The following is a 144,179-nucleotide window of genomic DNA, read 5'->3' as shown; positions in this document are numbered from 1 at the left end:
ATGTCTGTGGTCAGAGAGTAAAAGACCTGAACACTTTGACTAACATGTCTATGGTCAGAGAGTAAAAGACCTGAACACTTTGACTAACATGTCTGTGGTCACAGAGTAAAAGACTTGAACACTTTGACTAACATGTCTGTGGTCAGAGAGTAAAAGACCTGAACACTTTGACCAACATGTCTGTGGTCAGAGAGTAAAACACCTGAACACTTTGACTAACATGTCTGTGGTCACAGAGTAAAAGACTTGAACACTTTGACTAACATGTCTGTGGTCAGAGAGTAAAAGACCTGAACACTTTGACTAACATGTCTGTGGTCAGAGAGTAAAAGACCTGAACACTTTGACTAACATGTATGTGGTCAGAGAGTAAAAGACCTGAACACTTTGACTAACATGTCTGTGGTCAGAGAGTAAAAGACCTGAACAATTTGACTAACATGTCTGTGGTCAGAGAGTAAAAGACTTGAACACTTTGACTAACATGTCTGTGGTCAGAGAGTAAAAGACCTGAACACTTTGACTAACATGTCTGTGGTCACAGAGTAAAAGACTTGAACACTTTGACTAACATGTCTGTGGTCAGAGAGTAAAAGACCTGAACACTTTGACTAACATGTCTGTGGTCAGAGAGTAAAAGACCTGAACACTTTGACTAACATGTATGTGGTCAGAGAGTAAAAGACCTGAACACTTTGACTAACATGTCTGTGGTCAGAGAGTAAAAGACCTGAACACTTTGACTAACATGTATGTGGTCACAGAGTAAAAGACTTGAACACTTTGACTAACATGTCTGTGGTCAGAGAGTAAAAGACCTGAACACTTTGACTAACATGTCTGTGGTCAGAGAGTAAAAGACTTGAACACTTTGACTAACATGTCTGTGGTCGGAGAGTAAAAGACTTGAACACTTTGACTAACATGTCTGTGGTCAGAGAGTAAAAGACTTGAACACTTTGACTAACATGTCTGTGGTCAGAGAGTAAAAGACTTGAACACTTTGACTAACATGTCTGTGGTCGGAGAGTAAAAGACTTGAACACTTTGACTAACATGTCTGTGGTCAGAGAGTAAAATACTTGAACACTTTGACTAACATGTCTGTGGTCACAGAGTAAAAGACTTGAACACTTTGACTAACATGTCTGTGGTCAGAGAGTGAAAGACTTGAACACTTTGACTAACATGTCTGTGGTCAGAGAGTAAAAGACTTGAACACTTTGACTAACATGTCTGTGGTCAGAGAGTGAAAGACTTGAACACTTTGACTAACATGTCTGTGGTCACAGAGTAAAAGACTTGAACACTTTGACTAACATGTCTGTGGTTGGAGAGTAAAAGACTTGAACACTTTGACTAACATGTCTGTGGTCAGAGAGTAAAAGACTTGAACACTTTGACTAACATGTCTGTGGTCAGAGAGTAAAAGACCTGAACACTTTGACTAACATGATGTCTGTGGTCAGAGAGTAAAAGACCTGAACACTTTGACTAACATGTCTGTGGTCAGAGAGTAAAAGACCTGAACACTTTGACTAACATGTCTGTGGTCAGAGAGTAAAAGACCTGAACAATTTGACTAACATGTCTGTGGTCAGAGAGTAAAAGACTTGAACACTTTGACTAACATGTCTATGGTCAGAGAGTAAAAGACCTGAACACTTTGACTAACATGTCTGTCGTCACAGAGTAAAAGACTTGAACACTTTGACTAACATGTCTGTGGTCAGAGAGTAAAAGACTTGAACACTTTGACTAACATGTCTGTGGTCAGAGAGTAAAAGACCTGAACACTTTGACTAACATGTCTGTGGTCAGAGAGTAAAAGACCTGAACACTTTGACTAACATGTCTATGGTCAGAGAGTAAAAGACCTGAACACTTTGACTAACATGTCTGTGGTCACAGAGTAAAAGACTTGAACACTTTGACTAACATGTCTGTGGTCAGAGAGTAAAAGACCTGAACACTTTGACTAACATGTCTGTGGTCAGAGAGTAAAAGACCTGAACACTTTGACTAACATGTCTGTGGTCAGAGAGTAAAAGACCTGAACACTTTGAATAACATGTCTGTGGTCACAGAGTAAAAGACTTGAACACTTTGACTAACATGTCTGTGGTCAGAGAGTAAAAGACCTGAACACTTTGACTAACATGTCTGTGGTCAGAGAGTAAAAGACCTGAACAATTTGACTAACATGTCTGTGGTCAGAGAGTAAAAGACTTGAACACTTTGACTAACATGTCTGTGGTCAGAGAGTAAAAGACCTGAACACTTTGACTAACATGTCTGTGGTCACAGAGTAAAAGACTTGAACACTTTGACTAACATGTCTGTGGTCAGAGAGTAAAAGACCTGAACACTTTGACTAACATGTCTGTGGTCAGAGAGTAAAAGACCTGAACACTTTGACTAACATGTATGTGGTCAGAGAGTAAAAGACCTGAACACTTTGACTAACATGTCTGTGGTCAGAGAGTAAAAGACCTGAACAATTTGACTAACATGTCTGTGGTCAGAGAGTAAAAGACTTGAACACTTTGACTAACATGTCTGTGGTCAGAGAGTAAAAGACCTGAACACTTTGACTAACATGTCTGTGGTCAGAGAGTAAAAGACTTGAACACTTTGACTAACATGTCTGTGGTCAGAGAGTAAAAGACCTGAACACTTTGACTAACATGTCTGTGGTCACAGAGTAAAAGACTTGAACACTTTGACTAACATGTCTGTGGTCACAGAGTAAAAGACTTGAACACTTTGACTAACATGTCTGTGGTCAGAGAGTAAAAGACTTGAACACTTTGACTAACATGTCTGTGGTCAGAGAGTAAAAGACCTGAACACTTTGACTAACATGTCTGTGGTCAGAGAGTAAAAGACTTGAACACTTTGACTAACATGTCTGTGGTCGGAGAGTAAAAGACTTGAACACTTTGACTAACATGTCTGTGGTCAGAGAGTAAAAGACTTGAACACTTTGACTAACATGTCTGTGGTCAGAGAGTAAAAGACTTGAACACTTTGACTAACATGTCTGTGGTCGGAGAGTAAAATACTTGAACACTTTGACTAACATGTCTGTGGTCAGAGAGTGAAAGACTTGAACACTTTGACTAACATGTCTGTGGTCAGAGAGTAAAAGACCTGAACACTTTGACTAACATGTCTGTGGTCGGAGAGTAAAATACTTGAACACTTTGACTAACATGTCTGTGGTCGGAGAGTAAAAGACTTGAACACTTTGACTAACATGTCTGTGGTCAGAGAGTAAAAGACTTGAACACTTTGACTAACATGTCTGTGGTCAGAGAGTAAAAGACTTGAACACTTTGACTAACATGTCTGTGGTCGGAGAGTAAAATACTTGAACACTTTGACTAACATGTCTGTGGTCAGAGAGTGAAAGACTTGAACACTTTGACTAACATGTCTGTGGTCAGAGAGTAAAAGACCTGAACACTTTGACTAACATGTCTGTGGTCGGAGAGTAAAATACTTGAACACTTTGACTAACATGTCTGTGGTCAGAGAGTAAAAGACTTGAACACTTTGACTAACATGTCTGTGGTCAGAGAGTAAAAGACTTGAACACTTTGACTAACATGTCTGTGGTCGGAGAGTAAAATACTTGAACACTTTGACTAACATGTCTGTGGTCAGAGAGTGAAAGACTTGAACACTTTGACTAACATGTCTGTGGTCAGAGAGTAAAAGACCTGAACACTTTGACTAACATGTCTGTGGTCGGAGAGTAAAATACTTGAACACTTTGACTAACATGTCTGTGGTCGGAGAGTAAAAGACTTGAACACTTTGACTAACATGTCTGTGGTCAGAGAGTAAAAGACTTGAACACTTTGACTAACATGTCTGTGGTCAGAGAGTAAAAGACTTGAACACTTTGACTAACATGTCTGTGGTTGGGAGAGTAAAAGACCTGAACACTTTTCACCTGAACGCGGGGTTCGTGTGATTGCTACAGACAAATTTCTAAACTAATCCTTAGAGAATTCCCAGATGTCCATGTCTTGCACATAACACCATAATGTTTCCCAGAATACAGGGTAAGCACTTTGTGATTATTTGCTATTAATGAAAACAATTAGGGGCTCAGGCTTTTGGTAGCCTGCCAACTACTGTTTCAACATTTCTTCTTTCCTCGCAAGTGGAATTTGAACTCTCTAAATTGCTTCCCTTTAGTAACAATGCCGTAAACACCCTCCAATCCCCTCTCAACCATCTGCCCATGGTCAACGTCACCTCAGTAACTACTAGTGACATGTACTGTAGATCAGCCTGCTAGTGTATCCAACCACCCCACCTTAGCGAGGTGCTGCAGCTCAGCAAGGCCAAACAGACCCAGTGAAGTCAATCCGCAGACTGTTCCATTTACCGTGTGCATAGGGTTCCTCCATTACTATGGAGAAAACTCCTCTTTCCTGGGAAAATGGATGGCTAAGAAAGGGTGGAACAGCTCGCAGAAAGACAGAGGAGGTGAGGAAGAAAAGGGAAAAGGAAAGCAAAAGAAAACAGCATAGGGGAGAGAGGAGAGATGGATAGATGGATTTCCACTCATTCATCTCCCATGTCCCAGCAACCCTTGCCTGTCTTTTGGAGCGGCAATGGCCCACGCGGAGACATCAAGCACATTCCAAGAGTCGGCCCAATTACGGGCAGATGAGGGGCAGTTCTCTTTGTCTAAGAACAAAGCCAGGAGTGACACAACTGGTCTTTAAAGAGAGCTCTCGCAGCCGTGGCTGAGGGGAGGGGGGCCCAGTGGGTGGGGGAGGTGACCAGCTGGTTATAAATATCTATTTGGTCAGTTACTGGAAAGAAAATTTGCAGTTTGTTTGTCATCCACTCATCCAGGTGGTGGGCCTGGTGGTTGCAAAACTTCAGAGCAGAGAGAGAGAGGGAGAGAAACAGAGAGAGAGAGAGAGAGAGAGAGAGAGAGAGAGAGAGAGAGGCCAACCTGTTTGAGTGTGACTGCCAGAAATGAGGAATTTGACTAATTCTTATATAAAAGCCACATGTCATCCTCTGGTAGAAACCTGCACTGAGAGAAAGATCTTGGAGAGATCTCATCGCATATTGAACCCAGTCATTATTCTGGTCATACACATTAGATGTTACTGTAATGTGAATTATTAATCTTACACATGGATAATTAATGTCAGAATGATCTTTAATGACTATCATCTGGAAAGGATGGATATTACACTGTTTGTGATGAGTTGGCAGGGATTGCAGAACATTCTCCATACAGAAACTAACTACTTTGCAATTTGAAGTTTCAACATCCTGACATTTCCTGGCCTCGAACTGGTCTGTTCTGATCTCTTGGTAAACTATGAAGACTAAGAACTGCAATGTTGGGGGTGACTCGGATAGTCCCACTGTAATAACGTTCATTGTGCAATTGGTTGTTGATGGCCAGACGCATGGAGTATTGGACTGCAGAGGGGCGGGACGAGTTTAAAGTTTAATTCCCACTCTGCAGTAAATTAGAACACAGCAGGGTAATGTCTGTTTATTCCAAATACAGCTGCAAGGGCCTCTCTCCTATCCCCCTCTCTCTCCCCACAGACCACACCACGGCCTCAGGATCACCTGGAGCAGAAGGACACACGCAAATAGCACTACACAAAACACACATTATGCAAACACATGCACTTGCATAAACAAACAAACCGACACATGCACATGCATACACACACACACACACACACACACACACACACACACACACACACACACTCGCATGTGTGCACACACACACACACACACACACACACACACACACACACACACACACACACACACACACACACACACACACACACACACACACACACACACACACACACACACACACACACAGATGCAAACACTGGTTGTGGATTTGAGTAGATACATAAGCATAGATATTTTGATGTATGCAATGACACAATTAACTTGTGGGCTGAACACAAATAATTAAGAGTGAGGCAATTACTTTGTGGCAACTTACTTTAATTGTAAAGTTGTGCATGATAGGGGATGTTGAGTGACCAGTCAGTTTAGAACTTTAGATTGTATCTAGCTCACTGCTAAAGCACATTATTTATCTATCAAGAATGATGGGAAAGTCTTATAGATGTGAAAACTTTGCAGTAGCTTATAATGGTGCTTTTGGAAAGTTATCCCAATCCTAAAATAAGTGCTTAGTACTAGGCCTGTCTTTACAAGTATAGGTATTTGCTACACTCTAGTGGAGGGTCAAACAACACACTGTTTGCAAATAATTAAATCAAGCCTTCAACATGTCAAAAGTGGGTGTTTGTCTCCACCTAGTGGACAATAATATAATGCAAGGAGAAAGCATGGGGGAAAGGGGGAATGGAAAGGACGTCACGTGCATCACGTTCGCGCAATTTCTACGTGCGCGTTCATGGGAATCCTGTGGTCAATGCGTCAGCTGTCAAGCGCCATACACACACTACGCAACTGTGTCCATGCAAGCCGAAGCCGCCCGGGGAGATTTGTTTTTAGATACGACGGGAACCGAGATTGGGAATTACCTTGATAGCGCTGGCTGGACTGAAGTGACTCGGTGACTGCTGTGAAGCGGAGAGTGGTTGGACACCGGTAGAAACGGCGAACAGGTTTCCGGTTGTAAGAGACTTGCTAAGCTAGCCCGGTAACGTTAGCGAGGACCGCCTCACTGAGTTATTCAACCAGCTTCATTAGCCTGACTGCTAACAACATTCAGTGCACCGCTAGGCAATGGGGGGAACTGGTCTGAAGCTGCCTTTACTTGATTTATTTTATTTTGAGCACCGACTAGCATGACATCTCGTGATATTGCGTAGGTTTATAGCCAAATCCTGGCTTAAGTGTGGGATAGACGAGGTAGATAGCATAGGTTAGTTTGCTCATTATGAGCAGTTTTAACGTTGCTAAACCGTCCACATTAAGCTCTTCCTCTTCCTTGAGCACCGAGAATGGTGGCTCATCAGTCAGCGTCAGCAGCAACAACAACAAGGACTGGGACTTGGGAAACGATGTGTTTTTGTGCTGTTACGAGACCATGGGTGAAACGATGCAGGCAGGGATGCCCTCTGTCCAGTCGGGACTGGATGGTCACCTGCCCCTCCTGCACGGCCGACATCATGCCACGCAGGGCGGGTTGATGCTGGGCCTGAACGAGGCGTACCCTGCCGGCTGCCACAGCCGGGGTTCAGCCGCAGCCTACCTCGACAGCGATTCTCTGGACTACAATGAGAATGCTGCAAATAACACCGGTCCGTTGTTTGAGAGCAGAAAGCGATCGAGGTCCAACACCTCGACAAGACAGCGCTACAACGAGGTTGTCACAGAGCTCGGCCCCGAGGAGGTGAGGTGGTTTTACAAAGAGGACAAGAAAACGTGGAAGCCTTTTGTTGGACACGACTCGCTGAAAATTGAGCTGATGTACCGTAAATTCTGCAAGATGAACCCTGACACTGTCAAGCGACCGGAGTCCGAGGTCAGCGGGGGGGACGGAGGAGAGTATGGGAATGGCGTGGAGGGCAGAGCGGTGAACGGGGTGGAGGCAAACGGAGCGGTGCCCGTGGAGACGAGAACTAGCAGTGTGCATGGAGACCGGGGTTCCTTGCACACACCGACCGTGTCTTCAGATAAGAGAGTCCCTGACAACATTGAATTCAGTATAGAGGCAGTGTGTGTCCGGGGAGGGCTCTATGAGGTGGATGTCAAAGACAGAGAGTGCTATCCTGTTTACTGGAATCGTGAGTATCATAAACATCTGCCTTCTATAATAAGTGTATCGAATGGAATGAATCTATCTGCAAAACCCATGACACAGTATTTAGGGGAGACAGTCACAAATGTAAATGTGCCTGTGCCAGATGCTGATTGAGTAGTGTCCATAATCTCTTAAATCTAATTACTGTGTGTGCACATAATGGTTTCACACATGGTTTCACAGCATGATTACTCAAAAGTCTGAGCACTGCATCCATCATCCCTCCTCATGTCTACTCTTTATTAGATATGAGGTGTTTGCTTAATATCATCATGGTGAGCAGGGGCGGTTTTAGGATGACACCTTTGGGTGGGCTCAGCCCCCAAAGAATGTATATGGTGGACCGCAGCCCCCCGGGAGATTTCTTTTTACATTTTAAAGTAAAAATGTATCAATCTGGTGCACGTTGAGATCAAAATGAAGACACTAGATCTATGAAGAAACTTAATCAATTTATCAGATTCACTCTTCTTCTTCTTCTTCATCTTCATCTTCATCTTCTTCTTCTGTGTGTGTGTACTTCTTAGCAGATACAGCTTCTTCTCACAGTTCCTCTGTTCTCCACCTCCACACATCTTCTTCTTCTTCTGTGTGTACTTTTTAGCAGATACAGCTTCTTCTCACAGTTCCTCTGTTCTCCACCTCCACACAAAATCAATAAAACAATAATCTAAGAGTGACTTGAGGTTAATGAGGTACCAAAGAAGTTAAAGGAATTAACTTTATAAACTGTATGGCAACTATGAATAAAGCTAACCTTCACACATAGCAAGCAACACCCCAACAGGCATATCAGTGGCTATTCTAAACATTGGCTACGATTTAACACATTACCAAAATGGCTGGCCACTTAGCATTATGCTAGTGTGCATTTGCATATCAACAAACTCATTAACAAACAGCTTAGCACTAGTAGCCTAGTTTGACTAGTGACTGATATAGCTATTTCTGATCATTTCTGTGTATTTCTGAAGCACGTCTGCCTGTAACCACAGGGACAAACAAGAGTGCCAGTGCCAGGCAATCATGTAGCCTGCATTTAACACATTCACTGCCAGCCATTTTTTTTTTACTGTAGGTAGGTTCTGCCAGAGGGTTTTTTTGAGGATTCTGGCTCATCTTTCAAGACCCGAGGATTCTTTTCTGCTAAGATTTTGTGAACACACAATATCTCAAAAGAACTAATAGAATGTGTGCTTTCTCTGTCTAAAAGAGTTAGTTTGTAGAGTTAGTAGTTATGTAAGCATTAGCAGTTGAATACAGCATGGTTTCAGCGTCAGAAAAATTATTCTGAGATAAACGGCTTTTTGTGAAATTCGATAGAACAGTCATTTTACCATTCATTTTTGGCATCAGTAAGACGTCAGACATCTAAACAATAGTTTTGAACAGTAATTTCCTCCATAACAGCAGGAAACCCCCCTCTGCTTCCAACTCCTCCCTCCGTGGGCGTTCTTCTTGGCTGCAGCGGCCGTGTCACAAGCTTGTCACCAGTCTCACTGCTTTGCTGCTGCTGTGCCTGTCTGCGCGGCCGCTCTTTGAGGAAGTCTGGATGGACTCGCTCGCTTCTTGGAGTTTTGGTTGAGAGCTTTGATGAAGCTTTTGCGATTCTGGTCATATTTATGCTGCGTGTTTCAAAGTGTGTTCCACCCGTAATCTATTATGCAAATTTGCAATCCCGCACCGCCAGCAATCAGCGCGAAAACGAAAGCGTTTTCGCCAATCCATTTTCATGAGAATGGCTTCGTCACACTGCTTTTTGCTTGCCTTCCTCTAGTCAGGAAAGCGCTGTCGCCACTTAGTGGGTCGGTGGAATGGGTTGTACACGTTGTACACGTCCAATACTTATCTAAGAGATGTAAAAGGGTTAAATGCACATCCCACCGTCAAAAAAACAAAATCGATCATTCGTCATTGGCAGTGAACGTGTTAACAGGAAAGACAAAATGTCTGAGAGGAAATAAGAGAAAAGAAAACAAAAAAACTTGTTTGACAGGAAAGAAAACAACCACACACAAAACGCACGCACGTGCGCGCACACACACACACACACACACACACACACACACACACACACACACACACACACACACACACACACTATCCCTACTCTGCTTGGCATCACTCATTCTCAGCAGCTTAGATTCTGCATGAGGCCAGGCCTGACCTTAATTAGGAATAACATCACTGTTAGGGGGCTTGCACATCTACCTTGTTTGGTCCGGACTTTCCATTTTGATACAAAACCACCCTCCAATCCAACCTCTCGCAAACAGCCGAATCTTGGTCCGATGAAGAGAGGTGGATGTCTCTGTCCGGATCAAACTGGACCATGGTTCGGTTCATTTGTAGTGTGAAAATATTTTTTGGATGGTTCGGATTTTCTGACCAATTACAGGAGGTTCCAGCAGGCTATCAGAGGAAAAAGGAGCCACGGTAGTACAAGGAGGAGAGTTTTCAATTGAAATGTGCTCTACTGTACATTTGGTCGGAAAGAAAAATCAGACGATGCTATAAAGTCAACTGAGGGGGGGACCATATAAATGATAACACTTTCAAGGTATTTTCAGAGAGTACACTCATACTCTCTGAACTTCAACACCCGGGTGTGATTTGTTTTTATTGAGGAGAGTGAGCCTACACTGCACAAGCATGTGAAACATCAAATTGCCTCCTGGTCCCCGAATAAATAAAAATGCTATTGCAATTGCTAAATTTGCACTGGAAATTATCCAAAATGCCCCGAAACATTTTGATTTTCCCTGTTACTGTGATGTTTTCTATGACTTATCATAACAATATCGCCCAAAAAGTTTAGTTTCTGTTTTAGCCTCTGCTCCATGCCTGATAGAGATAATGTTGTTCTTAATGGCTGTCACTGACACTTCTGTCACATTCCAGAAGCAGTGCACCTTATGCTGTAACAGTTCAGTTCTTTGCTATGGCAGCCAGCTGGCAGCTGAAAGGGTTTCGTGTGGGAGTACCACCTGAAGATTCCTGCCATTGTTAAGTTTCTGTGTTGTCTTTGTTAATCTGCCAAGGACCTGTCATGGCCCAGATGCCAATTAAATATCACTGCATCTTTGTCACTTTTTATTTGTTCTTACGTGAGAACAGACAAAAGAGCTTCCTCCCTTTGACATGATCCAATGCAACAATGCAACACTCTGTTTCATACAAACCCCATAGGCAGCATGCTGTTAGATGATGCTGTAGATCAGTGGTTCTCAACCTTTTTGAGCCGTGACCCCCCAAAACATCACAGTTGAGCAAATGCAAATGCATTCAACACACACACAACTGCCGGAGTGACATCACTTCCAGGTGACCTCTTAGGTCACTACATCTTAAATGACTACAGCACAACTACCTGATGACATCACAGTCGAGCAACTGCCTGACATAATTTCCAGTTGAGTGACAACATGATAGTTGAGTGACAACTTTGTGTGTTTGAAAATTTTGTACAGTTTCAAGTAAAAATGGATCAAACTGGCGCACTTTGAGATCAAAATGAAGAGACTAGATCTATGAAGAACTACACACATCAATATCTTCTTTACCGTTCTGTGGTTTTACAGCGATGAAAAAATAATCGTTTCCCTATATATACTATATATATTCTGCATACAGGTTACTATATGGTAGAATTATGCTTGCATAAATAATTCCAAAATCACTTCAGGGGAGTTTCAAGTAAAGTAACATTTTGCTTTGTAGGCAAAACAAAAGTAAAATTAAATCAAAAGGGAACTTCCTAACTTATTGGCTGGAATAATATTCCGACAAGATAATAATATACTGTAAGCACTAAAGCAGGAGTTTGCAAAATCTATGTAGGGTGTACCACCACAAATAGATCAGTGTATGGGAAACACTGACTATTACGATTCTGAAGGGCTTAATTTCATTCAGATAACAAGGGACCCGTTTGAAAATATGTTTGTCACTTATGCCCATATGTTTCTCAAAAAACATTGCATCCATTACACCCGCTTTACTGCGAGCTAGCATGACATGGCTGGCTGGTGCCATGGTAGCCTACCTACCTTCCTCCAGTCCACCTGTTTGTCTGGCAGGCACAGCGACAAGTTCTTTTGTTTAGCCTACGAAACAACGTTACGCGCTAATTTGCATATCAATATGCGCTAATTAAGTAACTACTAACGACTCTGACTGCTCAATGCTCACCTCACAGTTTCATTGATCATGAGTGGGGAGAACGATTGTGTGGACTGCGGAGGACCACTTCGCTGCTGTACTGTGTGTTTGACCTGTGTGAAGTGATGTGGGATTAGGCAGATAGATGGAGGAGGGAGTGCCTGCGCAGCCGCGGTTCTAGAAACTTTTCGGGTGGGCTGAACCCCCCTAAATTTTTGTCTCAGCCCACCCTAAGAACATAGAGGGGGGGGGGGGGGGGCACGCACACAGCGCATTGAGTGTAGTCAGAAACTGCTACTAATGACCACCATGGATTTGGAGAGGGAAAAAAAAAGAAAAGAATTGCCTCTATTTTTTTGGGTGGGCTGAGACTATTTTTGGGTGGGCTAAAGCCCACCCAAAAAAGGCCTAGAAACGCCCCTGATGTGAGTATGCCTTTGGTAGTATATATCATATATTATAAAACGGCTCTCTCAAATCAAGCAATCTGATTGGTTCACAGCCATTGTATAATTCCAGTAACCGAGTTCAATAACCCATGGCCATGGGTTATTGGTTGCCATGGCAACTCTCTTACTAAGAGAGTAATAATAAGGCTTACCTCAAATGACAACATAGAAAAAAAAATGGCGGAGACAGCTGTCAGATCCTTGTGAATCGATCTTCGCTTATAACTTTACTAATACTTAGCAGAAAATGATGTTTTGTACAAGAATAGATGCGGGCTAATGTCTTCTTTGCAAAAGAAAGGCTGTTAACCCCGCATTTAACCCCGTAACGTTAGTTGGTGTCGGGCTTTGCAGAAAGCATTCAGCTTCTCAACAAGCGCTGAGAATGCAGCGCTGCGGCTCGAGCTGCCTGTCGGGGTTTCCAGAAAGCTCTCAGCTACTCAGCAAGCGCCAGGATTGGCCAATGTCAACTTCAGTCTCCAGAACGATCCAATCAAATCACCCGCATGTTCTTGAGGTCCCGCCTTACAGTAGTGTTCCAACTGACTCTATCAGAATGACATGCCAGTCGGAGTCGGACTTATAGTATTATTATTATTATTATATTATCATACTTGGAAACCGTTTTATAAAAGCAATATAGCACTCGAGCTGCGTGTGTTGTGGAATATATCCCCCTGCTCAGCAGTTATCCCACTCGGCCTGCGGCCTCGTGGGATAACAGCTGATCAGGGGGATATATTTGGCACAACACACTGGCTCTCATGCTATATTGCTTAATTATATGGCATAGCTCGTCTATCGAGGATACAACCTAGCAAGCAGCCAGTTTCATTCTCAGGTACGTTTCTTACAGAGTCCTGCAAATTATTGTCAGTGTTGTTGTGCACCTTCACTGAGCCAGTAATTTGTTAAGAGTGGCCTCTTCTTCTCACCATCCACCCAGCCCAGGCAGCCATTCTATTCAGCTCTGCTGAGCCATACTAAGTGCTAACTAACTAATTCATGGAGATTTCCAAGAAAAGGCAGCTGAGGTAGGGAACCAATGGCCGTGGTGCTGGTTCCTATAGACTATACATACTAGTAACCAGCACCAGCGCCATTATGATATATCTATCCACCTTATTTTTGAATGCCCCACTGTAAAAAATAATTGTGGGTACAAGGCCCGGTTTAACGTGACTTATTGTTGCAGCTTGCCATTTTCTTTGTTATACTCTGCTGCAGACCCGAATTATAAACCGGAAACTGGAGTACGTTATAAAAGTTATAAATATAGTCACGTTATAAACAACTAACCAACGCTGGGGGTCCGTATGGAAACAATGTTACTCGAATGGTTAAAAGTTAAATCAATTTGGTCATTCAGTGGTGTTTTACTGCCATGTAAAGTAACTATTACGCTAGCCGCTAGCATTAGCCACAGTAGCCGACTACCCACAATGCATTACGTTATCCCAGCACCCGAACGACACGGCTGTAGAGCAGAATGGCTCTGCTGTAAAATCCTCATAGACGTTTTTTTTGTCAAGTTAAAACCATAGACTGTAAAACAGTCTATTACATCGGAAGCGGAAGAAGCACCCATCAGGCATCATGGCAGCTAGAAATAAGGTGGATAGTATATACCGTAAATTCCGGACTATAAGCCGCGGCTTTTTTCCCGTTTTTTGGCCCCTGCGGCTTATATAACGGTGCGTCTTATCTATGGATTTTTTCAGGAAAAAAAAAAAAAAATACAAATAAAATCTCTCTTTTTTAGCACTCTTTCTAACTATAAATCCACTTCTGTTTTAATTTCCTCTCTTGCCCTCTTTTCACCACACCGCGGACACTGTGTGCACTGTAAAAATAAACAACGGTGGTGTTGTGTTATGTTGTTTTGTTGAAATGTTACGGTAATACGGTAAATGGGAGCTTCCTCAAACAGCCATCTCTTTCCCGACAATCCCCTCTGTGCGTGACCACTTACATATGGTAATTACGGTAAGCAAACGGCCACTCGGCCATCAACTCCCTCCCCCGACTACCAGGAGAAAATCACAAACTTCGGCGAATTCACACAAAGGAAGATCAAGGAATATTCCATCGAACCGGAGCAGATCATAAATATGGATGAAGTGCCTTTGACGTTCGACCTGCCACTCACTCGGACTGTTAACAAGAAGCGCCCTGGAGGATTCTTTCACCAAAAAAAAGCTTTGCTCGTTCTCGACAGCATGAGAACGAGCAGTAGAAGCAACACTCTCACTTACCATGGGGAAGGTACGCAGAAATTCACACGACGCAGCTTTCAAGTTGAAAGCAGTCAATCTCGCATTAAAAGAGGGAAACAGAGCAGCCGCGCGTAACCTGGGCATCGATGAGTCAATGGTGAGGCGTTGGACGGTGCAGCAGGAGGAACTGTCTCAGCACGGAATATTATAGGAGTGTGAAAACATCCACAATCACCAACGGGTTCCAAAACGCTGGACTGCTGCGGGATGAAGAGGATGACGCCGCCACAGCTGGCGCTGAGGGCCGTCAGAGGCTTCAGAGGCTGTTCGATGCCGACAGTGACGAAGAGGAGTTCGTTGGTTTTGAGTGACAATGAAGGAGAGAGGAGAGTGGTTGACGAAGCCACCCTGAACCTGTTCGTTTCCGACACTGAAGATGAGGACTTTGGTGGTTTCAGTACGCAGGAAGAAGAGGAAGACGAGGATTAGTGACTTGACTTCTCTGGTTACAGGTTTGCTGCACATATAGCCTATTGTTGTGTGATTTTGTCTGGGGATTAGTGACCTGACTTTTGTTTTGTTTTGTTGAAATGTTAATAAATGGGAGCTTCCCCAAACAGCCATCTCTTTCCCGACATTCCTCTCTGTGCACGAACCCTTTCATATGGTAATTAAACATCAAAACACCCGCGGCTTATAGAAGAAAAAAATAGTAAATTTTGGTCCCGCGGCTTATAGACCGGTGCGTCTTATAGTCCGGAATTTACGGTACTCAAGAGCCTTGGAAAACCTGACCTCCCTGAAGGGATGCATTGTTAACTGACCACATTCTCTTTAAAGGTTAACACAAAGTGACAGTCAGAGAGACAGTTATTTTCCTTGATCATCTCGCTGTCAGGGGCGTAGTGGAGGGTAAATTCCGTTTACCTCTTTGAAATATGTCAGAGAGTTTACTCCCCTATTTTCAGATCAACTGTATCGTTCGAGGGAAACAAGGTGGGTAGATTCAAGATTCAAGATTTTTATTGTCCCTCCATGGTACAAGTATCACGTGTGAAATTCTTGTGCTGTGGACTCCGTTTACAACATAGTACAAATATAACAGGGCATATGAGTGCAAAAACAGCAAGAGACACAACAACAATAAGGCAGTATAGTGATAAGACAAGTCAGAGACAGTGGCATAAACTACTCACCTTGGATAGTTTACCCACCTCTGTATTTACCACTATACCCCTGCCCGCTGTGGATGTAGGTACTGTTTCAGCTTGGCCTAAATCACCACAGTGCTGCTGACACAGTGTTATTGTTATCGTTCAGCATCCAGTTATGTGAAGCCCAAGCCCACAGACCTATCTTTCTGACCAGAGCAGTCTAACACTTGGATGAATGGTATCTATCTTCTGCCCTGTAGTCCTGCACTTGTCTATTAGGCCTACTTGTTTTGCAGTGAGGGACTGTGAATGTGTTGTTATGTTTTTACATTTGGATACATATTCTCACCCAGTAGAGAAAGAGGCAAAATGCCTCTATCTTTTGCAAAAATAGGCGTAGATACAACTCTGTGAAATGTGCTTACTTAGTCACCAGCGAATCAATTAATTATGCCAGTCAAGACTGTAATCTAAAGTGGCCTCTCGCCATAAGCCACAGAGATTTGGCCGTCCTGGATTTTCCATGCCTGTTGAGTTCACTAAAGATCTGAATTTAGATCATCCAAAGCCATCCTTCAGCACGAGCAGTCAGTTGATCTAAAATGGAAAAGAAAAGACTGCCTCATGCACAACAATTATGCTTCTTCAAATTATTTATCTTTACCTAAAGTGCTGCCTAAAATACACCGGTCAAGTCAACGGACACTCAGAGTAGCCCTACTGCAGTAACACTCTCACTGGGTAGGACTACGGATGCAGACCAAAATGAAACGGAACTACAAAACACAAAAACTGTTTGAAGAGGATTAGTGTAGTCGCCAAATCGTACCTTGCCATTCCTGCCAGCTCTGTGCTGCTGACTGAGAGGCTTTTCCACTATGGGGTAAGTGGCGCACTCCATAAGCACCTCTCCCCAGAAGGCTTGTTTTCACAAGAACTAGAGTCAAACCTAATAAAAAAAACTACGGTGGTGACTTTTTCTTTTAAATGTCACCATTTATTGGTGTAATTTTCTTTGAGATTTTATGTAGCTATTTATGAGCTGTTGCCTAATTCAGAAGGACCTGTTATGAGGAGCATATCAATTGGCAGTGTTGTTGTTACTTTTTTTTTGTAGGGTACCAATTGTTGCTGAGATGTGTCATTTATTGGGCAGAAAGCATGCAATCCATGTCAACAACTATCTTTCTTGATGAAGTGATTTATTTATTATCATGTTATGTTTGGCATTCTTAAATAAAATAACACTCACTAAAATCTCCCTTTGTTACAGCATCAAATCTTTCATAATTATTTCCAACCAAAAGTACTTGAAAGCGTCAACAATAAATGTTATAGCTTCCAAGTTGGAGCTTAACAAGGAACACATTATTGTGTGACAACATACAAGAAGTGTTACGTGTTGTCACTATTGAATCTGGGGGGGAATTGAAAATGGCCATGATAAATAGTTTTATCTGTGATCGTAAATCTTCCCTGTTTTGGCTGTGTACAGAACAGGACAGTATTCCAGTGATGCGAGGCCAGTGGTTCATCGACGGCACCTGGCTCCCATTGGAAGAGGATGAGAGTGACCTCATCGAGCGGGAGCACCTGAACTGTTTCCATGGGCAACAGATGCAGGATACCTTCGAGACGGATGTGGTGGCCAAGACTGTCGATAGCACAAAAGGTGAGAGCAGGGCAAGGCTGTGGGTAGAAAGCTAGGTATTAGGGATAGTATAATCTTGACTAAATTATGAATAAATTAAAGCAGTTGATAACTTGATAACAACTAGATTTAATGACGCACTTAGTGGAACAGTCAGATTGGCTGGAGCTGACTTGAAACAAACGCCCAAAACACTTGTTGCTCATCAGCAACACGCCAAAATGTATAATTTCTTGCCAGTGGATGCACTGTCTATTCATATTCCAGGCAGGCAGCCTCTCCTAAAATAATACATGCTTGCTGTATAGTATGGATGCTTGCTGTATAGTATGGATGTTTGCTGTATAGTATGGATGTTTGCTGTATAGTATGGATGTTTGCTGTATAGTATGGATGTTTGCTGTATAGTATGGATGTTTGCTGTATACTATGGATGTTTGCTGTATAGTATGGATGTTTGCTGTATACTATGGATGTTTGCTGTATACTATGGATGTTTGCTGTATAGTATGGATGTTTGCTGTATAGTATGGATGTTTGCTGTATAGTATGGATGTTTGCTGTATAGTATGGATGTTTGCTGTATACTATGGATGTTTGCTGTATACTATGGATGCTTGCTGTATAGTATGGATGTTTGCTGTATACTATGGATGTTTGCTGTATAGTATGGATGTTTGCTGTATAGTATGGATGTTTGCTGTATAGTATGGATGTTTGCTGTATACTATGGATGTTTGCTGTATACTATGGATGTTGCTGTATAGTATGGATGTTTGCTGTATACTATGGATGTTTGCTGTATAGTATGGATGTTTGCTGTATATAGTATGGATGCTTGCTGTATAGTATGGATGTTTGCTGTATATAGTATGGATGCTTGCTGTATAGTATGGATGTTTGCTGTATATAGTATGGATGCTTGCTGTATAGTATGGATGTTTGCTGTATAGTATGGATGTTTGCTGTATACTATGGATGTTTGCTGTATAGTATGGATGTTTGCTGTATATAGTATGGATGTTTGCTGTATAGTATGGATGTTTGCTGTATAGTATGGATGTTTGCTGTATAGTATGGATGTTTGCTGTATATAGTATGGATGTTTGCTGTATAGTATGGATGTTTGCTGTATAGTATGGATGTTTGCTGTATATAGTATGGATGTTTGCTGTATATAGTATGGATGCTTGCTGTATAGTATGGATGTTTGCTGTATAGTATGGATGTTTGCTGTATAGTATGGATGTTTGCTGTATAGTATGGATGTTTGCTGTATAGTATGGATGTTTGCTGTATACTATGGATGTTTGCTGTATAGTATGGATGTTTGCTGTATATAGTATGGATGTTTGCTGTATACTATGGATGTTTGCTGTATACTATGGATGTTTGCTGTATACTATGGATGTTTGCTGTATACTATGGATGTTTGCTGTATACTATGGATGTTTGCTGTATACTATGGATGTTTGCTGTATACTATGGATGTTTGCTGTATACTATGGATGTTTGCTGTATACTATGGATGTTTGCTGTATACTATGGATGTTTGCTGTATACTATGGATGTTTGCTGTATAGTATGGATGTTTGCTGTATAGTATGGATGTTTGCTGTATAGTATGGATGTTTGCTGTATACTATGGATGTTTGCTGTATACTATGGATGTTTGCTGTATACTATGGATGTTTGCTGTATACTATGGATGTTTGCTGTATAGTATGGATGTTTGCTGTATAGTATGGATGTTTGCTGTATAGTATGGATGTTTGCTGTATACTATGGATGTTTGCTGTATAGTATGGATGTTTGCTGTATAGTATGGATGTTGCTGTATAGTATGGATGTTTGCTGTATACTATGGATGTTTGCTGTATACTATGGATGCTTGCTGTATACTATGGATGTTTGCTGTATAGTATGGATGTTTGCTGTATACTATGGATGCTTGCTGTATACTATGGATGCTTGCTGTATACTATGGATGTTTGCTGTATAGTATGGATGTTTGCTGTATACTATGGATGTTTGCTGTATACTATGGATGTTTGCTGTATACTATGGATGCTTGCTGTATAGTATGGATGTTTGCTGTATAGTATGGATGTTTGCTGTATACTATGGATGTTTGCTGTATACTATGGATGTTTGCTGTATACTATGGATGCTTGCTGTATACTATGGATGTTTGCTGTATAGTATGGATGTTTGCTGTATACTATGGATGTTTGCTGTATACTATGGATGCTTGCTGTATACTATGGATGTTTGCTGTATAGTATGGATGTTTGCTGTATACTATGGATGCTTGCTGTATACTATGGATGTTTGCTGTATAGTATGGATGTTTGCTGTATAGTATGGATGTTTGCTGTATACTATGGATGTTTGCTGTATACTATGGATGCTTGCTGTATACTATGGATGTTTGCTGTATAGTATGGATGTTTGCTGTATACTATGGATGTTTGCTGTATACTATGGATGTTTGCTGTATAGTATGGATGCTTGCTGTATAGTATGGATGTTTGCTGTATACTATGGATGTTTGCTGTATACTATGGATGTTTGCTGTATAGTATGGATGTTTGCTGTATACTATGGATGTTTGCTGTATACTATGGATGTTTGCTGTATACTATGGATGTTTGCTGTATAGTATGGATGTTTGCTGTATAGTATGGATGTTTGCTGTATACTATGGATGTTTGCTGTATACTATGGATGTTTGCTGTATACTATGGATGTTTGCTGTATACTATGGATGTTTGCTGTATACTATGGATGTTTGCTGTATAGTATGGATGTTTGCTGTATAGTATGGATGTTTGCTGTATACTATGGATGTTTGCTGTATAGTATGGATGTTTGCTGTATAGTATGGATGTTTGCTGTATACTATGGATGCTTGCTGTATACTATGGATGCTTGCTGTATACTATGGATGTTTGCTGTATAGTATGGATGTTTGCTGTATACTATGGATGTTTGCTGTATACTATGGATGTTTGCTGTATACTATGGATGCTTGCTGTATACTATGGATGTTTGCTGTATAGTATGGATGTTTGCTGTATACTATGGATGTTTGCTGTATACTATGGATGCTTGCTGTATACTATGGATGTTTGCTGTATAGTATGGATGTTTGCTGTATACTATGGATGCTTGCTGTATACTATGGATGTTTGCTGTATAGTATGGATGTTTGCTGTATAGTATGGATGTTTGCTGTATACTATGGATGTTTGCTGTATACTATGGATGCTTGCTGTATACTATGGATGTTTGCTGTATAGTATGGATGTTTGCTGTATACTATGGATGTTTGCTGTATACTATGGATGTTTGCTGTATAGTATGGATGCTTGCTGTATAGTATGGATGTTTGCTGTATACTATGGATGTTTGCTGTATACTATGGATGTTTGCTGTATACTATGGATGTTTGCTGTATACTATGGATGTTTGCTGTATACTATGGATGTTTGCTGTATACTATGGATTAGGGGTGGGGGAAAAAATCGATTCACCTAAGTATCGCGATTTTTAATGTCACGATTTTTTGGATCGATCTTTTATTCCAGAATCGATAATCGCAAATTAAAAAAAAAAAAAAAAAAAAAAAAAAAAAATTTTTTTTTTTTGGGTGCTTGCAGTCAGGCCACTCACTGAACAGCAGGCCAGGCGCCGCCTACTGGTTTACTAGTGGTTTTATTACTTTATTAGTTAGTCTGAAGTAATAATTACACTTCAGGGTTAAAGTGGGTGCATCTCATTGTAAAATTGGACCCAAATCTGGCTTCAAACGGCCCAAATTTCACGCGCGTTGGCCCATATCGGCCTGGCCTGCTTGGTATCTAATGCCCAGCCTGAATTATGATCCCAGTCCGCCCCTGTTTTTAACTATATCGCCCAGCCCTACTCATGATATATAATATACAGTCTCTAGTGTATGATTCAACTTTTCCCATGTTCTAATCTAGTGTAAAAAAGCAAACAAACTGAAAAAATAAAAGAAAAAAATAAACAAAAATCGCAATAAATCGTAATATCGAATCGCAATAATCGTAGAATCGCAATAATCGTGAATCGCAATATATATCGAATCGGCACCAAAGTATCGTGATAGTATCGAATCGGGAGATAAGTGAATCGGCACAGCCCTACTATGGATGCTTGCTGTATAGTATGGATGCACAGTCAGGGGAAGTGAATGGACCAGGTGTTTGCTTTTATGGGTGTGTACTGTGAACGCTTTCATGATGCATCCAAATGTAAAGTAGGTGCAGCTCGTACATGCTGGCATGTTTCATGACTCGGGCGTAATGTAGCAGGCTTGAGCTGTGATAAGGAACAAGGTTATTTAATTCAGCAGTCTTCTGAAGGCAGCTAGATCTACCATCTCTGGAAAGGTCTTTCACCACTGGTGAATGTGTGCGTGTGTCAATGTGGCAGATAAAGAGAGGTAGAGAAACAGATGGAGCCACTGTTAAAGAGAGGGAGAAAATGTTTAGACTGCACTCTAAACAGTGCGTGTGGGAGAAGCAGAAACCTGCAACAACAAGGATGTAAATTTGAACATGCATGACTGCAGGTATACAGTAAGTGCAGCATATCTTCTAATGTATGGAGTATTTTTAAGGACTTCTCTTGTATACTGTAGGCCTATGATGATTACCGGTATATTAGTATAATATGATCAGTGAATGTATACTGTAGGCCTATGATGATTACCGGTATATTAGTATAATATGATCAGTGAATGGCAGCAAAGTCATATGAATCTTGATTGCCTGTAACTCTGATTGAATTTAGTTGAATAACAAAATTATGACTCACTATCTGAATCACTATTAATCAAACAAGCCCTCAGCCCATCCTTAAATGGGGAATCACTGTATATTGCAAATCTATCGTATCCAGTGAGCCTGTGCTCTGATTTGCCGGGCGGCTGTGGCTCAGGAGGTAGAGCGCGTCGTCCACCAACCAGAAGGTCGGTGGTTCGATCCTCGGCTCCTCCAGTCCGCATGTCGAAGTGTCCTTGGGCAAGACACTGAACCCCAAATTGTTCCTGATGGCTGTGCCAGCACCCTGCGTGGCAGCTGGCCACCTTCGGTGTGTGAATGGGTGAATGTAGGCACATTGTAAAGCGCTTTGGATAAAAGCGCTATATAAATGCAGTCCATTTACTATTTACCATAACATGGACAGGATGTGATCCCCCCCCAGTCTCTAGTCTAGAACATGGACAGGACATGATCAATCTCCAGTCTCTAGTCTAGTACATGGACAAGACATGATCCCTCTCCAGTCTCTAGTCTAGTACATGGAGAGGACATGATCAATCTCCAGTCTCTAGTCTAGTACATGGACAGGACATGATCAATCTCCAGTCTCTAGTCTAGTACATGGAGAGGACATGATCCCTCTCCAGTCTCTAGTCTAGTACATGGACAGGACATGATCAATCTCCAGTCTCTAGTCTAGTACATGGAGAGGACATGATCAATCTCCAGTCTCTAGTCTAGTACATGGACAGGACATGATCAATCTCCAGTCTCTAGTCTAGTACATGGAGAGGACATGATCCCTCTCCAGTCTCTAGTCTAGTACATGGACAGGACATGATCAATCTCCAGTCTCTAGTCTAGTACATGGAGATGACATGATCCCTCTCCAGTCTCTAGTCTAGTACATGGACAAGACATGATCCCTCTCCAGTCTCTAGTCTAGTACATGGACAGGACGTGATCCCCCCCCAGTCTCTAGTCTAGAACATGGACAGGACATTATCCCTCTCCAGTCTCTAGTCTAGTACATGGACAGGACGTGATCCCTCTCCAGTCTCTAGTCTAGTACATGGACAGGACATGATCCCTCTCCAGTCTCTAGTCTAGTACATGGACAGGACATGATCCCTCTCCAGTCTCTAGTCTAGTACATGGACAGGACGTGATCCCTCTCCAGTCTCTAGTCTAGTACATGGACAGGACGTGATCCCTCTCCAGTCTCTAGTCTAGTACATGGACAGGACATGATCCCTCTCCAGTCTCTAGTCTAGTACATGGACAAGACATGATCCCTCTCTAGTCTCTAGTCTAGTACATGGACAGGACGTGATCCCTCTCCAGTCTCTAGTCTAGTACATGATCCCTCTCCAGTCTCTAGTCTAGTACATGGACAGGACATGATCCCTCTCCAGTCTCTAGTCTAGTACATGGACAGGACATTATCCCTCTCCAGTCTCTAGTCTAGTACATGGACAGGACATGATCCCTCTCTAGTCTCTAGTCTAGTACATGGACAATACATGATCCCTCTCCAGTCTCTAGTCTAGTACATGGACAGGACATTATCCCTCTCTAGTGTCTAGTCTAGTACATGGACAGGACATGATCCCTCTCCAGTCTCTAGTCTAGTACATGGACAGGACATGATCAATCTCCAGTCTCTAGTCTAGTACATGGACAGGACATGATCCCTCTCCAGTCTCTAGTCTAGTACATGGACAGAACATTATCCCTCTCTAGTGTCTAGTCTAGTACATGGACAGGACATGATCCCTCTCCAGTCTCTAGTCTAGTACATGGACAGGACATGATCCCTCTCCAGTCTCTAGTCTAGTACATGGACAGGACATGATCCCTCTCCAGTCTCTAGTCTAGTACATGGACAGGACGTGATCCCTCTCCAGTCTCTAGTCTAGTACATGGACAGGACATGATCCCTCTCCAGTCTCTAGTCTAGTACATGGACAATACATGATCCCTCTCCAGTCTCTAGTCTAGTACATGGACAGGACATGATCCCTCTCCAGTCTCTAGTCTAGTACATGGACAGGACATGATCCCTCTCCAGTCTCTAGTCTAGTACATGGACAATACATGATCCCTCTCCAGTCTCTAGTCTAGTACATGGACAGGACATGATCCCTCTCCAGTCTCTAGTCTAGTACATGGACAGGACATGATCCCTCTCCAGTCTCTAGTCTAGTACATGGACAATACATGATCCCTCTCCAGTCTCTAGTCTAGTACATGGACAGGACATGATCCCTCTCCAGTCTCTAGTCTAGTACATGGACACGACATGATCCCTCTCCCCTAATCAGAAGCTATACAAGGCCTATAAATAAAGCTATCAGCAGAGCAGAGGAGACATTGCCACCATCTGTGTTTCAGGTACTCATAGCTCCCCGCCCATGGCACAGACACGCCCCTTAAACACATCACATGAGTGTTATGGCAAGACAGAGGTCACACACACACACACACACACACAGACTTTAAAGGTTGGACTGTACACACACTCAGGACAAAGGGTTCATAATCGAATTGCCTGCAGGGTGTTTGAAATATGATGCAAAGGCAGACCAGAGGGGTTTCTGACACTGGACTGCGTGACTCTTGGATGAATGCCCTTCAACACACACACACACACACACACACACACACACACACACACACACACACACACACACACACACACACAAACAGCCTTCTATCCAGATCACATGAGCACAGCTTGTCTGCTCCGTGTGTAGGAGTAATGCGCAGGGCCCAGGGTAGAATATACAGCACAGTTCTACTTACCATGTCATGGAGTTAGAAGAAATGTATTCATATTTTTACACAGTGGATGTTATTAAAACCCCAAAGCAATTGAACATGCTTTTATAATATAATTTAAGACATAGAAGTAGGGATGCACGATATATCGGCAATCATATCGGTATCGGCCGATGTTAGTCATTTTTTAACATATCGGTATCGGTCCGATGTTGCAATGTTAATATCGGTTATTGGTATCAGCCAAATTCTTCACCTTGAGATGAAATAATGCCGTAAATCTATGATTTATGGGCTTTTACAAATGTTTTTGAAATAAAGAAATGCATTACTTTTTCAAATTCAGTGTTTACATGTGTTTTTCAGTATGTACAAAATTGTATTATCATAGAAATGTGTTTTTATACAGATCATATCGACATCGGTAAATATCGGTTATCGGCCATAACAGCAATGTTAATATCGGTTATTGGCATCGGCCAAAATTTTCATATCGGTGCATCCCTACATAGAAGTGCACACTTTCAGCATCTTATTGACACCTAGCTTGCCACATTGTTTGCAGACTGTTTTGCGCATCTCCAATTATCAGAGTGGATAGGAAAGGTGAGTAAAGCCCAATTTATGCTTTGTCTGCCGACACTTTTGAAACGGTCGCGACAGAAATGAGGACTTGAGTCGACACTTTCAAGTGTCGGTGAGCAGTGTCTGCTACCTAGTGAAATGTCTAGTGTCGCTGACTACGTCACGTGTCGTGCAAGTCTGATTGGCTATATAGACGGCACACGCTTGACTTCCTTGTTTTGGTTTTCGTTCGATGGAAATTAATGAACGTGTCCCCGCTATTTTTATCAGCCTGTCCTTGATGTATGACTTCGTGAAAATCACAAAGAACATCGTGACCAATTTCCCAGAGAGAGAGGATGTGAGTTGTGTGGTTGTGTGCTGTTTATATGCGGCTGCAGCCAAGTACGTTACATCTTGCCTCCGAGGTGGTTTCACTGTGCATTCCATTCCCTCTCTTCTCTTGGCTGTCTGCTTATAGCGTTCGAGTGTCACGTGACCGTTGAACCGAGGCGAACGTTCACTGAAGTATAAATGCAACACCATGAGCGACACTTTCTTTTTCGTCTGCGACCATGTGCTGAGCGACACTTGCTAATATGTATAAATTAAGCTTAAGGCGCCGCTATGTTGGTTCCAGTCACAGGTTAGGGTTTCAGCATTGTAAGGTGTTTGTTTGCTACAGGCAGTCTTTACCTGGCAGCATTTCATTGTTGGAGCTGATCATCTGAAGCCAGGGGGAGCTGTAAGTAGGCTTGAACCACATCACAGGTGATGAATGGATCATAGAGAGAGAGCGGTGCTGTGAGTGTGACAGTACTGCAGTATCTATCTATCTACCTTCCTCCCCTCCCCCCTCTCTCCTTGTGACTCAGTAGCTAGTTGAGAGTGCTTAGTGAAGCAAAAACATATGGCAGGCATACCGGCATGCTATGCAGTGCACTATGCAGGCATCACATCATAATGCGGGCAGGACTATTGGGGGAAGAAATGCAGGGATGTCCTGTCCTCCAGGTCCAAAATTACTTTTCTGCTGATTATTAAGGAATTCTGTATGCACAGAAACGGAGACTTATGCATTGCATAGTTTCTTCTGCTAGAGAAAGGCCACTACTTGAAGTAAAAATTGTATGATTGATTCACTCTCCCTCTCCGGATTTGTTGGCTCTTATCGGCTAGCCTGTGTTATGTTTGCCACTTCCTTTGAAGAGTGATAGCTGCTATTTAAGAGCAGAGAAATGTTGACGGCCACAGATGGTGAACTGCGTGAACTGCAGAGAAGCACTCACAGTGCTAGTTTCAGCTATTGAAGCTGAAAACACCCACATGGGCATTATAGTTGATGGAATGATTTATGTTGTTTTGCATAGTCCAACTTTGTTGTCTAAAGCTTCTGGCATACTCTTCGCGCACTCTGCGCGGGCCAAAACAGAACATACTCAGTGCGCAGCTCCAGGCTCCAGGCAGTCTGAATGAAATTGAATGTAACGTTCCCAATTCTATGTATTAAATTATAAAAAACGACCCCTCCACATTTGGGAAGGCTAAGCCACACAACTAGTTCGTTATAATCGAACAGCATGCTTTGAAGGCGACTTTACGACGGTGAGGACTCAATCACAGCAGATATCCGCTGATAGCCTACCACGGAGATCTCACAGGCAACAGGCAGCAAAACCGACGCGCTGATAGAAAAATCTCCATGGACGCGCCGCGCTGCGCTCAGCCCTCGCCCCCCGACACGCCCCGTGCGATGTCGTCATAATCGCCGTGCGCCCTATGCGCTTGGCTGGGCGCGAAGAGTATGCCAGAAGCTTTAATCTCTTGTGGTAAATTGTTCCCAACACTCCACTGGACATGGCTGTACTGGTGAAACATCAAGCTGGGAACACACTACACGACTCAACACACTGTTAGAACATGGCTGTACTGGTGAAACATCAAGCTGGGAACACACTACACGACTCAACACACTGTTAGAACATGGCTGTACTGGTGAAACATCAAGCTGGGAACACACTACACGACTCAACACACTGTTAGAACATGGCTGTACTGGTGAAACATCAAGCTGGGAACACACTACACGACTCAACACACTGTTAGAACATGGCTGTACTGGTGAAACATCAAGCTGGGAACACACTACACGACTCAACACACTGTTAGAACATGGCTGTACTGGTGAAACATCAAGCTGGGAACACACTACACGACTCAACACACTGTTAGAAGATTGGACATCACATCATGTAGATGGACACCCACTTGACAACATGGTGGATTAGGAGGAGGTCACACACTACCAACATCACTCATACCCCCAGTCTCACAAAAACATGACATCTAGCACTCCTGTAACACAGTGGAGCATTTTCTTTCAAGTTTCCTGTATGTTTTGCCACCTTTTGTGCTCAATTCTCATTGGCTGTTGCTATTGAGCATTCAAGTTTGAGTTGTTGACCAGCTCACACTGCAGGACTACATCAAGACTTGTCCATTTTCAAGTTCTAAATGTCAAATATGTTTTGAAATAATTTTGATCATCCCAAAGGGACCAGGGAACAAAAGAGTAAAGTCTTTAACCCTCATACACTATACAAAGTCTTGAAATTTGGAAAATGCTTGATTTTAACCATCATGTTTTCAAGGTTAGGAATAGGAAATATGCTTGAATTTGAATATACTCCTTGAAAATTGCTTGATTTTGAACATAATCTGGCGTTTCATCTAGACAATCACTGACTAAAAGCAAAAATCTTTTAATATCTGAAATTAGACGATCCCGTCATCATATTTATTGTCTCCTGGCAACTCTCACAAGACACGGAGGAGACAGCGGAGTGGACCGGAGCTGGATTGAGTGACATGGGCTCTGAAATGAAAAGGACCGTTTTCCTGTTCTGCTCTGCTCCATTCTGCATCATGAGGTCGACCATCTGCTACACTCTGAAACTGCTTGAATTTTACTGTTAAAAAGCTGTAGGAACCCTGACTATAAGATGATCTGTGTCAACCTTTCATTGCAACATAGTAGCGCAGACTCGCTTGGTCGAGCTTGGAAATCAGTTATAATTAGGGGTGTCACGGTACATGTATTCGTCCCGTGAGTTTACGGTACGACCCTCACGATACCTCGTTTCACGGTACATGAAACGACACGACGAATACGTCAAATCCAGAAGCACCTAAACGCTGTTTGAACGGCATTGAATTGAATTGAATTAAAACGCCACAGAAGAAGACACACCAAAACAACACAAGGGCCATAGAAATCCGCGTTCACAGAATGGGACGTTTTGTGGCGATAAGCTGTTTTGCAAATTCTGTCAACATCAAGCCAATGAGGTAAGCTTGCCAATGTAACGTTACGTAGCCGCGACAAAGTCCTTTATAGTTGCGCGTTGCGGCTAAACGTTACACTGACAAAGCTGTTAACTTGTAAACAAGCAACATACATCGCGTGGGATGAGTGATGCGGTCAAGCAGACATCTGCGGATGCAGACAGGCAAGCTGCGGTGAGGAAGAGGCGATGACTCCTTGTCATGTTCCAATAATCCATTAGATGACCGAACGTAATCATATTATGCTAAACAAAACTCACATCCAATAACGTTAAGGCGCTGACAGGGTTCTTTCCCGTACTTACTGGGAAAGTGAAACCCACCCCGTTGTCTGTCAGACAGTGGGGGTATCTTTCAACAGGGTTTAGAAGTTTTTCTTCTTCTGCCGTTTTATTCTTCTTCTGAACATGTAGGTATTTTGACGTTGACTAAAGAAACACTGCCGCCTAGTGGCCGCTTTTAGATAGGATTCCAAATTAGTGCTTACATCAAACGCAAATGCTACATAAAACAAATACAACAGGGGGAGGGGTTGGTGGGAGTATTAGGCTACTCCACACATGCGCTCTGTTTACAAACTTGTGTACAATAAAGATTTGAAGTGGGGGGAAATGCCTTTGCCCTGTCAAACAGCTGGAATACAGACATCTGAGAGGGAGGCGCACCCCACACTTTGAAAATCACTGCTCTAGAGTAAAAACCTTTTTGTGTGGATTGCCTAGATCTTATTAAATAGTGGACATTTATTCATTCCCACATATTAGACACTATTTCTGATGGTAAAAATAGCGTAAAAAGCAGAATTCAGACATATTCAAAGGGAAAAAAACAGAATTTGGGATTTGTTGCTTTTTTTCCCCATTTTCGTACCGTGCCGTATTCGTACCGAACCGTGACCCCAAAACCGAGGTACGTACCGAACCGTGACTTTTGTGTACCGTGACACCCCTAGTTATAATGGCCAAATTGTGGCAGTAATCGCCCTGAAAGTCATGTAGTGTGTCCCCAGTCATAAGGACATTCACACCAGTATTCCAGTGAGTATACAGGTCAAATTGCAAACAGTGCCAGACAGTAATACACTTCTGTGCTACAGGCTACCACACAAATGAGGGTCCCTTATGTAATCCATGTGATAGGATACTGTGGACAGTCACCAGGGAAAGCCTGTGTATGTGCTCTTCTGCCCACATGGAGCTCACTGGTGGACAGGACAGTGCACTGACTCCTCCTCAGCCTTCAGCCCTGCTGACATTTGCAAGTGTGATCCCTGTGTGATCATGTGATCCCTGTGTGATCATGTGATCCCTGTGTGATCACAGAATGAAGGAATTGATTTGAGGCTTGTGGACTAGTCTAGTACTGATTTGCTTATCAAATGATGACGGTCGGTGACTTTTAAATGTCAGCTCCTCAGACGTCTGTTTCTGCTTACGCTTAGTACAGTGACTATTATTTGTGTAGAAAACCCTGAAAACCCTCTCCCGTTTGATGTTGTTTTCAGACGGTCTGTAATTTATTTTGTGTAGTTATGATTCTGATGAACATATAGGTATATAAAGTACACTCGGTGTGGCAATACAACAAAGGATTAATGAACAATTATGCTATTTTATAAAATAACCTACTTTTGGTTTCTGTGGGCATGCTCTCTGTGTGTGTGTGTGTGTGTGTGTGTGTGTGTGTGTGTGTGTGTGTGTGTCATGGCGGAGCATGGCGGCGGCAGGTGAAGGAACGCAGCACAATTTAAACATCTAAGCTACACACCCGTCGTGACTGCCGTCGTTAATGCAGTAGATGCAAAATGATGCTGTGGAGTGTAGTTTGGACAATGTGCCTGGTCGCTACGATCCGTGATGCATTATTGTGGTTGCCAACTAGGCACTTTTGTAACTAACTGTCTCCCAGCATCTGACTGCATTATTAGTGTTTATGTCCTTTGTACTCTGTATTTATGTGGACATAAATAAATCATTTAAATACGCTGCACACTGCACACATTTTCCTCCCGCCAGAAAAATATTTTGTTGTGCCAAAGTACATAATCATTAAAGCATCGATATTTGGGACAGTATCATTTGCTCATTGCACAGCTCCAAGTAAGAACAATATTATAGATATATCAGTACACCTTTAAAACAAAGTTATTGGTTTCTTCCTCTATATCAAGTATGTCTCTTTCCCTGATATGGTTCTGACATGCAACGATAAATTATTCATTCACCCAAATGGGAAGTGAAATCGTTAGTAGTACCGTTCAATACTATGAGTATCACTTGTATGTTGTAAGGTTTCAGAAAGTGTTTTAATTTAGTGCTGACATGAAATGTAGTTTGTAGTCTGTGTGCTCTTTGATGGCTTTTTCACTAGTCATGTCACCAAATGATTTGTTCCTCAAAGCACTAGGCAACCTATTCACCTTATTCAGAAGAGACCGTCTGGCTTGAGAGACTAACAAGAAGTGTAAATACAATCAGAGGTTCTGATTGTATTTACACGTCCTGTGACTCATAAACCTAGTCTGACACATAATATAAGTCAAACTAGGTTTGACCAATTGAGTCAGACTAGTTTGAGTAGGTAAAACAGACAGCGTTTTGAACAGGAAGTCACGATACAATGGCACAAGTGGGCGGGGCTGCATAAAGTGAATTAACTAAGCAAATTAAATGTTTTTCATTAAGTAAGACTACCTTGTTTTTCAGAAAAGTTCCATTGTGTCACACTACATTTACAAGAAAACATAGGTTTTTGTCATTTTCTTAGTCTCTTCCATAAAGTAATGTAATTTAGATGCTACCTCAGTCATCTTGGGCATATTTCAAGCAGCGTTGCATTTTGGGTTCTAGCCTCACCCCGCTGAAGCCACGCTGAAGCCACGCAGTTTCATTTCGGCCTCCTTGTTAAGGTGAGACCGTTCACACCAGCCCCACGCCACGCTGAAGCTGCGCTGAAGCTGTGCTGAAGCGATAGTTCAGGCTTCTGTTCTATTTTTCAAGCGTGCAGCATGACAGCATGCTGAACCTGAGCTGCCAGGCATGAATTGTGTGACCGGTTTAGCGTGACACTCAACTTCTGTTCAGCGCAGCTTCAGCATAGCGCCCGGTGTGAACCAAGGCTTAGGCGTTGCCCTAGGGCCTAGGTCATTTGTTGGACCATGCATGATGTCTACCTACAGCCACCAGCTTCTGTCAGTTATCCAGGAAACGTTCTGTGTCCGGGGCCTTGAAGTGCTAACCTGATAGCAGCGCTACTTGATAGATGGCTCTGCCCAAGAGTGATGACAGCGGTAGCCTATGTGACTGACACCATGGCTATGACCATTACTCACTCTTTCCTCGTTGTTAGTTCTCTCCCACCTACCCCCTTTCTACCTACCTTTTCTGTTCAAATGGAGTGGATATCAGACGAGTGCTAAAACTACATGTCACAAGCGCAAACGCTGCCAAGGTACTGTAAAAAAAAGTATTTTTGTTTTTATTCTACTACAGTAGATCTGCTAGACTATGCCCTCTCTCCTTGTAGATCTTAGCTCTCTGTGGAACTAGATCTTCCCTTCTCTTGTGGCTCATACCTATGAGCACAGCTCAAGTAGAACTAGACCTGGGCTCAGTTAGAAATGGTTGTATAAAAATGGATCTAGGCTGCTATACCCACTTCTCCATTACAGCCTAAACTGGGCCTAGTCGCTAGAACTTCTCCCTCTGTGCTGTGACGCAGAGTTGAGCACTAATGCTACTGCTTTTTGAGGAAACCTGCACATCTTACCCTCATCTATTTGCTAGGCTAGTGAGTGGATAACATGGCTCACTCGATAGAGACTACCCACAAGGGCCAGTCAGGCCGTTGAAAAACAGTAAAATAGTCCACAGGCTAGATAATGCTCCCAGGAACATTATCTAGTGTACCCCATGAACTCCCAGTTAGTCAGTTGGCCTATAGACACCCTGAAACCAATGGATCTGGGCTAAATAAACTGGTCCTCAAAAAAGCTTCCTTTACCCCCCGTTTATCTGTCCAACCCTGTCTCTCTCTCCTCTTCTCTTCTCTTCCTTCTTCCTCTCTCCTCTCTGGCAGTATGACCACATCTTTAATGAACTGCTATCACCAGCTCCCGCTCTAAGGCTAATGAAGTGAACAAAGCTCTCTGTTGAGAGAGGCAAGCAGAAGCGGTGAGCTGAACAGAGGAGCCATTGAGGCCCTGTAGCATAGCGCCTTAGCGTGTTGCGCTGTGTAGAATCATTCTCTTTGAGGTTGAGCGCTGCCCTGATTCTGGGTGCATTCAACCCCATCAAAAGTGCTGAATAGAGAGGTCATAGTAAATCCAAGGGTCTGTTGACCTAAAACCTAGTATCCAAATCAGAGACCCCTACATAAGCCTGCATATGGATTCCCTTGCATTATCCCATATCCACATTGTGGTGGTCTTACAAGATGTAGTAGTACCAGTAGTACAGTTATAACATGGTCACACTAGTAAACTGCCTTATCTGCCCCAACTTCCTCTTTCTCTCATTCCCCTTTTTAACCCCCCTCTGTCCCTCTGTTATTCTCCGGGGCAGTGTTGAAAAACTCTGAACCTCTTGTGGTGGACTGCCAGATCCTCTGCACACTTTGATTTCTCCATCCCCACCCCACCAGCCTTCCCCCTCATTTCACTGCTCTAGTTTGCACTGCCTTTCATTGTAAAACAGGAAGTGTCATTGTACCACCCCTTAGCACCATTCCATCTTATACTGGCTACATATTCCCCAATCTGTATCAGCTAGCTTACATTCAGTATAGAGAGCTGGCTAACTGGAAAAGTTGCAGTTATGTCTTATTCTGATTGGTTTCAAAGACCTCCTGTTTTACAGTGGACTCGAGAATACAGGTATAGCTCAACAGTCTGAAGTGGCTTCATCCGTGTCCACATCACTTTTCCTTGTATGACATGTACAGGTCACATGTCATCTTGCTTTTCTCCTGTGTCTTCACTTGTGAGTGCATATGAAGGAGAGTACGGTAGATGAGGAAAGGAGGCCACTTTAAACTGATTGAGATTCATCCCTAACTAGATGTTAAGCATGTGTTTCTTTTGCTCCTAATTGGTTTCCTTTGAGGATCTGCAGTGATAAATGAAAACGTGTGGCTGAGGATTCTGCAAAGGCTACCAAAACTTCCCCTCAGGTTATCCAGTGTATTTGAATTCAATGGACATCAACTGTATTGTATTATCTGTCTGGGGAGGGTAGTCCCAAATCCTAAATCATTCCAAGTGTCCTTTCCTCTCTCCCCCTACCAAAGTGGAATAGTGCCATTCACTCCACCAGTTCCATTCCTTGTGACAAACTCATTCACTTTTCCATTGGTTGGCCTCAGAGGGGAGAGCAGGTTTGAGTGGAGAAGCAGGAACTACAGCTCCCACAATTGGCCTGATGGGGCCACAGAGGCCCAGCGTGTGACAGGCTGCACACCATGAGGGTTTTGTCTCATTCTGTTGCTATGCCTCCTGTTTTGTTCATATCACCGGGGGACAGGAAGTGAGACCGCTGAACTTCAAAGGAAATTGCTTGCTATACCCCTTGCTCATTTCTGCCCTACATGCCTGGTTAAAGAGTATGTTAGGCGGGCATGTCTGATGCACAGGCGTGACACTTGTAGGAAGTGATTCCCTGGCCACTCCCTCCCTCCGTCTATGAAAGGCACATATATGCAGATATATGCAGATGACACATTCAGAGGCTCTCTGCATTCACAGTGTGCTTTTTGAAGCACAAAAAATAATTACAATATGCCATTTTCTCTCCTTTTTTTTTTATTTTTTTTTATTTAACCTTTATTTAACCAGGAAAATCCCATTGAGATTAAGAACCTCTTTTTCAAGGGAGACCTGGCCAAGATAGGCAGCAGCAAGTACAAAAGTTACAGTTACAAAAATTTCACAGATAAAACAAACAACATAACTCCTATTTACCTGTATATTGCCCACTCTCCCTCCAAGTTCTCTGCCCTGTTCTGTAGGGTTTTTAATTCCCCCGACTGGTTCTGAGCAGCACAAAAAACCATGACTATGCACTGGAACAACGCCAAAGTCTTCCACCCACCTCATCCAGAGGAACTCTGCTGTGCAGGCCATCTAAAGGACAAGCTGCAGGGACACAAATCGCTCACTCAAGTCAACCACTTTCATTTATCGCTCTTGCCTTTTGTAGCGAATAGGGTGTTCCTCTCTAGCCATACCTCTGCTCTTACTTGCCCGTAGTGACTGCATCTCAAATTGACACATCAAGAAAAAAGAAAGCTACACAAAATTTGAAGTGAAAATTAATTTACATGACATCACATATCTCAAATGCAGAACTGTCTATAATCCATCCCAGAATGATGATACCCAAGCAGGATGGACAAGCAAGAGCTGAAATATGCAGACATCCTGTGTGATGATGATGTGTGTTTGCAGATCAATGCTCTGGACTGCATTTGATTGAGCTGTTTGACTAGGTTGATGCTAGACTTGCTTTTTGTATTGCGTAAGATGTTGACACCTGACCTGAGTACAGTTCTACTGATGTGGTCAATCTCTCTCTCCCTTTACTCGTGGTTTCTCCTTTCTGCCCCTGATGTCCAAACATTTTTAATCACTCCGGGTGGTTTTCACTCTGTTTCACGTTTTTCCTTTTCCCGATTTTCCCTTCTCTCTGTCAAACGCTCATCACCACCTGCCAATGTCTTCCACTCTTTCCTCTGTATCCATTCATTCGTTCACTCCTCTGTCACTGCCCCCTCCTGCAGCCACCCACAGTCTGAAGTTGAGTCGAACCCACGTGGACTGGCACAGTGTGGATGAGGTCTATCTCTACAGCGATGCCACCACTTCCAAAATTGCACGCACCGTCACCCAGAAACTGGGATTCTCCAAAGGTCAGTCATTACCTACTGTCATCTTCTTCAGTATATATGATATACAATATAATATCAAGTTAGCCTGCTCTGATATCCAATTAGATAAATGGATATGATAAGGTGGATATACAATTTTTGATAGCAAATTTGTGGTTATACATGTATCAGTACTTCATTATTTTCCAATCTACTGTCAGAACAGTATACATTTTGAATGCTCTTCTCCAGTAATTGATTGAACATGACTGTCACTGTATACAGTCCAATCTGTGAATTGGATTAGCCCAGGAAAACACACCCCATCCATCTGGCATTTTCAGGCTAGGCTCAATCAAATGGCCAAAAGTACTGTAAAAGAGTTGAAACCCAAGTCTGATAGTTTGATCTATATGGATCACTCCAATCTGATCTGTAATCTCCCGTCTTCACAGCACATTTTCAACCCCAGTTTACATATGAAGAGGAGAATCTGGCATTGCTTATCTCAATCTCCCCTGGCACACAAATGCAGCTGATGACTGGACTGGACCGTAATTTCTAAATAAGGTTGTGTGGTGTCGGCACAGTACAGTTGCTACCTACCACACAGTCGTATTAGCCACAATCACAGTGGGAGTCCTTGTCTTACCTACTGGCCCCTTTGGACTCAGAACAGCATGTTACTTTAACACTGGCACGGATATATTTATAGCCTACTGTACATCGCTATTTTCTTTAGCCTACAGAGAAGACATATGTTTAGTCTGCACCTAGACAGGCTTATAATGATGAAATGACAGTATTGTACAGACAAAGTTAGAATGATCCACTCAATCCTGGCTTCTCTCCTCTCCCAGCCTCCAGCAGTGGTACACGGCTCCATCGCGGCTATGTGGAGGAGGCCTCCCTGGAGGACCGGCCCCCTCAGACTACACACATTGTCTTTGTGGTCCATGGCATTGGGCAGAAGATGGACACTGGGCGCATCATTAAAAACACTGGAATGTGAGTGGCAGCGCTTCACAGAGGTTGATGGTTTGAATGAGGATTTGCCTCGATGCATGTTGTCGTCTCCACTTTGCATGTCCATGAGGCCAGAGTCTTTTCACTCCTCCCATCTCTCCCATTAGTGTGTCATGAGGGCTAAAGCAGACTCTCTGTCTCTCTCATCACATGCACACAGCTCGTAATGCTATCTTCTTCCTATCAATATCTAATAAGATTTCTGCCCGCTCACGTGTGTCCCTTTCCCTGCCCTCCTGACCTTCCTCAATACTGCATTTTTGAAATGGTTTTCTACTGATGAACATCAGTAGCCCATCGCAATCCCACTATGGAGACCTGCGACGCCAGACTCCTCGGACGGAAGGGAGAGGAGGCTGGCCAGCGAGACTAATGTAGTCCTGTCTGGCAGGTTCTGCTGATAGCAGATTATTTTGTCTTTTATCACCATGTCCCTGGCCCACATTTACTGTAGGGTATGCATGACTACAACATAACCTAATCACTTTTGCATCAATACACAGAGAATGTGGAATAACTACCGGCTGCTACAGCATTTTGTCAAACTAACTGGAGCCCTTGTCCCACCACGCCCACTACAAATAACGTCTTAAGGCATTTGAATAGAAGTGCCATATGATGGGGGAACCAGGAGGAGTATCACATAGATTTACTAAAATATATGAACATGTTCTGAATGGGCTAGTATGACTCATGTTTTCCTAATCCTTTCTATTTTTTTCTTTCTTTTTCCTACTTAACCATCCACAGCTGATTCTCCTCCCCCACGCCCTCCATGTGCGTCTGTTATGACGTCAGTCTATCAGTTCAAGCGTTTGTAATAATGAATTAAATAATTATCTATTTTAACTTGCAACACTCCACCTGCAGCTTTTGTCTCTCAATCTGCTCTCTCGCCGACTCTCCTTTTCCTCTCCTGCTGTGTTCAGTGTTTTTAATGAACTCTCCCAATAGGCAGTAATTGACTTGTGCAGAAGGGCTAGACACGGTGCTATCTTTAGAAACATCACTGTGTAGAACCCAGGGCTAGACACAGTCCTATCTTTAGAAACATCACTGTGTAGAACCCAGGGCTAGACACAGTCCTATCTTTAGAAACATGACTGTGTAGAACCCAGGGCTAGACACGGTCCTATCTTTAGAAACATGACTGTGTAGAACCCAGGGCTAGACACGGCGCTATCTTTAGAAACATGACTGTGTAGAACCCAGGGCTAGACACAGTCCTATCTTTAGAAACATGACTGTGTAGAACCCAGGGCTAGACACGGTCCTATCTTTAGAAACATGACTGTGTAGAACCCAGGGCTAGGCACGGTGCTATCTTTAGAAACATGACTGTGTAGAACCCAGGGCTAGACACAGTCCTATCTTTAGAAACATGACTGTGTAGAACCCAGGGCTAGACACAGTCCTATCTTTAGAAACATGACTGTGTAGAACCCAGGGCTAGGCACGGTGCTATCTTTAGAAACATGACTGTGTAGAACCCAGGGCTAGACACAGTCCTATCTTTAGAAACATGACTGTGTAGAACCCAGGGCTAGACACAGTCCTATCTTTAGAAACATGACTGTGTAGAACCCAGGGCTAGGCACGGTGCTATCTTTAGAAACATGACTGTGTAGAACCCAGGGCTAGACACGGTCCTATCTTTAGAAACATGACTGTGTAGAACCCAGGGCTAGACACAGTCCTATCTTTAGAAACATGACTGTGTAGAACCCAGGGCTAGACACGGTCCTATCTTTAGAAACATGACTGTGTAGAACCCAGGGCTAGGCACGGTGCTATCTTTAGAAACATCACTGTGTAGAACCCAGGGCTAGACACGGTCCTATCTTTAGAAACATGACTGTGTAGAACCCAGGGCTAGACACGGTCCTATCTTTAGAAACATGACTGTGTAGAACCCAGGCCTAGGCACGGTGCTATCTTTAGAAACATCACTGTGTAGAACCCAGGGCTAGACACGGTGCTATCTTTAGAAACATCACTGTGTAGAACCCAGGGTTAGACACGGTCCTATCTTTAGAAACATGACTGTGTAGAACCCAGGGCTAGACACGGTCCTATCTTTAGAAACATGACTGTGTAGAACCCAGGGCTAGGCACGGTGCTATCTTTAGAAACATCACTGTGTAGAACCCAGGGCTAGACACGGTGCTATCTTTAGAAACATCACTGTGTAGAACCCAGGGTTAGACACGGTCCTATCTTTAGAAACATGACTGTGTAGAACCCAGGGCTAGACACGGTGCTATCTTTAGAAACATGACTGTGTAGAACCCAGGGCTAGACACGGTCCTATCTTTAGAAACATCACTGTGTAGAACCCAGGGTTAGACACGGTGCTATCTTTAGAAACATGACTGTGTAGAACCCAGGGCTAGACACGGTGCTATCTTTAGAAACATGACTGTGTAGAACCCAGGGCTAGACACAGTGCTATCTTTAGAAACATGACTGTAGAACCCAGGGCTAGACACGGTCCTGTCTTTAGAAACATGACTGTGTAGAACCCAGGGCTAGACACGGTCCTATCTTTAGAAACATGACTGTAGAACCCAGGGCTAGACACGGTCCTATCTTTAGAAACATGACTGTGTAGAACCCATGGCTAGACACGGTCCTATCTTTAGAAACATGACTGTGTAGAACCCAGGGCTAGACACGGTCCTATCTTTAGAAACATGACTGTGTAGAACCCAGGGTTAGACACGGTCCTATCTTTAGAAACATGACTGTGTAGAACCCAGGGTTAGACACGGTCCTATCTTTAGAAACATCACTGTGTAGAACCCAGGGCTAGACACGGTCCTATCTTTAGAAACATGACTGTGTAGAACCCAGGGTTAGACACGGTCCTATCTTTAGAAACATGACTGTGTAGAACCCAGGGTTAGACACGGTCCTATCTTTAGAAACATCACTGTGTAGAACCCAGGGCTAGACACGGTCCTATCTTTAGAAACATGACTGTGCAGAACCCAGGGCTAGACACGTTCCTATCTTTAGAAACATCACTGTGTAGAACCCAGGGCTAGACACGGTCCTATCTTTAGAAACATGACTGTGTAGAACCCAGGGCTAGACACGGTCCTATCTTTAGAAACATGACTGTGTAGGACCCAGGGCTAGACACTAGGGCTGTGAATCTTCACTGGCCTCACGATTCGATTCGATTACGATTCAGAGGGCTTCGATTCGATTACGATTATCGATGCATCTCGAATTCTCGATGCATCTTAAATCGATGCATCACTTTTTTGATTTATTTTTTCTCACTTTCTTTTTTCTCACTGTGTGGCTACTTTTAAAATAAAAGTGCATTTGGAATTGCATTGTATTATGATCCATAATTAAAATAAACAACTGCATGTACTTCCATTATATTTTATTATGCCTCCGCCAGCGATAGCCAGGCCGGAGGCATTATGGATCCGGGTTGTCCGTACGTCCGTACGATGTTTGTTAACGCGATATCTGAGGAACGCCTTGACGGAATTTAATCAAATTTGCCTCAAACATCGACTTAGACTCGAGGATGATCGGATTAGATTTTGGTGGTCAAAGGTCAAGGTCACTGTGACCTCTCGAACGCCATTTTCAAGCTTGTTAACATGATATCTCAGGAATGCCTTGACGGAATTTAATCAAACTTGTCTCAAACATCGACTTGGACTCAAGGATGAACTGATTCGATTTTGGTGGTCAAAGGTCAAGTTCACTGTGACCTCGCAAACGCCATTTTCCAGCTTGTTAACGCAATATCTCACGAATGCCTTGACGGAATTTCATCAAATTTGCCTCAAACATCGACTTGGACTCAAGGATGAACTGATTAGATTTTCGTGGTCAAAGGTCAAGGTCACTGACCTCACGAATGCCATTCCCCAGTTCGTTAAAGTAATATCTCAAGAACGGCTTGATGGAATTTCTGACAATTTGGCTCAAACGTCGACGGGCGCAAGGATGAATGGATTACATTTTGGTGATCAAAGGTCAAGGTCACTGTGACCTCACGAACGCCATTCCCAAGTTGGTTAACGCAATATCTCAAGAACGGCTTGATAGAATTTCTTCTGATTTGGCTCAAACATCCACTTGGACGCAAGGATGAACTAATTCCATTTTGTTTATCAAAGGTCAAGGTCACTGTGACCTCTCGAATGCCATTTTCAAGCTTGTTAACGCGATATCTCAGGAATGTATTGATGGAATTTCTTCGAATTTGCCTCAAGCGTCCACTTGGACTCAAGGATGAACTGATTACATTTTGGTGGTCAAAGTTCAAGGTCACTGTGACCACACACACCCAATTTCCAAGCTCTGTAACGCAACATCACAGGAGCACCTTGACGGAATTTCTTCCAATTTGCTTGTGAATCGATGCAGAATCGTGCACGTCCGCATCGCGATGCATCTTATAATCGATTATTTTTGACACCCCTACTGCATTAGTCTAACATAGCCTACATTAGTCCTAACAGAGCCTGCATTAGTCCTAACAGAGCCTGCATTAGTCCTATCAGAGCCTGCATTAGTCCTATCAGAGCCTGCATTAGTCCTATCAGAGCCTGCATTAGTCCTATCAGAGCCTGCATTACTCCTATCGGAGCCTGCATTACTCCTATCGGAGCCTACATTATTTGATTTGAATTTATTTGATGGTTAAAAAAATCAAGATTACATGTGCTGGACATAGTACAGACATGAGACATTGAAATAAAATAAACATCAAGGATGAGCACAATAAAGTCAAGAACTTATTTCCATTGTGGTCCTTGGTCTTAAACACAAAAGCAGCAATACAATCATAAAAGAAATAAAACAATAAGATAAAAACAAACAGTTAATACAACAGTATCAAAAACATATTTTAAAACCTAATCTTGGATTTTATCTGAAAGCCATGATTTGACCTTTTTCTTGAAAACACCACGACTGTTTATATCTTTTATCTGGAGGGGCAACATGTTCCAGTTTGAAGCCCCAGCGAATTTAAAGGAGCATTTCCCCATGTTCTAAAACCAGGTAGCCGCAGATCTGCAGTGCTGGCTCTAGTGTTGTGAGAGTGTGTATCTCCACATCTCTGGAAGTGACTGCTAAGATAATCTGGGGCCCTGTTGTTTAAGATGTTGTGGACCATGTTAAGTTGCAACTGGACAAACCTAGCATGCACAGGGAGCCATCCCAGCTTCAAGAATAAACTTTTGCCCACATGGACTCTAGGGGCTAAACCCAGGGTAAGCCTTATTAGTCTATTCTGGGAAATCTGCAGTTTTTCTTTTAGAACCTTGGTCAGACCTCCATACCAAGAAGAGATGGCATAATCAAAACAGGAGGATACGAGAGAGTTGGCTAACAAAAAAAGACTTGACTGGTCTAGAAAGGGAGCTTTCCTGGCTAGAAATTTAGTTCTGCCAGTCACCTTTTGAATAGTTTTCAGGGCCATAGTTTCGCCTCCTAGGCTACTATCTAGGTGGCAACCTAGGTAGCTGACCGAAGCTTTAGCTACAAATGACTGACCCTCAAGGACAATTGTGGGCGAGACCAATTTGCATAACCTGGGTTTGGAGCCAAAAAGAACATATTCTGTTTTGGCATGTGAAGCGAGAGTTTGTTATCTGTTAGCCATGATTTAATTCTTTTAAATTCATCACTTAAAGTGGATTGAAGCCTCTCCACGTCCTTGTCGGAGGACAGGATGGCAGAATCATCTGCATACAGAAACAGGTTGACATTACAAGCAGAATGTAGGTCATTTATGTATATTAAGAACAGTAAAGGGCCTAAGACACTCCCTTGAGGCACTCCGCATGTCACAGGTAAGCAGTAGAGAATTGACCATAAAGGTCTATTATTTGGTCTCTGCCTGAAAGGTAGGAGATAAACCAACGCAAACATGAGGAACTAACGCCTAAGGCAGTCAGTTTAGAAAAAAGCAAATTATGGTCAACGGTATCAAATGCTTTTTGGAGGTCTATCAGGATCATGCCACAAAGCTTGCCAGCATCCATTTCTGTTCTAATAAAATCAGTAAGGAAGAGCAAGCATGAATCTGTAGAGTGGGAATTCCTAAAGCCAGACTGGAATTTAAATAACAGTTTAGAGACAGTTAAATACTCATAAAGCTGTTGATGAATGACTTTTTCAAGGACCTTGGAGGTGACACTAAGGATTGATATTGGCCTGTAGTTGCCTGGGTCGGTCCTGCATCCTTTCTTAAAAAGGGGGATTGTTTTGGCATGTTTCATGTCGTCCGGGACAGTGCCTTGCGCCATGGAAAGATTGACAATATAAGCAACCAGTGGGGCTATAAGATCGGCTGCATCCCTAAGAAACCTGGCTGCAATGTTGTCAAGACCCGTGGCTTTGGCACACTTAAGGCTTTTCAGAAGCTTGGCGATGCTTTCAATCGAAGCAGGCTTAAATGAGAAATTGTTAGGTTTAACACCCAGACGTGAATAAAACTCAAATAGACGGTCCCGGCCAAAAGTTACTGGGCCAGAGGGCAGGCAATCAACAAGTTTACAAGCAATAGAAGTGAAGAAACGGTTAAAATGATTAGCAATTTCTTTCTTTTCGCTGACAATTTTCCCATCAACCTTTAGGGATATACAGGGACTGGAGTTAGGATTGGATTTGACTGTACAGCCCAGACTTTTTAGGGCTAACCACAAGGATTTAGGATTGTCTTTATTCTCCTTAATCTGGTCCAAGAAAAAGTTAGATTTAGCCTCTCTAACATTGAGCTGATGTTCCTGAGATTTTTATAAATTTGGAAGTCTGCTTGGTCTCTAGAATGTTTAAAAACAGATAAAGCTTTATCTCTAGCGCAGATGGCATCAAAGATCTCCTGGTTAAACCATGGGTGGGATCTCTGCTTGACTCTGACAGATCTAGCGGGTGCTACTAGATCAATAGCTGAGATGAACAGCGATTTAAAATTCATCCAGGCGAGGTTGATGTCGACCGTGTCAGTGACGGATGACCAGTTCAGTTTACGGATAGCCTCGTTTAGCATAGCTGCAGTGTATCGTTTAAAGGACCTGGCCTTAATAAATTTGTGCGAGTTAAAATGGGACCTAGGAACCCTTCTAGAACAAAAGGTCAAAAAGTGGTCACTGATTCCATATGTTAAGACACCACTCTGAGAGATAGACTCTGGGTCTGAGACTAAGACTAAATCAATGGTGGTACTAGATAAATCGCACACTCTCGTTGGCTCATGAATCAGCTGAGTGAGACCAAATGCTCTAGAACATCTATCCAGCCCACTAAGAGTAGGGCAGGATTTATTTGTTATATCAGTGTTGAAATCACCCATAAGGATACATTCTCTCTCTAGAAAATGTGGACATAAGGAAAGAGTGCTTTCAAGCAAGTCATAAAACAAATTTTGCAGTGGGGGATGATAGCATACACCCAGAAGAATGGGTTTGGTTTTAGGTGGGCAAATGTCGCGCATGAGTATTTCAGACATAGTACAATCAAGGTCAGACCTCAAAGTGAAGTTTAGGTCAGCTCTAATGAAGGCACAAACTCCTCCTCCATTCCGGTTGCGGTCCTTCCTCACAAGAGAGTAATTGTTAATATGTATTTCAGAGTCACTGATGCTGGCGTCAAGCCAGGTTTCTGAAACGCAAAAAACACCTACTTGAGTAGACTTAAGTAAGACCCTGATCTCGTCAATCTTTGGAAGCAAACTCCTAACATTAAGATGTAAGAAATGGAGCCCCTTTACAGTAAAAGGCTTACAAACGTGCATTAGGGGTTGCGTCTGTGAATCGACCATTTGGACAGGGCCCGGATTGGGCTTGATGTTGCCAGATAACATTAGCAATAGAAAAATAAGGCACCTTTTCCTGATTAAAGCACTGGGGGCATCCTTAACTGAAGAGGAGGAAGCCACACATGGTTTATCAGACCTTAAAAAGTGATCCTGAAGGAGCTTTATAGTAGTAAACTGTACAAAACACGCGTGGATACTAGAATTGGTAAAAAATAAAATTAGAACAACACTAAAATGATCAAAAGTAAAACTGGAACCTTTACAGGGAACAATCATTGATTGAGATAGCGATACCTCGTGAACAGGAGGAAGCCTGGAGTTAGTACAAGTCCTAGGATCCAGAGCAATTGAAAGAAAGACTAGAATAATGAAAAGGGCCATTTTAACCCACCACGAAAGTATACAATGTGTTGGAGAGCCCAGGCTATAGCTTACTGAGGTGGTAGTAGCTGGGCAGCAAAGCCTGGGCCTAATGTCTCAGGCGGTAGCAGGCTGGATGTTGCAGGATTGGCCTGGACTGGTGGTGGCTGGCTGCTGGGCCTGGTGGTAGCCGACTGCTGGGCCTGGTGGTAGCCGACTGCTGGGCCTGGTGGTAGCCGACTGCTAGGCCTGGTGGTAGCCGACTGCTGGGCCTGATGGTAGTCGCTGCTGGGCCTGGTGGTAGCCGCTGCTGGGCCAGGCGGTAGCTGGGCTATAGCCTAGTGGTAGCTGGGCTATGGCCAAGTGGTAGCTGGGCTCTAGCCTGGAGGAGCTGGAGCCTGGTGGTAGCTGGGCTGTAGCCGGGAGGTAGCTGGAGCCTGGTGGTAGCTGGGCTGTAGCCTGGAGGTAGCTGGAGCCTGGTGGTAGCCGGGTTGTAGCCTGGGGGTAGCTGGAGCCTGGTGGTAGCTGGGCTGTAGCCTGGAGGAGCTGGAGCCTGGTGGTAGCTGGGCTGTAGCCGGGAGGTAGCTGGAGCCTGGTGGTAGCTGGGCTGTAGCCTGGAGGTAGCTGGAGCCTGGTGGTAGCCGGGCTGTAGCCTGGGGGTAGCTGGAGCCTGGTGGTAGCTGGGCTGTAGCCTGGAGGAGCTGGAGCCTGGTGGTAGCTGGGCTGTAGCCTGGAGCCTGGTGGTAGCTGGGCTGTAGCCTGGAGGTAGCTGGAGCCTGGTGGTAGCCGGGCTGTAGCCTGGGGGTAGCTGGAGCCTGGTGGTAGCTGGGCTGTAGCCTGGAGGAGCTGTAGCCTGGAGCCTGGTGGTAGCTGGGCTGTAGCCTGGAGGTAGCTGGAGCCTGGTGGCAGCTGGGGTGAAGCCTGGAGGTAGCTGGAGCCTGGTGGTAGCTGGGCTGTAGCCTGGAGGTAGCTGGAGCCTGGTGGTAGCTGGGCTGTACCTGGAGGCAGCAGGAGCCTGGTGGTAGCTGGGCTGTAGCCTGATGGTAGCTGGGCTCTAGCCTGGAGTAGCTGGAGCCTGGTGGTAGCTGGGCTGTAGCCTGGAGGTAGCTGTAGCCCGGTGGTAGCTGGGCTGTAGCCTGGGCTGTAGCCTGGGCTGTAGCCTAGCTGGGCTGTAGCCTGGAGGTAGCTGCAGCCTAGTGGTAGCTGGGCTCTAGCCTGGAGGTCATTAGTCCTATCAGAGCCTGCATTAGTCCTAACAGAGCCTGCATTAGTCCTATCAGAGCCTGCATTAGTCCTAACAGAGCCTGCATTAGTCCTATCAGAGCCTGCATTAGTCCTATCAGAGCCTACATTAGTCCTAACAGAGCATGCATTAGTCCTATCAGAGCCTACATTAGTCCTAACAGAGCCTGCATTAGTCCTATCAGAGCCTACATTAGTCCTAACAGAGCCTGCATTAGTCCTAACAGAGCATGCATTAGTCCTATCAGAGCCTACATTAGTCCTAACAGAGCCTGCATTAGTCCTATCAGAGCCTACATGAGTCCTAACAGAGCCTGCATTAGTCCTAACAGAGCCTGCATTAGTCCTAACAGAGCCTACATTAGTCCTAACAGAGCCTGCATTAGTCCTATCAGAGCCTACATTAGTCCTAACAGAGCCTGCATTAGTCCTATCAGAGCCTGCATTAGTCCTAACAGAGCCTGCATTAGTCCTAACAGAGCCTACATTAGTCCTATCAGAGCCTACATTAGTCCTAACAGAGCCTGCATTAGTCCTAACAGAGCCTACATTAGTCCTAACAGAGCCTGCATTAGTCCTAACAGAGCCTACATTAGTCCTATCAGAGCCTACATTAGTACTAACAGAGCCTGCATTAGTCCTAACAGAGCCTACATTAGTCCTAACAGAGCCTGCATTAGTCCTAACAGAGCCTGCATTAGTCCTAACAGAGCCTACATTAGTACTAACAGAGCCTACATTAGTCCTATCAGAGCCTACATTAGTACTAACAGAGCCTGCATTAGTCACCCTAGTCCCAGACCGGCTCACCTAAAAGCCACCTCAGCCACCTTTGCCCCCATCAACAGCTGCCAGCCACTCTATTTCTCTGTGTATTTAGTGTGTCCTGCGAGCTAAAGCTATTCCACATAGGATTAGTTGCAGTGCAGCCTGTGTGTGTGTGTGTGTGTGTGTGTGTGTGCGTGTGTGTGTGTGTGTGTGTGTGTGTGTGTGTGTGTGTGTGTGTGTGTGTGTGCGTGCCGTAGAAGTGAAGCTGCTGCAGTGAGCAGTAAAATGGACGTCTTTCCTCTCCTCCTGACAGTCATTAAAGCCTGTGAGAGAGAGAGCGCAAACAGACTCCCCTAGTTGACCTGTAGCAGGGGGGAAGGAGAGAGATGTTACTTGTGCACTCAGGACTGCTAATCATTACACACTGCTACCCACAGAACAAAAACATTTCATAATGACACCATGGGGATACACCTATGTTATCCAGTAAATACATCTATAAGCATTAGATATGATTTTACCTTAAGTAGAACATCATTTGAAACAGGGTTCTCTGTGCATCTTCCAGCAAAATGCAGGTGATTTAGGTGCTTCTCAGCTGGAGGGACAGCAAACTTCCAGAGAGCAAAAGGGACTGGAGCACACCGATGGAGTCTTTCATTTTTCATGCAGCCTTTGATTTTGCAAACAGACTAACGTGTGTCTTCATCAGGGTTTCATTATTAAATAGATTTGAAACCCTCTTCAACCGGTTATCAAATGATAATTGTACCCCTGGTCTAGGTTGACTAATATGTATGTTGTTTGCCTCATCCCTTTGTCAACTTTGACTCTGATGAAGAGACAGTAATGTCCGTTAGTCTGTTTGCACAGTTAAAGGGTGTGAATCAATCCGTCAGTGTGCTCCAGCCCCTTTTGTTCTATTCTTTTTCTTCTTCTTCCAGGGCAAAACGTAGTTTTTGTGTATAATATTGTCCTCATATACAGTGTTGCTTTGTTGTTCAGGCTGAGGGAGGCGGTGAGGAAGATGGAGGAGAAACAGTTTTTAGAGCACAATGACGAGCATGTGGAGTTCCTGCCTGTAGAGTGGCGCTCCAAACTGGCACTGGATGGAGGTTTGTTTGTGTTGTTTGTTTTTGTGTTTGTTTTTGTGCGTGTGTGTGTGTGTGTGTGTGTGTGTGTGTGTGTGTGTGTGTGTGTGCTTTATGTCTGTTTTCCTGACTAAGTAACTTTGGAGATGTTGTGCTTTGTCCTTGATGTGTGTCATGTATGTTAGAGTGTGTAATAAGCCTATAGTCATATCCATGTGTTACTGTGTCCGTTCTCAGTGAGTAAACATGGGTAAGTCCATTGTAGGATTTACAAGGTGATCTAATGGCTTTGGCTTTGTTTTAATTGAGGTCAGATTTTTGGTAACTCTAAGTTACTCCATGACCTGTCTTAAACATGCTCATTTCTCTGGATATAGACCAAGATGTGTAATTATGTGGAAACATCTGTAACTTTATGAGTATGAAGCAGGATGTTGCTGAAAAAGACCACATGGGCTCAGAAACTTAGCCAGGTAAAGAGAAATTAGTTCATCTAGCCATGTACAAAAGATGAAATCTCACAGATATGCCTCTGGCGTCTTCTTTGAACACCCCCATAGTGCTTTGTTTCCATAGATTACAGTGATTCCCAAAGTGTGGCCATGAGAACTGAAGCATACCTGCCAACACTCCAGATTTTCGTGGGAGTCAAATGGCTATAGCGCCTATATGTCATGCTAGCTTGCCGGGAAGCTGGATAAATAACGCTCCAAGTTAGGCAACATTTTGACAATTGAAGAACTATTTCAAAGGGTCCCATGGCCTCTCACCTCAAGATATCTGAATGAAAATGGGCTCTATGGGTAACCAGGAGACTCACTTTTACAGTTGAGGTAGCTTTTTCACAGCTTTGACAGATAGGCTATGCATTTACGTAAAGGTTGTGATTAACGGGTTGGGTGGGCATTCTTAAGGTTGGGAATGGTTGGATTAATAAATACAAGAATATGCCACATTCATTTTCTTTTGTGTCCTGTGATATTGTGGGTTTGTTTCCTTAGATACGGTCGACTCCATCACACCAGACAAAGTGAGAGGACTGAGAGACCTCCTTAACAGCAGTGCCATGGACATCATGTATTACACTAGCCCCCTTTACCGGGATGAGGTGAGAGACACAAGGGCTGCTCCATTATGGCAAAAATCATAATCAACATTATTTCCACTGATATTGAGATCACAGGGGGAGGAAAATAAATAAATAGGCTAACTAAAATAAATAATATATAAAAAAGATTTGTTTTATCTTGATTATCTTGTTTTCATAAGTGTGGGAAGCCAAAATTGTAATTGAGATTAGAATTCAATTAACCCATTGATACCTGATGCAGCATTTGCGTGTGTTTCCCTTTAAGACCGCGAACCGCGTCACGCGGTCTTAAAGGGATATACACACACAAATGAGGGATATACACGCAAATGCTGCATCAGGTATCAATGGGTTAATTACACAGCCCTAAAACACACAGGCACTTCGACAATATATTCTCATGGATAAGTTTGTAGCAGTTCAAGTCTGTGTTAATAATTGTTTCCAGAAACAAGCTTATTTTCCCTGTCCCGTCTCTCTAGATTACCAAGGGCCTAACTCAGGAACTGAACCGACTCTACTCGCTTTTCTGCTCCCGGAACCCCGAGTTTGAGGAAAGGGGAGGCAAGGTGTCCATTGTGTCCCATTCCCTTGGCTGCGTCATCACCTTTGACATCATGACGGGCTGGGACCCTGTGCGCTTCTGTCTGCAGGAGCACCATGCCATGGAAGAGGAGCTGGACCTGCGCTGGATCTCCTACGAGGAGAGGCACTTGCTACAGCAGCTGCAGCTCACGAGGAATAGGTAGGCAAAGTTATTGTAGATCAGTCACTTCTAACCTGAGGCCAGGGACCATAGAGGGGGCTCCAATATAGGACTACGGGTCTTGCAAAGATATTGGGGGTAAATACTGGAAGGAGAGATCAAGAACTTGGGACAAAACAATGCACTATTGTTGTCAGAATGCCCATGTCCCAGCTGTTATTGAAGCTGACTAGGTTGGAGCAGGTCAGAGAGGCAGGCCCTAACCCTGTCATCCAGAGAAGAGGCAGGCCCTAACCCTGTCATCCAGAGAAGAGGCAGGCCCTAACCCTGTCATCCAGAGAAGAGGCAGGCCCTAATCCTGTCATCCAGAGAAGAGGCAGGCCCTAACCCTGTCATCCAGAGAAGAGGCAGGCCCTAACCCTGTCATCCAGAGAAGAGGCAGGCCCTAACCCTGTCATCCAGAGAAGAGGCAGGCCCTAATCCTGTCATCCAGAGAAGAGGCAGGCCCTAACCCTGTCATCCAGAGAAGAGGCAGGCCCTAATCCTGTCATCCAGAGAAGAGGCAGGCCCTAACCCTGTCATCCAGAGAAGAGGCAGGCCCTAATCCTGTCATCCAGAGATTTATTTTTTTCCCTATGATTTTCTCCCCGATTGTACTTGGCCAATTTTTCCCTCTGATTTTCAAATGTTTGATTTTGTTATCGCAGGGTTGATTTTTGAGAACGGTTACCAGTAAATGCCAGTGAAAAAATGCAATGTCATTGGTATTGGTAGCTGTTTTGATGATTTTCACTATTTGGGCTTTATAATTTACAAATCCAAGTCAAGAGTGTTTTAAAGTGTGACTTGATGTCTGTGCTGTATCGTTTAGCATGCGCAACAGCACATCGCAGAGACAAGAAAGTACAGGAAAGAAGGTTGTTTAATGTGAGCAGTACAGAGATCTTTGGTGTTTTGACAGTCTTGTAGTGTGCCTGGCTTGGGATAGTAGTAATACAGGTGTGTTTTTAAGAAGGGGGTTATAAATTATATTGAAATTGTTGTGCTGTGTTTTTTAGATATGCTTCATTTTATGTTGTAATTAACTCCCATTATTCCTCTTCTAACAGATTACGGGAGCTGGAAGATCAACTCCTTGGCTTGGAAGCCTCTAAACCTTCAGCACCCCCAGCCCTTAAATTTAAGGTCAAATGCACTCAGTTGTACAGAGTTGTGTACCTCATCATGTCATGCATTCTGGGTAGATACATAATATTGCAATGTGCAGAGTAAATCATTTGAGTTGTGCTGATGATAAAGTAAACATATCCAAACATAGTTGCAGACAAAAACATTTCAATATTGAATTTTAGTGGTGGTCCATTTAGTGGGTTTGTGCATGATTTTAAGAATCCATACATTGGGGAGGGAGATCGAACCAAGTGTGGAAGATATGGCTTAGAGCTTCCATTATTGTTCACAGTCCAACGACGTTTCATATGCAGCTATTTATTATTAGTATTACGGTAGTCGAAATGTCGTCTGGACCTAAAACACCTACAATCGATCAGCTCCAACTCCATTTTTGTGCAAGTTGGCTGTAAACAATAACCATGGCGCAAGGAAGGGGAAGTCTTGGCTAACGGCTGTCTGTCCCAGAGTCTGTCCCAGAGTCTTATTAGTAATCAGACTGATAGACTCAGGGTGTCGACATCCCTACCCAGGTCATTACCTACCCAGGTCATTACCAAAGACTTATTTTAGGACATTTGTGACAGGGACTGGTGTTCTGAGTAACAAGGAGACCATGGTCATTTTTCAGTTGTTTTTTTACAGATTTTGAAAATGCAGATTGTAAGCTTTCAAATGATGTGTATTGAAATCTGAAAGTATTTGAAGAAGATATGCTTATTTGAATGTCCGTACTCCTAATAGCAACATTCAGAGAAAATCGCCCTGAAAGTTGGTGAACAAGCTTAGTTTGCTAACAAACTATAACTATTTAGTGATCCTAAAACTGTTGTTTGTTATATTGAGTGCATTCTTCAACATCTAAACATGCATAATATGAAAAAAAGTGAAAAACAATGTTTTTCAAAAAAACATCTTTTATCTTGATTTGTGCAAATTCACGGTTGCCTACCTGTTAGCCCTTTCACCAGACTGTGTCACATTTGTGTCATCTTCGTGCCACTTGTGTTTCAGGTGGATAACTTCTTCTGTATGGGGTCTCCTCTGGCGGTGTTCCTGGCCCTGAGAGGGATCCGCCCTGGAACCAGCTGCCACCAGGACCATATCCTGCCCACCTCCATCTGCAACAGGCTCTTCAATGTCTTCCATCCCACAGACCCTGTGGTCAGTCTCCCCTGTTTGGCCCAGCCCATGCAGGATGTACTCTGACTCAGGGTTATGATAGCAAATCTCCCCCTCCCTTTATCCTTCTTGACTTACATAGGAAGAATATTTACTGTGCATCTAAACACTACTGTCCATAATAGATACCTTTTTACCTGTTTTCATATAATTTACCTAGTCTTGCCAGTTTATCCTTGAGAAAACTGAATTTCCGTTGTGCTCTCCAGGCCTACAGACTGGAGCCCCTCATCCTCAAACACTACAGTAACGTTGCACCTGTTCAAATACACTGGTAAGAACTTGAATGTGCGGTCTTATATTGACATTGCAATTATTTTCTCATGTGGCCATGAAACTACGTAACACCTTAACGCTTTCCGGGCATCCAAATGTTATTAAATAAATATGTGATGGATGTTGGCATTTTGTTTTCTCCATCAGGTGTAGTGCCACAACTCCCACACCCTACGATGATATCCGGCCTACTTTCCTGACCCCAGTGAAAGACCCAGCATCTGACACAGAGAGCATCCCCAGCCCTAGCACTTCTCCTGTCCTGCCCCGCAGGCACTATGGAGAGTCTATCACCAACCTGGGCAAGGCGGGTCTTTCAGGTCTGTCATGATCCTATAATAGGTTTTAAAACTGGCTCTCATTATGAGGTTTATCTGTCAGTTTTAAAGTAGGACAGAATCACAATTGATTGTTAAGAATCTTAGCTGTAAAAACAGTATATCTAAATATAATTATAATTCATTAGTGCTGACCAGTCCAGAGCAGCTGTAATATTGCTGAATAAAACCAAAATGGGTCACATGATTATAACCATTCATTTATCACAACTGCATGAGGAAAGACTACAGTACAGTAGGTGAAATATCTGGGATGGAGAAGATGGGCGCATGTGTTATGAGGAAGCAACAAGCAGAACGCATTGTTTGCTCCTTTTATAAGCCTATTTGCAAATGCTGTGAGACAAATAAAGATGTGTGATTTACATTTTCAGCAAAGCCTCACAGTGTGTGGTTGGATTTTTTTTTTTTTTTTACAAAAAACAACATAACAATCACAAAAAGGGATAATCACATTGAAATAAAAATATCACACACACGTCATGTTGAGCAATACAAAAACAAAATAAACGTATGCATCACAACATAGCCATAAACCTAAAGTAGCAAATTATACATAACATGAGGAGAGTAAACAATTAACTATAATGATCCTGCCTGAGCACCAGCTCACTACAAATCTTCTGTTTCAATAAATTTGTCCCATCTTTCAACCCAGTGCAACAGCTGAGATAATTACATTTCACTGTGGAGGTAGCCCTCACTCTGCAGGTGAAATCCATTCTCTCCTCTCCATATCTGAAATGGGTTTTGTTGGATGTCTCCTTGGCCACAGCACAATCAACAATGCCATCATGTGGAGAGATGTAGAATAGACTCTTACAGTTGGTCTCCTTTGCCTCTCCTATACTGTATACTGTATCAGTGTTGTGCAAGTTCACACTTCACAAGAGCTAGCTCAAAGTTCAGCTCACACAGATTAACATTAACTAGTTCACATTCATAGTTCACAATTTAGAATTTTGAACTAAGTTCAGTCCCAAAAAATGAGCAGTTCAGTTGATGAGCAGTTCATTTCTTCTTCTTGTTCTTTTTTCCATCAACATTTAGTGCAGGAGCGTCAAGTCAGCCAAAATGTAAAAGTACCGGTAGGTCTTCCGCTTTCAAAATACTCTTATTGTAACGTTAATCTTATTATTAATTTTGAGTAATACGTTACAGCCACAGTTTCACTCCATATGTAATCATCACTATTTTTGATACAAGATTTGCAGTTTTGTTCGTTGAAATACCTTTTTTCTCCAAATGTTAGAATTGGAATACAGTACCTTTATTCTGAAAGTAAATTGCGGTATTTCCCTTGCTAGTCTGAGTAACTGTTGCTGTCTTGACACAGCCCAAAAACAAGCTCAAGTCCACACTGCTGTGTGTGTCAGAGCCCCACCCGCGGTAGGCAGAGAAGAGGAGAAGCAGAGACAGAAGCAGTGCAACAAAAAGACAGCAGAACCTGTTTTATTCTTATGTAAATTACCACAGGCATGTAAACACAATGGGCAATTATCGAGGTAAGAAGAGAGCGAGAAAAGATTGATAAAAGTGTGGGAGTTAACGGCGCTCACTGTACGTTCATGTATTTGCAAAAGGCTGCACTCAGCTCACCCGTTATGACCAAAATATGAGCTTGTTCAATGAACGGCACTCTTTTAGCACGTTCATGTACAACACTGTACAGTGTATACTAGAAATCCCGTGTGCTCCTTTTCTGGCATCCCTTGCTCCCTCGCACGCTGTGTGTGCACGCCCGCTCAACTGGCAGCACTCATGTCTACCTGCCGTGCCTCGTTGGTTTGCCCTCGAGGTCTCGCCCTGCTTCACGGGCTCGCAGACGCAGCTCGCAACTAGGGCAGGGTATCGCCACTGACATCCCGATACGATACGATTCCGATACACAAGGTCCCAAGTCGATACGATTTCCGTTACGATACGATTCAATATCGATATTTTAGTTACAATACCAGTTTTGCTTTGATAATGGAAGAGATTCTCAAAGAACTAATGTTGTAAATTGTACAAGGAACCCTCTAACCTGGTGCATTATTAAAAAATATTAATATTTACATTAAGAATTGACCATAAAGCAAGCAGTTACATCATGTAATTCTTTTTTATTTAAACATGACCAACATACCGTAGTCATTCAACATCTTATCTTTCTTTACAGTCTTCTGTCTCTTTCTTTACAGTCTTCTGTGAGAAGCCAAACACATTTAGATTTCCACTATACAACAGAATCATTGAACAGCAGCATGTTCTAAACAGTGTTTCATAAAGTATAAATGCTTTGTAAATAAAATACAATTTAATTAAATACAGCTCATGAACATTTCCAGTTCACAAACATTATTAGTGCCAACAGATTTGAGGTCTGTACATCTGGCTCATGGTGCATGCACAATGCACATGTAGCCTACAGTATTTATGTTTTTGTTTCAACTACAAACATAAATAAACGTCAACTTGAAACTATGTTTTAACTACCACACACAGCCTATAATATTATAGCCTATGTTTATAAAAATAAAAAAAAATGAATGCATTTTAACACATTCACTGCCAGCCGTTTTTTCAATACTGTAGGTAGGTTCTGCCAAGGTTTTTTTTTGAGGATTCTGGCTCATCTTTCAAGAGCCGAGGATTCTTTTCTGCTAAGATTTTGTGAACACAAATGATCTCAAAAGAACTAATAGAATGTGTGCTTTCTCTGTCTAAAAGAGTTAGTTTGTAGAGTTAGTAGTTATGTAGGCATTAGCAGTAGAATACAGCATGGTTTCAGCGTCTGAAAATTTATTCTGAGATAAATGGCTTTTTGTGAAATTCGATAGAACAGTCACTTTAACCATTTATTTTTGGCGTAAGACGTCAGACATCTAAACAATAGTTTTGAACAGTAATTTCCTCCATAGCAGCAGGAAACCCCCCTCTCCTTCAAACTCCTCCCTCCGTGGGTGTGTCTCTGGTGGCTTTGCAGCGTTTGTCACAAGCGAGGCTCTGCCTGTCTGTGCTGCCTGGCTGCTGGCGGCTGCTCTTTGGGCGAGTCTGCATGAGTCGTTTCGGTTGTGAGCTCAGCTGCAATGAAGCTGCGTGCGATTGTGGGCTTTCTGCCCGTGTTTCAAAGTGTGTTGCACGCATAATCTATTATGCAAATTTGCAATCCCCCACCGCCAGCTCCCAGCGCGATAATGCGCGAAAGCGAAAGCATTTTCGCCAATCCATTTTACAGTATGAGAATGGTTTCCTCGCGCGTTCCCCTGCAGTTTTGGCTCTGCTTTTTCTAGTCTGGAAAGCACTGTCGCCACTTAGTGGGTCGGTGGAATGGGTTGTACACGTTCGGTGGCTCCAATATTTTTATAGGAGACGTGGGGGGCGTTGATCCACGTCCCACCATCAAAATTTTTTGACGAGTCAACTCGTCATTGGCAGTCAACCGTTGGATTTTTTTTGACGAGTCAACTCGTCATTGGCAGTGAACGTGTTAAAAGATCGATACTGGTATTTATGTATCGATACTTGTTCCTTCACATGAATATCGATTCAATATCGATATATCGTTTTTTTTTTTTACCCAGCCCTACTCGCATCTGGCATGCGCAGTTCAGCAATTGTGGGCCGCACCAACCTTCGCCTTATTATAGTAGTGAGATATATAGAAACATGACATTGTAAAATATGCCTTCCATCCTCTTCTTTCTCTTTCTTCTTCTCTCCCTCGCTTTAGGAGCGGCTAGCATCGGGAAAGGCATCGGAGGCATTCTTTTCTCTCGTTTCTCCCGCTCCAGTAGCCAGCCCTCTGTGTCAATACTGGATGGTGGGGCCACTACTGATGGAGAGGAACAGAAGCGGACAGACAGCCAATCAGCATACGGCCTCTCCACCCTGACTCAGTCCACCTCCACCATCGTCGACACATCATGTTCGTTCACTTACCTATCCGGCACTATATATTATCCAAATTCACCAAACATACAGAAAGTCTCATTTTTGTTCATTGAAAAGTGTATACTATTTTTAAGACACAGTCAATGGCAATAAACTCTCTCTCTCCCTGTCTCCCAGTGGAGCTGGAACGGCGCATCGACTTCGAGCTCCGAGAGGGTCTGGTGGAGAGCCGCTATTGGTCGGCAGTGACCTCACATACAGGCTACTGGTGCTCGCATGACATAGCGCTCTTCCTGTTGACCTTCATATACAAGCAGAGAGAGATGACCTCTGAACCGCCAGAAGACAACTTAGAGCCGGACTGAGACAGCACGGCCGCTAGAACAAACGCGCACACACACACTCCCATAACTGATTTGCTTCTTTTTTCCTTATATATCAGCCTTTTAACCCCTGAGAATCATACTGACTCATACCTTCACTCAACACATTCTTTTCTCTCACACAATTGCCCACCCCAAGGGTGAACTTATTGAACCAGGAACCCCTAAGGAGGTGAACCCTTTGTCACTATGACCAGTTGCCCCATATGACATGTGGAGTAAAAGAGGTCATATGACATGTTGAGTAAAAGAGGTCATATGACATGTTGGGTAAAAGAGGTCATGTGACATGTGGAGTAAAAGAGGTCATGTGACATGTGGAGTAAAAGAGGTCATATGACATGTTGAGTAAAATAGGTCATTGAGGCTGATCCAACAGAAGAGTCCACTGCACCCAAATGACCCCAACCTAAACTCGCATGAAATCTTTGCAATCTGTTTATTCCGTATTCATAAGTTCCCCACCCGGGCCAAGCCTTGTGACACACACACCTCAACCTCCCTCAGTGATGATGTCAGCTCTGTTACCTTGACTTTGACATGACTGAGGCAGTCATGAGATTGTCAGAGATGATTGGTTTTATAAAAAAAATAAGAACCTTATGTGTATGCTACTACATCTCACAAACGCAATGCCTTTCTAAATTAGCAATGCTATGTACATGTACAGTATGTAGAATGTTTCAACAAAACCTTAAGGCATTTATTTTCCCTTTAATCTTAACTTGGGACATACTGTATAGAAAAGAGGCAACAAACATTGTAGTGTTTGTTTGTTTTTTTAACCCGCCCCCACCCAGCCGCTTTTTCAGCTGACAGCGAAGGGGTGTCACCGGCAGGATGTAGCGTGTGGCAGGATCACACTATTCCCCCCAGTTCCCCTGAACAGAGGAGGTGCAAGTGCAGCGACCACAATGCATACAGCACTGGCCTATCCCCCGCAGACATTAGCCCTGTTCGGAATCGGTCCCTATGACAGAAATAGTGGACTATTTAGTGTGTCGGCATTTTTTTTATAGTGTCCGAATTCTAAACTGTTAATTTGATTCACTATTTAGTCCACTATAAAATACCCACAATGCACAGCAATTTCTAGTGAACAACGAATGTACTCTACATTTTCGCTGGTATACCACAATGCAATGCGGTTGTCTTTACCAAATCTGTGTAGTCTCCGAAAATCATTTTGATCATTCCCCATATAGTTCACTATATGATAAACACTATATGGGAATAGTGAATGAGTGAACGATCCGAACGTGGCTATTGTCTGTATGAACGTCTGACCAAGCTGGAAGTACCGCTGCCGGGAATTGAACCCGGGTCTCTGCAGGGTTTACCATTGGGTAATTTTTACCATTTACACAATTTACCATTGGGTAACTCTGGAATAATGTACCCACTACCCACCAATTAAAAAATCCGAAAAAGCTTTCCTTTTTTATATACTATATATATGTATCTATATATATCTATATATATATATATAGATATATATACATACACATACACACACACACACAAATAACAGAGTTCACTAAAAGGGCATTTCTTTATTTGGTTGGTTTTTCAGAACTAAATGGTGATGTGTGACCATTTTTGTTCTGGTGTGAGAGACTGCATGGCTGTCTGGCGCTGTCAAAGAACATTATAGCTCAACACCCTCATGACATCATGGCCGTCCCTTTGTGACATTTAGAGAGGTTTACACCCACATGAGGCTCATAACATGTCATTCTTTTTTAATTTTGAGCCTTGACCATTTACAAAATAGTGACACTCCATCAAACTATTTTCCATGCCTCTATGTTTCAGAAAGCCTATGGAGAGACACTTCAGCAACTCACATGCTCACACTGCTATCCAGATGCAATCAATAAAAGAGATGTATTTTTTCTAAAAAGAAAATGAGCGTATTTTGGGTGGGTTGTGAATATAAACTTGACTCATCTTGTAAAATAGGATTCAAGCTGGTGGCCAAATATATTTTATGATGAGGCTAGTTTCTTAGACTGGTGGGCTTCAATGCTTCTCAAATTGAAGCGGATTCATAATCCAAGAAGACGTGCTTTGCCTGGCGGAGGTTGGTCACTCCAGCTGGTGTTTTCCATTTAGCTGCATGGAGGAAGCGTCTATTCTTAATACATTTTCCAATGATTGGGCAAATGGGTGATTGCCTAATTCACATGTCTTATAAACTAGTTGGAAATATCCCCCACAAAGAAGAAAAAGTGTGAACAATTGGATTCCCCCACTAAAAACCCAACTTGGCTGGGAAGTATGGATCTTGCTTCAGGATTATAAGAGCATGTATAAGTATGGATCTTGCTTCAGGATGATATGAGCATGTATAAGAGGGCATTTCTCCAGTAAAAATAGAGGTCAGGATCTTTTTTCAACTGTGGTCTTTTTTGAAAACACCCAAAAATGATTATGCAAAAGTTTATAATATGTCTGAAGTTACAAAGCTCACTCTCTTTGCATGGTGTCATGTTAATGGTAATTGAATGTTTGAACGGGAGGACATTGCAGAGAGTGCCAACACACATCTCAGAAAATATTTTTGTGTTCTCCACTGACTAGAAAACCACTCTTGATTGTTTGGGGATTTTTAATTAAATATTTTATAAGATGTTTGCAATGGATGAAGAAACGGAACTAACCTCAGATTAATCTTTGTGGAGTTACATGTGTCAGACTTGATTATAGTCAGTGTCAAATTTCCTTGTGTCCTATTTTTTTGTTATATTATCATAGTTGACATCAAAAAGCTTAGTTTGATTTGTTTTGGTGCAAGCTGCTGCTTTACTATTTCGCACAATCAAGGGCTGTGGACTGGTCCGCCGCTGAAATAGATGTATTGGTGTTTAACGTGCTACTTGTGACCATTGCACATCAGTTCTGTGAGCAAAGGCCTAGTGACTTGAGCAGACCAAGACCAGACTGCCTTTTAGAGGACCAGATAGGTGACCAAAATGTCATGCAAGTCAATAAGGGAAAGTGACTAACAAGTGTTTGTAAATGTGATCTGGTGGACGTTGCACATGCTCATCAGCTATGAATTGCACAGAAATTATCTGTTGCTGTTATGTTTTCATTTTGTTGAGCGCGTGTCACAAAGCATTGGTCAGTGATTGTAACTCATCTTTTAACCTAAATTTACTTTGTTACTCCAAAGGCAGGCATGCATGTTACTGACCTTGTAGATCTTATGCTATTGTAATCTGAACACAGCTACTGCATTGTGTTAGAGGAAAATACAAGGACAGTTCCGCTGTTGCCTCTGCATTCAAGTCACACTGGGTGGGTATGGACACAGCCTACTGGGCAGACAGACCATCTCAATAATATTGTTGTTGGTGTTTGCGATATGGCTGTGTTTTTCCAAAATGTATCTGAAATTTGCACATTTTTCACTACAGCAAATTCTCAAAGGTGAACCACTCTCACTTTGTTTCAAGCACAGAATGCCACAGCCTACAGTGACCATTTTATTTTGTTAAAGCCATCACAAACGTCAGGGAAACGTCTGTTACATGTTTTGTAGATTTACCACTGGTTAAGATCAATTTGAAGCCATGATTAAGAGAAAGTGAGGTTCTTCTGTCACAGGAGTGTGCAGTGTCTCACAATGTGAACTTTTAAATGTTCAGAGGGCCCACATCCATTTGACATCAGTAACATGAGTAAGAGAAATACAGGTTAGGACGTATTGTGGAAGAGTTTAACAAAATATACCTTTAATTGGTTTCAGATATGACTGTTACTTTAACTTAGGGAGGAAAGTCCTTGAAAGTGTTTTGTCTGTCTCTAGCTGTGCAATAACCCATGCCTGTAATGGATTCAAACTGCCATCCGAAGCACTGTATTTATTTCCTTTTATTAAAGCATTTCTTTTTTTGGATACAATGACTATGCTTTATTATTCTGTCATGTCCTATGGGTAACACTTGGGATGGGGGGGGGGGGGTGTTGAATTTGGAGGCTGTTGGGGGGCAAAAGTACCGCAGTGTAGGAGATGAACAGCATCAGAAGAAGACATAATATTCAAAGGGAAAGATTCATTGTTTCCAGACAGATTTTGGAGGACAATAGAGCTATTTGTTCATCGGAAGGTCAGATCAAATTCTTTCCGAGGAACCCCCTAGTGTGAATGACAAAGCTGATTGATAGATCATGAATAGGCCTTATTGTAATCCACCAGCAGCCATGGTTGCAGCATGAGTTACTAGCACTTTAATGCAGTTAAGCAACATCTGCAAAGATCAGCCTCACAGATGGGACCAGTTATAGCAGAAGAAATAATGCATTAGGTCCTGCTGTTCTGTGTTTGGCCAGGAGGTGTCAGTCCTCTATAGGGAATACTGCTTGACCCAATTGACCATCTGTTGTCCAATACCTTATCTCTCAATGTATTTATTTTGTTGTCTGTAGATAATTGGGCAATTAGAACAGTTGTTAATGCTCTTAATTATGATTACATGGTTTAATAATTGATGTGTTTAAGTTAGTACGGTATGCGTCACTGATTTTACACCGACAAAATACTTGTCAATAGATCGAGAGACTAAAACAAGGCTTTTTAAGGCCATGTTGCTGACACTCTTGCACACGCTCGCACAATATCTGACAGTGTAAACGTATCATAAGATTCCTCACAGCTCCACCACCTCCCTGCCTCCCTCCCCATCCACCGCAGCCAAGCCAGCTCCCTATCTGACTCTCCTGCTCTGCATCTGACTGACTCAAATGTTTACCCTGCAATTAAAACACAGCCTATAAAAGGCAATGGGTCGGCTGCCAGACACTGACGAGAGGGTCGGAGCTGCAGGGAGAGAGGTTATAAATCGCTTTGATGCAGACCATAGTCTGAAGGCCCAAATTCCTGAGCTGCAGGCTTGGGGCTTGGAGAGCTAGTGAGTTCACCAGGGGTCTGAGCCAGAAAGCGTGATGATTCATAGTTCTTCACCACTTGGAGTGTGTTGGAGTGTGTGCTCTGCTGCTGTGCGAGGGAGAAAAGAATATCTAATGGAAGAAGAGGAGACAGCAAGTTTTCCCTCTTCTGTGTCACTGAGACATACAGTAATACTTTTCTGCAAAATGTTGTAAATGTGCTTAAGTTTAATTGGTTTGTCTTTCTTCTTCTTCTTCTTCTTCTTCTTCTTCTTCTTCTTCTTCTTCTTCTTCTTCTTCTTCTTCTTCTTCCTCTTCTTCTTCTTCTTCCTCCAATAGGCTAGTCCAGGATTACGGGGGACATAAATCAGACTAGGTTATGTGTATTCATTCTTGACAGATCATGGAAAGTAAACTCTTCACACATGAAAGTCCATCATCCATTTTTCTCCAGTGTTTACAAACAATACAAACATTAACTGACACATGAGGTCAGTTCTGATATCAGGAGTTCATTACATTCTGGGAACTTTCCAACAAATGCAGAAGATGAATACCCCCATGGGGATAAATAAAGGATAACTTACAGTAAATTCCTCTGATTTGCTGTTAAACATCTAAGCCATCTGCAGCGGTGTCCTGATATAGCCCCATAAACTACGAGAAAAATAAACTTGCAGAGGTCAACATTACCACATGCTGACTTTATTCTGTGTGTGTGTGTGTGTGTGTGTGTGTGTGTGTGTGTGTGTGTGTGTGTGAGTGTGTGTGTGTGTGTGTGTGTGTGTGTGTGTGTGTGTGTGTGTGTGTGTGTGTGTGTGTGTGTGTGTGTGTGTGTGTGTGTGTGTGTGTGTGTGTGTGTGTGTGTGTGTGTGTCTCTCTCTCTCTCTCTCGCACACGTGCGCTCTCTTCTTCACTATGGACCAAACTCCAAATGGTTTGAGCAAAGCAACAGGAATGGGGCAAGTAAATAACCCATATATCTGTGGAGACAGACAGCATGCATGGTAATCACTAGGGGTGTCACAATATATCGTCCCACGAAATTTCGCGATAGTAAAACGTCACGATATGTATCGTTGAGATGAAATCTCATATCGCAAAAAAAAAAAAAAAAAAAAAAAAAAATTTTTTTTTTTTTTTTTTTTTTCAAAAAATAGACTAAGAAACGTCTTTGTTTGTTGAAGTTCAATGTGTGGAAAGTAGTTCAGTTGAACAAGTCTCTGAAGAGACACATGAGAAGTTATACAGGAGAGAAACCATTCAATTGAGTTTCTGGCAAAACTGTTAACTTGACAGGAAAAACTGAAGATGCATAAAAAATAGATTAAGAAAAGTCTTGTTGTTTGAGTTTGAAGAAAAACTGAAGATGCATAATGAGAATTTATACTGCTGAGAAACCTTTTAGTTCAAAGTAAATCTAAGTGACGGTGTAACTCATTCTATTTCAAGATAAGCCTTATCTCCAATCTCATGTTTTTTCTAGTTGTTATTGTAATAACAATTTCCCACAACAGCATGTTTTGTATTTGTGCATTTCAAATAAAATACTACTTTTCCAGTCATATATTGTCATTATTCAAGTTTTAAAAAATATTGTTAAAATCGTATCGTATCGTATCGTTATCGTGAACCCAGTATCGTGATACGTATCGTATCGTGAACTGAGTGTATCGTGACACCCCTAGTAATCACTGTAAACAATGGAATGACATATTATCAGCGTGTGGAATTTCACAGCTTTCTTCTTCAAACAAAATGCAAAAAACCCAAGATCATATTCTCTGCTGTCCCTTTGCTGGCATTTCCACCCCTGCAGATGAAGAATGGCATGTTTATGTACATTCAAAAAGTGAGAAAAGCAGGAGCCAGGAGAGTCATTCAAAACGACTACTGTGTTACTGCAGAGGCCAAAGATGCCTTGACGCTCCCTGGATGCTGGCTGCACACTCGACTATTTCCATAAAAGGCAGCTTGAGACCTTTGTGTCCCTTGTTCCTTATCCTGACCACAAACTGTTGATTTTTATCCTTTGGGGTACTGCAGTTTGAGAAAATATGGAATAAAATAACAGACTATTTGCAGGTCTATCAACATATAGTTGAGAGTGTTTATGATGTCTTAATGAATCCTTTTGTATAATAAAAAAATGTATTAATCTTAAAACAAAAGAAAAAATCTGCCTGTAGATTAGAGGTAATTTCCTTTGTTTATAAAACAAATTTTGTTTCAAGCAATTTCTTGAGTCAAGTATCATTATCTAGATCAGTGGTTCTCAACCGGTGGGTCGGGACCCAGAAGTGGGTCGCGGGGCCGTTTTAAGTGGGTCGTGGATGTGTGTGTGAAAAAAAGGTTCGCCGGTGTCCGTGGCCAACATTGCTGTCTTTCAGAGGCTGTAGTGTGCTCACTTTTAAAGCCAGAGTGAAGATGCTGGTATCCTCTGAAACTAGAAGGCCTAAGTCATCCATTGATACCAAACATGTCATTCTTGCTGCGAGCATCACCGCTTTAAACTTGTTTAAAAAACATATCGACTTTGAGGAATCTGACATTTGGGTCGCGACTTAATGGCTAGGAACAATGTGGGTCGTGAGCCTAGACCAGTTGAGAACCACTGATCTAGATACTATGATCAGCCTTATTCTGCTTTGTTTCAAGATATTGTTGCTTGTCCCTAGTAAATTGATGAGAAATGTGAAATTGCATTGGATAGCAGCTTTTATATGTGTGTAGGCCTACCTGTGGTCGCCATCAAAGGAGCTCGTCTGTCTGATTTTGGGGGCAGATCTCTGATTTGTTCAGTTCAACAGTCATGGTCAACCTACAGTTTATGTGGTCAACCCAGACATACCTGAGGCCTTTCAGCCAATGCCTGACAGAGACAAGGTCAGCGGGCAGCGGGGCAAGGGTCAACTGGAAAACACTGAGCGACGTTAAAGATGATGTGATGTCATAACCACTGATGAAGTCATGTCATGTCCCACAATCGATGTCATAGACACTGATGATGTGGATGATGTGGCATGAGTTGACACAATTGATCATGACATCACTGATGATGTCACATTGAAAACGAAACAGACACCGCAAATCGTGACTAACACCTGCCGCCAAATCTGGAGGGCTGATGATGTCACAATGTCTATGACATCATTAGTAGGCATGACATCACCAATCATGATATACTGTATCTATACACTATACCTATATCTACACACAGTGTGTGTGTGTGTGTGTGTGTGTGTGTGTGTGTGTGTGTGTGTGTGTGTGTGTGTGTGTGTGTGTGTGTGTGTGTGTGTGTGTGTGTGTGTGTGTGTGTGTGTGTGTGTGTGTGTGTGTTTGTTTGCGGGCGCGCGCGCGCGCGGGTGAGGGGACAGGGCCAGAGGAAAGCTCCCAGTATGAAAGGAAAAGTGGGACTGGAGCAGTGACGTGATCCGCTGGAAAGAGAGGGACGGAGGGAGGGAGAAAGCCTGGACTCCATTACCCGAAGCCTGCACGAAAACAGTTTGGGATACTACTTCACTCCAGCGACTTCTTTGGGGATTTCTTTCTATTTTTATTTCCTTAAACCACCTTTCTACATGATTTAAAGTGGGGGTAAACTTGTTTGATTACCGCGACGTCGACTGTTTGACTGGTTTTTGTCTCCGGGTTGGTTGTGAAGGTGAGTGGACAGATTTTTAATTTTCGTCCTCAAAGCTTTTGCTCATACGCCGCTATGAAATATCAAAACATTTCGAGTGTTTCTGTATCGTTTCTGTGCATGTTGACGGCTACATTGAATCATTGACAACTCTTTACAAACGTAAAGCGTTTAGTTTGCCATTTGACGCACACTTTACAATGAACTTACTCCTGTAACGACCGACTGAGTGGGAACCCAACAGCTCTCGTATGGGCTCTGCTCTCTGCTTACATAATTAACCTCTCTGCCTATTTGTAAGAGTTAGTTTACCGTTAGCTTTTGAACAGGTGAACAAGCACGTTTGCAGAGAGGAGAGCTGCCAAACGTCCTCGTTGAACTTCTCGCCTCGGGGCTCGAAGCCTTTGTTCTGCTGTGTTTATTGATTAGAAGGGCTGTTATGATCGTCAGGCCACTTACTGACACCCTCGCATCAAAGAATGACAGATATATTGTAACTCTATAATGGCTTCACCCACACACAACACAAGGGTGTGTCCAAGGTGAAAACGTAGAATGAGAGCTACAGTGATTCATAAAGTAACATACAAATATTATTTTATTTCCCCCCAAAGATGTTTCCATTTTTTTGTCTCTCTCCTCCCTTCCCATATTCCCATATTTCTATAGGGAATTACTGCCTGTTGCTCTTTTTGTTCTTTCCTTGTACTTTTTGGTATTTGTTTTATCTCCTATGATTATCACTATTCCTGTAGGGTAGTAAACATAATTTATAATTCTGCCGTGATATCTCTTCATAGTATCCTTCTCAAATGTATTATAGGATATAGTTCTTCCTCCTTAAACTTTAAGGCTTAAAGGGACACTTAACCAAAAAACAATGCTGATTTATTTTGCACATGATCTCACACATATCCGAAACTGTAAACAGCATGCATTCATTTGGTTTCACAGACATTTATTGAGAGTTGATTTGAGTTAAGTTGATGCCAGTAATGTCATTTGAAGGCACTGAATCATTGGGTCCTATTAATGACATCTTCCGATGACATCACTGGCATCAACTTTACCCAAATCTGTGCTCAATAACTGTGAAACTAAATGAATGTCTGCAAAACTGTTTACAGTTTTCAGATATGTGTGAGATCATGTGCAAAATAAATCAGCATTTTTTTTCTGTGAACTACCCCTTTAGGCCTTGCATGCTGTGCAGCAGCAGAAGGTCGAAAGGTTTACATGTGACAGAAGTTTAACTGGACCTCGGCTCTGTTTGACAGGATGGCGCTGGACGGGATCCGGATGCCCGATGGCTGCTATGCCGACGGGACGTGGGAACTGAAGATGCATGTCACCGACCTCCACAGGGATGTGTCCCTAAGGGTCACCGGGGAAATCCATATCGGCGGGGTCATGCTCAAACTGGTGGAGAAACTCGGTACGTAGCGACTGCCAGTGCAGAGCGGCTTTTCAAAGTCTGCTATCTCAAACATGGTCTTAACAGATAAGACAAATTAGGACACACATTACTATACTGCTACTCACCATGAATTGTCCTTTGAGTCTGCCGGTGTCTCTCTAAGAAGATGTGGTTATGGTTGGCTGTGTTGCTCTCTCCCTTGACCTCTGACCCTGTGCTTCCCGGCCAATGTAGGATTCTGTATACGTGTCAGTGCTGGCTGTGTTATCTCTTCATATTTTGTGAGGCAGTGAATTCCTCTCTCTGCAACACTGTTACTGAGATTCCCCTCCTGAGTCAACACCGCTCTTTTATGCAAAAGTACAAACTGTTTATGAATACAGGCCAGAGGTGTTGATATGTTTTCATGACTAGGAGCTTAAAAGATGTTTTCATTACATTACATTACATAGAAAATAAATAGAGTCCGCACAATGATATTTTGTCAGCTCCCAGGCCAGTGACCTGGGAGCTGACAAAATATCAGTGTGCGGACTCTATTTATTTTCTAAGTTATTTGCCTTTTGTCCTGACCTCCTGACCTCCTTTAAGCGGATGTGCACGCCCTACTTCTTTCTTCATTACATTACATTACATTACTTTATTTGGCAGATGCTTTTATCCAAAGCGACTTACAATATCAGATTTGATCAGTCGAGAAATCAACTTTGCAATACAATCTATCCACCTTATTTTTGAATGCCCCACTGTAAAAAATAATTGTGCGTACAAGGTCCGGTTTAACGTGACTTATTGTTGCAGCTTGCCATTTCCTAATGTATTCTACTTGATTTAAAAAGATGGCCACCTACACTCAGTCCCTTGTACCCTGGCTGAATTGAACATAACTTGGTCAATAAGTATGTAACATACAAAATAAAACAACCCGTAATATCTTAATTTTATGTAGAATGCAGAGGACATGTAACTGTTTAGTTAAACTTGCATTCCAGGAATATTGTGCTCTAAAGATGACGTTAGTGGCTCGAGTCTGTTTCGTACTGAAACCCACATAGATTGCGCCAGGCGTAACCTATGTGCGATTCGAAATAACGCATCCGAGATAGAAAACGTTATGAATATAGCCACGTTATAAACAACAAACTAACGCTGGTGATCCGTATGGAAACAGTGTTACTCGAAATGGTTAATATTAGCCACAGCAGGCGATTACCCATGAATGCACTGCGCTCTTAAAGGGATATTTATCGACGAGATTTTTGCCCAGCTGGACCTGATTAGTGATTTGCTCCGTTCGCCCAGACGGGTGTCAAGCTGTCAGCAACAAGGCTGGGAGGATTACACCGGAAGAAGCACCCATCATGCAGATCAGGCAAAAATGGCCGCCAAAAATAAGGTGGATAACAGCTACAACTTTTGAAGGAATAGAGTAGCACCTGTAGAAAGTAGATTCAGAAGGAATGTTTTTTTCTTTTTTTTTTCTTTTTTAGAAAGAAATGTTAGTTCAAGATGGGCCCATGTGGAGCCTGAAAAGGTGTGTTTTTAGTCTTCTGCCAGAGACGCTCATCTGTCATTTATCTCTCACTATATCTTTGTCTGAAGTCTGAAATCTGGGTTTTGGGCATTTGATTTAGAACAGAAGCTTTTTTACTGTCTGTGGAGACAACAAAGCAGACGGCAGAAACTCTGATCAGAAAACCCATTCTTTCAATATGTTTTCTCATTGTGCACACTATTAAATAAATACGGAAATCAAACTGTCCTTAATTTCTGCTGAAGCCAAATCAGGCTCCTCCGGGAGGCCTGTGGACCTTATGTTGCAACCATTCAGCTTTAGCTTCCACTTTGTTACGCTGCCATATGTATGGGTCAGTAAGCTTTGTTAAGCTGCCATATGTATGGGTCAGTAAGCTTTGTTACGCTGCCATATGTATGGGTCAGTAAGCTTTGTTACGCTGCCATATGTATGGGTCAGTAAGCTTTGTTACGCTGCCATATGTATGGGTCAGTAAGCTTTGTTAAGCTGCCATATGTATGGGTCAGTAAGCTTTGTTACGCTGCCATATGTATGGGTCAGTAAGCTTTGTTAAGCTGCCATATGTATGGGTCAGTAAGCTTTGTTAAGCTGCCATATGTATGGGTCAGTAAGCTTTGTTACGCTGCCATATGTATGGGTCAGTAAGCTTTGTTACGCTGCCATATGTATGGGTCAGTAAGCTTTGTTAAGCTGCCATATGTATGGGTCAGTAAGCTTTGTTAAGCTGCCATATGTATGAGTCAGTAAGCTTTGTTACGCTGCCATATGTATGGGTCAGTAAGCTTTGTTAAGCTGCCATATGTATGAGTCAGTAAGCTTTGTTAAGCTGCCATATGTATGGGTCAGTAAGCTTTGTTAAGCTGCCATATGTATGGGTCAGTAAGCTTTGTTACGCTGCCATATGTATGGGTCAGTAAGCTTTGTTACGCTGCCATATGTATGGGTCAGTAAGCTTTGTTAAGCTGCCATATGTATGGGTCAGTAAGCTTTGTTACGCTGCCATATGTATGGGTCAGTAAGCTTTGTTACGCTGCCATATGTATGGGTCAGTAAGCTTTGTTACGCTGCCATATGTATGGGTCAGTAAGCTTTGTTACGCTGCCATATGTATGGGTCAGTAAGTAAGCTTTGTTACGCTGCCATATGTATGGGTCAGTAAGTAAGCTTTGTTACGCTGCCATATGTATGGGTCAGTAAGTAAGCTTTGTTACGCTGCCATATGTATGGGTCAGTAAGTAAGCTTTGATACGCTGCCATATGTATGGGTCAGTAAGTAAGCTTTGATACGCTGCCATATGTATGGGTCAGTAAGTAAGCTTTGATACGCTGCCATATGTATGGGTCAGTAAGTAAGCTTTGATACGCTGCCATATGTATGGGTCAGTAAGTAAGCTTTGTTAAGCTGCCATATGTATGGGTCAGTAAGTAAGCTTTGATACGCTGCCATATGTATGGGTCAGTAAGTAAGCTTTGATACGCTGCCATATGTATGGGTCAGTAAGTAAGCTTTGTTACGCTGCCATATGTATGGGTCAGTAAGTAAGCTTTGATACGCTGCCATATGTATGGGTCAGTAAGTAAGCTTTGATACGCTGCCATATGTATGGGTCAGTAAGTAAGCTTTGTTAAGCTGCCATATGTATGGGTCAGTAAGTAAGCTTTGATACGCTGCCATATGTATGGGTCAGTAAGTAAGCTTTGTTAAGCTGCCATATGTATGGGTCAGTAAGTAAGCTTTGATACGCTGCCATATGTATGGGTCAGTAAGTAAGCTTTGATACGCTGCCATATGTATGGGTCAGTAAGTAAACTTTGTTACGCTGCCATATGTATGGGTCAGTAAGTAAGCTTTGTTACGCTGCCATATGTATGGGTCAGTAAGTAAGCTGATACGCTGCCATATGTATGGGTCAGTAAGTAAGCTTTGTTAAGCTGCCATATGTATGGGTCAGTAAGTAAGCTTTGTTACGCTGCCATATGTATGGGTCAGTAAGTAAGCTTTGATACGCTGCCATATGTATGGGTCAGTAAGTAAGCTTTGATACGCTGCTATATGTATGGGTCAGTAAGCTTTGTTACGCTGCCATATGTATGGGTCAGTAAGCTTTGTTACGCTGCCATATGTATGGGTCAGTAAGTAAGCTTTGTTACGCTGCCATATGTATGGGTCAGTAAGTAAGCTTTGTTACGCTGCCATATGTATGGGTCAGTAAGTAAGCTTTGTTACGCTGCCATATGTATGGGTCAGTAAGTAAGCTTTGATACGCTGCCATATGTATGGGTCAGTAAGTAAGCTTTGATACGCTGCTATATGTATGGGTCAGTAAGCTTTGTTACGCTGCCATATGTATGGGTCAGTAAGCTTTGTTACGCTGCCATATGTATGGGTCAGTAAGTAAGCTTTGTTACGCTGCCATATGTATGGGTCAGTAAGTAAGCTTTGATACGCTGCCATATGTATGGGTCAGTAAGTAAGCTTTGATACGCTGCTATATGTATGGGTCAGTAAGCTTTGTTACGCTGCCATATGTATGGGTCAGTAAGCTTTGTTACGCTGCCATATGTATGGGTCAGTAAGTAAGCTTTGATACGCTGCCATATGTATGGGTCAGTAAGTAAGCTTTGTTACGCTGCCATATGTATGGGTCAGTAAGTAAGCTTTGATACGCTGCCATATGTATGGGTCAGTAAGTAAGCTTTGATACGCTGCCATATGTATGGGTCAGTAAGTAAGCTTTGATACGCTGCCATATGTATGGGTCAGTAAGTAAGCTTTGATACGCTGCCATATGTATGGGTCAGTAAGTAAGCTTTGTTAAGCTGCCATATGTATGGGTCAGTAAGTAAGCTTTGATATGCTGCCATATGTATGGGTCAGTAAGTAAGCTTTGATACGCTGCCATATGTATGGGTCAGTAAGTAAGCTTTGTTACGCTGCCATATGTATGGGTCAGTAAGTAAGCTTTGATACGCTGCCATATGTATGGGTCAGTAAGTAAGCTTTGATACGCTGCCATATGTATGGGTCAGTAAGTAAGCTTTGTTAAGCTGCCATATGTATGGGTCAGTAAGTAAGCTTTGATACGCTGCCATATGTATGGGTCAGTAAGTAAGCTTTGATACGCTGCCATATGTATGGGTCAGTAAGTAAACTTTGTTACGCTGCCATATGTATGGGTCAGTAAGTAAGCTTTGTTACGCTGCCATATGTATGGGTCAGTAAGTAAGCTGATACGCTGCCATATGTATGGGTCAGTAAGTAAGCTTTGTTAAGCTGCCATATGTATGGGTCAGTAAGTAAGCTTTGTTACGCTGCCATATGTATGGGTCAGTAAGTAAGCTTTGTTACGCTGCCATATGTATGGGTCAGTAAGTAAGCTTTGATACGCTGCCATATGTATGGGTCAGTAAGTAAGCTTTGATACGCTGCTATATGTATGGGTCAGTAAGCTTTGTTACGCTGCCATATGTATGGGTCAGTAAGCTTTGTTACGCTGCCATATGTATGGGTCAGTAAGTAAGCTTTGTTACGCTGCCATATGTATGGGTCAGTAAGCTTTGTTACGCTGCCATATGTATGGGTCAGTAAGCTTTGTTACGCTGCCATATGTATGGGTCAGTAAGCTTTGTTACGCTGCCATATGTATGGGTCAGTAAGCTTTGTTACGCTGCCATATGTATGGGTCAGTAAGCTTTGTTACGCTGCCATATGTATGGGTCAGTAAGCTTTGTTACGCTGCCATATGTATGGGTCAGTAAGTAAGCTTTGTTACGCTGCCATATGTATGGGTCAGTAAGCTTTGTTACGCTGCCATATGTATGGGTCAGTAAGCTTTGTTACGCTGCCATGTGTATGGGTCAGTAAGCTTTGTTACGCTGCCATGTGTATGGGTCAGTAAGCTTTGTTACGCTGCCATGTGTATGGGTCAGTAAGCTTTGTTACGCTGCCATGTGTATGGGTCAGTAAGCTTTGTTACGCTGCCATGTGTATGGGTCAGTAAGCTTTGTTACGCTGCCATGTGTATGGGTCAGTAAGCTTTGTTAAGCTGCCATATGTATGGGTCAGTAAGCTTTGTTACGCTTTGTTACGCTGTCATGTGTATGGGTCAGTAAGCTTTGTTACGCTGCCATATGTATGGGTCAGTAAGCTTTGTTACGCTGCCATATGTATGGGTCAGTAAGCTTTGTTACGCTGCCATGTGTATGGGTCAGTAAGCTTTGTTACGCTGCCATGTGTATGGGTCAGTAAGCTCGGGCATAAAGAAAGCATGCATGGTGTCCCTCCCCCACCGTGTCTCCTGCACACGTCTGTAACTGCAATCATGCACTTGACAAGTTTGGGTTCACGTAAGCACAAGAGTCCTCTGTTCCAGCCACTTGAACACTGGCCTGCTTCATGGCGGCTGGAGGAAAGGTCAGCAGTGGTGGCAGTGCATTTTGGGAGTGACAGTGTGTTGTGTAGATGAGTGTGTTGTGTTGTGTAGATGACAGTGTGTTGTGTTGTGTAGTGACAGTGTGTTGTGTAGATGACAGTGTGTTGTGTTGTGTAGTGACAGCGTGTTGTGTAGATGACAGTGTGTTGTGTTGTGTAGTGACAGTGTGTTGTGTAGATGACAGTGTGTTGTGTAGATGACAGTGTGTTGTGTTGTGTAGTGACAGTGTGTTGTGTAGTGACAGTGTGTTGTGTAGATGACAGTGTGTTGTGTTGTGTAGTGACAGTATGTTGTGTAGTGACAGTGTGTTGTGTAGATGACAGTGTGTTGTGTTGTGTAGTGACAGTGTGTTGTGTTGTGTAGTGACAGTGTGTTGTGTAGATGACAGTGTGTTGTGTTGTGTAGTGACAGTGTGTTGTGTAGATGGCGCCCGAATGCTCAGCATTCCTCCAACGCTCCCAAGGTTTTATTTCCCGGCCCGTGGTCCTGTTTTTAGCTCTCCTGTTTGAGCTCCACATAATTGAGGTCTTTGTTCTCTGTGGTCGTCTGCACTGTGCAGCATCTATACCAGGCTCATGTGCTGCGTGTGGGACCACATGAATTCACTGGTCCTCCCACCCCCCAGCTGCACTCAAGGCCTGGCCTTCTCCATTGTTTGAGTTGTACGCATAGGTCTTGTTGAAGCCTATGACGTTCCTTAATATGACAAGTATCAATGGTGGTTATTTGTGTCATGAGACTATCATAGCTGAGGTATAACACTGTAGTCATTTTGTAATCGCAGATCTCACAATTGGTCCGGTGTGTTTGAAATTGTTAAATTGCAATCACATTATCTGCAGATTTTTCCCTTTTTTTTACACAAGCATCATCCATTTTTACCATGCCTCCTTTTCAAAGGCATACTGCATAGTGTTTGTGCTGAGAGCATACTACATAGTGTTTGTGCTGAGAGCATACTACATAGTGTTTGTGCTGAGAGCATACTACATAGTGTTTGTGCTGAGAGCATACTACATAGTGTTTGTGTTGAGAGCATACTACATAGTGTTTGTGCTGAGAGCATACTACATAGTGTTTGTGCTGAGAGCATACTACATAGTGTTTGTGCTGAGAGCATACTACATAGTGTTTGTGCTGAGAGCATACTACATAGTGTTTGTGCTGAGAGCATAGTGTTTGTGCTGAGAGCATACTACATAGTGTTTGTGCTGAGAGCATACTACATAGTGTTTGTGCTGAGGAGCATACTACATAGTTTTTGTGCTGAGAGCATACTACATAGTGTTTGTGCTGAGGAGCATACTACATAGTGTTTGTGCTCAGGAGCATACTACATAGTGTTTGTGCTGAGAGCATACTACATAGTGTTTGTGCTGAGGAGCATACTACATAGTGTTTGTGCTCAGGAGCATACTACATAGTGTTTGTGCTGAGAGTATACTGCATAGTGTTTGTGCTGAGAGCATACTACATAGTGTTTGTGCTGAGAGCATACTACATATTGTTTGTGCTGAGAGCATACTGCATAGTGTTTGTGCTGAGAGCATACTACATAGTGTTTGTGCTGAGAGCATACTACATAGTGTTTGTGCTGAGAGCATACTACATAGTGTTTGTGCTGAGGAGCATACTACATAGTGTTTGTGCTCAGGAGCATACTACATAGTGTTTGTGCTGAGAGCATACTACATAGTGTTTGTGCTGAGAGCATACTACATAGTGTTGTGCTGAGAGCATACTACATAGTGTTTGTGCTGAGAGCATACTACATAGTGTTTGTGCTGAGAGCATACTACATAGTTTTTGTGCTGAGAGCATACTACATAGTGTTTGTGCTGAGGAGCATACTACATAGTGTTTGTGCTGAGAGTATACTACATAGTGTTTGTGCTGAGAGCATACTACATAGTGTTTGTGCTGATGAGAGCATACTACATAGTGTTTGTGCTGAGGAGCATACTACATAGTGTTTGTGCTGAGAGCATACTACATAGTGTTTGTGCTGAGAGCATACTACATAGTGTTTGTGCTGAGGAGCATACTACATAGTCTTTGTGCTGAGAGCATACTACATAGTGTTTGTGCTGAGAGCATACTACATAGTGTTTGTGCTGAGAGCATACTACATAGTGTTTGTGCTGAGAGCATACTACATAGTGTTTGTGCTGAGAGCATACTACATAGTGTTTGTGTTGAGAGCATACTACATAGTGTTTGTGCTGAGAGCATACTACATAGTGTTTGTGCTGAGAGCATACTACATAGTGTTTGTGCTGAGAGCATACTACATAGTGTTTGTGCTGAGAGCATACTACATAGTGTTTGTGCTGAGAGCATACTACATAGTGTTTGTGCTGAGAGCATACTACATAGTGTTTGTGCTGAGAGCATACTACATAGTGTTTGTGCTGAGAGCATACTACATAGTGTTTGTGCTGAGAGCATACTACATAGTGTTTGTGCTGAGAGCATACTACATAGTGTTTGTGCTGAGAGCATACTACATAGTGTTTGTGCTGAGAGCATACTACATAGTGTTTGTGCTGAGAGCATACTACATAGTGTTTGTGCTGAGAGCATACTACATAGTGTTTGTGCTGAGAGCATACTACATAGTGTTTGTGCTGAGAGCATACTACATAGTGTTTGTGCTGAGGAGCATACTACATAGTGTTTGTGCTGAGAGCATACTACATAGTGTTTGTGCTGAGAGCATACTACATAGTGTTTGTGCTGAGAGCATACTACATAGTGTTTGTGCTGAGAGCATACTACATAGTGTTTGTGCTGAGAGCATACTACATAGTGTTTGTGCTGAGAGCATACTACATAGTGTTTGTGCTGAGGAGTTGCCCTTTTTTATCTGCTGTGGATTCCGGTGGCTTGAGGTCTTCAGGTCCACAGTTGACAGTGTGGATTGGTTGACCATGACCAGTCCTTGGATGTTGTCTCAGTGAAGCAAAATAGCAGGGTGTGGGTGTGCATGCTGGTTTCTGTCATTGTCTTATATCTGAAAGCATTTATTCTAACAATAGTCTTTGTCTCTATCCTTCACCTTCCACATTAAAAATCACCTCCTGGTCCTCCTCCTCCTAATACAACCGCACTAAAGTTAGCATGCTGTAGTATGCTTGCAGTTAATCCATGCTACATGTAGCTTCAGTATCTTCAGTATGTAATCATGAAATATGAAATCATAATGTGTATGACTTTCAAAGTTTCAAACCACTTACAGTGAAGCAGCACTCTTGCAGTTATACTATTTTCTGCTGTGTGTGCATTTTGGTTGCTTTCACAAAGTGCCTGCCTGGGGAGTGGGGAGTCATTTGATTGGACTAATATCTCCCTCCTAACTCCAGTCAACAGGTTGTTCCTCTGTAATGATTAACCCACCCTCACACAGGCATCACACATGGCCACACACTGTAGGAGACGACACAATAAAGTCAGTCAACCTCCGTACTCAGGAGGACACGCACTGAAGATATGCTGTTGATAGTCTAGTCCACAAAAGACATTTCTTCACCACTATTCAGTACATTCAATTCATTTCTGACTATTCTATTCTTTACAAATTGTAGTGATTTTGAACTTGATTGAGAGGAGAAGAAGATGAGAGAGAGAGATATGGTGGGAGTTAGTATGGAGAATAGTAGGCACCCTCTTCTCATGTGACACCCTCTTCTCATGGCGTAGTGTGGGAAAAAGTCTTTGGGTCTTTGTATTGTCGGTGACCTCCTTTCATACCTCCCGACTCTCGCTGGTGACAGTGTGGCACATTCCCCACTCAATGGCTGTCACATCATCACCACCGAGAGATTGTCTGATTGGTTGGATGTGGTGGTTATATACAGTACATATTGATTGGTTGGATGTGGTGGTTATACAGTACATATTGATTGGTTGGATGTGGTGGTTATATACAGTACATATTGATTGGTTGGATGTGTGGTGGTTATACAGTACATATTGATTGGTTGGATGTGGTGGTTATATACAGTACATATTGATTGGTTGGATGTGGGGGTTATATACAGTACATATTGATTGGTTGGATGTGGTGGTTATATACAGTACATATTGATTGGTTGGATGTGGTGGTTATATACAGTACATATTGATTGGTTGGATGGGGGGGTTATATACAGTACATATTGATTGGTTGGATGTGGGGGTTATATACAGTACATATTGATTGGTTGGATGTGGGGGTTATATACAGTACATATTGATTGGTTGGATGTGGTGGTTATATACAGTACATATTGATTGGTTGGATGGGGGGGTTATATACAGTACATATTGATTGGTTGGATGTGGGGGTTATATACAGTACATATTGATTGGTTGGATGTGGGGGTTATATACAGTACATATTGATTGGTTGGATGTGGTGGTTATACAGTACATATTGATTGGTTGGATGTGGGGGTTATATACAGTACATATTGATTGGTTGGATGTGGTGGTTATATACAGTACATATTGATTGGTTGGATGTGGTGGTTATATACAGTACATATTGATTGGTTGGATGTGGGGGTTATATACAGTACATATTGATTGGTTGGATGTGGTGGTTATATACAGTACATATTGATTGGTTGGATGTGGGGGTTATATACAGTACATATTGATTGGTTGGATGTGGGGGTTATATACAGTACATATTGATTGGTTGGATGTGGGGGTTATATACAGTACATATTGATTGGTTGGATGTGGTGGTTATATACAGTACATATTGATTGGTTGGATGTGGTGGTTATATACAGTACATATTGATTGGTTGGATGTGGTGGTTATATACAGTAACAGTACATATGATGTATGTCAGAGGTTTCCCTACCATTATAAGGCTTAGGTAGCATGACATTGCCAGACAAATTCACAAATGCCAATGAGTCTCGGAAACTCTCCGTGCTATTTTCAGGGGGCGTTACCATGTGCGCAGTCCAAAATGCCTCAACCAATCAGAGCAACAAAACATGTGACATAGCTCAGAGTGACTGAAACATGTAAACAGACTGATCAGCTGGTTTGCCAACCAGCATGAGATCAGCTGTTACGATGTGTTACAGCGAGCCGGACATAAACCTCGACAGGACCCCCGACACGAAGCAACCGTTACATCTACCACACTTCCCTCTGTGGATTGATATGACTGGACGTGGTCCTCCAGAGTCTATCAGAACAGCGTTCATAGCAGCGGTCTGTTAGCAGCAGTTTGTTTATAAAGAAATAACAGATGTAAAATGCCGTGATTGACCAATCAGATGAGTATTAAACAAAGTCGTGTAATAAAGGGGCTGTGATTGGCCCGGCCGTTTTCACCCCGGGTGGAAATCTGTTTGAATATGTGAAGGTAGCCAGACGCATCTGCCAGAGCAAATAAAACAATGAGCTGACAGATTGGTCAGGTTCCCAGGCTAAGACTTAGGCACAACACACAAGACATTTTGGGCACCACCTAAGCCAAATTAATGTAAAATCAATGTTGGTCCCCAGTGGACTTCTTTAGCAAGTTTTGTCTTTAAGCTTTTTGGGTGTTGTTTATTATCTGCTTTGACTTTTCCAAATGTTTGTACACAGATATGGTTGCAATAATAATAGTCTATCCCTAACCCCCCATCCGCAGAGGGGATCTCTGCACAGACAGGGAAAAGCCTGTTTGTGTGACGTACATGCACGCAAACAAAGTTGCATGTTTTCGTGAGAAGTGACACGTAGTTACCATAGAATTGGCATGCCAGTTCCTCTGTCTCACATTGAAAGGACATCCTGGTGCAATGACAAATCTGTGTCTCTGTGTCTCTCTCTCTCTCTCTCTCTCTCTCTCTCTCTCTCACACACACACACACGCACGCACGCGCACGCATGCGCACTCGCACGCGCGCGCACATTCCAAATGCAGTAGCTCTTGTGATTCAGTAATTGCTTGCACAAAGCGGACAGCGCTGACATGATGAAGCCGTATGTGTTTGTACGCGTGTACAAGGGGAGGCGGGTGTTTGTGCACACAGTATGTGCTTGTGTGGATGGCTCATTGACGTCATCTGTCTTCTTCAGTATCAATGACTTATGTTCTCATGAATAGTATTTGTGCATGTGTTCCCACACGTGAAGGGTGGGTGGGTGTGTCTCCTTCTCCACATGTATCCGGCCTCCATTTTCAACCCCTCCTGTGAGCTGCAGGTCTCGCCTGCACATTGCCTTCGATAATGGATTGAATAGACCAATGCCAGGAAAGCACTTAGTTATTGATCAGGGCAGCGAACGCAGCTTCCATTTGCCCTGCAGCCCTGCAGGAAAACAGTATTTAAAGGCAACTGATTGAACAGCCCCTGGTGGTCCCCTCTCCTAATCCTTTCATCCTTCCTTCCATTGCTCTCCTTCACTTTGGATGCTCCTCGACTTTTCCAAAGTGCCCCCAAAGTGCCCCCATCCCACCCCATCCACCCCGTCCACCCCCGCCTCTAAAAGCTTATACCATTTAGATGGGAAAACAAAGATTGTATAAACACCATTAACTGGCGGGGGTTTTATTTGATCCAAAAGAATTGTTCCCAAGCTCCACAGCTTTTATCTTAGGTCTGTTATACGCAGGCTTACAGTCAATGCTTTTGGTGCATTTGCACTATCAACGCTTCACAAAGCGCTGCTGCTTTGCACTTGCTACAGGTGGAAAGTCCAGCTTTCTTTTGTGATAACGGCGTTCTCTATGCCCGCATAGGCCTGTGGCCTACGACTGTATGTCTGTCGAGAATTAAAAACCAAGAACTCTTTGCAAATTGAGTAAAGTTCTGAAGAAGCAAGTCTTTAATGGACCAGAGTCACACTACAGTATCTTCCCCGGTTCTACTGGCCCTGCTTAGCCTCAACAAGACAGCCGGTGCATAGGAAGACCCGGTACTGGATGGTGAACTTAAGGAGAGGGAAAAAGCGAAGGCTTAGAGAGAGGGGGAGGAGTGCAGTATGCAGAGAGGGAGGGTCTCTCTCTCTCTCTTTTCTCTCTCTCTTTCGTTGTGACGTTAGCCACGGCACTAGAATTCCATAAAAGTCTTCGGCGGAGCAGGAAATGACTTCCAGGGTTTGGCATGTTGTTCTCTAGTCGCTGCCGTCATTGCTGGATTCTCTGCCGGTTGCTCCATCTCTCCCTCAACCTCCCTGTTTCTTTCCTCCCCTCCCTGCCTCTGTATTTCCACCCCTCTTTCCTCTAAACATGTTTTTTGGAAAAAGTGTATTTTAAATCGTCACAATCACATGAGTGAAGAATTCATACCTCCCACACACTCGCCCAACTGTGTGGCAACCGATAAGGCACATCTTTCACTTTCTTCATGGCTAGTATCCCTGGGTGTTCCTGGCCCAGCTCCTGGCTATTGGAAGTTCCATAGAACTTGAGGAAAGTAATTGGTCGACTCTAGTGAGACACTGGTAGCTCATGTGGTGGTTTCACTGAGGGGCCAGCAGTTTTTGGCTGCCGTAACAGCAGCCAGCCACAGAGAACTTTCCCTACATGTCAGAGAAAATGTGTGTTTTGCATTTGAGAGATGACCTACATATTCGATTTGGTGAACGTCACGTCCCACAATCGTTTTATGGTTAGATGAACAAACCATATGGGAAAATGTGTTTGTAGTTACTCTCTCACTTTTATTTGACATTTCTAAAGCGCTAGTCAGAGGCACCTCTAATAATAGCCTTTGAGAAACAAACGTCGGCAAGCAAACGCTGGCTATTCTTATACCGGTCGATTAGGATTAGTCGCTTTAATATTTCCTCTCAGCAAGCAGGGGGTTGGGTATTTTTAAAATGCGTCACTCTGTGAACATTTTAAATTCTGTCTTTTTTGTGGTTCTCCGCCTGTCTGAGGCTCACCCATGCTGTCTGCTGGAGGTGACCAGAGGAAGATGGCCTCCGTTTGACAATGGAGTGCAGATTTCTCTAGGAAACGGACGCGATTTAACACAGGATGCTGAACTTCCTGTGGGCTTTTTTTATGCGCCTTCTCACTCCCACCTTCCCTGGTTCCCGCCTTGCCGCCCTGTTCAGTGTTTAGGGCATTTTTGAAGGATATGATGTCTTCCTATGATTCTGCTGGGCTGAGGGGGGAGACTGCAGAGAGTCACATGATGAGATGAGATAGCCCTCTCTTGCATTTCCATATCTTGCATAGAGAAGTGAATTTCGTTGATAGGGCGTTTTGCCATGACACAGTTTGGATATATTACCTCATGTAATGAGACTCATTGATCGCGTCCTCAAGGTCTCGCGCTCCACAGTGAGCGATGGCCGGACTGACTGTGTGATCGTCCTGTTCTCCAATCTCTCTGACAGGAAGTAGTTAGCTTAAGTAGCCGTCCTGCCCAGGCCAGAGCTTTCCTGTTACACCAGCAAGACCCTGCTTTGATTCAACTGCCACACACTCAGGCGCCTGGCATATACGTATGCAATGCACACACTCTGAACCTGGCATATACATATGCAATGCATACACTCTGAACCTTTATCACTTTCAATTTCATTTATTGGCATGACAAGTAAATAGGTATTATAGTTTTTCCTTATGTGATAATGCTCCAAATTCACTACATTTCTTTATTATTCTGGGGGGAAATATAATAATAATATAATATAATCTTGTATGTGTTTGTATTTGTCACAATGTAGTAATCTCTCTTAACACATTCACTGCCAGCCGTTTTTTTTTTTTTACTGTAGGTAGCTTCTGCCAAAGGGTTTTTTTGAGGATTCTGGCTCATCTTTCAAGACCCGAGGATTCTTTTCTGCTAAGATTTTGTGAACACAAAATATCTCAAAAGAACTAATAGAATGTGTGCTTTCTCTGTCTAAAAGAGTTAGTTTGTAGAGTTAGTAGTTATGTAGTAGGCATTAGCACTTGAATACAGCATGGTTTCAGCGTCTGAAAATTTAAGCTGAGATAAATAGCTTTTTGTGAAATTCGATAGAACAGTCACTTTAACCATTCATTTTTGGCATCAGTAAGACGTCAGACATCTAAACAATAGTTTTGAACAGTAATTTCCTCCATAACAGCAGGAAACCCCCCTCTCCTTCAAACTCCTCCCTCCGTGTGTGTTCTTCTTGGCTGCAGCGGGCGTGTCACAAGCGAGTTTCTGCTGCTGCTGCTCCTGTCTGCTGGCGGCCGCTGGGCAAGTCTGGATGGGCTCGCTCGTTTCTTGGGGTTTCGGTTGAGAGCTTTGATGAAGCTTTTGCGATTCTGGTCTTATTTATGCTGCGTGTTTCAAAGTGTGTTGCACCCATAATCTATTATGCAAATTTGCAATCCCCCACCGCCAGCAACCAGCGCGAAAACTAAAGCGTTTTCGCCAATCCATTTTACAGTATGAGAATGGTTTCATCGCGCGTTCCCCTGCAGTTTTGGCTCGGCTTTTTCTAGTCTGGAGAGCATTGTCGCCACGTAGTGGGTCGGTGGAATGGGTTGTACACGTTCGGTGGCTCCCATATTTATATAGAAGATGTAAAAGGGTTAGATGCACATCCCACCGTCAAATTTTTTTTTTTTTTTTTTTTTGACGTATCAACTCGTCATTGGCAGTCAACCGTTGGATTTTTTTTGACGTATCAACTCGTCATTGGCAGTGAACGTGTTAACAACCATCTGCATTACCGTTCATCACCACTAAGGGTGCTTTCTCACTGGGAATGATTGCTTTGGTTCCGTTCAGTGTCCGAGTACGATTGCCCCCTCCCCTCTCCCCCGCTGGTCAGCTTTCACATTACGAAATTTCTTCCATGCCCGGTAGGGCTGGGTATTGGCAAGGATCTCACAATACGATACGTATCACGATACTTGGGTCACGATACGATTGTATCACGATATATTGCGATGCGATACATATTGCGATATATTGCGATATTCTACAGAATTTACTCAAAATTAAATAATAGAGCTAAAGATACAACACACTGTGTACCACCCAGGTAGTGTAATAATATGTACATCACTTTATACTGATAAGTTAGTGGACAAATTTAGTCAAAACTACTGAGTGTTGAGTGTTACTGAACGCATCGATATGGGAAATATCGATACAGTACCGATTAGGGGTGGGAATCACCAGATGCAGAGGCCTGGCATGGCATGGCCTGCAATTTTTTATTTTTTTTTATTTTTTTTTAATATCGCGATACTTGGCATAAAGTATCGATACAGTATCGGGAAATAAAATATCGCGATATATTGCCGTATCAATTATATTGCCCAGCCCTAATGCCCGGCGGGAACGGAACGGAACACTTGCAGAGTACACTTGCATCATCAACTATGCCTGGAGTGTATCCTCGCCCGTGTGTTGTCGATGTGGTTCAGTACTGTTGGCGTTCACATTCTCAAGTGTTCCGTCCCCGGGCACGCCAAAGCATTCCCCAGACCACCTTTTCAAGTGGACCCTGTCACGGTACGCTGTTCCACACCCGAGCATGGAACGCAACATTCACACTCATGAAATTAACTGCACCTGGGGTCAATTTGGGGACAAGTGTGTTCGGAAACACTCCCGGATCCCGAGTGTGAAAGCACCTAAGGTCTCCATAGGACCAAGACCAGGCTCTATACAAATCGTGGCCTTTTTGCAAATTCACTTCTGAAATGCACAGCATTTTTTAATTGCTTTGATATTTTAAATTTGCGACTCCAACCTTTTCACTAATTGTCCATTTTCCTCGAAGGATCTGTGTGCTTTTGAAAAACCAGGCAGATTCAATTAGTTATGTTTGGCATCTCAAACATGCAGTGGAACGGACTTCCACGGCTCCTTTGGGAATCTCAGCCCATGACTTCTTTGTTCCTCTGTGCTTCCTGTAGTGGAAGGCAGACACAGTGTATTTATTGGATCCTGGATCCAGTGGAAGGAAATGTCAAAGCACCACATTGTTGTTGTAACGCCGCACACCTGTGGGTCAATGGGGTAAACTGATCTGCTGTTTTTGTTTAGGTTCTCAGCCCACATTTCATTCATTTCAAGCTGTCCCCTCCCCTCAGTCTGTCTCTGTGCTCTCTCTTTAAGCTGTCCCCTCCCCTCAGTCTGTCTCTGTGCTCTCTCTTTAAGCTGTCCCTCCCTCAGTCTGTCTCTGTGCTCTCTCTTTAAGCTGTCCCCTCCCCTCAGTCTGTCTCTGTGCTCTCTCTTTAAGCTGTCCCCTCCCCTCAGTCTGTCTCTGTGCTCTCTCTTTAAGCTGTCCCTCCCTCAGTCTGTCTCTGTGCTCTCTCTTTAAGCTGTCCCCTCCCCTCAGTCTGTCTCTGTGCTCTCTCTTTAAGCTGTCCCTCCCTCAGTCTGTCTCTGTGCTCTCTCTTTAAGCTGTCCCCTCCCCTCAGTCTGTCTCTGTGCTCTCTCTTTAAGCTGTCCCTCCCTCAGTCTGTCTCTATGCTCTCTGTCTTTAAGCTGTCCCCTCCCCTCAGTCTGTCTCTGTGCTCTCTCTTTAAGCTGTCCCTCCCTCTGTCTGTCTCTGTGCTCTCTCTTTAAGCTGTCCCCTCCCCTCAGTCTGTCTCTGTGCTCTCTCTCTTTAAGCTGTCCCTCCCTCTCAGTCTGTCTCTGTGCTCTCTCTTTAAGCTGTCCCCTCCCCTCAGTCTGTCTCTGTGCTCTCTCTTTAAGCTGTCCCCTCCCCTCAGTCTGTCTCTGTGCTCTCTCTTTAAGCTGTCCCCTCCCCTCAGTCTGTCTCTGTGCTCTCTCTTTAAGCTGTCCCTCCCTCAGTCTGTCTCTGTGCTCTCTGTCTTTAAGCTGTCCCCTCCCCTCAGTCTGTCTCTGTGCTCTCTCTTTAAGCTGTCCCTCCCTCTGTCTGTCTCTGTGCTCTCTCTTTAAGCTGTCCCCTCCCCTCAGTCTGTCTCTGTGCTCTCTCTCTTTAAGCTGTCCCTCCCTCTCAGTCTGTCTCTGTGCTCTCTCTTTAAGCTGTCCCTCCCTCAGTCTGTCTCTGTGCTCTCTCTTTAAGCTGTCCCTCCCCTCAGTCTGTCTCTGTGCTCTCTCTTTAAGCTGTCCCTCCCTCAGTCTGTCTATGTGCTCTCTCTTTAAGCTGTCCCTCCCCTCAGTCTGTTTCTGTGCTCTCTCTCTTTAAGCTGTCCCCTCCCCTCAGTCTATCTCTGTCCCCTCCCCTCAGTCTCTCTGTCCTCACCCTTTAAGCTGTCCCCTCACCTCAGCCTGTCTCTGTCCTCTCCATTTTACTGAATGAAGCAACAGAGACATATTGGTTTTCACAACCAAGACAAACCTTTTCACTAAATGAGGTTCCATATGTGCATGGACTGGTGTGGTGCAGCGTTAACATATGTATATACATAACTCACGTTAACGCAAAGTGAAAAGTGTGGGACCCGGGTCCCTGTAATGTATACTGTAGTCTGTATACTGTAGTCTGTATACTGTAGTCTGTATACTGTAGTCTGTATACTGTAGTCTGTACACTGTAGTCTGTACACTGTAGTCTGTATACTGTAGTCTGTATACTGTAGTCTGTATACTGTAGTCTGTATACTGTAGTCTGTACACTGTAGTCTGTATACTGTAGTCTGTATACTGTAGTCTGTACACTGTAGTCTGTATACTGTAGTCTGTATACTGTAGTCTGTATACTGTAGTCTGTACACTGTAGTCTGTATACTGTAGTCTGTACACTGTAGTCTGTATACTGTAGTCTGTATACTGTAGTCTGTTTACTGTAGTCTGTATACTGTAGTCTGTATACTGTAGTCTGTACACTGTAGTCTGTATACTGTAGTCTGTATACTGTAGTCTGTATACTGTAGTCTGTATACTGTAGTCTGTACACTGTAGTCTGTATACTGTAGTCTGTACACTGTAGTCTGTATACTGTAGTCTGTATACTGTAGTCTGTATACTGTAGTCTGTATACTGTAGTCTGTACACTGTAGTCTGTATACTGTAGTCTGTATACTGTAGTCTGTATACTGTAGTCTGTACACTGTAGTCTGTATACTGTAGTCTGTATACTGTAGTCTGTACACTGTAGTCTGTATACTGTAGTCTGTATACTGTAGTCTGTATACTGTAGTCTGTACACTGTAGTCTGTATACTGTAGTCTGTATACTGTAGTCTGTACACTGTAGTCTGCCTCAATATGTTACCTGGCAGCAGTCCTTTGAAGCAGCACTAGGTATTTAGAAGCCTTGCTTGAGCAGGATCTCCTGGTCCTCTGGAGAGGTGTAGCTATAAGATGGGGTCAGACCCAAGGAGGTACTATATTCTCCATTCATGCATGGTGCTGACTTGTTCCTAGTGTATCACCAGCCAGCCTCTGTTCTCACACTCTCTCACACACACACACACACACACACACACACACACACACACACACACACACACACACACACACACACACACACACAGAGCGATGGGGTTCTGAAAGATGTAGGTGACAGATGCCCCGGCACACACGGTTTAAGAAAAAATATCTTATTTATTGTGGGCAAGCAAGGTGATGAACGTTTCGCCTAGAAGCCTTCGTCAGCATGACAATATGACAATGGACAAACATTATATACAGGGGTAGACACTGATCACAGCCAATCACTCGCAGGAGGGGACTAATGGAGAATGGAGATCAGCCGTGTTAGGTGGCAGGCCAATCATCTTTATAGATACGCATAAATTATCAGGCATCAGTCTAAAGAAATTCATCAATATGAAAAAGAAATATAGTTTGTCTTTGTACAATACAAGTAGGCTATAATAGTCATTTATAAAAGAAAACAGTATGGAAATAACTCTTGGACAAATATAATGAATATAATAATGAATGATAGACTGAAAGGGGGGGTGTGGCTGAAAGCTGGTCAGTACAAAAAACATGTAACAAATTTCTGTTCAAAAGTTCTGAAAGATGAACCAAGAGTCTGGCAGAGGCTTTGGACCACATTTCTAACAATCACATCTGCAATTTAGCAGTGATCTGAGTGCAGCAGTGAGGTTTGAACTGATGTAAGATAACCAAGAGAAGGTATTCTGTGACAGAATGGATCAAAATAGATTTAGGAAAAAGAGAGGATTTAATATAAATGGGTAAAAACACACTTACAGAATTCACTCACAATGGTGCATAATTCAAGATATAATTGTGCATATGATTTCACTCACAAAGTAAAAATATGCTGGGGCGTCCGTCCGGGTAGTGTAGAGGGTAGATTCCCTGCCTACCAACATTAGGGTCGCAGGTTCGTGCCCCGTGTTACCTCCGGCTTGGTCGGGCATCCATACAGGCACGATTGGCTGTGTCTGTGGATGGGAAGCCGGAATGATGAGGGTATGTGTCCTGGTCGCTGCACTAGCGCCTCCTCTGGTCGGTCGGGGCGGAAGGGAACTGGTCGGAATAGCGTGATCCTCCCATGTGCTACGTCCTGCTTGTGAAGCTCCCTGCTGTCCCTCTGCCCCGCTGGAAACTGCACATGTATCGGCGGAAGCATGTGCTAGTCTACGGCTCTCCCCAGATCGGCAGAGGGGGTGGGGCAGCGACCGGGGCAGCAGGGGGAATTGGCCAAGTACAATTGGGGAGAAAATGGGGGGAAATCAGAAAGAAAAGAAAAAGTAAAAAATATGCTAATAAGGCTCTTTTCTTTTTATCCATTTTATGTCAAACTCTATGAATTGCCTCTGTGCATGAAATGTGCTATACAAATACTATTGCCTTGCCAATATTAGTGGGCTGGCCTGGCACAGTGGAAGAAAGTCCTGGGGGATATCTGGTTGATGGAGAGAGGAAGGGATGAATCTTCTCTCTCTGGACCATTCATCCAGGCCAGGAGTGGCTTTGTAATGGCATTATTGCAGTGGCTCCGTGAACACCTAATTGTATAAAGCTGCATCAGGGCGGAGGGGAGGACCCCCGTTGTTTTGCTGTGTTTGGATTATGACACAAATGGATACAAACTATCCGTCTCATAGGAGGCCCCCTCTAATGGCCTGCCTCCTAATGCTCACAGCACTGTTGCAGTCCCTCTCTATTCTAAAAGACTGTTGCAGTCCCTCTCTATTCTAAAAGACTGTTGCAGTCCCTCCCTGTTCTAAAAGACTGTTGCAGTCCCTCCCTGTTCTATAAGACTGTTGCGGTCCCTCCCTGTTCTAAAAGACTGTTGCAGTCCCTCCCTGCTCTAAAAGACTGTTGCAGTCCCTCCCTGTTCTAAAAGACTGTTGCAGTCCCTCCCTGCTCTAAAAGACTGTTGCAGTCCCTCCCTGCTCTAAAAGACTGTTGCAGTCCCTCCCTGTTCTAAAAGACTGTTGCAGTCCCTCTCTATTCTAAAAGACTGTTGCAGTCCCTCCCTGTTCTATAAGACTGTTGCGGTCCCTCCCTGTTCTAAAAGACTGTTGCAGTCCCTCCCTGCTCTAAAAGACTGTTGCAGTCCCTCCCTGTTCTAAAAGACTGTTGCAGTCCCTCCCTGCTCTAAAAGACTGTTGCAGTCCCTCCCTGTTCTAAAAGACTGTTGCAGTCCCTCTCTATTCTAAAAGACTGTTGCAGTCCCTCTCTATTCTAAAAGACTGTTGCAGTCCCTCTCTATTCTAAAAGACTGTTGCAGTCCCTCTCTATTCTAAAAGACTGTTGCAGTCCCTCCCTGTTCTATAAGACTGTTGCAGTCCCTCCCTGCTCTAAAAGACTGTTGCAGTCCCTCCCTGTTCTAAAAGACTGTTGCAGTCCCTCCCTGTTCTAAAAGACTGTTGCAGTCCCTCCCTGTTCTAAAAGACTGTTGCAGTCCCTCCCTGTTCTAAAAGACTGTTGCAGTCCCTCCCTGTTCTAAAAGACTGTTGCAGTCCCTCCCTATTCTATAGGACTGTTGCAGTCCCTCCCTATTCTAAAAGACTGGGGGGTTTAGCTGCTTGTAAGTTTGCCATCTTCATCATGATGCAATCATTTCTGCTTTATTCAGATTTCAGATTCACTGCACTCCAAGGAAAATTATTTGTTGTCTTTCCCTGGGGAACAGAGGGGACTTCACACGCTAGCCAACCAGCACCTTACCTGTCAGCCTACATGTCTACCTCAAAGGCTGTAAAGCCGATCCTCTGGAGCTCTCAGGTGAGCTGGGACTTGAACATTGATGCACCAAAGCTCTGGTACGGGCCACACTCAGAGACAAAGTCTAGGTGCTTGGAGACCTTGGCAGGGTTTATCCTGAAGGATCGCACTGGCTCCTACTCTAATCCTCAGGCTGCAAGAGTGTGTGTGTGTGTGTGTGTGTGTGTGTGTGTGTGAGTGAGAGAGAGAGAGAGATATTTGCTCTGTGTGTGAGAGAGAGAGAGAGATTTGCTGTGTGTGTGTGTACACGGCGTTCGCGCACGTGTGTGTGTGTGTGTGTGTGTGTGTGTGTGTGTGTGTGTGTGTCATTGACCCAGGTCACAGCCTAGGTGAATGCCTGTTTCTCATTTCTGTCACCTAAAAGGCCTTGATGGCCTCATTTAGGTGTCTCTGTCTCTTTGTGTATGCTGGGTCAGGTAAAGTTGGACTGCTTGAAAGGTTTTAGATTCTTTGCCTGTCAGGAGGATCTGGGTTCAAAGGCTGCATGTCTTGGCTGCATATTGAATACCTGCATGGATGATAAATGGCCTGTTGGTCTTTGATTGGCTATTGGCAGGACACTGTGCGGTTGTATAAAGGGACTGAAATAAGCGTGGCTAACCTTGTTCAGCTCAGGGCCGGCCTGTCAATTGAAAGCACTTTGAGTTTGAACAGTATTGCTTGATGAATACCTGAGGGACAGCCAGAATAGATCAGCACATTATTCAATGCTTTTAGTACCTCGTGCTGCTGTCACAGTCGGGGAACATGATGTCAATTACCAGTATTACAGTATTCCACACGTGTGTTGTCTTGTCTGTGCTTGTTTTACCAGTATTACAGTATTCCACACGCGTGTTGTCTTGACTGTGCTTGTATTACCAGTATTACAGTATTCCACACAGTGTTGTCTTGACTGTGCTTGTATTACCAGTATTACAGTATTCCACACGCGTGTTGTCTTGTCTGTGCTTGTATTACCAGTATTACAGTATTCCACCCGCGTGTTGTCTTGACTGTATTACAGTATTCCACACATGTGTTGTCTTGTCTGTGCTTGTATTACCAGTATTACAGTATTCCACACGCGTGTTGTCTTGTCTGTGCTTGTATTACCAGTATTACAGTATTCCACACAGTGTTGTCTTGACTGTATTACAGTATTCCACACATGTGTTGTCTTGACTGTATTACAGTATTCCACACACGTGTTGTCTTGACTGTGCTCGTATTACCAGTATTACAGTATTCCACACAGTGTTGTCTTGACTGTATTACAGTATTCCACACACGTGTTGTCTTGACTGTGCTCGTATTACCAGTATTACAGTATTCCACACAGTGTTGTCTTGACTGTATTACAGTATTCCACACATGTGTTGTCTTGACTGTATTACAGTATTCCACACACGTGTTGTCTTGACTGTATTACAGTATTCCACACACGTGTTGTCTTGACTGTATTACAGTATTCCACACACGTGTTGTCTTGACTGTGCTCGTATTACCAGTATTACAGTATTCCACACAGTGTTGACTTGACTGTATTACAGTATTCCACACATGTGTTGTCTTGACTGTGCTCGTATTACCAGTATTACAGTATTCCACACACGTGTTGTCTTGACTGTATTACAGTATTCCACACACGTGTTGTCTTGTCTGTGCTCGTATTACCAGTATTACAGTATTCCACACGCGTGTTGTCTTGTCTGTGCTTGTATTACCAGTATTACAGTATTCCACATGCGTGTTGTCTTGTCTGTGCTTGTATTACCAGTATTACAGTATTCCACACGCGTGTTGTCTTGACTGTATTACAGTATTCCACACACGTGTTGTCTTGACTGTGCTCGTATTACCAGTATTACAGTATTCCACATGCGTGTTGTCTTGACTGTATTACAGTATTCCACACACGTGTTGTCTTGTCTGTGCTTGTATTAGTAGTATTACAGTATTTAGGGCTGGCACGGATCAGAAAACCCACGGATCGGATCGTGTGACGGATTTTGAGCCACGGATCACGGATTTTTCGGATCAGCAAAAAAAAAAGAAAATCTCAGATTTTTTCTCTCAAAATTAGATTTTCGATTAGATTTTTTAATACTATTATACTTCTCTAACCATTTGTTGCCCTGCACAGCTCAGAAATATTTTTTCCTCATAAGTGACACGATTTATGCTTTTACTCTGAAGGCAGAACAACTCAACTTTCTGTTTCAGCGTGGCGCTGCTATGCCTAACTTCCTGGCTGTTACTTGCTAACCTGCAGTCACTTGACACGAGTGGTACAGACCGGGTGATTCTGGAAGCTACTCGGTGGCCCCACGTATTGTTTTGTTGTTATGTGTCCTAAAGGCAACATTTCACCGTCCGGTGATAATGTGTTCGTGAAACGTGTGCGCGTGTGTGTGTGTGTGTTGTGGCTCTCGTTATCTTGTGCAGCCCGCAACACGCTGCTCGCATTCCTGTGCTTTTTCAGAGCTGTTGAAATAAGTTTGTTGTGATGCTGTCTTTAGTAGCCACTAGCCACAGCCTTCAGAGAGACTTTACAGCGGGGAGAAGGGTTGAGGAAGCTCACCTTTGCTTGCCATGATGATGCCTGTCTGTGTCTGGCTGTGCTGCAGGCGTTCTCATACACTAACGTTAAACTTTAAATGAAACGAAAGGGGGGGGGCGGGGGTCCGCGGACCACGGATGTTCCGAACCGCGTTCCGAACCGTGGGGACTGATCCGTACGGGTCACGGATTATCCGTGATCCGTGCCAGCCCTAACAGTATTCCACACACGTGTTGTCTTGACTGTATTACAGTATTCCACACACGTGTTGTAATGTCTGTGCTGCTCGTATTACCAGTATTACAGTATTCCACATGCGTGTTGTCTTGACTGTATTACCAGTATTACAGTATTCCACATGCGTGTTGTCTTGACTGTATTACCAGTATTACAGTATTCCACATGCGTGTTGTCTTGACTGTATTACCAGTATTACAGTATTCCACATGCATGTTGTCTTGACTCACTGTATTACCAGTATTCCAGTATTCCACATGCGTGTTGTCTTGACTCACTGACTGTATTACCAGTATTCCAGTATTCCACATGCGTGTTGTCTTGACTGTATTACCAGTATTCCAGTATTCCACATGCATGTTGTCTTGACTCACTGTATTACCAGTATTCCAGTATTCCACATGCATGTCTTGACTCACTGTATTACCAGTATTACAGTATTCCACATGCATGTTGTCTTGACTCACTGTATTACCAGTATTACAGTATTCTTACAGTATTCCACACACGTGTTGTCTTGTCTGTGCACTAGATGCACATTGAGATGGAAGAGATACAATCCAAGTAATGCTTTTGTTGTTTGCTACAAGATCTGAGATCTGCCATAACTTACTATCTGCCAGACATTTATCACAAGTCCAGAAACGGGTTTGCCTGCTCTTTGGACGTCAGCCTGACGTACTTTGTTATTTTCACAATAGTGATTATGTCTAGGCCACTGGTTGCTTTAAGCATTGTCTTCACCACAAGCCCAGATATGCTGTTGAATTCACTGTATCAGAGTTCAATGTTCCACTGTAAGACTCTCTACTACTGTCTACTATACAGATAATGGCTGGGTTTCCCAAAAGCCTCTTAGCGCTAAGAAGCTTCTTTAACCCTTCTTAAGGCCCCCTTAAGAAGCAAACGCGTTTCTCAATTGCTTCTTAGCCTAAGATTATCTTTCGTTACGAAGGCATGCGTTTCCCAAAAGCTTCTTAGCGCTAAGAAGCTTCTTTGACCCTTCTTAAGGCTCCCGTAAGAAACCAACGAAGCCAACGCGTTTCCCGATTGCTTCTTAGCCTAAAATGATCTTCCGTTAAGAAGGCTGCGTTTCCCAAAAGCTTCTTAGCGCTAAGATGATCTTTCGTTAAGAAGGTTTTGTAAGAAGGGTCTGGGGCATTCTTAACACCTTCTTAATGACGAAACACCGGCAGATCCAGCCGCGTCAGGCAAAAGGAGATACTTGTGTCCACTGTTCCTCTTGTGTTTTTCCCTTTTTCCTTTCTTTCATGCACCCTTTAGTGTTTAAAATTGGGGAACACTTGAAAATCTCCCCTGTATGTATGGTTACTTGTGTTTTAAATGTTTTACCGTAGGCTATATTCCTCTAATCAGAATGGATTCCTTTTATAATAAGAATGTTGGGGATTTATATAGCACCTTTCACAGAACCCAAGGTCGCTTAAATTCTGTTGTGTTTCTCGCAATTTTGTTGTATGCTGTGTATAAAGCAATTTGAACTGCAGTCCATGTCTGAAATAAATAATGTTTAATAGAAGAAGTTCTTGTTTAACATGACCACGATTAGGTTATTCTACAACAGTGTTTCTCAACCACTGGGTCGTGGCCCACTGGTGGGCTCAGAGTGCCATCTAATGGGCCGCAGAGGACCTCTCACATCGAGATGGTGGACAGCTCCAGTTAAGATGCTTCTTAAGAGCCTTCTTTAGCGATGTGTTAAGAAGGCTGTTAAGAAGGCGTTTGGGAAACACTTCTTTGGAGCCTTCTTAACTCCTTAAGAAGCTTCTTTGTTGGGAAACTCAGCCATTGTCATCACCTGTCTCTATCGACCCTCTGTTATGTGCTGGAAATCTGATTCATGCTGTGTGTCTACCTCTATTGCACTCGGCCGCAAGCAAGTGAACTGCCTACAGGCCACTTACAGACGATCTAATTTAAGGACAGTGAAGAACAGTTGCTTCCTGTGTCTTCTCTTGTCAATACTAACCTTCACCCTGCTTCAAAGACATGCAATATATTTAGAGAGACAAGGACTTTCACGGTGTGTGTGTGTGTGTGTGTGTGTGTGTGTGTGTGTGTGTGTGTGTGTGTGTGTGTGTGTGTGTGTGTGTGTGTGTGTGAGAGAGAGAGAGGAAAAGTCAGAGAAACCTGCAGGTCTTTGTTGTGTATGAAAACAAGAGTTGCTGTGCCTCGCTCTGCTGCCCCCCTGGCCTTATGGGTCTCCAAGGAAACAGCATGAGCAGCCAGGCAACAGGAAACAGCATGAGCAGCCTCACCAGGCAACAGGAAACAGCATGAGCAACCTCACCAGGCAACAGGAAACAGCATGAGCAGCCTCACCAGGCAACAGGAAACAGCATGAACAGCCAGGCAACAGGAAACAGCATGAGCAGCCTCACCAGGCAACAGGAAACAGCATGAGCAGCCTCACCAGGCAACAGGAAACAGCATGAGCAGCCTCACCAGGCAACAGGACAGGAAACAGCATGACCAACCTCACCAGGCAACAGGAAACAGCATGAGCAGCCTCACCAGGCAACAGGACAGGAAACAGCATGACCAACCTCACCAGGCAACAGGAAACAGCATGAGCAGCCTCACCAGGCAACAGGAAACAGCATGAGCAGCCTCACCAGGCAACAGGAAACAGCATGAGCAGCCTCACCAGGCAACAGGAAACAGCATGAGCAGCCTCACCAGGCAACAGGAAACAGCATGAGCAGCCTCACCAGGCAACAGGAAACAGCATGAGCAGCCTCACCAGGCAACAGGACAGGAAACAGCATGACCAACCTCACCAGGCAACAGGAAACAGCATGAGCAGCCTCACCAGGCAACAGGAAACAGCATGAGCAGCCTCACCAGGCAACAGGAAACAGCATGACCAGCCTCACCAGGCAACAGGAAACAGCATGAGCAGCCTCACCAGGCAACAGGAAACAGCATGAGCAGCCTCACCAGGCAACAGGAAACAGCATGAGCAGCCTCACCAGGCAACAGGAAACAGCATGAGCAGCCTCACCAGGCAACAGGAAACAGCATGAGCAGCCAGGCAACAGGAAACAGCATGAGCAGCCTCACCAGGCAACAGGAAACAGCATGAGCAGCCTCACCAGGCCTGATCGCCTCACAGCTCAAACTGCACAGCTCGTGGCTATCAGAGTCAGAGACAGACAAACAACTAATGGAAACATTTTCTTCAGAGGAAACTACGTTGTCATTGAAAAAACACCAACAAATAACCTTGATCAAGAAGTCAAAGTTCACTTGGGTCACGTGGCCTATAGGCTTGTCTTCTTTCTAGATTTGGTGTCTGCTTCATCTGTGATGCTAGAGATGGGCCTGATGGAAATCTTCTCCATCCACTGACTACCATGGCTGTGTTTTCTTTTAACCCTTTTTAGTTCTTGTATGGAGTGTTGCCCAAAAAAAGCTCAATGTCACTACTTGGCAAGACTGTACAGTATTCAAATGTCTGTCTGGTTTGAAATGTCTGAGATGGTTTTCTTCATTCCTCATTTGATTATAAGTAGTATAGCAAATGATCAGCCAATGCAACATGCAGTGAGTGCAGTCTTCTTTACACTTTGACGTCCTTTCTCTCTCACTCTCTCTCCCTCCATCCCTCTCTCTCTCTCTCTCTCTACACAAATCCATCAAAACATGGAATAACCGATGTACACACAGATCTCTCTCTCCTCATCTTCATGTCTTCCTCTCCAGCCCTGGCTATCCCTCTTTCCATCTCTCGTCCTCTCCTCCATCATCACCTCCCACGCCCCTCACCGACAGGGCTCCATAAACATGGCCGTCTCCTAATGTAAACAAAGGGGGGAGAGGGAATGAGCCAAGGAGGGACAGAGAGTGGGAGGCTTCAACAAGGATTCCCAGCAAAATCCTTAAACAGGGCACTCCTCTGCCCAAAAATACAACACGATTCATACATCTTCCCCCCTGCCCCCTGGGCCCCTACTTTCTTCTTTGAAGATGCTGCGTGTACAATAGCAGTATTATTCAATGTGTTTTGCGTAGAGCGGAGGAAGAGGTTTTGGTTGAGAATTGTTATCCAAGGGCTGCTGTGGTGATGGTGGTGAATGAAGAGCACTCTGTTAGACAAGATTTATGGATTAATATAGCTCATTAGAACATACACACACAGGCACACACACACACAGAGCTAATGTAACTGATGGATGGATAAGAACACCCTCCCATTGACAAATCCCCGCACCCCACACACGACACTCCTATACACACACACACACACACACACACACACACACAATCTCTGTATCCACTTTCATGTCCTGCAGAGGTCATAAAACATGGTTCCCCCTCCCCTCGTCTTTCCAGCCCTCCATGTCCGATAGAGAGAAAGACACACACACACACACACACACACACACACACACACACACACACAGTCCACTCTACTGAAGGACTGCAGGTCCGCATTTAATGCACTCAATTACTTAGGCCCCCGTTTCTTCTGGCTGGTGCATTACGTCAGGCCTGGCAGGCTGTATTTTTAGCTGGGAGACGCCATTGGCTCTCCCTCCCTCCCTCTCTGTGGATTGAATTACCAGCCTGTTACTGAAGGAACCCAGTGGACAGCCACCCTCGTCCAATTGCACCGTGGGACCGTTGCGTGATGACACAGTGAAGCTACGGCCAATGGGGTTTGGCGGTGGGCAGGGACAGAGCAGGGGCCGCCGGGAGAGCGGCGAGGGTAACTGACACCAACCACGACGTGCGTACATGCCTGCACGTCGTGCCTGCTGTGTGTGTGTGCGTGTGTGTGTGTGTGTGTGCGTGTGTGTTTGTGTGTGTGTGTGCGCGCACCCACACACTGTATGTTGGTCATGTATCCTGAGTATACAGAAGCTTCTATAGAACGTGGACTGTGGTCAAGACGTGAGTTGCCAAATGCTAATCTGGCTAGCTTGCTCTGCAACGCTCTCAGACACCAGAAATTACTAGGTTGTAGGAGGAAAAAGTGCAAGCAGCGCTATGAAAATACACTCTGGTCTATTTTCAATGTTCCTCTCCTCGCTCCCTCTCATTATTTTCAGTTCAGTAATAGCCTACGCTTTGGGGAGCAATTTCTGTGATGGCAGCAATGAAGTTGTATTCTGCACAGCTGAGACATCAGAATGAGGTGTTGACAGCTAGACCCCATGCTGCTAGAGTAGGACACACACACACACACACACACACACACACACTCACACTCACAGGGTCCTGAAAAGAAAGCTTGGAATGTTTTCACTTAAGTACCAAGTGTTTGCCCTGAAGTAAACAGTCTTCAAGCCAACAGCTTGACAAACAACCCCCTCCTCTTCAATGCATGCAGTCCTGGGCCTTCACAATGGCCTCTGGATTGAGATGCTGGTGGCCACTCTCCCTAAACCTCCATCCATCCTAATGGGCAGTGTAATCTCCTGGTGTGTCTCCTCCTCGGCTGCGTTTGCTTTCCTTGCATCACAGCGCTCGTGTGTGCTGCTCTGGTCCTGAGCAGCCGTTCTGTCATTCATCCACTCACCCCCTCACCCCATTCATTCAGTTTTTAGAGGGGATCAGCAGGAGAGCTATGGATGCCCCTATGCAAGCTAAGGTCAGGGAAAACAATAACAGGACATAGAAACAGAAGGCTACTCAAGGTTGAGGTTACCATGGCACCCAGGAGTTTGATGGACAGACGGAAGAGGCCAATTTAGAGTAACGTTCGAAATCACTCTCCCTATCTATCCCTATCATCCTGTTATTATCTTCCTGTCAGAATCGACCTAGGCAAAGCAGAAGCCTAGAAATGGTCAATCTTGTTTTAATCTCATGTGGTTATCAGAAATTCTGCCATGTTTTGATGTGTTGCATTCGCCTAGCCGATTAGCTAGCTTCATGTCAGAAAGTAAATATAGCCCATTACGACTTAGAGAGGTTTCCAGATTGTCCATTCATAGCTGTGTCCTTCCCCATGTAATAAATAGATGTATTATGTTAATGCCACATTTAGCTCATGACCACTCTTGCATCTTAAACAGATGAATTGCAGTAAGAATGAGGGTCATACATGTCTGTTGCCTACCTCTAACATGTGGAAGGTTCAGTATGGATTTGTGCCAATATAGAAAGATTTCAAGCCCTCAAATATAGGCTATTTTGGTTTATTTTCATTTATTTTGGTTTAATTTTCAAGAAAAGTGGTCGCATGAAAACACCATAACATGTTTGCAGTCGTACCCTATGCTGATATATGTAGATGGATACAGCCGGGTTACTCCTTATCCCATTTTGCGGTTACATTTTGTCATCTGCCTAACTTATGTTTCCATGTTAATATTCACAATCTTCTCTTATTTGGGATCTTGGGGGTCATGCTGATGATGATCATGGATGAAAACATGTCCTCGATCAGGATATGTGCCTGCCTGTAAACAGTTTAGACTGCCCCCACAGACGAATGACTGAGCTGTCGGACGTCTGTGTCCAGACACAGTGACTCAGTGCAGCCAGGAGAGAGAGAGTGACACAGAGGAGAGGCTGGAGGAGAGGCGACCAAGGGGTACGTGGGTGGAGGAAACGAGACACCGCTCAGGGAAGTGCCTGCCTGGACTATAGAGCCGGACTGATGACATCACCACACGGGGAGCATCCAAAAGTATAATACGCCCTTGCCCTCCATCTCAACAAGCAGATATTCCGCTAAACACACTGAGCGTATTGTGTCTCACATGCAGTGGTTCTAAACACACTGAGCGTATTGTGTCTCACATGCAGTGGTTCTAAACACACTGAGCGTATTGTGTCTCACATGCAGTGGTTCTCAACGTGGGCCTCGTGGGACCACCAGGGCTCATTGAGGGGGTTCCAGAGGGTCCCCAGCAATTTGGTGAAGTTCACCGTTTATTCATTTACAAGAAGTTTAACACAATTAAGAGAATGTAGAAGAATAACTGTATTGATTATAATTTCACTGTTATATCTTTACCTACAGTACAACATTGAATTGGAATGGACAAAATCATGTAGTCTAACAATAACAAATATTCTCAGATTTGGGTGCGAGACACAAAATCTCAACAAATTAGGGTCCATGTTCCTAATGTGGATTAAATGAGCTGTCCAATATGAAAAAGCTTGAGTCTCCTATGCACAGCACAGTGTGGTGCACACAAAGAGCAGATGGATATAGTCTGGTTAACAAACACTCTAAAAGCCAATAAGAGTAAGACCTTGAGCCACTTGGCCTGCTGTTGGTTTGGACCTGAAGCTTGAAGCATATTGTGAATGTTTGCCATTAGTGGAATAAATAGACATGACATGGGTGTAAAGGCACTCTCTGTCTCTCTTTAAGTGGGGGGGGATTTCTGCATTTTCTGCTCTCCCCGCGGGCTTTCAATTGATTCTCAGCTCTAAAACAACTCAACTTCAGCATGCAGCCCATCACAATACCGCTCATATAGGAGCCAGAGCAAGGTGATCTGCAAAACAGCTGCTTCCAGTTCCCCCAAATCCCTCTGGTTTTCCCCTTCCCTCTGAAGTCCGACACACACACCATGAGAGCCCGGGTCCATCACATTGTGTGGAGCCCCTGTGGAGCGCGGGCCTGGGAGCTAAGTGGGCTTTTGGGTGGCTTGTCTGCGCTTTAGACGGATCATAGCGTGACTCGGGAACAAAGAGGGAGGTACGAACCCGATATCCCCGCCGTGTCACGCAAACAGCCGCTTCTTTCACACTCTGTCGGTGCTGCTCGCCTCCTTCTCACTTTGACTTCACCGACGCCCCCGCGCACGCCCACTCAGACGCCCCAGGACCCCGCCCCCCAGGACCCCGCCCCCCCTTCACCCTAAACCTGACCCTCTGCCCGGGAGGGACATATTTGGTGAGCTCAGGTCATTACGGTGTGACGCATCCACAGGGCTCTACTTACACTTTCATTGTCTCTGTCCTCCAGCAGGCTGAGGCTCTGTGGCAGCAGTATTATTAGCTTGACATACTATGAACAATATGCACTTTACCCCTGAGGGTACATGCACTTTAGCTTTAGCTGGCTTGTACCAAAAAAAACTCTACTGGATTGCCCATTCACTGGAAATTAAATAATCGAAAGGGTGATACAATACTATACATTGTATTTTATTAAGTGATTCCACTTCGCCAATGTGCTATAAAATACTTGATGTTGAATGTTGAAATAACTCCTCTGCTGTAACTGTGTTTCAGCAACAACAACAACAAATCTAATTTGAATTTCAGTTTTCACGCTGCTAACTCTGCAACGGCCAAAACTCAACTGCTCTTTCTTTCTCTCCCCTTCCGTAGATGTGAAGAAGGACTGGTCGGACCACGCTCTGTGGTGGGAGAAGAAGAAGACGTGGCTGTTGAAGACCCACTGGACGCTGGACAAATACGGCATCCAGGCCGATGCCAGGCTGCTGTTCACGCCGCAGCACAAGCTCCTGCGCCTCCAGCTGCCCAACATGAAGCACATGAAGGTCAAGGTGAACTTCTCCGACCGCGTGTTCAAGGCCGTCTCCGACATCTGCAAAACCTTCAGTAAGTGGAGCACGCGGCGGGACGCTTTTACAAGCAGGCGGGTAGGGCGGGCATTCTTATGTTCCCTGGAGAGGTGAAAAGCAGTCAGGAAGCAAATGTGAGATGTGTGACTGATTTGTAATGAGCTGTAGGAATTAAAATCGTTTCGGTGTAGAATGGAGGGCCGAATCCAAAGGTTTCCCACATTTCGGAGGCAATCTAAGCGCTTTCTTTTAATACTATTTTTGGAAACCTTCTGAATGTGCAAACCCAGCTAGTCATGTCCTTTTTCACATGTTCTTATCCCTAGCCATTTGTTGTGTTTATTCGAGCTCTGCATGCTGGAGTCACCTCTCCTGACCGCTGTTAGTTCTGGAGACAGTCTGGAGGCAAGTCGTTGGCACCCAGGCACCGCGCAGTTCTGTTTAGTAAATGTGGATTATCAGTCTGACTCAGCCTCATAACACAGGCACATGCGAAAAGTACAAATTGACATAAATACTCTCACTCTCTCTCGTTTACCTCCAACTGTCCCTTCAACCAATATCAAAGCATCCAAATGTAACTGTCCACCCTGGCCTGTGTAGCACCCAGGGGTCATACACCATCCACTATCGATATCTTCCATCACTGGCACCACGCCAGAGACGTGTCAAAGGTCACACACCGGAGCCTGATGACCCCTGACCCTGGAACGCCCACTTTTCCCAGCCTCAACCCTTGGCTCCAGACCTCGCCCCTTAGTCACTGTCTCCAGCAGGGCTCGCAGATTTTTGAGAAACCCCCATATAAATCCTTCCATCAGGCAGCGGTCAGGACATATAAATCCTTCCATCAGGCAGCGGTCAGGACACCTGTTGGGTCTTTGTCATTGGCCTGTGTTCAGAAGGCAGGAGCATGGGGCTCCAGTGGCAGCTTTCCTGTTTTTATTGGCCTGTACAGGTAGCGCTTTGCCTTGTTTTTAATTTGGCAGGAATGCTACTTAAATGTTGTTTTTCCGAAGGTTAAAGAGACCCACAAAGCAGTTCTGTGAAATGAAGAGAACAAATAGCACATTTAATGGAGTATAAATACACATACACAGGTTGTTTTTGAAATGGGAGGCAGGGTACAGGCCAGCAGCCCTTCTATCAGTCTCAACCAGTCCTAGTTAGGAATGTGTCTACTGCTTCTGTAATGTGTCTACTGCTTCTGTAATCAATCTATTTGAGCTCCACACAAATTCAGGACAAATTGCTTTTGGCTGACTTGGCGCGTGCCAGGACGTCACAAGATGACTTACGGTGGCTGTGCAGGGCCATGCAGTGTGACGTGCCTCTGCTGTGGTATTTACCTCCCTGCACAATATCGTTGCTTTCGGGAAGTAGAATCTCTTATACCGGATGGTGGGAAAAAGTCCTAACTGGAACTGGAAGCTATGACAGCTGCCTTTGCGGATTTACAGCTGGCCTGGCCTGGAAGTATTTAATTTTTCCTTATCTGGAAAACTTTACAATTTTCTGTGCATATTTTCTGCTGACTGCCTGGGAGCTGCAGAGCCCAGAGAAGGGGACAGGATGAGACAAGGCCTGTCCAACTGGCCTTCGCTCCAGACAGAGAAGAGGGAGGGGGGGGTATTAGGAGACAGCAACAGAGAGAGAGAGAGAAGAGACTGGATTTTCCTTTCAGCGATGATTATTAGAATGATTTATTTTGGAGGAGTTTTTTGCTCTGGGCCGTCCAGTCAGTCGGCCACACAGAAGCTGTTCCAAAACAAGTTCTAAGTTCAGTCCGCCATTGTAGTAGTTAGCCATCTTATCCCCTCCTCCTCTTTACTTCTTTCTCCCATTCCAGTAGACACTGTTTCAGAATAACAAACATTCACATATGAATGTGTGCAATGTTCACATATGTATTGAATTCACATTTTATTTCTCCCTGTCGCTCTCACACAACTACAACCTTGACAGTGAGTGTCCCATACATAAGCAGAGCCTATACCACTCCCAAGTTCTATGTATCAAACCAATTAGCCCTGCTGTACTTCTCCCATGTCCGAGGCAGCTGCAGTCCCAGGCAGAAACGAGCCATCTGGTCCTGGCTGGCTGGGGAGGAAGAGACTTCAACAAAAGGCCAATGTACTGTACTGGTTGAAATAACTCTGCTCTTTGAACTCTGCATTGCTTATTTGGCGTGTCACACACACAGATAGTGAAGCAAGGCATGAGTGATTTTCTGCTTTTAGTTATAAGAGCATATTTTTCTGAGAATTCTCAGAAAATATCTCAAGTATGTGTGCTTTTTGCAGTCCAAAGAATTTCTCTGCTATGGTGCCAGCTGAAATACTGTAGAAGGGCCCCATGAAATATTTATGCTGTACAAAAGGCGAGTATGCAGTTGTGAAATTGCAGAAATGGCACTGGTTGGGTTGGCATTGGCTCAGGTTGTCTGAAAGTTTGGTTTGTCCAGCAAAGAGTCACATTAGACCGGGCAAGCTTGTCTCGTCTAGACTCTACCACCTGGACTTGCTTCAGCGCCTCAAATGCAATTGTGTGCACTAAACACACGCGCACACACACACACACACACACACACACACACACACACACACACACACACACACACACACACACACACACACACACACACACACACAATACTCCTCATCCTGCTGTTGACTGTCTTACTCTTCCTGTGAAGAGGACAGGAAATGTAGTCTTCACCAATGACTAACACATGACTGTGGAGCTGGGGGCCTGAGGTAGTTAGACTGCTTCTCTCAGCAACACACTAAACACTACTTATGACTAACAACAGTCAGGCTGTCCCACTTAAGCACTGTGTCTGGTTTAGTAAGGAGGACTCTGACTCCTTTGCTAGCATGTCTTGTTTTCCCCTGATTCTCTGGAATATGTAGGAGAGTTGACAGGAAGCGCTGTAACCTGTGGCATTAGTAATCTCTGCTCTGAATATGTCACTGGTCACTGGCATGTCCGGCACAAAGGAGGGGGATGGATAAGTGGCCAGACGAGGGTGACAGTTGAGAGGCTGAGCTGCAGTGAGGGGTTTGGTCAGGGGGGGTGCTCTGTCCTGGCTTAGTTTGTGCACGACTGCACGTTGCTTCATCGTTTTGGACCGGTTGGTTTATGGCCCATCAACCTGGGGTCTGTTTGACTGGCCCAAGTGTCCTGGCCACTGTTGTCATAAAACAGGGGGAGTGTGCTTTGCCAAATTAAAGTGTGTTCTTCTCTTTTTCGATTGGCCTTTTAGCACCTTTCAGTTCGAGTGGGGAGGAGATGCAATACAGCCTGTTGCATTGAACTTTAGCAGCAAGTCATCAAGGTGCTTTTAAGATGAGGGTTCAGTACTCAGTGCTTGAGATAACAAGTGTGTTGCCATTGTAGGAAAGTTACAGCCAAGGAAATGCACAGGAGAATCATGGCTGAAGTTTGCATGAAACGAGGTAAAAGCTCACCTGGAGTCTCTAGTAGTCCATGTATAATGCAATAAATGCATTATTATAGCATAATATGGATAGTGGCAGCAGACGTCTCTACACTGAATAGTCAGGGTAATGTGACACACGACATATACATGTGAGTATTTACTTATTTTGTTCATGCTAAACCTAATCCAGTTATTCTTGCAATCAGAATAGGAGCAAAGTCGCATTATTTGTTTGCATGTAAATGTAGCTACTAGCTAGAGTGAAATCCGAAACTTAGCTCATACTATAAAGTATATCTCTTTTGATTGGATCTGCCATTTGCCATGAACATCAACTATGATAGCCATGCCTTTGGGTTCAGACAAAGAATGGATTGAAAGTGTGAGCTTAACATTGATCTCAATGGTAAATGCTGGCCATTTGAAACCAACAATAAAAACTTGTAGACTAGATTTTCTCGTTCATGATCATACTCTGGTGGTTGCAGCAATACTGTCATCCAGGGCTCTATCAACTCTTTCACTCTTGACTTTTGGTTTCTTATAATCTTGCTGATCTAGGAATGTAAGTTTTTTTGCATAAGCTATGAAACCTTGAGACTGAGACTATATGTTAGTAATGTCTCAGTCGCTGCAGTCTTATTCAATCCACCCTGGGACCAGGTCGTGATTGATTGCTCCAGTGTATTAGCTGATCAGTCAGGCTCGCAGCCCAGTGAGCAGCTCTTTCTAACACTCATCTAGAGGGTAAAATCTCCTTTTCTTTTCTTTTCTTTTCTCACCATGTAGGGTCTCTATCTTTTTAGAATGTAAACCATATACAGTTGGAATATGACGGTGTGTGTGATTCTTCTGTGGCCGGCCTTACTCACTCCAGTGAATCATGCGTTCCAAGGAGTAGACCTAGCAGGCCTAGCAGGCCCACTGGCCCCGACCGAGCCTGCTTACTACCACAGGTATGGATGCTGGAAGATGGGGGCCTTATTGTGCAGCTGTCATGTCTGCTCATGGAAATCAACAGAGCTTTTGTAAGCCCTTCCACCATCGCTCGCCCCTCCCTCTTCTGTCACTACCTAGTGAGCGTAAGAGCTGTTTCATCCACCAGATCCTACTTGGTAAATTATCACTACTACAATGCAACGTCAGTGTTTATAGAAATTTAATTTAAACTCTTGCTTGTTTGAGAAATCCTTGTGGACATTTGGATTGTCACCTTAGCCTGTCTTGGTTTTCTTTTCTCTTCCATCCTCTACCATTCCATATGCTAGTTAGCTTTGACATGGTATTCCCATCATGTCTACTACTCCTGCGCTCCTTTCATGTGGGTGAGGGATAGAGAGTATCTGCCAATGTATTCACCTCATCTACCCACCCACTTCCCACCTCCTGTTTTTCAGATCATCAGGTGTAGGGATTCAGCAGTAGGGCCTAAAATATTGGTGGATTTGTGATACTAGGCATCTCATGCGCTACGTGTGCTCGATTCCTAGGCTCGCCCGCTGCGTAGCCTTGCCCGCCCTCCAGCTCGCCGAGCTGGCCCTGCAGCTCGCATACACAGCATCATTGTGACATCACAATGCTGGGACTTTATGACATCAGACACAGAGACACATTGCCCACATGCTTCCTTTTATATATACATAGATTAGGCCTTTTCCAAATGACATTACATTACATTATGTCATTTACTGTAGCAGATGCTTTTATCCATTCCAAAGCAACTTACAATAGTACATTTTGTGTCAACAATATTTTGGTATCTGCTCTTTCTCCACTGATAAGCTTGTCACAATGGATTTAAGCACATTAGCACAATGACGCATGTTTATTCTTCACATTTACCTTTAAGAAGAAAGACTTCTGAATCTGAACAAAATCTGTCTTAGATTTCTGCTCTCAAATTTGATTTACAGAGGGTTAATAATACAGAATTTTGTTGGGTCGTTGGCTGATATTTTCCTTATGGATAAGTTCCTGGTGTTGACATTATGAGGTAATAGGAATGAATGATGGAAGCGACTTGGTTGTTTGACATCGTAGTAAAATCTCACATGCCACTGCGATGCCTCACCAGGAGACGCAGGCAGGCGTAGCCACATACACACACACACACGGCCAGAACACACTTGACGGGTCCTCTCCTCGCACCGCGCAGCAGGGCTAAAGCCAGGCAGCACGCCTGCACTCACATGGCTGTATAAGGGCACAGGACCTGGGCTTCACTGCTACAGCAGAGAGAGAGAGAGAGAGAGAGAGAGAGATAGAGCATGGGGATGGAGGGAGGCAGAGAGAGAGAGAGAGAGAGAGAGAGTGAGCTCCCATCTGGTAGTTCTTAAAACCCCTGGAATGCTTTTGCTTTAGTAACACAAACTAAACAAACATTCTGGCCAAGCCAAGAAGTTCTGTCTCCCCCTAAGGGTTCAAACTCCTCCACGCTCTCCTTCCTACTCTCTCTTACTGTACAATCTCCTACTCAGTCTAAAGGTCCTTACACACCGGGAGCATTTCTTTCGTGCGATTAATTCGCACATCAATAATATTTTCGAACTTATATCAGTGAATGCAACCGTGCATACCAACGGCGAAGTTTTGCTGAGCATTATTGTGGTGTTTATTTCTTCGATTTTCCAGAAATTTGCGTCCGACGTATACCCATCTGTTGCTGTGATTGACAGGTGGGTCAAAATTTGCATTGCAATTTCATGCTGTATATTCGCATCGCTCTTTGTGTGTAACAGCCTTAAAACACCCTATCTTTGAAAAATTCGGGGAGATGGTTCACTTGCGAGAAGAGATTTATATGAGAAAATGAGAATTGTACAACTCCTCTGCAGGTGACATTAATGAAACAATAATATAATAATAGTCCTCAAATATCAGCTGCCTCCCCAGTTTATATGGAATCCTAGAGCAGACAAGAGCAAATCCAGCTGAGGATGCAGCTGTGCTTCTAGACTCCATCATCTATTCTAGTCTGATACGTCCTGGCTGCCTCAGCCCACTGCATCAGAACCATCCCAAGCCAGTCTAACACGTCCTGGCTGCCTCAGCCCACTGCATCAGAACCATCCCAAACCAGTCTAACACGTCCTGGCTGCCTCAGCCCACTGCATCAGAACCATCCCAAACCAGTCTAACACGTCCTGGCTGCCTCAGCCCACTGCATCAGAACCATCCCAAACCAGTCTAACACGTCCTGGCTGCCTCAGCCCACTGCATCAGAACCATCCCAAGCCAGTCTAACACGTCCTGGCTGCCTCAGCCCACTGCATCAGAACCATCCCAAACCAGTCTAACACGTCCTGGCTGCCTCAGCCCACTGCATCAGAACCATCCCAAACCAGTCTAACACGTCCTGGCTGCCTCAGCCCACTGCATCAGAACCATCCCAAACCAGTCTAACACGTCCTGGCTGCCTCAGCCCACTGCATCAGAACCATCCCAAACCAGTCTAACACGTCCTGGCTGCCTCAGCCCACTGCATCAGAACCATCCCAAACCAGTCTAACACGTCCTGGCTGCCTCAGCCCACTGCATCAGAACCATCCCAAGCCAGTCTAACACGTCCTGGCTTCCTCAGCCCACTGCATCAGAACCATCCCAAACCAGTCTAACACGTCCTGGCTGCCTCAGCCCACTGCATCAGAACCATCCCAAACCAGTCTAACACGTCCTGGCTGCCTCAGCCCACTGCATCAGAACCGTCCCACGCCCATCCTAAAACGTCATGGCTGCCGCGGTGCTGAGTGATGGTTCTCCAGCCTCCCCCGGTCTGAGAGAGAGGAGAGAAGCTGGGGGAAGGCTGCTCTGTTTTAGTCATCATCGTGTGTGTGTGTGTGTGTGTGTGTGTGTGTGTGTGTGTCTTCCTGTCTGACTGGGATCGCACACGTACACAGGATATGATTATTTCATTTGTAGTATCATCTTCAAGGATCGATTGGTGCTGTTTTCACAAAGGCTGCCACATTAGTCACCGACAGCTACCAAATACTGCATGGCTTTCTGTGTATGACAGGGTTAGACAGAGAGGGTCTTTCTGTGTATGACAGGGTTAGACAGAGAGGGTCTTTCTGTGTATGACAGGGTTAGACAGAGAGGGTCTTTCTGTCTCATGTGGGGATCACATTTGGAGCGAGATTTGTTGGGGCCCTGAGAAAAGGGATTTGCAATTTTCCACCCCTCTTGTGCACAGCTGTTTACAATCCTCCTCTGTCCCCCTACTGTCTTTACGGCTTTTTTCTTTCTTCCTTTCTTTCTTATTCCATATTCACTCCTGTCACAGATTCTACACGTTGTCTGTGCGCTTGGGCCCAGGTTCAGTGGTTTATTTCAAGCCTGTAGTTGAAAGAATACAAATTATGACTTTAGTGACAGAGTGACACAAGATCTGCCCCATCTTGGGGTCTGGGTTGGCCGTAGTCGTGTTGCTAGGCAAGGTTGTGTTTGTGTGACATCAAATGAACTCGGGTCTCTCTCTCTCTCTGTCTCCTTCCCTCCAGATATCCGCCACCCAGAAGAGCTATCTCTACTGCGTAAGCCCCGTGATCCTAAGAAGAAGAAGAAAAAGTTGGAGGAGGCAGAGGAGGAGGCTATGGAGCTGGATGGTCCTCTGTTAACCCCTGGATCAGGTGAGCTGACGGATGGGAACACCTAAGTTACATGGAGATGTAGCACCTGTAGATACCTGTCGGTTGCACATTACCAGCAGAGATCATCCTCACGACTTCAACTCCCCTTTTCCCGGTTTGCTCTGTTTCAAGCTACCACAGTTATGGCCTGTTACTGATAGAGCAAACGTCTGCACATACAGTATACAGTATAAGTTTGTCCAAAGATTTCAAAAAGGTTAGGTTCTGAACCAAATCCAGCTAATTTAGGAAGTGTTTTTTTCCCCCTTTTTCCCCACTTTTACTTTTTCTTTACTGATTGAGTGTAAAGAGAATTGGTTTACAGACCTGTTCACTTTATGCAGTCACGTTTTTGCTTTGCTAATTGTGCAGTAGTGTGTTATATTGTCTGTATTTCATTGTGAAATGTAATGATTTGTTTCCCCTCAGCAGCAGGTTGAATAGCAGGTTCCACTGGCTCCCATGGAGCATCTTTCCTATTCTCCCTTTTTTTCTTGTTCTTTTTCAGTTGCACTTGTGGTTGGAAAACCACTATGATAACTGTAGATTGCTGCACCCTGTTTCTAGTGACCAAATATGAATGTGTGAGTTTGAGGCCAGCGTGGGATCTCCAGACCTGACTCCCTGCTCCTTGGCAGGGAGGACGAGGAATGGTTGAGATTCCACACATAGTTGGTCACGCTGCCATTTTAAAGCCAAACCAGGCTACACGACAGCAGCTTAACTAGCCCTCCCTTCTCCTCCTATCCTATCCTAAACCAGGCTACATGACAGCAGCTTAACTAGCCCTCCCTTCTCCTCCTATCCTATCCCAAACCAGGCTACATGACAGCAGCTTAACTAGCCCTCCCTTCTCCTCCTATCCTATCCCAAACCAGGCTACATGACAGCAGCTTAACTAGCCCTCCCTTCTCCTCCTATCCTATCCCAAACCAGGCTACATGACAGCAGCTTAACTAGCCCTCCCTTCTCCTCCTATCCTATCCCAAACCAGGCTACATGACAGCAGCTTAACTAGCCCTCCCTTCTCCTCCTATCCTATCCCAAACCAGGCTACATGACAGCAGCTTAACTAGCCCTCCCTTCTCCTCCTATCCTATCCTAAACCAGGCTACATGACAGCAGCTTAACTAGCCCTCCATTCTCCTCCTATCCTATCCCAAACCAGGCTACATGACAGCAGCTTAACTAGCCCTCCCTTCTCCTCCTATCCTATCCCAAACCAGGCTACATGACAGCAGCTTAACTAGCCCTCCATTCTCCTCCTATCCTATCCCAAACCAGGCTACATGACAGCAGCTTAACTAGCCCTCCATTCTCCTCCTATCCTATCCCAAACCAGGCTACATGACAGCAGCTTAACTAGCCCTCCCTTCTCCTCCTATCCTATCCCAAACCAGGCTACATGACAGCAGCTTAACTAGCCCTCCATTCTCCTCCTATCCTATCCCAAACCAGGCTACATGACAGCAGCTTAACTAGCCCTCCATTCTCCTCCTATCCTATCCCAAACCAGGCTACATGACAGCAGCTTAACTAGCCCTCCCTTGAGTCCCTTCTCCTCCTATCCTATCCCAAACCAGGCTACATGACAGCAGCTTAACTAGCCCTCCATTCTCCTCCTATCCTATCCTAAACCAGGCTACATGACAGCAGCTTAACTAGCCCTCCCTTGAGTCCCTTCTCCTCCTATCCTATCCCAAACCAGGCTACATGACAGCAGCTTAACTAGCCCTCCATTCTCCTCCTATCCTATCCTAAACCAGGCTACATGACAGCAGCTTAACTAGCCCTCCCTTCTCCTCCTATCCTATCCCAAACCAGGCTACATGACAGCAGCTTAACTAGCCCTCCCTTCTCCTCCTATCCTATCCCATACCAGGCTACATGACAGCAGCTTAACTAGCCCTCCCTTCTCCTCCTATCCTATCCCAAACCAGGCTACATGACAGCAGCTTAACTAGCCCTCCCTTCTCCTCCTATCCTATCCTAAACCAGGCTACATGACAGCAGCTTAACTAGTCCTCCCTTCTCCTCCTATCCTATCCTAAACCAGGCTACATGACAGCAGCTTAACTAGCCCTCCCTTCTCCTCCTATCCTATCCCAAACCAGGCTACATGACAGCAGCTTAACTAGTCCTCCCTTCTCCTCCTATCCTATCCCATACCAGGCTACATGACAGCAGCTTAACTAGCCCTCCCTTCTCCTCCTATCCTATCCCAAACCAGGCTACATGACAGCAGCTTAACTAGCCCTCCCTTCTCCTCCTATCCTATCCCAAACCAGGCTACATGACAGCAGCTTAACTAGTCCTCCCTTCTCCTCCTATCCTATCCCATACCAGGCTACATGACAGCAGCTTAACTAGCCCTCCCTTCTCCTCCTATCCTATCCCAAACCAGGCATGACAGTAGTCAGTACATTTACATGCACAGTTAAGTCGAGCTATGGTTATAGCTTGATTAGGCTATTTACTCTGACTACTGTCAGAGTATACTAGTATACACGCACGGGTGGGAAATCGATTTTTTGATGGAATCATGTTGCCTCCGCTACGATAGGTGGCGATATGCAGTCTTTCCCCGCAGGCTCCGCCAATTCTAACAATAATTCTAATCTCTTAATAATGCAGTTATTTCATTAAAAAATATTATATAATTATACAAACTTTTCCCCTCAAAACTATCACTTCTGTCCCATATAATAGTGTGGTAGTGTGTTCATGTTGAGAGACGCTGGGCCCTTTGTGTATTTTAGTGATAGGACATTGTTTTGCTGTGTTCTGTGTTTATGTGGTCGAGCGAGGTTGTGTTTATGTGGAGAGAGAGAGCGCTGATAAACCGTTCAAACGCAGGGATGGTCACATAACACAAAACTGCCCCTTGTGAGCTCAATACAGTTGAAACTAAGATAAACTAAAAAATCATTTTTCTAGACAGATTTAGCTACTACATCAACGAACTTCAAATTTACCTTTAGCTAATCACTCCCGGGCCGCTAACATTTTTTACACGCTGTTCGACTTCCGGGTCAAACAACGTTCTGATCGCCTCGTCCAGTTCCAGTCTGACTGGCCTGTATACATGCAGGGGTAAATCGACTCCCAATCACATTATCTGGGTGTGTTAGTCGGACTTTTATAACTTCGATTTCAGTCGAGCTAACATGTTTACATGCATTTCAAAAGTCCGGTTTTAGGCGGACTAACGCAATAATTTGATTTTTTTCAAGTGCATGTAAACGTACTGTAAACTAGCCCTCCCTTCTCCTCCTATCCTATCCCAAACCAGGCTACACGACAGCAGTGAAACTATCCCTCCCAGGTATGGCACGGTGGCTCAGTGGTTAGCACTGTTGCCTCACAGCAAGAAGGTCCCGGGTTCAAACCCCGGTCCGTCCCAGGTCCTTTCTGTTTGGAGTTTGCATGTTCTCCCCGTGTTCGTGTGGGATTTCTCTCGGTGCTCCGGTTTCCTCCCACCACCAAAAGACATGTATGTTAGGGTTAAGACTCCTGTCAGTGTCCCTGACCAAGTCAATGGCAAAATAACTGGAGTTGGTCCCCGGGCGCTGCACTGCGGCTGCCCACTGCAGCTGCCCACTGCGGCTGCCCACTGCGGCTGCCCACTGCGGCTGCCCACTGCTGCTAGTTCTAGGAAGGTTCCTAGTAGAGGATGGGTCAAATGCAGAGGATGAATTTCCCCATGGGGATAAATAAAGGATAACGTAACGTAATGTATAACGTAACTCCCTTCTCCTCCTATCCTATCCCAAACCAGGCTACAGTTAAACTAGCCCTCCCTTCTCCTCCTATCCTATCCCAAACCAGGCTACAGTTAAACTAGCCCTCCCTTCTCCTCCTATCCTCCCTCCCTCTCTCGCTCCCTCTGCCAGTGACGAGAGAGCTGCAGCCATGTGAGCAGAGAGGAGCAGAACAGAACAGGCCATGCCGCTGTCTCACAGTTGGCATTAACCAAAACGGCGAACACTTTAAGACGGGCTGAATGAGTCTAATTGTCTGGTTTGAGAGCGTTGCCTTTCCTGCCCTGCCCTGACCTGACCTGGTCTATCCACTAGACTAGATCCTTGGACTTGCCCAATACACACTGTACATGCACACACTGATTTGTGAGGGAGAGTACTATCTCAGTTCTCGTAGATGAAGAAGTGCACTCCCAAACAGATTATGTATCTATACGTGTCTGTGTCAGTAAATAATAGGACGCAGTAACTTTTCAATTATAGACAGTCCCTGTTTATTTGTGGAACCAGCGCATGATAATCACACCCAGTGTTGCATCATTACATTTCTTCAAGGGTGTTGCTTTGCTAGTGCCTCTGAGTCTCTGCGCCTGCTTTCCCTTGATGTAGATGTAAAGTTTTTACCATCATCATTTCACTGCTTAAACACACACACACACACACACACACACACACACACACACACACACAGGTTTGGTCCCAGCGGGTGACTGTGGTCACACTACATTGGTAGAAAGGAACATAGTATCAAGGAGAATGTGCAGAATGTGTTTGCCTTATCTCTGTGTCTCTTGCACACACATGTACACGCAGACATGCACGCACAGACGCACACACATGTACACGCAGACTTGCACGCACAGACACACACACATGTACACGCAGACATGCACGCACAGACACACACACATGTACACGCAGACATGCACGCACAGACACACACACATGTACACGCAGACATGCACGCACAGACACACACACACTCCTCCTGCCCTTCCTCCTATCAGGTCACATGCTACAGTCAGAGTGTGCATTTCATGGCCAAGTTGGAAGGAGTTATTCCGTCCCTTGTGGGGAAGGGCCGGCCTCTTTAGCCTATGTCTCCTGATAGGGATCACAAGGGCCAGCCTCTGCAGGGAGGCAGGGATGTAATCAGCACACACATCAGCAGATCAACCAGAGCCACGGCCCTCTCTCCTCTCCTGTGCACTCCATGAGGAGAGAGAGAGGGGGCCCAGAGGGTCACCAAAGGCCTGAGCCACTAACTTCATTATAGGGCTTAATCCATTCATAAATATACTGTATGTTCTGATATTCTTTCTCCCCTGGTTTGCTCCCAATTCCCTTTGCATAATCAAGGCCCTTTGCTCGACACTGTAATTGAGAATTTCTCTGTAATTGGCCGTCCGGATAGTGCAGTGGTAGATTCCCTGCATACCAACACAAGGGTCGCAGGTTCAAGCCCCCGTGTTACCTCCGGCTTGGTCGGGCATCCGTACAGCACATTGGCCGTGTGTGCGGGTGGGAAGCCGGATTAAGGGTATGTGCACTAGTGCCTCCTCTGGTCGGGCGGGCAACTGGGGAAATGGATGATCCTCCCATGCGCTACGTCCTGCCGGTGAAAGTCCTCGCTGCCGAAAAGAAGCGGCTGGCGACTGCACATATATTGGAGGAAGCAGGTGCTAGTCTACAACTCTCCCCAGATCGCCAGAGGGGTAGGAGCAATGACCGGAACTGCAGAAGGAATTGGCCAAGGACAATTGGGGAGAAAACAGAGGGAAAATCTGAAAAATAATTTCTAATTGAATTTGACCACTCTGGTTAACTAAAACAGTGAATAAATCATTGATTAAATAGTCAGTAATCAATCAATAAAGTAATCAATAATTGATTAATTACCTTTTTATAGTAGTTCACACGTTTGTGTGAACTACCGGTACATGTCTGAACATCATGTTCAGTGAAGTAGGCAATGACCTCTGAAACGAAGGACAATGGGTATGGATGCTCAAGACTAAGATCATAAAGAGAGCGTGAGGTGTCTTTTTTAAGACTGACCTCAACAATCTTTTTCCAAACCCAAACCTCTCCCTCCATCTTTATGTGAGCCCCTTGTCTGTCTACACACGTATCCAACAACACCCACACAATCTGTGTTATGTTATGTTTCAGCTGTTGCAGTGACTCAGATTCATGCTCGTGATGTCGGCTCATTTGGGTCCCACCGGGCTGAGCAAGTCTACAGTCCCTGTTTGTATTGAATGATCTTTCCTGTCAGCATGGAGACTGGCATGCCTTGGACGTCCAGTACTTCTCATCTGTGCTGCAGTATATCTGCAGGGCTGGGTCACGTTGACCGATGCCTTGCCTGGGTTTTCAATCAGTCATCAGTCAGGCGTGTTGGAGTATGAATGTCTGGGTGGAAACGAGCATCACTGGTTATGCCCGGGTGAGCTCCCTCTGCAGAGAGGCGAAACTGAGTCATCTACTCTTGAGGCTCCCCATGGAAAGGCCATGGATCTCCTCATTCTTGTATTTCCCTATTTGTCTTTTTCTCCTCTCTGTCTCCCCCCTGTCCTTTGTAGAGTTTTCACTATCTTTAATCTGTCCACCTGATGTTTTTTGTTGCCATTTCCAGTGCTTTTGTCCACTCCGTCCCTGTCTTTCTTTCTCTTATTCTTTCTCTTTCCATCCTAGCCTCTGAGATAATATACATCGGACCTGTCAAAGGTAAGCTCTCCTCTTCCTCTGTCCCTTACTCTTCTGCACTGCTTCCGCCCCTCCTCCCTATCCTTCACCCCCACAGCTGGAGTGCTCAGGTCACCTGACAAGCCATAACCATTGGAACTACTGTAGCAGCCGAGTCACCTGACTGCTCTCTCAGAGGAAGTCAGCTGATTCGGGTGGTCACATGATAAGGGCTTTGCCTCCTATTAGAATTCGGCTCAAAGCTCACTCTTTCTTAAAGCTATTCCAGGTCTGCTGCTCACTATGCCTGTTGACTGTTTTGTAGGACAGCTGATCACTGTTTTAGCTCCCAGGATCCCCAAAGTGTTGCTAGAGGAAGCTTTATTATGTCCGGTGTACACAGATATGCTATTAGATGTTCTGGATGATGCTGTTCTAAGTACCATTGTAATAGTTCAGAAGTCTGAAAGGTGATCCTGCCTATTGGTCTGTAATTGTATTTTATCTACACACCTCAACCAACAGCCCACACACAAACTGTGTGTAAAGCTACATACACAAGAGACACTTTCATTGATAATAATGTCAGAGTTTACATCTATTCTACAGCATAGGGTGGTCTAGCTCCCTCCATCTAAACCCTCCATCTAGTCTTGCAGCCCAGGGTGGTCTACATCTCAATAGTCTACATCTAGGCTCACAGCCCAGGATGGTCTACAGCTAGTCTCACAGCCCAGGGTGGTCTACATCTAGTCTCACAGCCCAGGGTGGTCTAGCTCCTCCATCTAAACCCTTCATCTAGTCACAGCCCAGGATGGTCTACATCTAGTCTCACAGCCCAGGGTGGTCTACATCTAGTCTCACAGCCCAGGGTGGTCTACATCTAGTCTCACAGCCCAGGGTGGTCTAGCTCCCCCATCTAAACCCTGCACAAGTTCTCAATGTGGGAGGATTAGGGAGTCGAGGCATGTTAACATTCTTGATGCCTTTTAGCCTAGGTTGGAGAGTCAGTCAACAGGATGGAGGATGCCTGGTTGTGTTTTTACTGGGCTTTCACTATATACATGATCTCTCTCCCTCCTTCTCTCTCTCTCTCTCCCTCCTCTCTCTCCCTCCCTCTCTCTCTCTCTCCTTCTCTCTGGATATTTGGGATTCTTCAGGAGACCCTATGGGAGATGGGAGTACTCTCCCTGACCTAATGAACTCCACATTGGGGGAAAACCTTGAAAGAACCACTAAATAACACCCACCCCCACGAGGGAGGGGTGGCCATATCCTGCACCCAGTTCTCATGACCTCGGCACACACAAACACAAACCAAGCCCGCTTCCTGGTTTAGAAGAGTTTTAGAGGTTTATCCAGTGTTTCTTCTTGACCTAGGCTCTACAGAGGGAGAGAGGGACTGCAGAGTATGGGGCCAAAGAACACAAGGCCAGCCAACAGGAAATAGAAACCACTTCACTTTGGTGGCTTGCTTATTTTTGCATGTAGAGCCAAAACACTCAGATCATAGATGGAAAAACAGAAAGACAAATACACATACAGATCAGCAGTCAACATATTTAGAGACTTCATTATTGAAGTTTTAAATTAAAAGTTGGGTAATTGTTTTCCAGCCCTGTAACACCTCTCATCCTCCTCCCATATCCTTGCGCTCCCCCTCTCCTCTCTGTGGCTCGTTGTGCAGTAGTTTGCTGTGTGCGATGCATTCCTGCAGGTTTTCTGACTGTGAGTAAGTGGGTGGCCCTGATGTTGTTGTGCATCATCTGCATGCTGACTCGCATCAGTCCCGCCAACAGCGGGAGGACCTAGTTGAAGCCACTCATCCGCAAAGTGCTGGCTGGTAGTCACATGTGTTGTTGACCGCTAGTTGGCCTGGCTACAGTAGGCTGCAAGTGTGTGTGTGCTCTTGCGAAAAATATTCACCATTTCCCCCCCAGATGCTTGTTTTGATTATGTATTTGTGAATGTGCACACTTTTGCAATTAAATGGGATATTCCGTGAGATTATTTGGCTGTCAGTATAAGACGTAGATATCACAAAGGATATGATTATTGTGTGTATGTTTTCCTCTTTGAACTTCAGTCCACTACAAGTGTCTAACTGATGACTCTGTCTTTACAGGCAGCATCTACTCCAGCCCAGGCTTGTACAGTAAGACCATGACCCCCACCTATGACTCCAGGGACGGTAGCCCCCTGTCGCCCACCTCCGCCTGGTTTGGGGACAGCCCCCTGTCCGAGGGCAACCCCAGCATCCTCGCTGTCAGCCAGCCAATCTCCTCACCAGACATCCTGGTCAAACTATACAAGCCCCAGTCGCTCCTGGACAAAGCCAAAATCAACCAGGGGTGAGTTCAACTTTGCGTAGTGCTGTGGTGGTTTGGCAGAATTACCCATTGTCGGAAATACTATGGTGAATTGTAGCATATTTTAGGGCTGATCAAAAAAATTGCAAAGACCAGGTGTACTAAATCATGGTCATATTTCCCGTCTATGCAGGTGGTTGGACTCATCCAGGTCTCTGATGGAGCAGGACGTGAAGGAGAATGAGGTGCTCCTGCTGAGGTTTAAATACCACAGTTTCTTTGACCTCAACCCTAAGGTACGCCACTTCTTCATCAGCTTCACAGTAACACTAAGGTACGCCACTTCACAGTAGGCAGCTTCAGCGCCCCCTGTCTCTTTGCCTACAATACTAAAGCAGCACAGCAATTTTACAGTACAAATGGAATCACATTTGTGCTGTCAAGATTTGGGCAAACAATATTTTCAAAATGATTTAGCCTACAGTATATGTACCAGATGGGTGATGATATGACAATATATTGAGTTTCAAATATAAACCTCCACAGTAAATAATTTGAAAGTCAACTTACTGTATTTCTGTCATTGACAACTTACCTGGCACTATTTGAATGGTCATGATGTCGTAAACCCCACCAACCCCAGCTAACTGTTTCACCCAAGTTTGCTGCTGTGTGTGTGTGTGTGTGTGTGTGTGTGTGTGTGTGTGTGTGTGTGTGTGTGTGTGTGTGTGTGTGTGTGTACGTGTGTGATCCCAGTCAGACAGGAAGACACACACACACACACACACACACACACACACACACACACACACAGGGAGAGAGTCTGTTTGTGCAATATTTGTTTGTCTGATAACATAACTGTTAGTTCCCCTCCTCTACAGTATGATGCCATCCGGGTGAACCAGCTCTATGAACAGTCCAAGTGGGCCATTCTGCTGGAGGAGATCGAGTGCACAGAGGAGGAAATGATGATGTTTGCTGCCCTGCAGGTAAGGAGGTGTGTGTGTGTGTGTGTGTGTGTGTGTGTGTGTGTGTGAGTGAGAGAGAGAGAGAGAAAGAGAGAGAGAGAGTGCGCGCACATGTGTGTGTGTGTGTGTGTGTGTGAGAGAGAGAGAGTGCACGTGTGTGTGTGTGTGTGTGTGTGTGTGTGTGTGTGTGTGTGTGTGTGTGTGTGTGAGAGAGAGAGATCAGAGTGCGTGCACGTGTGTGTGTGTGTGTGTGTGTGTGTGTGTGTGCCTGGTTCAGTATTGCTTTGTCAGGGTCTGAAGTTTGAAGACGTGCAGATCTCTTCTCATTGGGCACGTTGCCTTCTCAACCACAAGCTAATGAATTGGACGGGCTTTCAGCCCAGAGCTGAGCCATATGGCTGCATGTCTCTTCTCTTCTGCTGCCGCATGCACACTCAAACTTGGCTGTTGTACTTTGTTGCAGAATGAGCTAATAAGGGTATTATCACCCATACTCCCACTGGGCTCCTCAGTACCACAGCACCACCACTAGGCTTTTGAAGAGAATGTCCCTCATAAATGATTCATTGCTGTTATTTTCAAGACATTCATTCACTTGTCCCAGACTTGTTGATAAAACATTCTAATATTCCCAACATAAAATTCTCTCAATAAGGTTTGTACCAAGCCTATTACAGTATTAGCTTTAGCGTACAGAGTAATTGTAGTAGACCACGCTGCTCTTGCGGCACCTTGTTACAGCCACTCATACAGCAAGACTGCTAACATTACAAGACTCCAGACACCTTGTGGAGCCTTTCAAGAGCTGGTCTGGTCTGGACTTTACAGCCAGCGGTGCTTCTTCTCTATGAGCAGTGTAAAGAAAGAGCCAGAGGAGGAAGAGAGAGGCTGAGTGTAGAATAGATTTATAGGAAGAGGAAGAGAGGCTGAGTGTAGAATAGATTTATAGGAGGAAGAGAGAGGCTGAGTGTAGAATAGATTTATAGGAGGAGGAAGAGAGGCTGAGTGTAGAATAGATTTATAGGAGGAGGAAGAGAGAGGCTGAGTGTAGAATAGATTTATAGGAGGAGGAAGAGAGAGGCTGAGTGTAGAATAGATTTATAGGAGGAGGAAGAGAGGCTGAGTGTAGAATAGATTTATAGGAGGAGGAAGAGAGGCTGAGTGTAGAATAGATTTATAGGAGGAAGAGAGAGGCTGAGTGTAGAATAGATTTATAGGAGGAGGAAGAGAGAGGCTGAGTGTAGAATAGATTTATAGGAGGAGGAAGAGAGGCTGAGTGTAGAATAGATTTATAGGAGGAGGAAGAGAGGCTGAGTGTAGAATAGATTTATAGGAGGAGGAAGAGAGGCTGAGTGTAGAATAGATTTATAGGAGGAGGAAGAGAGGCTGAGTGTAGAATAGATTTATAGGAGGAGGAAGAGAGGCTGAGTGTAGAATAGATTTATAGGAGGAGGAAGAGAGAGGCTGAGTGTAGAATAGATTTATAGGAGGAGGAAGAGAGGCTGAGTGTAGAATAGATTTATAGGAGGAGGAAGAGAGGCTGAGTGTAGAATAGATTTATAGGAGGAGGAAGAGAGAGGCTGAGTGTAGAATAGATTTATAGGAGGAGGAAGAGAGAGGCTGAGTGTAGAATAGATTTATAGGAGGAGGAAGAGAGAGGCTGAGTGTAGAATAGATTTATAGGAGGAGGAAGAGAGGCTGAGTGTAGAATAGATTTATAGGAGGAGGAAGAGAGAGGCTGAGTGTAGAATAGATTTATAGGAGGAGGAAGAGAGGCTGAGTGTAGAATAGATTTATAGGAGGAGGAAGAGAGGCTGAGTGTAGAATAGATTTATAGGAGGAGGAAGAGAGAGGCTGAGTGTAGAATAGATTTATAGGAGGAGGAAGAGAGAGGCTGAGTGTAGAATAGATTTATAGGAGGAGGAAGAGAGGCTGAGTGTAGAATAGATTTATAGGAGGAGGAAGAGAGAGGCTGAGTGTAGAATAGATTTATAGGAGGAGGAAGAGAGAGGCTGAGTGTAGAATAGATTTATAGGAGGAGGAAGAGAGGCTGAGTGTAGAATAGATTTATAGGAGGAGGAAGAGAGGCTGAGTGTAGAATAGATTTATAGGAGGAGGAAGAGAGAGGCTGAGTGTAGAATAGATTTATAGGAGGAGGAAGAGAGAGGCTGAGTGTAGAATAGATTTATAGGAGGAGGAAGAGAGAGGCTGAGTGTAGAATAGATTTATAGGAGGAGGAAGAGAGAGGCTGAGTGTAGAATAGATTTATAGGAGGAGGAAGAGAGAGGCTGAGTGTAGAATAGATTTATAGGAGGAGGAAGAGAGAGGCTGAGTGTAGAATAGATTTATAGGAGGAGGAAGAGAGGCTGAGTGTAGAATAGATTTATAGGAGGAGGAAGAGAGGCTGAGTGTAGAATAGATTTATAGGAGGAGGAAGAGAGGCTGAGTGTAGAATAGATTTATAGGAGGAGGAAGAGAGGCTGAGTGTAGAATAGATTTATAGGAGGAAGAGAGGCTGAGTGTAGAATAGATTTATAGGAGGAGGAAGAGAGGCTGAGTGTAGAATAGATTTATAGGAGGAGGAAGAGAGGCTGAGTGTAGAATAGATTTATAGGAGGAGGAAGAGAGAGGCTGAGTGTAGAATAGATTTATAGGAGGAGGAAGAGAGGCTGAGTGTAGAATAGATTTATAGGAGGAGGAAGAGAGAGGCTGAGTGTAGAATAGATTTATAGGAGGAGGAAGAGAGAGGCTGAGTGTAGAATAGATTTATAGGAGGAGGAAGAAGAGAGAGGCTGAGTGTAGAATAGATTTATAGGAGGAGGAAGAGAGGCTGAGTGTAGAATAGATTTATAGGAGGAGGAAGAGAGAGGCTGAGTGTAGAATAGATTTATAGGAGGAGGAAGAGAGAGGCTGAGTGTAGAATAGATTTATAGGAGGAGGAAGAGAGAGGCTGAGTGTAGAATAGATTTATAGGAGGAGGAAGAGAGAGGCTGAGTGTAGAATAGATTTATAGGAGGAGGAAGAAGAGAGAGGCTGAGTGTAGAATAGATTTATAGGAGGAGGAAGAGAGGCTGAGTGTAGAATAGATTTATAGGAGGAGGAAGAGAGAGGCTGAGTGTAGAATAGATTTATAGGAGGAGGAAGAGAGAGGCTGAGTGTAGAATAGATTTATAGGAGGAGGAAGAGAGAGGCTGAGTGTAGAATAGATTTATAGGGGAATGAAGGAAGTGAGATGGATGTGATCCCCTTTTGCCCCCTCGGGTTGCCCCCTTAGTCTGAGGGGTGGTGCCCCTGCTATTTCCGAGCCTAATAAAGCATGGGTGCCAAGACCTGAGGACGCCACCCTGTCCTCACCCCCGGGGTAATTATAGAGCATCTTGGGCCACAGGACGGAGGGCCTCCTCTCAGACCACCCACCCCAGCCAGACCTGCTCCCATCCCTCTAAAAGCCCTCTGACACTGTGAGGTGTGAGGTGTGTTTCATCACACTGCTTAGAATTACACTTAACGGGTTTCCTCTTACTCTCCTCGGAGAAGGGATGCTAATGCGATCGGCGTGTTTAGACTGCAGGCTAGTCTGTCGCTACCTGTCTGTTAGCACCGTGCTACCTCTCTTACTATGTTTCAGCTGGATAGTATGAGCTTAAGATTTATGGGTAAGGTTTCACTGACGAGGATCGTACACGGCGTGCAGTGGGTTGAGCTTCACAGAGGGAGCCGGCTATAGAGTGTGGATAGAACAGTCTAAATAAAGACACCAGCGATTGTCCACTTCCCGTAGCTGGCTGACTAGTGTTAGCATGCTATCACCTGGATGTGTCAACTTGGCGACACATAGGAATTAGCGAGCGATTAGCTCACAGTGTCGAGAACAGTAATCGGCATCATAAACCTGCCCAGAAAAGATACTCAGGGCACAGCTGGTCAGTCAGTGTACTTTGTACTTTACACACACACACACACACACACACACACACACACACACACATACATACACAGCAAGTTTAAAAAACTGTCACTAGAGCATAGTCAGAGGCCTTTGTCCCACATTCTGTAACATTAGTTGGCTATAACGTCATCTCTCTTTCTCTGTCTCTCTCTTTCTCTCACTCGCTCTGTCTGTCTCTCTCTCCCTCCCTCGACAGCTGTTCATTCATGTTTAGGGGGGGTTGGGGAAGGGTTGACATTATAAATACCATTTGTCAACAAGTTGTATTTAGTGTTGGTGACTCACGCTAGGGGGAAACCATGGTCAGCCAGGCTTTTGGTAATGGTCCCATCCCGACCAGTTGAGTGGGTATTTCCATTGTTATGAGACAACGTACAGTCGCTTATTACCCCATCCTACTGCCCAAGTCTCACATAATCCCATGTGTGACAGCCACACCCTCCCACTCATTTCCCTTCGTAAATCGTCGGCTTCCACAGCCCTCATCCTGAAACTAGTGTCTCTGATTCAGACTTATAGACATCATTTTCTCACAAGTAAACAATATCTGCTTTTCATCTTGTTTTACATGGTGCGCAGTATGCACTGGCAGCACTTGCTAACATAGATGCCAAACAGGTCTTAAAGTATTTATTTGGCAATTATCACAGACAAATTCAGGTTTATAAGGAAATGTTGGGCGTTTGTGCACCAGTAGCATGCATAGCAGGATGCTTTATAGAAATCAGCAAAACTGTTGACAAAGGTGTTGGAACAGCTAACAGTTGCCAGCAGACTGTATCTCCATACACCTTGTGCTGTAGTGAAAGACCGTCCTGTAACTGGAAGATGACAGGTTTGATTTCCGTAACAACTCATATCAACTCGCATTAGATTCAGAGGTGTTCCCCATAGTTGCCTCTGTTCTCTGACACCTCTGGTGAAATGAATACCTGTGGGTCTCACTCTCAAATGGATATGAGAAGAAAAATACACACTCTTAAATGACTCTGTTTAACAAGGTTGCTGTGCAGCGTCGGGAAGTCTGGAAACATGTGGAAAATGAATGTGATCATTGCTTGACCTTGAAAAGTTTTGGAATTGGACAAAATTGTGGAAAATGATGGATAAATACTGCTGGTCAATCCTATGTCACAGTCACAAATGACTGCACCTTGTATGTAATTGTAAACCAAATGTCATTTACAGTATCATGCAATATAACGTGTTAGTTCTTGTGCTATAGAGATATGGTGTAGTGTAGTCATTTGACCAATCACAATGTTATTGAACAACATCTTGCTATTTACTCAGTCTCCAAATGGAAACACGTGTAGAAAAACCCTGCTGTAATAATATGGCAAGTTTAGTGCTAAAACAAATAGGCAAATAGGCGTAACTTGGCACCTTACCTTTCTCTTCCTCAGTACCACATCAACAAGCTGTCGATCATGTCTTCAGACAACCACATGAATAACAGTGAGAGGGAGGTGGACGAGGTGGATGCAGCTCTGTCAGACCTGGAGATTACCTTGGAGGGAGGAAAGACATCCAACACACTGGTATGACAACACTTTATCCTAATATTCACTACAGCAAATACTTTGTTATCGAGTTAGGGATTGCACTCATTGCAGGCCTTGTGCTTCCTTTCATCAGTCTCACATCAAGGTGTGAATGGATTTGTTTTCACAGCGGTGATGGTTTAGCAGTGGATTTTGTGCTTAACCACTTCTATGTTGAACTACAGACATTCTCATGAAGTCTTCTTTCATGACAAGTACAAGTGGCTATAAGCAGCGTACGGTACATGCACTGACCCAGGGGAGAGGAAGTCTCAATGGATTTCAGTGCAAGTGCAAAATGTCACATGACACTGTTATTTACAAAGCCTGCATCTGACAAAAGGGCCAGGGGGGTGAGATATTTGACGCTAAAACAAACCCAACGAAGGCTACATTTTATATGGCTAGATTTGATACTAGCGTATACACTTCCATTGTTCATGCTGCCCGGCTTGAAAAGTAGTGGAGTTGATCCAGCTTATCAGAGGAAGTGGAGCTTTGAGATATTGCAGAAGCAGTGTTGTGTTTAGCACACTGAACGATGACATTAGAAACCTATCGAGTGGAGCCTGAGGTCATTGTTTTGCTTTGGTTTCACCATGTCTTGTTCTTTCTTACGCTTTACACTAACTATGTTTCTGTTTTCCCCTTCCTCCTAGGGTGACATCACATCTATTCCTGAGCTAGCTGACTATGTCAAAGTCTTCAAGTAAGTCCACGTCCACAACTTCTCCATACTATAAAACCCTCTATTCATTCACTTTGCCTATTTCCTGGTGTTATTGAACAACCCACAACTATATGAGAGTGCGTGCAAAGATTGCATTTGTCCAAAGGATGTTTAGTATCTAATATCAGGCAAAGGAGGAAATAAGGTTTTCTGGCTAAGTTGGAGAACTGCTGCCTGTTTTGTGTCAATGGGCTGGATTGTTCGCCAAAGGACATTTGCAAGCTGAGTTCTCAGTTTTGCTTTGGAAACCGATTACAACGGGACCCAGCGTTTTAAAGCATACTCTTCTTTGGATGAAAGCCCTTGCTGACAGGCAGGTGGCCCTTGTGGTTTGGTTGCCTCATAAAATATATAAGCCATGGGGGTATTATATCAAGCGGCATTTCCTCTATAATGCTCTTCCATTTAAGTTCACGCCCAACGCTGGCTGGCTCCTCTCCCGCTCATGATGCTGACTTTGCTTTAAAGTTCAACTTCTCTCTTTCTCCCTTTCCTTCCTGCTTACTTACTACCCCCCTCCCCCTGGCTTACTCTTGACCACTCATAAAGAGTCTGACGTGTCTCCTCTGTCTGACGTGTCTCGTCTGTCTGACGTGTCTCCTCTGTCTGACGTGTCTCCTCTGACGTATCTCCTCTGTCTGACGTGTCTCGTCTGTCTGACGTGTCTCGTCTGTCTGACGTGTCTCCTCTGTCTGATGTGTCTCCTCTGTCTGACGTGTGTCCTCTGTCTGACGTGTGTCCTCTGTCTGACGTGTCTCCTCTGTCTGACGTGTCTCCTCTGTCTGACGTGTCTCGTCTGTCTGACGTGTCTCCTCTGTCTGACGTGTCTCCTCTGTCTGACTTGTCTCCTCTGTCTGACGTGTCTCGTCTGTCTGACGTGTCTCCTCTGTCTGACGTGTCTCCTCTGTCTGACGTGTCTCGTCTGTCTGACGTGTCTCCTCTGTCTGACGTGTCTCCTCTGTCTGACGTGTCTCCTCTGTCTGATGTGTCTCGTCTGTCTGACGTGTCTCCTCTGTCTGACTTGTCTCCTCTGTCTGACGTGTCTCCTCTGTCTGACGTGTCTCCTCTGTCTGACTTGTCTCCTCTGTCTGACGTGTCTCGTCTGTCTGATGTGTCTCCTCTGTCTGACGTGTCTCCTCTGTCTGACGTGTCTCGTCTGTCTGACGTGTCTCCTCTGTCTGACGTGTCTCCTCTGTCTGACGTGTCTCCTCTGTCTGACGTGTCTCCTCTGTCTGACGTGTCTCCTCTGTCTGACGTGTCTCCTCTGTCTGACGTGTCTCCTCTGTCTGACGTGTCTCGTCTGTCTGACTTGTCTCCTCTGTCTGACGTGTCTCGTCTGTCTGACGTGTCTCCTCTGTCTGACGTGTCTCGTCTGTCTGACGTGTCTCCTCTGTCTGAGGTGTCTCCTCTGACTGATGTGTCTCCTCTGTCTGTTGTCTATTTTCCAGACCCAAGAAACTGACGCTGAAAGGCTATAAGCAGTACTGGTGCACATTCAAGGACATCACAATTTCCTGTTACAAGAGCAAAGAGGAGGCACACGGGACACCTACTCTCCAAATGAATCTTAGAGGTACAGATACATGTGCACAACACACACACACATACCTGTCTATATTGTACACACTCACACACACACACACACACACACACACACACACACACACACACACACACACACACACCTGTCTATAGTGTGTACACACACACACCCACACACACACACACACACACACACACACACACACACACACACACACACTACACACACACACACACACACACACACACACACACACACCTGTCTATAGTGTACACACACACACACACACACACACACACACACACACACACACACACACACACACACCTGTCTATAGTGTGTACACACACACACACACACACACACACACACAAAAAAGAAGCCATTGGATGCTCATACACAAATGCAATACTGCTTCTTCTGACACAAATATGTGATCCATGCTGGTGTGCTGAAGAGTGGGTGTGACCTTTGACCCCTCCTTTCTGGACTGTGGCTTCTGTTTGTAGGCTGTGAGGTAACTCCAGATGTCAACATCTCCGGTCAGAAATTCAACATCAAGTTGCTAATCCCCGTGGCCGACGGCATGAATGAGATCTGGCTTCGGTGTGATATGGTCAGTGTCTTTAATTAAGTCGACATACTAATCAGACATGCATCATCACAATCCTGTCATTCCATACAGAGGTGTGAGCAAGTCAGGTTTGCTCAAGTCCCAAGTCAGGCTCAAGTCTTGTGGAACAAGTTCAAGTCAAGTCCCAGGTCTAAATGGATCAAGGGTCCTGTAGACATATCTGAAAGAAAATAAAATATCTATAGGTAGGACTTCTACTGCAAAAACAGTATAAAAATGGTAAGTGCAACATGAGTTTCGATTTCTGTAATCCGTTCATTCCATACAAATTCAGATAACCTATAATGAAAAAACATCGCATGGATGCAACTGGGACGTATCCTCAGTGATGTACCCTGGGGTCATAGGATGTTTCGGGTCTCGCAACATCATACACCCTCACCCAGGTGACCCAGCCGGGGCTGGCCAAGCCCCAACTTACGTCCCAGTAGCTACCCACGATCAGCCCTCTAGGAAGGGTCGAAGGTGGTCACATGGTCAGGGCCACTCAATCCGCTGCTCCGGAACTACTCTGCCGGGACCGGGGGGGGAAGGGATCTGGTACATAGAGGGACCGGGCTCTGTGGGTTGCCACCCGGCCGGGCGCCTCCCTCGTCTCACCAGGTCTAGGACCTGTGCACTGCACCAGACTCCCCCGCTCCAAACATCTCATTCAGACGTGATGGTATCATGGTGGATACCATGCAGTACCAGTAATTGGTGGCACTGCAGACTCCACTTGCGGCTTGAATGGCCCTCCTAAAAGGCCTCTCGTGGATTGTTGTGGACCTAATTTAAATTCAGTTCTCAGGTGGAGCAAATCTCATCACTTTCAATCTAATTAATTTGCACAAACACAAGACTTCAAAATGAAGTCTCAAGCAATTAAAATTGTGAGTCATGTGAGTCCCCGCCTCTGGGTACATTCAATTTACGGTGGTTCTTTTCAGCCATGCACTAGAGTAGGTATCTGATCATCAGGCCGACCTGATGGTCTTCTCGTTTGACTCTCCCCTCCAGGAGAAACAGTACGCCCACTGGATGGCTGCGTGTCGCCTGGCCTCCAAAGGCAAGACCATGGCTGACAGCTCCTACAACCTGGAGGTCCAGAACATTCTGTCCTTCCTCAAGATGCAGCACATGAACCCTGACCCGACGTTCATTGCTGAGCCAATCACCACCGACATCAACTCAGAGTGCCTGGTGTCCCCACGCTATCTGAAAAAGTACAAGAACAAGCAGGTAAAAACATGCAGGAGAGAGAGGCCAACTGCTTAAAATGCTACGCTACTAGCTTGTGCCGGCACCAGCACTTGATTCTGCAGATGTGTCCGCTGCTGTAGGCTGCAGCTACAGCAACATGGAAGATAACATGTTAAACATACTGGTATGAAAGAGACAGAGAGAAAAGCAGTAACTATCTAGTCTTATGTGTGTTTTTGGGGGAGGTTGTTTACACGTTTGATGTGTGGGTTGTGGGGGTTAGATGGACGAGTGTCTGATGTTTCCCAGATGGGCGCCTCTTGGCATCAGGGTTGTCTTGCTTTGGAATGTAGCCTCCCTCTCCTCCCCTTCCTCCACTCCTCCTTCCCTCTCCCTCTCTCTCTCTCTCTTTCTGAGGGGAAACCAGGACAGCAAACAATCCAAACCACTCAACGTGCTTACAGTAGACTCGCTCATGTCACACCCAAGCGCGTGCTGTAATGGATACTGTGCCTTGTCTCTCTGCCTTTTGTTTGCCCTGCTAGACAGAAGGAATGGAGGGATAGCGATCTTGTCCACTGGACTGCTTACGCTTGCCCCGCCTCCTGCTTACGCTTGCCCCGCCTCCTGCTTACGCTTGCCCCGCCTCCTGTTTACGCTCGCCCCGCCTCTCCAGACCTGCGGTCACGGAGGAGAGAAATCGGAAAATATCGCAACACAGACTAAGCCGTCCAAACGGAACATTATAGAGTTGTCACCATTGAGCTATCAGTGGCAAACCACCAACAGACATCTTAATAACCAGGTGTAATATTTAAGCACTAAGCATGTAACTGATAGGAAAATTGTACCCCGCGCCCAATGGATTCTCATGTAAATAATAGGCCGGTGTGTGTACATTGGAACAGCTGAGTACACGCCTGCCATAGCTGTGTTAACTGGGGATGTGAGGGGGAGAGGGGGGTCCGCCTCTCTGTTGTGTACTCACTCAATCTGGTTTTGTTTAAGCTGTATGAGGAGAAAGAGGAATGTTGCTAGAGGGTTGGAGGGATGCTGGGAGGATGTTGGTAAGTGATGACTCAAGAAATAGTGCTGTAATAACCATGCTGTAATAACCATAGCCTGACGTGTGGGTCTGTGCTGTAATAACCATAGCCTGACATGTGGGTCTGTGCTGTAATAACCATAGCCTGACGTGTGGGTCTGTGCTGTAATAACCATAGCCTGACATGTGGGTCTGTGCTGTAATAACCATAGCCTGACATGTGGGTCTGTGCTGTAATAACCATAGCCTGACATGTGGGTCTGTGCTGTAATAACCATAGCCTGACGTGTGGGTCTGTGCTGTAATAACCATAGCCTGACGTGTGGGTCTGTGCTGTAATATCCATAGCCTGACATGTGGGTCTGTGCTGTAATAACCATAGCCTGACGTGTGGGTCTGTGCTGTAATAACCATAGCCTGACATGTGGGTCTGTGCTGTAATATCCATAGCCTGACATGTGGGTCTGTGCTGTAATAACCATAGCCTGACGTGTGGGTCTGTGCTGTAATAACCATAGCCTGACGTGTGGGTCTGTGCTGTAATAACATAGCCTGACGTGTGGGTCTGTGCTGTAATAACCGTAGCCTGACGTGTGGGTCTGTGCTGTAATAACCATAGCCTGACGTGTGGGTCTGTGCTGTAATAACATAGCCTGACATGTGGGTCTGTGCTGTAATAACCGTAGCCTGACGTGTGGGTCTGTGCTGTAATAACCATAGCCTGACGTGTGGGTCTGTGCTGTAATAACATAGCCTGACGTGTGGGTCTGTGCTGTAATATCCATAGCCTGACGTGTGGGTCTGTGCTGTAATATCCATAGCCTGACATGTGGGTCTGTGCTGTAATAACCATAGCCTGACGTGTGGGTCTGTGCTGTAATATCCATAGCCTGACGTGTGGGTCTGTGCTGTAATAACATAGCCTGACGTGTGGGTCTGTGCTGTAATATCCATAGCCTGACGTGTGGGTCTGTGCTGTAATATCCATAGCCTGACGTGTGGGTCTGTGCTGTAATAACCATAGCCTGACGTGTGGGTCTGTGCTGTAATATCCATAGCCTGACGTGTGGGTCTGTGCTGTAATAACCATAGCCTGACATGTGGGTCTGTGCTGTAATATCCATAGCCTGACGTGTGTGTCTGTGCTGTAATAACCATAGCCTGACGTGTGGGTCTGTGCTGTAAGTACGAGTACTGATGTCTAGCAGAAAAGCTGGAGAGGAAGAGTTGGATGGCTGACTTGTAATACAGGGAAGGGCAAATCAAACAGGAAATGTTTGGGAAAGGGGATGCACTGAAAACAGCCAGAGGGGGTTTCCGCCATATTTAGTTGTAAAATTGAGCTTTAAGTATTATTGGAACAGAAATTGAAGGTGTGTTGACTCATGCTCACAACCTAAGATGAAGAACATTCAGGGAAATAGGGTGTCAGCATTTCTGCTTGACTGTGTAAGGAGACTCAAAGCACATACAGCTGTTCTAATAGTGGACGGCAGGAAGAATCAGAGTTGTTCTTCGTCTCCCTCAGCCAAGGGGTGTGTGTGTGTGTGTGTGTGTGTGTGTGTGTGTGTGTGTGTGAGAGAGTCCGTGCGTGTCTGTGGTTCCGTCTGGTCTGGCTCCAGTCACAAACCCAGTCGTATTGAGGCTATCCCCAGGCACCAAATGAAAAAACTGTGCGTGCGACCGTGTGTGTGTGTGTGTGGGTGCACGCTCACAGAGACGTGCTTGTGCCCATGCAGTCACGTGCACGTGTGCTCATGTAGTGGGCGTGGGGCTTCAGGAAATGAGCCGTGCCCGGGAGCGCTGGGCGGGAAAAGCGTCTGGGAAAAGCTGCTCACTCCCAGTCAGCTGTGGTAGCCATGCAGGACCCCCTGCCCCTCTCTCTCCCTCCTTCCCTCCCTCCCTTAACTGGACTTCCGCTCATGAGACTCAACCCGAAGAGACTTCCGTGCTACGGTTCCCAGAGGACACACACACACGCACGCACGCACGCACACACACACACACACACACACACACACACACACACACACACACACACACAGGGATTTTTACATTACTTGGACTTGTGGGACCAAACACATATCTTTACATAAGAGAAATCAAACAATGAAGGCATAATAATAAACTCGGGGGATTGGAGACATTGCACTCCAAGGTAAGGATGTCACGATACTAGAATTTCTACTTCGATACCAATACCCAGGAAAATATCGATACTCTATACCATTTTCGATACCACAGAGGGGGGTATGACACATCAAGAGGCATAAACAATAAACAGACAGATGGATGGACAGACTCGTGTCTCCATAATCTAGGCCCAATAAAACTAATTAAAAACTTTGCACTTCCACAGCAGATTACCCCTGCTGTAGTCATCAGCCTATCACAACACTTAGCTTGTTGAAGCAACAGATACCCACCAATGATAGGGAGGGAGAAATCAGTTTGATTTTTCATTAAGAGAAAGCACTGCTGGTATCCATACTGTTGCAGAGTATTGTATCCGTTTCACATTTTCTGTATTGATACTTATCGATACTTTCAATACCTGTTGCAAATGAGTATTGTATCTGTTTCAAATTTTTAGTATTGATTTTTATCGATACTATCGATACTTTTGACAACCCTACTCCAAGGTCTCACTGCTTCCACTGTGTGCTCCTGTGGTACACGTTCCCATCTTGTGGCTGGAAAGGGAATTACAGACTCATCGTTTTGATTACTACAAGGACATAATGAAAGTCTGTAAAGGGATATCTGATTGCCCTAGGTTACAGTTATAGGTGTAACCATCTGCTACTGAGGCTTTTTACTATTACTTTTTTCTACTTTTTACTGACTCACAACTATATTGTCCAAACATGAAATGTACGAACAGGTCCCGTGCCAACCTCCTGTATCTGAAACCATACAAATTTTTTCTTAATGTAACTCTTTCTCTTTGCTTTTACAGATTATACTGTCTGACTGCTGCTACTGTACTTTGTCTCCCTCTTGAGACTGCATACTGCATGACTGAATGAATACTCCCACCCCCCAGGCTTCACAGCATCTCTCTCCTCTGTCTTTTCTTTACAGTTATGGCCTGCTACCTTGTTGTTTTGATCTCTCTCCCCTCAACATTGGACTTACTTGCTTGTTTCTTTGTCCTATCTTTCTTTCTTTTCTCTGTCTCTGTATGCATCTCCTTCTCTCCTCTGTGTCCTTCTCCCCTCTTCAGCCAGGCTTTATCAGGGACTTGGTAAGTTCACTTGTGTGTCCACTGGGTGCCTCAAAGGCGTAGATGTGTGCACGCTTCTCTAAACTCTGAACTGACTATGTCTCTGTGTTGTCTTACTTAACCAAATGTACTTATGTAACATTTTGTAGTGGCTGAGTGTCTAGTTCTAGTTTCATTAGTTTCTTCCTCCTTTAACATATTTCAGACTCACAAATGACACATAACCTTATTGATACAAATGAAACAATGGAGCATTTATTTTCTGTTTGTTTATTTATTCATTTGCACAATAGGAACATGTACAGTAGCAGTAGTAAGACAGACATCTAAAACAAATGGCTGGGCTGCCAACAACTTGTTAACACGTTCACTGCCAATGACGTGTTAATACGTCAAAAAAATCCAACGGTTGACTGCCAATGACGTGTTAACACGTTCACTGCCAATGGCGAGTTGACTAGTCAAAAAAATTCCAACGGTTCACTGCCAATGACGAGTTGAGACGTCAAAAAAAAAAAAAAAAAATTTTGACGGTGCTACGTGGATCAATGCCCCCCCCCCCCCCCCACGTCTCCTATAAAAAATATTGGAGCGACCGAACGTGTACAACCCATTCCACCGACCCACTAAGTGGCGACAGTGCTCTCCATTCTAGAGGAAGGCAAGCAAAAAGCAGTGTCAGGAAGCCATTCTCATGAAAATGGATTGGCGAAAACGCTTTCGCGCTTGGGAGCTGGCGGTGGGGTTTTGCAAATTTGCATAATAGATTACGGGTGGAACACACTTTGAAACACGCAGCATAAGTAAGACCAGAATCGCAAAAGCTTCATCAAAGCTCTCAGAACCCCACGAAACGAGCGAGCCCATCCATCCAGACTTGCCCAGCGGCCGCCAGGCAGACAGGCAGACAGGCACAGCAGCAGCAAAGCAGTGAGCTGGTGACGCGAGGTTACAGCAGCAGCAGCAACGAGCTTGTGACACGCTCGCTGCAGCCAAGAAGAACACACACGGAGGGAGGAGTTTGAAGGAAAGGGGTGTTTCCTGCTGTTATGGAGGAAATTACTGTTCAAAACTATTGTTTAGATGTCTGACGTCTTACTGATGCCAAAAATGAATGGTTAAAGTGACTGTTCTATCGAATTTCACAAAAAGCCGTTTATCTCAGAATAAATTTACAGACGCTGAAACCATGCTGTATTCAACTGCTAATGCTTACATAACTACTAACTCTACAAACTAACTCTTTTAGACAGAGAAAGCACACATTCTATTAGTTCTTTTGAGATATTGTGTGTTCACAAAATCCTAACAGAAACGAATCCTCGGCTCTTGAAAGATGAGCCAGAATCCTCAAAAAAACCCTCTGGCAGAAGCTAACTACAGTTTTGAAAAACGGCTGGCAGTGAATGTGTTAATACGTCAAAAAAATGAAAAAAAAAAATTTGACCGTGGGATGTGCATCTAACCCTTTTACATCTCTTATATAAATATTGGAGCCACCGAACGTGTACAACCCATTCCACCGACCCACTAAGTGGCGACAGTGCTCTCCCAGACTAGAAAAAGCAGAGCCAAAACTGCAGGGGAACACGCGATGAAACCATTCTCATACTGTAGAATGGATTGGCGAAAACGCTTTCGCTTTCGCGCTGATTGCTGGCGGTGAGGGATTGCAAATTTGCATAATAGATTACGGGTGGAACACACTTTGAAACACGCAGCATAAATAAGACCAGAATCGCAAAAGCTTCATCAAAGCTCTCAACCGAAACTCCAAGAAACGAGCGAGCCCATCCAGACTTGCCCAGCGGCCGCCAGCAGACAGGAGCAGCAGCAAAGCAGTGAGCCTGGTGACGCGAGGTTACAGCAGCAACAGAAACGAGCTTGTGACACGCCCGCTGCAGCCAAGAAGAACACACACGGAGGGAGGAGTTTGAAGGAGAGGGGTGTTTCCTGCTGTTATGGAGGAAATTACTGTTCAAAACTATTGTTTAGATGTCTGACGTCTTACTGATGCCAAAAATGAATGGTTAAAGTGACTGTTCTATCGAATTTCACAAAAAGCTATTTATCTCAGCTTAAATTTTCAGACGCTGAAACCATGCTGTATTCAAGTGCTAATGCCTACATAACTACTAACTCTACAAACTAACTCTTTTAGACAGAGAAAGCACACATTCTATTAGTTCTTTTTAGATATTTTGTGTTCACAAAATCTTAGCAGAAAAGAATCCTCAGGTCTTGAAAGATGAGCCAGAATCCTCAAAAAAACCCTCTGGCAGAAGCTACCTACAGTAAAAAAAAAACAGCTGGCAGTGAATGTGTTAAGAGCTGTAAAGGAACACGCATGCTCACACACCCAAACACATGCAGCATGGAAGCTTACTGTGGCTCATTAACCTTAGTTTGGCCATATATTCCACCTGTTTGTTTGTGTGAACTAGGTGTTTACTATGGCAGCCTGGGGTTATAGGCTGACCCTGGGTGCCCTCCTGGCTATATGGAGACAACCAGGGCTTCGTCTTACGTGTTGGCTGTCTGTAGATCTGGGCTCACGGGATGGTTTTTGTGTGGTGAATGGGATACATTTGTTTAGAGTGGGAGTGTGTTAGCGTTTGTGCAGACTGTAATGGTGGGAGTATATTGAACAGTTGTGGTTAGAAAGCTTTTTGTATGTGTATTTGTCAGATTTCGGCCCGGATCCTCGAGGCCCACCAGAATGTGGCCCAGATGAGTCTCATTGAGGCCAAGATGCGTTTCATCCAGGCGTGGCAGTCCCTGCCTGAATTCGGAATGACCCACTTCCTTGCCAAGTAAGTCCCATCACAGCTTGCTAAAATTCAATAATCAGTCTACATGTATCTCTATGTCTCTCTGTCACACACTCAGTCTATCTCTATGTCTCTGTCACACACTCAGGTGTATTTTGTGTTGGCGGCAACACATTTGGTCATTTCCCTCTTCTTGTCCGCAGGTTCCAGGGTGGAAAGCGGGAGGAGCTGATCGGCATCACTTACAACCGTCTGATCCGGATGGACGCCAGCACGGGAGACGCCATCAAGACCTGGCGCTTCAGCAACATGAAGCAGTGGAACGTCAACTGGGAGATCAAGATGGTAGGAGACACTGAAAACATACATCCATTTTATATCAGAGCTTTTACATAAACACTTGATTGGTTTGGAGAGCTTTTTGAAGTTTGTGAGGACTTTTCATTCATTTCATACCATAATCAATATTTATACCTAAAGTGAGTGCCTTACTGATAGGCATCGTATTTGATAATCAACTCTAGTAACAATTGAAAGCCCCATTATGTAGTTTTTCTATTTGGGGGGAAACTGCACCCCCACAGTTACAGTGCTAATAAATGTTACATTTCCCTGTTTGTACGTTCAGATATAAGCCTTAGCTGCTTGTACTCTCTACTTTGCTAACCTTTCTGCAGTGTTTATAACTGATTCACTGGGGGGATTGCTCAAATAATTATCCCCAAATGTTGTTGACTTGACTTGTTTTAGTGAAAGAAGTGGCTAATCACGCCGCTAATCAAGCTAGCAAGTGATAAACACATTTTAATTCCTATACGTACTTCACAATAAAAGCATCCCGTTAGTTTGTCAGCGGAAAACTTTTAATCTGAAGGAGCTGCACAGGAAATGGATTTACAAGTTCCAGGCAACTTGACATGCTCCGGGCCAGAACCTCAAAGTTACATGGTGCAGGAAATGAGCGTTCAGGGCGCAGTGTGGGAATGATAGAAACGCCATTTTCACCATTAGAAGACAGTATACCATCAAAATGATTTAAAAGCTGTTATATTAAAGTAAAACATTTAGATATTGGGGCTTTATAAAGGAAAAATACACCCTAAAATGGTTACCTTAATGGTGATTTTTGGGCCGATATCGGTTTGTGGTCGTGTATTTTTCTATTAATGCAGATAACTGGCAAAACATAGACAATGTGATGTCAAAGCATGACTGACGTGATGCACTGTGTGTGCTCAGGTGACGGTAGAGTTTGCAGATGAGCCCAGCCTGTCCTTCATTTGTGCTGAAGTGGACTGTAAGGTGGTGCACGAGTTCATCGGCGGCTACATCTTCCTGTCCACACGCGCCAAGGACCAGAACGAGTCTCTAGACGAAGAGATGTTCTATAAGCTGACCAGCGGCTGGGTCTGAGACACCACAGCCAAACCAGGGGCCAGTGGTTGCAGGCCAGGGCTCAGGAGGGGCATGGCTGGGTGGGCTGGGACTAGATGTTATGGGTTTATTTTATTATACTATTTCCTGGTCTTTTTAATTGTTTGGAACTGTGCTAAAGAGTCCGGCGCAGCACCACTATTGCCATGGCTGACACTTTTTTTTTTTTTTTTTTGCATTAACGCTGACAAAGTCATTTGTTAAAACACTAATATTCTGCTGAACGCAGTCCAGATGAACTCTGAACATCAACCCCTGTGGTCCCCACACAGTATATCGAGCAGCGGCCTAACCGAGACGTAAGCAGGACGTATGTCTCTCCAGCTGTCCCACCTCCCCTCCTGGAGTGATGCTCACCAACTTACGTCCATGACAAACAATCCCAAAGACTCTCTCTTCCTCTCTCTCTCACTGTCTCTCTTCCTCTCTCTCTCACTGTCTCTCTCTCTTTCTCTCTGTCTCTCTTCTGGAACTGGACTGAAGGAGCTACAATAGTAGCATCGATCCGCCAGCCGACCAGCTAGAATATATTGTGATGATGGTGCCACAGATACCCCCAGTTCTCGCTATAATTATGTATCGTAAAATACACAAATAATCCAATCAAAGGGGGAACATTATCCACATTATGTCCATCCTGTCCACTCTCTGAAGGATTTTCATTTTTTTATCTCTTGGAAGTCACGTGCAAGCACTTCTACACTATACCTTCCCTTTAATGAATAAGCTGTAGTTAATGTTCCTTTTGTTTTTGTTTTCTAATGTCTTTGCTTTGTCTCATCGCAGCTTGTGATAGTGAATGATGTCTCCTCGTTGTCTCTCCATTGTATTCTCATTACCGATGCTGACAAGTGCGGCGCTGAGAGTTTGAACCAAGTTTTGCTTTGTTTTTAATAGACTGTCAGTCTGACAACACACTACAGTTCTGTGCAATGGGATGAAAGTGTCCTGTGGTTTTGAAGAACAGTAAATGACGTAAAAGTCTTTACTGCCAAAAAAGAGAGAAAAGAAAATCCATCTTACCAAGTCATTTAGTCTCGTATTCAGTCTTGTTTTCCTGAAGAATATGCCGGTGGGGTGAGATAATTTCACTCATCCTTACTATTACACTAGAAACGAGTAACAGAATGTTACTGCATTTGACGTTGATTTGTATTGGAGAAGTCTTTCTCCATTGGCAGATTTGGTTCACTTGTTGTATGAAAACTATTTTAAGATACAATACGAGCCTAAACGGCTTGTCAAGATGGACATCATAGTCCATTAATGGTTAACCTGTCCAAGCTTTTACCACAGTCAGACACCGATGGGTGTTTAGGGAAGTAGAAATCTGAGTTTTCATCTCCTGGCACTAAATGTTCCAGAATAAAGTATCGAACTGAGAATGCAGATTTAAATGTTGCCATCAAGGAACACTTGGTGCCAATGTGGAGTCATATTTTGCCAAACGTGGATCTCTATGGCTGTCATTTTGACCACAGAGCTAAATATCAACAGCGTGTTTGGAATTGCATTGAGAGATTTGAAGTCCCATCTGTCTGCTTGGTGCATGTACCCAATATTACAGGAGGGATACTATCATTATCCCCTTGTGCCGGCTCCACTCTTTATTGCCATCCTTTTTTCTTACACCATATAGTATTATTATCATTTTTATCATTACACACCAGCAATATAGGTCACCAAGTTTGAAGAATGAATATGCAAAGTCTTCTTTTTTTCGTCCTCCGTATGAAGGATCAGTAAATGAAGTATTAGTTTTTTGTAACTAATGTAAAAACACAGGTTTTATAGAATTGTACAGTTCTTTTGTTGCTGCTTTTTGGGGGGGGGTTGGAAGTGTATTTTTTCCAGAAAAGAGGGGGGAAAGCCATCTGTCAACATGTGTAGTATCCAGATTTGTGCCTGCCAATGTTATGGTCTTACTGAGTTTTCAGATGAAGATATATATGAATATATATGAAGATAACACTAGTCTCAAACTCCAGGTTTATAGGATTTGATTGCCGTTTTTGTCCTCGCATATCATTTTTCTAAATTATGGATAAGTACACCTTTTCATTGTGCTTTTATTTCTTGTCTCTACTTCAAGTGTTATTCATTTTCTGCTTTCTCTTCTAGCAGTTATGGCACTGAGTTGCTTTTTCAGCTCACTCTTTGAACTACCAATGATACTGTACTGTACATGGATTTGCTCCAAATGTAATTTGTTCAGTGCCTTTTAAAATATATCACTTAATCTTCTGGTTTTATCACAACGGAGGTGTGTCATTTAATAATGTATGAAGTAGACCCACATCGTTTAGACCCTGGAGTTTGAGACAGATCAGCAAAAATGAACGGAAGTAAGAGAAAAACAAGCCTAGCCTATGTTTCTTTTCCTCTGATGTTTTTTGTTTGCCTCCAGTGTCCAGAGCAGCAGTGCATGGCCTGCTGTTTTCAGACTGTAAAAATGCATTTATTTTAAAAAATAAAAGTAATTTTTATTTAAGCTAAGGTGTCTTTGTTTCTATCTTTGCTTCAGGAGTTTAAAATTGTCCACATATTATGCTATTTTCATAGGTTGTCCAACATAGATTGCATAGATGTGCCCAGAGACATTAAAGTCACAATAAAAATCACTTTTGAGAATATCTTGCTTCTTTAATGTGATTTATTTCCTGATGGAACAGGATGCTGTGGCGGGAAATAACAGGAAAGGCTAATTGAACATTTTAAACCAATGGGATATGGGTTTGGGGAGAAAAGCCAGTTTTATTTGATAGGCGTGGGTGGAGGGGCAGGATTGTTCAAAAACTGATGCTTTTAGGGTCTAGGATTTTTATGTGCATCTAGTGGTGTCACCACAGAAGATTTTCCAGGAAGATTGATGACATTGATTATTTTGGTCAAATACGAAAATCTAGATAATTTATGTCTACCATTGAGTTTATAAACACAGTGGTAAACACATTCCAAAATAAAGCACATGATTATTTTAATACTAAGACCTCATGCAAAAGTCTGGCAGGCTGTTCCAATGGCAAGGAGGACTGTAGATACAACATATTCTTGTCAACTTTATATCATACATTATCTAATAACACAAAATACATCCATTCTTTAAGGTATATATATAGATCTCTACACCAGAGGGCAGTATACAACCATGTGTATGTAGGGTACTCTCCATCTCTCCACTGCAGTCTGAATCTCATAGGCGGATTCCAATCTTAGATTTCTATGCGTAAATCCGACATGTTTACCTGGCATCCCAGTGTAAAGTGGCAGATTGAAGAGATTAGAACAGAGAATGCCTGCAGACAGCCTGTCTATTTGCAGGCAATTTGCCCATTCTCCCGCAGTGGCACACCTTTATCCGTCTGTCATCTGCTGATCAGCTGGGTATGGCTGGGACACAGAGGCCTTGGTGGCTGTGATAGCCGAGGAGCTGCTCACACCACCTGATGTCCACGCTGGTGTCACGCAGAGTAGCGGCACAGTGGGGGCACGGGTTAAACAAGGAAGGTATTGGCGTCATGCTAAGGCAGGCTTTACATGGTGAAACTTTCGCGCAACTAGTTGCAGGTTGCAAATTACTTGAAATGATTTAATGTACTTATATATAATTGGGTTGAGTGATAAACAGAGGAGTGGCATGCACAGACATTTTGGGGGGCAGGTACTCAAGTGGAAAAAAGGCACCCCTCTCATAATTTAAAAATAAATATTTTTGTTTGTTTGTTTGTTTGTTTGTTTGTTTGTTTGTTTTTAGAAATAGTCAGGCCGGATTAATACACTGGTGCCCCTGAGTGACCACACTTGAAGTACCTACCTCCTTCCAATTTGTATGTAAAAAAAGAAGGAGAGGAACAGAAAATGGCAATAAAAACCACAGATTTGCATGAACTTGCTTAAGTACAGGCTCAACACACATACAGAAACATCTAAGACACAATGTAGTAAGTAACAAGGCTAGGTCGGAACCTAACATAAATTATGGCCAGCGCGATAAAGCGTTCACAAGCATCGGCACTCAAATCGGCACACAAATTGGACTGGACAAAGCCAGATATAGGGCCCACTTACGCCGGCCAAAAAAATACGTAATTTTATACAGTGAGGTCAAGTTTCAAAAAATGATTTCACTACAATGAAATGGCTACTAGGGGGAGTAACATCATCACACATGAATACAATTGGCCTCATTGAATCCACAAGAGTCTAATCTTTCTAGTCATATCCAAATGATGTACAAGACTTTTTAAGGGCCCCAGTATGCAGAAATATTCAAATAGAAGTCAAAATAACAAATTTATAGGCTACTCTACTGCATGCAAAAAACTGCATGTTTTGCCAAAAATCTGTGCATGTCGAATTGAAAGGAAAGCATGGGCAATCGTGGTGATGAAGGGGGCTCAGAGAAACATATCAGGTTCCTCCATGGGTTCCTCACATCTTCCTTTCTCAAGCGGTGTCACAGATCGTAATTGACAATAGCTCTCAATCACATGCATTTGCAGTCCAAGAGAGCAGCATTTAATTCCAGCCATTCACATGATTTCACTAATTGGTTCCTCCTTTTCTCTGTTTGAAGGTGTGTAAACCACTGAAGTTAGCTCGTATAGTGATTGGTTGGGATGAAAACAGACTCTACACTCTACTCTTGGACCTTCATGACACATGGTTTAAGGAACACTGACGGTGTGGAGGATCGTTCTTCCCAGTCACATAGTAGGCTAGGTAGTGTACATCTGCTCTCTATTGCGCCTCATCCATTTAGCATTTGGTTTGAAAGTGGTCCATCCACATCTTACGCTGCAGCCCGTTCACCAGGAGGCTATCCACCCTCCAGGTCGAGGTCCACATCTTACGCTGCAGCCTGTTCACCAGGAGGCTATCCACCCTCCAGGTCCAGGTCCACATCTTATGCTGCAGCCTGTTACGGGGTACGGTGGCGCAGTACGGGGTACGGTGGCGCAGTCGGTAGCGCTGTCGCCTCACAGTCAGAAGGTCCTGAGTTCGATTCTCGCCTGGGACACTGTGAGCGCCGTGGTTGTGTTCCCCCCATATCTTCAGTGCCTACTGCCCAGGTGGGTTATCTCGTCCTAAGGGCCTTTCTCTCTGTGTGGAGTTTGCATGTTCTCCCCGTGCTCCCCCAGGGGGTTCCTCCGTATATAACCCCCCCACTAAAAACATGCAGAAGATCAGATCATCATCGTCATCCGACCAGTGACGACAACATCCGAAGTTGGTCCCCGGGCGCTGTACGAGAAAGCGACCACTGCTCCTGGCCTGCCCCCCGGAGGAAAGGACATGCCTGGATGGGTTAAATGCAGAGGACACTTTTCACCGGCCACCGTCAGCATGAGTGTGTTGTGGCCGGCGGCCGCATACATGTATTGTGGTGTTCGTGTGACAATAAAAGACGGGCTTGTCCGTTACGAGAGAGAGTGTTCACCAGGAGGCTATCCACCCTCCAGGTCCAGGTCCACATCTTATGCTGCAGCCTGTTCACCAGGAGGCTATCCACCCTCCAGGTCCAGGTCCACATCTTACGCTGCAGCCTGTTCACCAGGAGGCTATCCACCCTCCAGGTCCGGTGTGGTGGGACAAGATGAGGTGTGCGGCGTTGCAGAGGGAGCAATGAATTCTGCCAGAACATCCTGTCCTTTGATGAGTCTCAGTCTGACACTTAGAGGGTGACTTCAGTAACATCCCATGCTCCATCTGATGCACACACCTAATTATGGCCCACTCCTGCCTGTGATTCAGATTTGTCATATCTCATAGTTCAAAGATGGGTGTGTGTGTTCGTGTGCGCAATGGCTTCAACATGTCTTTATTATGCTCTCGCCTCTTTCGTGCAACCGCGCCTCCTATCCTGACCACTACCTTTGATATCCCCTCAGCCTGCTCCGGGGGGAATTGGCCCATTGTGTGTCCGCGGTGTTGGGAAGTTGGGACGTCTCCATCCTGGAAGACAGCGGTCACTCCACCTAGTGACGTGGAATTCCTCAGACCCCTTGGGAGGACAGGGTGGATGATGACCTTGATGTGTTGAAAAAGAGAAGACTCTGATGCCAACTGCTAGACTTCTGACAGGGTGGAATGGTGAATGGATTGTGAATTTGCAGTTCATGAGAATACTGTATAGGCGGTGAGTAGACTAAAGATTGGAAACAACACATGAGGGACAATAGCACCTGTTGCAATTTGAGACAGCTGCTACCTTCCCTCTTTCTATAGTTGAACCTAGTGTGTAGTTCATTTCCTGGGAAGTCTTGCTCTGTTTTCCTCATCCTCCACCTCCATCCCACCCATTTTTCTCCCCATTGTACTTGGCCAATTCCCCTTGCTGTTCTGGTCGTTGCTCCACGGTCCACCTCCTTTGCCGTTCTGAGAGAGCCGTAGACTAGCACATGCCTCCTCCAATACAGGTTTAGTCACCAGTCGCTTCTTTTCACCTGACAGCGAGGAGTTTCGCGAGCAGGACGTAGCACGTGTGAGGATCACGCTATTCCCCCCAGTTCCCCTCCCCCACGAAACAGGCACCCTGACCGACCAGAGGAGGCACTAGTGTAGCGACTGCGACTCACACCCCACCCGCAGACACGGCCACTTGTGTCTGTAGGAATGTCTGACCAAGCAGGAAGTACTGCTATGGCGCTACCGGGAATTGAACCTGGGTCCAATGGTAGGCGAGTGCTTTTACATCTACACTACCCAGATGCACCACTGTTTTCCTCATACCTGACCAATTTCACAGCCTGTTATAGTCTTTTTTTTTTTTTTTTAGCCCTTATTTAAACAGGTAAAATCACATTGAGACCCAGGGACTAATTTACAAGTGTGACCTGTTCGGACAGCAGCAATCAGTTCATGTTCATGTCATGGAGATGAGTCTCTTGAAAGTGTTGCTGACATCCTCAGTTTTGTCTTGCGTCAATGCATCGCTATGGATAATGTCAGCCATGGCCCATGTGACAGCAGATGTGCTGATAAGCTAGTTTTCCTAGAAAGCCGACACCTTTCTGTGAAGAAACAACTCTTTTTCTTCTTTTCCCCTCGAGACCTTTTGGCCAAATCACTTGGTTCGTGTTCATTTTTCAATAACAGCTGTCACCAATTGTCAAGACCTATGTGTCAGAACAGTTTATATTGGGACAGACGGCGCTTAAAATATTTGCTGCCATGATGACGAAAGAGATGAGATCTTACAGATTTCCAAATTGGGCTGTCAGTCCTCTTCCTTTCCCTCTCTCCTCCTCTCTTTTGAAGAGTGCCTGCTGTGCAATGCTAACAGACTCCCAGGAGCTCAAACACATCTACATTGTTTTTTCTCCTTGCCATATTCAAACTTTGTAAAATAACGTTGTTTCAATATAATAGGGTGCCTTGTTGTGTATTTTTCATTGACAACAAAGGGCATAAATTTCATCACTAAGTAGTCTGATGTGTTTCCAATGTGTGTGCTGCATGAATTCCCTCATGCTGCTTTTTACAAGCCAAAGATCTTTGGAAGGCAGCACTGCACAGAGCTTTTTTTTCCAGTCTAGTGGAAAAAATGAATATAGTACTTAGAAAGTACTTGCACTCCCATTCACCATTACAGGCAAAAAGTGTGCAAACAAACAATCTGGATGGAGTCATAAATGTCTGATACATCATGTTTTCCAAATCACTTTCCTTTCCAAATGCTCACAGCAATTTTCAATATAGCATGCAGTGTCACTAGATCTTCATCTTGAGTGACCTCTTGGATTCACACAGCAAATATCTACCCTGAAACGCACTCACATATATTATTCCCATTATCTTGGACACTTCAGTCTAGATTTGTGTTACCATGGAAAAGTCTCTCAAAGCTGGAAACGTGAGAGCCAAGACTCTTATCTTGATGTCATGAATATGCTGTGGAGCTGCTAACCTGACTTTAAGGACACTGTGGCAGACCATGTTCTGGTTCAGAAGAGTTAGCAG

At 44.2% G+C, this 144,179-nt stretch overlaps 2 protein-coding genes across 4 annotated transcripts; both read left to right on the top strand.

Annotated features, from left to right (window-relative positions):
* Window positions 1–6,538: 6,538 nt before the first annotated feature.
* Window positions 6,539–60,939, top strand: ddhd1a (DDHD domain containing 1a). Of its 2 annotated transcripts, XM_083633970.1 has the most exons (14): window positions 6,539–7,778; window positions 17,271–17,447; window positions 32,258–32,359; window positions 35,684–35,812; window positions 36,631–36,778; window positions 47,970–48,079; window positions 49,057–49,163; window positions 49,628–49,890; window positions 50,961–51,036; window positions 52,036–52,185; window positions 52,413–52,477; window positions 52,627–52,799; window positions 56,533–56,727; window positions 56,871–60,939. In XM_083633970.1, the coding sequence occupies exons 1-14, from the start codon at window positions 6,929–6,931 to the stop codon at window positions 57,056–57,058; spliced, it is 2,733 nt and encodes a 910-aa protein (XP_083490096.1). In that variant the 5' UTR covers window positions 6,539–6,928; the 3' UTR covers window positions 57,059–60,939. The 2 variants fall into 2 exon arrangements, with proteins under 2 accessions (XP_083490096.1, XP_083490097.1); XM_083633971.1 differs by lacking the exon at window positions 32,258–32,359.
* Window positions 60,940–66,890: 5,951 nt separating this feature from the next.
* On the top strand, window positions 66,891–136,223 carry fermt2 (FERM domain containing kindlin 2; the record flags this gene model as incomplete). Of its 2 annotated transcripts, XM_083634063.1 has the most annotated exons (15): window positions 66,891–67,047; window positions 100,167–100,400; window positions 108,305–108,433; window positions 114,892–114,924; window positions 117,008–117,233; window positions 117,385–117,487; window positions 118,073–118,180; window positions 123,515–123,649; window positions 124,312–124,361; window positions 125,831–125,955; window positions 126,435–126,541; window positions 127,559–127,780; window positions 134,701–134,825; window positions 134,987–135,128; window positions 136,023–136,223. In XM_083634063.1, 15 exons carry the CDS (start codon window positions 66,891–66,893, stop codon window positions 136,194–136,196), a joined length of 2,070 nt encoding a protein of 689 aa, XP_083490189.1. In that variant the 3' UTR covers window positions 136,197–136,223. The 2 variants fall into 2 exon arrangements, with proteins under 2 accessions (XP_083490189.1, XP_083490190.1); XM_083634064.1 differs by lacking the exon at window positions 114,892–114,924.
* Window positions 136,224–144,179: the final 7,956 nt, after the last annotated feature.

This window comes from Poromitra crassiceps, assembly GCF_964638095.1.
Source record: "Poromitra crassiceps genome assembly, chromosome: 3".
Classification (NCBI taxonomy): domain Eukaryota; kingdom Metazoa; phylum Chordata; class Actinopteri; order Beryciformes; family Melamphaidae; genus Poromitra; species Poromitra crassiceps.
Note: the sequence above shows the minus strand (reverse complement) of the source record. Positions and strands in the feature narration are given on the sequence as shown.

Coding starts and splice junctions, on each gene's coding strand:
- ddhd1a (XM_083633970.1), top strand. CDS start 6,929: ATGAGCAGTTTTAACGTTGCTAAACCGTCCACATTAAGCTCTTCCTCT. Junction 52,478..52,626: donor GCACCTGTTCAAATACACTG/GTAAGAACTTGA, acceptor TTTCTCCATCAG/GTGTAGTGCCACAACTCCCA. Junction 52,800..56,532: donor GGGCAAGGCGGGTCTTTCAG/GTCTGTCATGAT, acceptor CCCTCGCTTTAG/GAGCGGCTAGCATCGGGAAA.